Raw genomic sequence first — 140,986 nt, forward strand, 5'->3', positions numbered from 1 at the left:
AAGCCGGATTTCTCCAACTTCTTCCTCTCCCACTGCCGGGGAGGAGGAGAAGCCACGCAGGGTGCTGCAGAGGGGATGCACGAACCCTGCAGCCCCGCTGGAAGGAAGCACCCCACCAAAAATAAAACCAGTTTGCATGGAAAAAAACACTGCCTTGCTCCCCTTTCCCGTATCTCCCACCCCTGGGGGGTGGCACAACACGGGGACCCTTCCCCACGGCCACCCCCGGGTCCCCGCTGTCCCCCCGGCTGCTCCCTGCCGCCGCGTCCCTCGGGCGTGCGGCCGCGAACAGCTGTCGGAGAGCTGGGATCTAATGGCTGCCTGGAGAGCAGTTAGCGGATAATTAATATTTGCAGCACAGAGCCGTGATTGCTCTACGTCTTCCTCCCTGACAGCGGCGCGGGGATGCTGGGGACGGCGAGGCGGGGGGCTCGGAGCCCAGCCAGCACGGAGGGGGTGCCCCAAACCCTTGGGCATCCTCGGCTGGGCGTGGGAAGGCAGGCAGGAGGCTGCCACGGCTCTCCGTGGCAGCACGGGGATGGCATAGGAAGATTTTTCTTCCCCCCGGGCCATCCTTCCCCGACGCTGCGGGGCTGCACGCGTGCTGCAGGGGTTTCAGCAAAAAGCAGGCTGCTGGAGGGGCTCTGCTTCGGCACCGTGGGATTTTACCTTGGCGCCTGTGAAAACCCTCCTCCTTTTCTCCTTTTCCTCCAGTTGGGTTTGTTGCATGTGCAGAACGAGAAAAAAAAAAATAATAAAAAAAATAAAGAGCCTAAGTGAAGGGCCAGCAACTTCCCTGGCAAAAATAAACCAGCATCCTGCCAGGGTGCTCGGCGCACCGAAACGCTCCTGGGGGTGCACAGAGCCGGCCCCCTCCCCACACTGCCCAAAGCTCCTGTGGCAACCCCACAGCAGGGGTTGGGGGCAGCTGGGACAGGCTGCCCCCCCAAAAAAACTCAGAGCAGCTCCTTGCTATGTTTTTTTTATCCTTTAAGCAAGAAAAAGCACGCTGGTGCTGAGCAAGCACGGTATGGTGGCACTGCTGCTTGCATCCAGAGCACCCGGAGACCCCAAAAAGCAGATTCTCATCACAAACCCAGCACGGAGGGGATGCGGGCACCTGGGGAGCATCAACCCCAACACAGAGTCCTCCAAACCGCTGCAATAAACTCAGGAGGAAAGGGCAAGGGAGGAATAAAAGCCTCCATGCAGCAGGCGGGGATTCTCTTATATTTCTTTTTGCTTTTCTCTCCTATTTTTTATTTATTTCTCGGGGGGGGTGAGGAGCAAATTCAGCCATCTCTGGCTGCGAGCGTGTTCGCTGCAGCTCGCAGCGTGCCGTTAATTCCCCGAGCTGTTTAATTTAACAGCCCCTGAACATGCAGGCATCACGCTGCACCTTGGCTCTTTGCGGAGCGGCCTGGGTACGCGGCCAACAAAGCCAAAAAAAACCCCACAAACCCTGCCCTCAGGAGCTGCGTGGCGGGCAGGGATGGGCAGCCAGCATCCAGTTCCCATCCCGTGCCTACGTCCATCCCGAAACGTTTCCAGCAGCACAGCCCTGGTCCCGCTCCTGCAGCCTGGCACAGCCTCTCAGCACCCCTTCGGTGGCTTTGCACGTGTGTCCCGTGTGCCTCGGTTTCCCCAGGTGCACGGCGATGTGCCATTGCTTCTTGGGCATGCTGAGCGGGGCTAAACCAGCATCTGCCTGGCCCCAAATGTTTGGGGCTGGAGGGCGGTGCGGTGACACCTGAACCAGGCAGGTTCCCTGATTGCGCAGGAAGATGGGGCTGGGGCTGCTCGGTGGCAAGAAGTGACACTGGAGGCTGCTGACACTGGAGGCTGGTGACACTAGGGGCTGGTGACACCGGAGTTTGGGGTTGGTCTTGGCTCCAGTGCCCGGGGAGATGCGGGAGGACGCGGGTATCCAAACCCAGGACAAAAAATCAGGGCCACGCCACGGCCCCAGCCGCTGCCTCGGACTGTCCCCAGCCAGCAGAAAATCAGGGCTGCTTGTGCCATCGCTCCCCAGCTTCAAAAATCCCATAAAGAGGGGCCGGCTGCGGGCAGCACCGCCCCGGCGAGGGGGCCGCGGGCTGCGGCTTGATCCGCTCGCCTGCGGTATTATCCCGCAGCCCCCCGAGCGCCTGGGCTGGCGCACGCGGGGGTTCACACCTCCAGAACAGAGCCTTATCTCGGTGCTTGGTGCAGGACAAGGCTGTTTTACTCCTCCCTCCATAACCCTCTTAGACTTAATCCCGTCTTTAATGCCGCTTGGAAGGCGGCTTTGAACGGCTGTGCAGCCTAACCGGCTCTGACCTCTCCGGCTGCTCTCGCATGCCCATTTGGAGAACTCCCGACTCTCAAAGAGATAACAGGAGCCCGGCAAATCCTCGCTGGGAAGCTAAAGCGATTGTCACACTTAGGGAAGTTTACTCGGAAAGCAAACTTAGAGCGGCTTCCCGGCCCCGGGGGTGGCAGGGGGGCTGGGATGCTCGCCCTCCCAGCCCCGTGGAGCGGCCGTACCAAGCCCGGAGGGATGCAGGAGAGCGGGAGCGAGGAGAGGAGGTGCTGTGGGTGATAAGGAGTCGGATAAAGTGGTGCAGGGGATGGGAACCGGTGCTCCTCCTCCGTGTGGCTTGGCGCTCGGTGCAGCGGTGTGGCGATGCTTGGGGGTCCCCAGCACCGTGATGCACGCCCGACGCAGTGACCCCCCCCCCCAAAAAAAATAACACAGCACCAAAACACCCCGCTGTCACCGTCCCCAGTGCTTGTACCCCACCCCTGGGTGCTCCCCGCCCCACCTCTGGGTGCTCCCCACCCAGCACCCCACGGCCAAGCCCTCCCCGGCGGCCCTGGGAATCGACACCTTTCTGTTCCGCTTCGAATTAATCAAAGCCACGGCCCCTATATTAATACTGCGGTGGGAATTAAAATCATGCAACGCATTAAAGATGTAATTTAAAATTAATAACTCATAATTATTTATCATGGCGTATCGGCGGGGCTATGAATTTTCTCCTCTCGCCCAGCGTTCATTTCCTTCCCTTTCCCTCTTCCTTGCGCCGCTAATAGCTGCCGGACCATTATGAATATCTGTGAGTGATTTTTGGAGACGCTCAGCTTCAGATAGACCACGCTCCATTTTTTATTTTATTTTTTTTAAATTTTTTTTGGTGCTTGTCAGGCTGGGTGGCAGAGGAAAGCCTTGGCTGCGGTCAGTCCCTGGAGACAAAACGCTCCTGGCCCGTTGCAACGCGCTCCATGCCCAAACGACGGCATGGCTTTGCTGATGATGGCTTCGGATGCCCGGTGCGTGGGAGCATCGGGGTGGCTTGCACCAAAACCTGCGTGGCTACGGCAGCGGGGTGCCCTGCAGGGACCCCAAAAATCAGCGGCGACATCGAGGGGAAGAAGGAGGCGGCGAGGCCGGCGCACCCCTGCCTCGCTCGGCCGGCGCTGCTGAAGGAGGGAGCGCAAATCCCGAGCCTGGCAGTTGGTTACAGCTCGCAGGAGGGGAAAAAAAAAAAAAAAAGGGAGAGAAGCACGGTTCTGTCTCTTTAAAAATAAATAAATAGATAAAGACTAAAAAAAAAAAAAAAAGCAATAAGTATATGCAAATGTGTTGAGCCGAACATCGCTGTCTGTGAAACAGATGAGGGAGAAAGTGCTTGAAGCTAGAGAGGAATGAGGCAGCCAGTGCTGACCTCGGGGTTAATAATTTTTACTTCTCCATCTCATTCCCTCCATAAAAAAGAATGCGAGGGGGGAGGAGGGGGAGACGCTGCGCCGGGGGGGCTGCGGCGGCCCCAGGCACAGCGCCCATGGGTGGGCACGGGGGGGACGGGGCACCTTCCCGCGCCGGTGCCTGGTGGAAAGGGAACATCCGAGGCAATAATCACATTATTTGGAAATCACGTTATTTGGACTTTATCTCGGCTGCCATTACTCCGCCACGTGCGTTCTTCCGTCATCTCGTGGCAGGCGATGACGGAGGCAAGATGCTCGACGCCACCCGGCACAACGGCATCGCCAGCTCTCCGAGGCGCTGATGAAATCAGCAACTCGATTGATGTGAATCAATTTTGTTTTTTTTTGGCAGAAAATCACGGAATTCCCACCAGCTTCAGCACCCGGTGTTGCGGGTGGGACTTGTATCCCTCCCATAGCCCGCCAGCTTTGCTGTGTTTTTCCACCCCGTGTTCAAATATCGCCGAAAATTACCCCAAACAGGGAGGTCAATGCCTCCGAACGCCCAACCGGCTGCGGGGGAGGAAGGGAGTAACACGTTCCCTGGGTTTGTTTGGGACAAGCAGTGATGGGTTTGGGCTGCTGCCTGGGAAGGCTGAGGGCAGGAGGGACAGCCCCAGCCCCTCGGGGCAGAGCATGGGGTCCCTTGTGGGGTTTTCCCGGCCAGGGTTGGCAGCGGGTGCGCAGGGAGAGGCCAGGGTGAGCGGGTCCTGCTTGAGGGGCCCTTGGGGTGGGCTAACGGAGCCTTTGCCCCGCTGCACGGGGGGGTGGCAGTCCACGGTGGCCTTTGAGGAGGTGCAGAAGGAAACACAGCCCCTCTCAGCCCTTTCTCTGACGGTCTCAGGGGAAGGAGCAGGGGTGGCAGCAAGGCTCGGGAGCTGCTTTTTGCCAAGGGGTCAGCTCGGTGGAGGCAGGGATCCCTCCTGCGCTGCCAAAACCAGCAGCAGGGCTGGAGCCCAGCAGGTGCTTGGATGTCACCTGCCTGCCCCCACCTCTGCAGCCCGCCCCCACCCCCAGCTGCCTTGTCACCCCCAGCCCTCCTCGCCTGCTGGTAAATGAAAAGATCCTTGCTGAGCACAGCAGCCTGTCAAAGCCTGCAGCGCCTTCCCCATGCAAGCCTGCATCCTTCCATCCCTGCATCCTTCTCCTACAAGCCTGCATCCCTCCCATGCAAGCCTGCATCTATCCCTACATCCTTCCCATACAAGCCTACATCCCTCTCTGTATCCCTTCCATGCAAGCCTGCATCCATTCCTGCGATCTCTCCCCTATAAGCCTGTATCCCTCCCATACAAGCCTGCATCCCTCTCTGCATCCTTCCTATACAAGCCTGCATCCCTCCCCTATAAGCCTCTATCCATTACCGCGTCCTGCCCATACAAGCATGCATCCATCTCTGCATCTCTCCCCTACAAGTCTGCATTTTCCCCTGCATCCCTCCCCTACAAGCCTGCATCCATCCCTGCATCCTTCCCCTACAAGCCTGCATTTCTCCCTGAATCTCTCCCCTACAAGCCTGCATCCCTCCCTGCATCCCTCCCTGCACCCTCTTCACCCCCCTGCATCCCCCCCCAGGCACCCTGCCCGTTCTCCCCCTCCCACATCTGGTGCTGAGCCGCGCAGCCCCTGCAGGACCCCTACCCACGCCCTCCCCATCCCCGTGTCCCCGTGTCCCCGTGTCCCCGTGTCCCCGTGCCGCCCGGCCGCGGCGGTGCCCGAGGAAGCACCTCCTGCACCCCCGTGCTCAGGCGCTAAATGGAAGCGGCAGATCGATCCCGCGTGTGCCGAGCTGACACGGAGCCTCATTAGGGGTTAGTTTTCATCCTCCTGCTCCCTGGCAGCCTTCACATTATCCCATAAAATTTATTTACTATTTCATGAATACATAAGCAGCAGGCAAACGCCGGCTTTTTATATATTTACACTGTATATATTTCACGGGAGAGTTATGTGTGTCTCTGAGGCAGAGTGGAGGGAGCGAGAGGGGAGCAGGAGCAGAAGGAGAAAGCAGCTGTGAGGGAGGAGGGAGGGGAGATGGGGACGGATCCTGACGAGGGTGCTGAGCCGAATTTTGAGGGTGTTCACATCCCGCCGCTGGGGCATTGCTGACGGCTTTTTTGGGGCAAAAGGGGGGAAAAAAAAAAACAGCAGACAGGGGCTGGATGCGCAGGGTTTTGGGGGCAACGCGCCCAGCTGTGGGGTTTCCAGATGTGGGGACCGACTGCGCCCTCGTTGCTCGCCCCGGTCATAGGAAAAGGGCTTTTAGGGGCGGCAGGAGCAGAGCTGTGGGATGCCCTCAGTGAGGAGTGAACTCGGAGGAGCCCAGCTGCACCCCGCCGTCACCCCAAGGGCTGCTGTGAGGCGCTGGCTTGGGGTCCTTGGAGGGGGAGAGCGCAGGGTGCGCCCCGCGATGCTTGTCCTACATGGATGAAGACCCCATCCTTATCAAACCCCATCCCGTGTCCCCCAAAATGCCTTCCGTGTCCGTCTCAGTTGGCAGAGGCTGGCTCCCGGGGCTCGAAGGGGGGCAGAGGGACGGGAGGAGGGCCGGCACCTTCCCTCGGGAGGCAGAGCGGAGCGGAGAGCCCCCTTTCCGGAGCGGAGGCGAGAAAAAAAATAAAAAAATAAAAATCCCGGTGGCGTTCATTTGAACCGCGCAGCCACTTGTAGCCTGATGCCGTCGGAGGAAATAAGCAGCCAAGAGCCACTCGAATGGTGTGCGCGGGGAGGAGACGGGGACGGAGGCAAAACAAGAGCTGGGAAGGCAGGAGCGGGGATTACGGTCCCCCCCGTCACCCGTGGCGGAGGCAGGGAGCAGGATCAGAGCCAGGTGATTTTTTTTGGCAGATCCCACTGGAGACGTCGGCGCTTGGTGTGCCCCCCAGCAGGGCGTGGGGATGCACGCAAACCCGGCAGCGTCCCCATATGTCACCGCTGCTGGAGCCACCACAGAGGCAGCTCCTGGCCTCCCTCGGAGGAATGAGGGGATTTAATCCTCCGAGCCGCGAGGCTGCTGTGCAAACGTGAGCTCTTTTCTGCAAGGTGCCCGCTTCCTCCATCCTCTCCCCCCGGCACCACGTCGTGCGTCCCTGGGAGAAGGGAGAGGAACCGCGGGGAGGAGGCTGCGAGGGAGGACCAGAGCAGGCGGCCTCCAGGCACGGCTGGCGAAGGCCAAGGAGGGAAAGGAGGGGAAAGGGGGAGGCAGGGGAGCAGAGGAGCTCCACGAACCCACAAACCCACCCCGCAGCATTCCTCCGTGGCCCTCCCCGCTCCATCAGTCATTTCTGCGCCGCCGGAGCTGCGGCTGCCAGGAGCAGAACAAAGGGGGAGGACGGCCGGGCCTCCTGCTGGGGAGGTCACCGCAGGGATGAGCCCAGCCCTGGGCAGGAGGCCGAGGTCTTGGGCGCTTTCTGGACGAGGGTTGGGGTCCCCCACCTCGAAGGGGTCGTGATACCCTAACGCGGTGCTGCCGGTGTCATGCCATCCCACTGCCACCCGTCCTGTTCTCATCACAGCGCCGGCAGAGGTTGCAGACTCCCCCTGCTAAATTCAGGAGGTTTAGGATAAAAACGAAGCCGCTGACTTCTCCCTGCACCGTTATTTTCCCTCTGGGGGAAGCCCTCTCTGCAGCAAGCAGCGTCGCTGGGAGCTGCAAACATCAGCTGAAGGACGAACGCAGCCTTTTGTGCACGCACCCATTTTACAGATGAGGAGGGAAACGAGTGAGGCCAAGGGGCAGGGCGAGGGGACCGGGCAGGGGGTTTAAGCAGCAAACTGGAGACCTAAAAGGAAATAAAAACCAATCCCCAGAAGTGCTGAAGCGGCTCCTTAATGTTTGCCAAAAAATCACCTGCCTCGGCAGCGATACCTTCAGCTTTCTATCTCTGTTCTGGACCCATCCTCGTTCCTGTGCGGCAGCGCTGGAGCCCTGGCTGCCGCTTCCCAACCCCAATCAATTCAGTGCTAATTTGAAAAGCAACACATCCGCCGAGCCCCCTTCCTCCGGCGTGCTCAGACCAGCCCGGCGGAGCCCCAGCGGGCAGGAGGGGGGGTCCTGAGCACCACGACGGCAGCTCCTCCGTGGGCAGCTCCACCGCGGGGCTCGGACAGCCGGCCGGAGCCGCGGGACGCCTTCCCCGGGTGCTGGCTGCCGATGGCAAGCCCGGTCCTGTAAGGGGTTTGCGCTTTTGGTGTGTGCCAATTAATGGGATGTCGCCGTCGGCGCCACAGCTGGGTCCCCGGAGCTCTCGCGGCATCCCCTGCCTGCGCGGAGGCTTTTCCTTGGGCACCGCTGGAGGAACGAAGCCGCCCGCGCGCGCTGCCCGAGGGATGGGATGGAGAGAGGAGACCCAGCCGAGGTGGCACCCATCACCTCATCCCCCATCGTGTTCCGTGGGACCTTGCACAGCACCCAGCTTCCAGGACACATTTTTTTTTTTGCAGCAGAGCCACCAGAAGGGCGAAGGCTGCCCAGGCTTCCCGTGGTCCTGTCCAGCCCCATCCCACTACCTGGGCTCACAAGCACAAACCCAGGTATTTTTCCAAAGATGCAAAGCCACCACCAGAAGTCACGCTTGGCATGCACGACTCGGCGCTCCTCTCGTTGAATTCCTAGCACAAGCCGATGGGTGATTGTCGCTCGGCTTCCAGTGATCACAACCAAAGAGACAAAAGTTGGAGCTGGAATATTCATGGCCGAGCCACACAGTTAAAACAGCCAGGAAAGGTTTGTTGAATACATTCAAATAATTAATACATGTGAGAACACTGCGATTCCCTCATTGCCAGTCCACAAACAGAAAGAAGCTAAATTCATTAGATTAATATTTGTTGAGACTTATTAGTTTAGCTCTAATTTCATGATCAGATGGCATTTTCTGGAAGTTGAAAAGCAGGCGCTGAAGATTCGCTGAACCTAAACCGTGGCATTAAAGGGCAAAGCATCTCCGAGAGGAAAGGCTGTGCAAAGCCTGGCTCCCCCCGCAGCACGGAGAGCGGAAGCTTTTCTGCCTTACCTCACCTTGTACCACAGCCCAGGGTTTATAGGACTGGAGGGACAAGTGGCTCCTCCAGCTGGGGCTGCTCAGTTTGGGGAAAAAAACCGAGATCGCTCCCCTTTGGCAACGCTGTGACTTAACCCCCTTGTCCGCCTTGGTCGTGCTGCTGCCAAGAGCTTCCAAGGCCCCGTAATTCCCCGTCCTGCCCAGCCGGTGCCTTTCGAGCCCTGCCTCCTTCAGCTGAACGGGGAGATGAGCTCATGAAGCATCGCAGCCAGGCGTAGTCCCCTGCGCACTCGAGCGAGCCCCCGTCCTTCCACAAGTCCCCGCCGAAGGTGACCGAGGCACCTCCTGCGGGCAGGTAGCAAAGCAGTGCAGCAGCTTTCTCCAGGGAGCCAGCCTTCCCGAAGCTGGGATGCCTCCTGGTTTAGTGGTGGCCGTCCCTGCACACCCCCAGGACCTTAGAACAAGGTCCGGGTGCTTTGAACCCACGCTCGGGGCCGGCTGGGCAAGGCAGGGGCGCGCTGAGTGGTGCCCCCCGGAGCTGAGAGCCTTTGAGCCGCAGGAGCTTGCTTAAAGCTGAGCCCTCGTGCCCGAGCTGAGCAATTCCTGCCTTTCCTTCCCACCACGTTGGGACCTCACCCGATGAACCCCGCCGCAGCAGCTCCGGCGTGGCAGCAGCACAAACCACAGCCGCCGGCCCCGTCTCCATCGCGGTTGCTCCAAGTGCGAAATTTGCCGAGCCCCTGGAGCCGGGCGAGGTGTTTCACCCTGCACACGGCTTGGTCCAGCAAAGGGGACTTCACCGCACGCCTCAGAGCTGGGAAATGCTCGCCCTACAGCTGTGCGGGGTCCCAAAGAGGGCTGGGTGCCGGAGAGCTGACCGGGGCCGTGTGTGGATCCCCAGCTGCCCCCAAAGCCACCCACCTCTCCGGGGAAAAATGCTCCGCTCTGGCTAACGGCACGCTGCACCCCTGCTCCTGGGGAAAACTTTTGGGGAGGGAGAATTGATTTTTGAGTGTTATTGTCTTAATTACAGCGCACATTTGCTACTGCTGCAAAAGCCACAGTAGGGGCCCGGTGGCTTCGCACCAGCTGGGGAAAAAAATGAAGTAAAACCACCAAAAATTTTGGAATCATCGCTGAGATTCCAGCTCTGTTCCCAGGACACGAAGGCATCCTCTTCCTCCCATCACACACACACGCACACACAGACCGTGGGTGCTTCGGCCCCAAGTGCCTGGTGGGGAGGGTGAGGCCGAAGGCAGCGTCCCCCCCCCGCCCCCGGCCACCCCGCGCTCGGAGCCGCCTGACCCCCACGGGTCCCCTCGCTGACAAAAGGCCTATCTTCTCTCCGCCTAAATGATTTAAATTCTAATCAAACATCATTTATGGTACATCTCGGAGCCGTCTCCCGGGAACTGCTCCCACGTGAGCCGTTGCCAGGGCAACCGGGGGGTCTCATTTCAGAAATGTCAGATTGCATTATTGTCTTCACACTTCTCTGATAACCCGGTGTCTCTGCCTCTCCCGCCGCCGTCCCCGCGGCTCGCGCCAGCCTTCCCCCTCCTCGCCCGCCGTCCCCGGAGAAAATCGCCGGCTCCGTTTCATTACTCGCCCTGCCCGCCCCGCCGACACCGGGTCCCCGTCGGACTCCCGCGGCGCGGTCCGCTCTGGTTTTATTGCTGCTGGAGAGGAAGAGGAGAGCTCGTTTGGTGTTGGGGTGGAAGGGGAGATGCTCCCTTCACCCCTCCGCTGCGTCCCTGCATCAGCACAGTGGTACCCAGCTCGCCGGGGCACCTCGGGGATGCACGAGGATGCCCTAAAAGCCACTCAGAGGGGTTCACACCGAGCTCCTGGGTGTGCCCAGGTGAGCCCCAATCTCCTGTAGCCATCCCAAGGGTTCCTGAGGGCACCTCCTGGCACACACAAGAGCCAATTAACCACGATCTGCTAACTATGTGGTGAAGGAGGAACCGCTTCTCCCCACCCATGGTTCCTTGTGGGCAGGTTAAAGCAGCCGGAGGTCGGCAGACACTTTTCGTTATGGTCACAACCATGTCTGGCAGAGCCAGGTGGAGCAGCCACCAAGAGGCACGGAGAGCAGTCGCTAAAAACCAGCACAGGCATTTCATGCCGCGTGAGCCATCACCTACACGTGGTCTTCAGCCCTACGGGCAGAAATGGCAAGCCTGTCCCCATCTCAGCGCCTTGCCCTCAACGTGGTGCTCACACCACTCACTCCGCCATAGCCAGGACATCTTGTGGCTCCTTGGGGCACCAACAACCCAACCCAACTCAACTCAACCCAACCCAAATCAACTCAACGCAATTCAACCCAAATCAACTCAACCCAACTCAACCCAACTCAACCCAAGAAGAGCCTATACAAGCTTCAGGTTCCCCTTGCTCCCACGTTTTCTAAAAGCATTGCCAACTCCTCGAGCCATTTATGCTTTTTTGGCCCTTCTCCATGCTGTGCATCCCACTGAGGTCCCCCTCCACCCGCACAGCGGTCCTAACTCTTGCCTCCAGCTCCCAGTTGCCAGTAATTGAAACCACAGTTGGCTGATGAGCCTCTAACGAGGTTCGGCTCTAAGCTGTCCAAACCCGGCTGAGCTGGGTCCAACACAGCCGTGGCTTTCACGTGCCATCAGGGACAACTGGCTGAGCTGCTGGGAATTTGGTCCTGGCTGGAGACAGTGCTGGTTTTACAGCCCCAGGAAGGGTTTAGTGGGGAGCACAGAAATGTTCCAAGAAGCTGGGGACAAAATGGGGGTGTTTTCATGACTACTCTGCCACCGCTTAGGGGCACTGGGGGGATAAGCTGTGTGGGGTGGTTGGGATGGGACCATGCACGCTGTCCCTGCCTGCCCCTGGTGCTGAGCTCCTCGGCCCATCTGCCAGCAGCACTGAGGTCTTCATCACCTTTAAATCCCTACGAGCCCAGGAAATACTCCCCAGGAGAGTCCCCACCCAGGGCAGGAGGATTTGGCCCAACAGTCCCAAATCCCTTATTCTTCCCCCATTTCCCTGCATCCTGCCCTAAGCACGGTGGCTGGGAAGGTGACAAGGGGTGTCCCCGACGAGCCGGGCCGGTGGCGGTGCCGTCCCTGCGTGCGCTGTCCTGCGTCCATCCATCTGCCGGGCGCCCCGGCTGCCTGATAAACCCCTAATGAACTCCGAACACCGCCTCTTCCCAAAGAATAAACCAGCGCTGGCCCAGGCGGTTAATATTTAACTGAATAAGGGCCATAAATATGGAAAATGGGACTTTTAATTAAATAAGCAGCTTTTAAAAGGGCCCTTGGGCCGAAGCGGCTTTTGTTTAAATATGATTGATTTGACATGTCCTTTCCCTCCCGTTTTTTCTCTCTCTCTCTCCCTCCCTCTCCCTTTCGGTGCAGGGATGGGAAGCGGGCCTGCTCGTCCCCGTCACGCCGGCTGCGGGGATCCCGCTGGCCTTCCCGTGGTGGGGGCAGAACTGGAGGTGTCCTGCTGGAGTGGAGCCACCAAAAGCAGGGGCACAAGGGGTGGGTTTCGGGCCGAGATGGGTTCAGAGGAGCCCAAGACCTCCCTGGCTGCTGTGCAGCACTGCCTTTCTGAGCTGTGAATCATCCGGAAGGAGCTACAGCTTGTTTAATCCTAAACGTTCTCGGAAGGGCCTCTGTCAGGATAAAACACCTCGACCAGAATTGATGCCCAGAGCCAAGGCAGGGACAGCACACAATGGTCGCTACCCTCTCCCCTTTGCTTCTTTTTAAAATATGTAACCCCCCAAGTTTCATATTTTCCATAAATGCCCTCCTCTGTAGGAGGCTGAAGCCACAGGGATCTCCTGGAGAGGATCCCAAGTGTTTGTGCGTGGCAGAGCCTCCTCCGAAAAGCTTGGAAGGGGAAACTGAGGTAGGGAGCGGGGATTGACTGCCCAGCACAGCCAGGAGAAGGATGGATCCCCCCAAATGTCAGCACAAGCGGAGCTCAGCTGCCATTGTGCAGGTCTTACCAGCTTTGCTGTTTGACGCTTGGGCTGTCCTCTTGCTGATGACTCCAAAAACTCCCAAGGGGACCCTGTGGGGCTGGCAGGTCCTGGGCTGAACGGCCACAGCGTGCAGGAACCAGCTCTGGATGAGACCCTCCGCAGCCCCCGTGGCCCGAGGAGCATCTCAGGATCCCCAGATTTGGCTCTCTAAGAAAGAGGAGCTGGGTGAAGGAAGCTGAGCCACCCTGAAGTGAACATTGCACCAGGATCTGGCGGAGCTTCACCCAGAGCCAGCTGAGCTCCTCGCCTTCCCCTGCCCAAAGGCTTTCAAGGGGTCTGCAAAGCCCAACGAGAAGCCCACATAAAGGTGCCCTGGCTCCTGTGCTAGATGCTGGGGGTGCCAGTCGGTGCAGCCCCGAGCTGGGCTGCCACCACGAGCAGTATTTGCTCCCTACCCGTTCATCCTGCCTGTTTTCCGTCTGTCGTTCTCCCCCGTCTATTCCCCATCGATACCGCACGCCTCGGGCTCCCTTCATTCAGCGCAGCCACGCCGAGTTTCAGCTGAGGGAGCACAGAGTTAATTATCTCCACCAACTACTCGGGGGAAGAGAAGTATTCCCCGGACCTTGACCTGTTGCTTCAGTGGGATTTCACGTGAGATACTGTGAAATGGGGGGGGGGGAAGTGAGCAGGGGGGAAAAGATCAGGTTATGCTTCCCGTCACTTCTGGGTGCCTTTGGGTGTGAAGCTTTCACCAGGGATCACTGGATTTGAATACTGCCAGGGTGCCCAAAGCCGGGTCCTCACCCCGGTATCCCACCGATTTGTGAGATCTTCTCCCCCAGAAACAGCCCCCATACCCAGTGAGAGCATCGACACCTGGGACAAACACAACTTCTCCCTCGGCTTAAGCATCCCTGGGCCACTGGTGACAACTGGACCTGCGTCTGAACCCTGCTCAACGCAGGCATCGCCGGAGACCTCCGAGGGCAGGCTGGAGGAGCCCCGCAGCGGTGGCACGGGCAGAGCTGTCCCCCACGGGTCCCTTCCACGCACCCTGCTGTGGCTCTGGCTCCTCCATGACACACAAAATGAGGTGCAGGAGGACATGCTTTGGTTTTAGCTTGTTTGTGGATAAACTGAACCCTGCACCTTAGCCTCACGCCTTGGGCAGGTCGCACTCCCCGGCAGCACCCGAGCTCGTCTGGATTCCCTGCCTCGGATGTCATCGCCCAGCTAAGACCCCTCCAGGAGGCCAGCTTCCTTCTGAGCTGCCTCCCAGTGACGCACCCTTTGTAATTATTCATGCACATTGCTAAACGTTTCCTCTTTTCCCTTTAAAGCACGCGAGGCACTGCCTAGATCAGCTGGTGACGAACGCGCACGCAAAACAGCTCCTCGTCTCCACGCCATCCCGAGGCACCTCCAGCCTTGGTTGCCCTCTGTACCACTGCACAAATTCCTGATTTTTCTCCCTCTGAAATCCAGGCACATCTCAGCCCCGGTGTACAACATCCGAACACGGCGCCACCGCTGGATCTGCCCCCGGTACCAGGCAGCAGGGAGCGCAGCGCCAGGGACAGCAATTGACCAGGGCCGGGTACCCACCAGGCAACACTGAAACTGGCAAAGTGATTTTATGAAAGGGGGGCTAATGCTGACATATAAAATTGTAATTCCTAAGGAATTACTAGAAAATATTTCCGCGAACCTCAGTGCTTGGTCCTCAGCAGCACGACGGCATCATCGCTCTGACGCTGAGGGGTCCCGGGAAATCCCAACCCAAACTGCAGCCAAAATTTCTGGCCAGACCAGGCAATGAGTGACATCAGTGGGACTTTGGTGGATTTGGGCACGTGAGAAAAGCAACCAGGACACGGCCCGGAGAGCTGCTATGCCACCAGTCCCAGGATGCTGGGCTCGTACCTCGCTCCTGGAGTGACCAGGCAGAAGGCAGAGCTCACCGTGGCACTGGAGAGACCGGGAGGTTTTGTAGGGATTTTTTTTTTTTTAAAGGTATGCGGTTCTCAAAAAGAAAAAAAAAAAAAAAGGCCCAGTGTTTGCAGCCAACACGTGTAATCTGTTGCAGTCCTTGTCAGACAAAACAGTTTTGCCGTAAGACAGCGATTCCCAGAGGGGAAAGGGGCGAAGTGAAAATACTTTATCAGCTGCGTACATATGTAAAGCGGTACCCTGGTTGAAAAGCAAAGCCTCTTTCCCTTTGAAAGCAAGGCAGGGAGAGACGGGAGGCAATTGCCTAAGAGCAGGGACAGAAATGACACAGGCACAAAGCTGAATGCGGCAAACCCCAGGCCTCGCTCCTAAAATATGCTTATCTCCCTATCGGGCTGAAATCACCGCCGGGCTGTGCGGAGCGCGGATTCAAAACCAAATCCAAACAAACCCCAGCTTCGGTCAGTTTTGGAAAACTCTTTAAAAATATACGCGTGGCTTTTAATGTACAATTCACGATTTGATTCGGAGATTAAGAGCAAATTCTGCCGCAGTCTTTAGGGTCGGCGGGGGGGCCTTGCGCCAAGCGTCCGTGTCCCCAGGGCGCTGTGCCAAAAAATGTGCTGCTTTGGGAGGGTCGTGCTGCTGCCCCGTACCTGCTGCTGGTTTCAGATGACGTCCTGGGGCACAAGCTCTTCCTCCTGCTCCGAATTCAGGGTCTGTTTAAAAGGCTGAGAGCTGAGACGTGTACGTCAGCCCTCTGCTTCGTGGGACGAGCAGACTCAGCTGGCAACAGGTGTGCTCGCCGCCGAAAATCCAGCGGTTTTCTCCCTCTCCATCCATCAGCGAGTGCCCTGAGAAGAGGGAAATAAAATGAATGGCGTGCAGCAGCTACCCGTCACCCCTGGCGAGACGGAGCCCGCATCTTGAGTTTGATTTACACGGATGGGGACGGGCACGGGAGAGTTTAGGGGGGATGCAGGTGCCCAGCCCCGTCCCCCGGGGGGACGCAGAGCCTGGGGAGGGCAGGGGCCAGACGTGGTGATGCTGAGGGGCAGAGGAAGGTAAGCAAAAGGGCTGGGGGAGGGAGCTGGAAAAATAAAGGAGAGAAAGAAGAAAGGGAGAGGCAAGGGGGGGCAGACGGAAGGAGCACGCGCGCGTGCCCATCTGGGCGCTGCATCACATTGAAATTGTCCCGCATTAAAAATTCACCAGGCAGCGAATTTTCAAGGGATTTGTAGTAATTAGATGACAAAATGCTGGCAAATCTCAGGCTTGCCAAAGATGTTACTCAGGGGTCAAAGACTCGACACTTTTGGCTGGGTAATTTGTAAGTGTCAATCACACTCCATCAGAGGGAGAGCGGGGATCTGAGGGCTGCATCCTAACGAAGTCCAACGCCCCTGCCTGCAGCCGCCCCGCGCCTCGCAGCCGCACTCGCTGCCTCTTGCGAGGGACTCGAGGCACAGCAGCAGAAACACGGAGGCTATATATATTTATTTTTCCCCAGAAAAACTTCCCACTTTTCGTTTTTCGGGTCAGTTTCTAGCAGGAGGAGCGCCTGCCCTGGTTTTTGGCCACCAAGCGAGGCAGCTGCCCCGATCGCATCGCGCCGGCGCATCCGTCCCGGCCATCCTGCTGGGGGATGCAAAAAGGATTTGAGAAATGGGTGTTTTTCATCAGTCCTGCTGACATGTGCTTAAAATTGCCCGTAGGACGGGCTCTGCCTTCCTGCCACCCCGTTGTCTGCCCCTGGCTTGGCTCTGCCCAGAACGGCCGGGTTAATTCGGACACCGGCGGGGTTGTCCCAAACCTGGCTGCTCCCGTGCTGGGGACCGGGACCCGCTGCGGGTTGAGCCACCTGGAGCCTCGGGGAGAGGAGAAATTAATGGGTTTTCCACTCCATCGGTTAGAAACCGGGCCACAAAATGCAAAATTGAGCACTCAAGGTGCCACCAGAGCTCGCTGCCCTGGCCATGGGCGAAGGCTCCGCGCGGCCGATCCCACGGGGCCGTCCCCTGCCTTTTTGGGGGAATTTTGGCTCGACCCGTGCGAGCCCCGACACCAGGGCACGCAGCGCTGCGGTGGCTGCCCCGGCTGCTTCAGTCTGCCAAGGACCGGCTGCGATTGCCTGGAGTCGCAGGCTCTTTGAGATCAAACTGCCTCACAGCAGGGCAGCATCTCCCAAGCACAGCACCCCTCCTGTCCCAAAAACCCGTCTGAGCCCGGGATCAGCCCTGGCACCGTCCCAGCACGTGGAGCCTCTGCAAAATCGCTCAGCAGGGAATTACCAGCACAATGCCTGGTGGGAGACACAGTCTCGGGGCTGTCCCGCGATGCTAACTGAGGCCAGGCTTCACCAGCTCCAAAAAATCCCCCGAGAGCGCCAGTGCACTCGGGTTTAGGTTGCTGGAGAGGCAAGAGCCCAAATGCCTCTCCATCTCCCGAGGCTTATGAGGACGTCCTCGTTCCACCTGCGAAATCCCACCTCTGGTTTCGGACCGCAAGGGGAGGTTTAAGCTGGAGGAAAGGGACGGAGGGATGCAGGGAGGGGCATGGCAGAGGTGGCAAGGGGGAAAATTGCCTTCGGGAAGAGTTTGATGTGGTTTAGTTCGAGTCCGTCGCCGTTCCTTGCCGGAGGACACCGGGACCTGGTAACTCAGCCAAGCGGCAGCGTGCCGCTCTCCAGCCATCGTGCTGCCCTATATAAGCGAGCTGAGGGGACTGTAAAAGTGGCTGTGGGTTTCTCCTCAATTTAAAAAGTCATTTAGCAGCTGCAAAACACTGCCTGCCAGCAGCCGGGCCTCGGAGGGGCATCCTGCCCCTAACCAGGCAGCGGCTGGGTTTCGAGACTCTATTATGCGGACTTAAATAGCACTAATTACGGACCGAGGCACCCAGAGAGCTGCAGAGGTGCTTCTCACTGTTCTTTCTCCATCTTAATGCCACAGTTTCTCTGTTTTCCTTCTTTGTCGGTGGTTCCCTTCGTTTTCAGCACCAGGAGCCATAAAGCCCAGCGCAGGTTTTTCCTATAAAGTGCTGATGCTTTATAGGAAACTGAACCCCCACCTCGACCGACCGCGCTGGGTGAGCGAAGACAGGGGACTCTTCCCTGTCCAGGGCTGCTGGAGGTGGAGCAAATCCCAAATATGCGTGGCAACGATGACAAAAAGGCCAAAAAGCAGTGGCACAAGCCTGGAGCCGGTGTCCTGCTGCACGAGAGGGCTGGCGAGTGCTTCAGCCACCTTCGGAAAAGGCTGTCACACATATCGGGATGCTGTGAGCGTGCTGCTCCTTGCTCCGTGCCCGGCTCCCGCCGCTCTCTGCAAAAAGGCAAAGGTTTTAACTCCACCTTGCTGGAATTTGCTGGCTGCTTTTGCTCCGCTCCTGGGAAAGCCCGGAGCTCCCCAGCGTGCCCCAGCGCGGGTGCGGGTGGGAGAAGGGACTGACCCCATCCTCCGAGAGCCCCGGGTCCAGCAGCAGGGTGGGAGGCAAAGCCTGACCACGGCGAGAGGCTGTGGGTCAGTTTTCTCCTCTGCAAGGTCCTGGGGCCACAAGAGAGCCCTGATCCTAACTGCGCCTTGATCCTAATTGCGCCCTGATCCTAATTAAGTGGCACGAATTACGCGCCGTGGCACGCTGGGGTCTCTCCAGGACCGTGCTCCTACAAGAGACCAGGGTGCCAAGTGTCCCACGGGATGACACTGGCCGCTGACAGCCAGCTTTAGGGGATTTGGGGTGCCTGCCCCTCCTGGGGCTCTCCCTCTCCTGGCTGCTCCCGCACCCCGCTGACGGAGCCTCGCGCTCCTGCGCCGGCTGCTTTGCATATCTCACCGATTCCGGTCACATCGTGCACACATATGCCTCAGCCAACGTTTGTTGATATTCTCTCTGCCTCTCTTCCTAGCTCCAGTTTGGGGTGAAAGCCTCCCTTATTAGCCAATTTGGATACCCATTTACTGTGAATTACTGAGCCTGATTATTATTCATGAATGGATATGTCTGAAATCTCAAGCCCTGCCATGCGATTTCTCTCCCTCTCAAATGCATATATTTAGGGAAAACAGGAGGCAGCGTGTCCGTGTCACGCAGCAGCGCGTTCCGGAGGAAAGAGAGCCGGGCAAGGCTCCTCGCTGCCCCCTTTTTTTGAACACTGACTTGTCCGGGAACACGGCGGTACCGGGCCAAGAGCAGCGAGACCCAGGACAAGGTCCGGATGTGCTTAACATTAAGGAGAGAAATTCACGCTCCCCAAATCCCAGCAAATCTCCACCAGCATCCACGAGAAGCGTCCCCACTGCAATTTGAGTTTGCTGCTGCCTCCTTCCAAGGGGGGCCATGTACCAGGAGTCACCTTGGTGGCGGCAGAGCCCTTAGGCATGGTGCAAAGATTTGAGTGCTGGCTGCAGGAAGGGGAAAAGAGGTTTGCAGTCGCCCATGGAAGGAGGCAGGAAAATCAGGGGCTGAACAAAAGCAAGCCCCGGCGTAGCAAAGTTTGCAGCACACCTGCACGCCCAGCGGGGAGCTCTGCAATGGGGAAACCGAGGCAGCGAGGGGAGGGCTGAAAGCACCGGGCAGGTGGCAGCTCTGCCCCAGCACTGCTTCTGCCGAAGGAGCAGCAGCCGAAGTGGGTTTTGTAGAGCCCAAACCTTTCCTGTGTGCTTCCCGCTCAGCGAGCCAACCTGAAGTGTATGCAGACAGCGCACCGGGGGAGCAGGCAGCCAAGCTGGGAGCGTTGCTGCCGCCGTGCCAGCACGCAGCAAGAGAGGCTTGCGGCGGAGCCGGCAGCAAGCAGGGCGCAGGAGAGCCGAGCTCCTCCCGCAGCTGGCGGAGGGCTGGCAAACCTGCGGCGGGGAGACGTGCTGCTTGTCCTCCGGCGACGATCCCTGGAGCCCCGCTCCGTCAGCCAGCCTTTGGGGAAGGGTTTCGCAAAGGCGGCGTGGGACGAGGGACAGGAGGAAAGCTGGGAAGCAGGAAGGAAACCACCTGGATGCGGGCACGGGGCTCCTGTGCCCTCCTGGGAGTGGGGACCAGCAGCACGCAGCCCAGCCCGGACCCTTTGGGGTTCTCTGCCGGGGAGGTGACAGCCCCCCGAGGCCTCTGCCAAGAGGCAGCACCGAAGAAGAGCCAGCTTTCCAGTAAAACCCTGCGATTCAGCGAAGAGGCTGAGTTTGAATAGCATCCTCGTCCAATTCCAAAGGAGCTAAGGACCAGGGGGAGACCATTTCCCATAACTACGTGGACAGTTACAAGAGTTTGCATTATTTTATCGTTAGGATCGTTTCAGATCCAAAAAAAGAAAAAAAAAAGGCAGTGGGGAGTGATGAATTCTGCGCAGACCTACTTAGGCTTTCGGTTTAATTCAAGTTAATTAGCAGATATATGCTCATTCTCGGAAAATTCCCATTAAACCTGCTGTAATTTTAGGGTGCGGGACGTGGGATTCTTCCTACGTAACAAAGAAGCCGAGCCTTTGCTCAAGGAGTAGGAATTAACTCGAGCCGTTCTCCGGCGCTGCGATCAGCACTTCCACAATTAACGCGCGGGCAGATATCTGTACACACATACACAGCCCCCCCCCGCACACATCAAACAGATTTCCTCGATACCAAATTGCCTGAAAAATTAACCAATGTCAAACTGCTCAGCGAGATAAGTATCATTAAGGGAGAAAGAAAATCTTCATTACGTTTGAAGGTACGGAAAAAGCCCCTCGTGAACGTCCTCCAGCCCGATCCCAGCCACGGCAATAAGGCGTTTTAAAACGTATCAAAGGGTTAAATTAATTTTCATTAAAATTTAAATTTGAGAAGGCTCCCTCTCTCTCCTCTCCTCCCTCCTCCCCCTCCGAACGTTTGACTGGCAACCATTTCATATTTCAATCTCGGCAGAACAAATTGAATTAGATGTTGAAACCAAACTCTGCTCTGTTCTCTAAAGCCTACATGCTCTGCTTGCGCTAATCCTTTTCGGCGCTGCTGCAGACCTCAGAGACGCTCAGCAAGAAACCTGCCCCGCCGCAAAAGACAATGAGGGGAGGAAAAAGAGGGAAAAAAAAAAAAAAAAAAACCCACAACACGGGAAAATCCAACCCGAACCTGCAAGCCTGCGAAGCTCTGCTTTAACAGAGAGCTGGGGGACACACGTAGGAAGGGGCCCGCTCGGCTCCTCCGCCCTCGGGGCAGCCCGGGCCAGCTGGGCACGTTTGTTCCTCCCTCCTGCAGGGTGCTGAGCCATCCTTCTGTCTGATCCTGCTCCCCTGCTCCTGTACCTATCGATATATGTATATAATTTTTTTTTTCTTTTACCTCGAAGCATTTTTTCCCACGGATCTTGGGATGGTTTTCAGCTTTCTGGCGGTGCTGTGCGCCTCCCATCCTTCCCCCATCCTTGGCTGACCTGATTCTTGTCCAAAGATGCAGAGCCCCTGCTCTGAGCTGCTCAGAGACTCACCCCGAGGCACGCCACTTTGCTCCCCCCTGGTGCCACCCCAGGACCCCCACCAGGAACGCTGGGCAAAAGGAAAGGTAAAAAACAAACAAGAAACAAGATTCCCTCACCCCACGTTGAGCGTACGGCCATTTCAGCTGACTCCCCCTTTCCTAACACTGCTCCAACACGCGTGCCTCAGTTTCCCCAGAAAAGGGGCAGTGTTTGGGGCTGGGAAGGGGCATTTTGGGGCTAGGAAGGGGCGTTTTGGGACTGGGAAGCAGCAGAGCTGTCAAGCAGGGAGCGCCGGCTCCGGGAGCCCAGCTGGGGCAGGTTTGCAGACACCGTCCTAAAGTGGTGGCAAGCGGCCGGGGAAGAGCAGGGCAGGGAGGATGTGCCCAAAAAGCCGGGCTTGCCGTGCCTCCAAGCAGCGCTGGTGCCGCTCCGTCCCCTCCTTCCTCCTCCCGGCATCTCGAGAAGGTGCTGGCAGCACATCCATGCGGAGGCATCCTTAAATCAGAGCTGTTCCACGGGAACAAATGTTATCTCCAGGCCCCGGCACTGACTGCAGACGCACCGTGCGAGGCAGGCAGTTATTTAACCCAGCTCGTTTTCCTCCTGCGGTCACGCAAGCACCTTCCCTTTCATCAGGAGGGCCCCGCTGCTGTGCCTGTGCCCATGGCACGAGGCAGGAGGACGCATTAGCAGGGTTATTGGTCGGCTCCGGGCCCAGACGCGCTCTCTATTCAGGAGACAGCGGTGCCGTGGGTTTAACGAGGTCCGGTAATAGGTGAGGTTATGGGCATCCCACTGCTAGGCGGATTGGTACCGCCTCGCAGCAACGGGCAGGTATTGCCGGGAGGAAAAACAGCCTCGGCGGCACTGATGTGCATCACGCACGCAGGCACACGTGGGTGAGCACAGGGCGCTGGCACGGGGACAGCCCCGAGTCCCCGGTCACCGCCACGTGTTCGGCACCCTTAAAACCGGAGCCTTCCCGACTCCCCCGACCCCGGCAGGATCCGCCCGGGGGTCTCAAAAGGAGGTGGAGGAACCGTTTTGGCTGTTTTCCCCCCGTGCCCACCTCACGTGGCGAGCCAAGGAGGAGCAGCCCGCCTGCTCTGCCCCACGTGAGCACGTCCCTGGACGCTCCCAGGAGCCTTCTCCTCCTCCTGGCACCTCCGCCCGAGGCGTTTTGCCCTGCAGGGCCAGCTGTGCCCCATACCCACCTGGGCGGCTGGCAGGCAGCTGCCGACGACCGGCTAGATGGCCTCATCTTTGTTGCTCTCCTCCTCTTCCAGCTGCTCCAGGATTTCACCCAAAACCTCCGAGTGTTTCCTCTTCTTCAGGGAACCTGGGGAGAGGAAACAGAAAGGCAAGGATCACAAGCCAGGCCCGCGCAGGACCGCCACCAGCTCCAGCCCTCCTCGTCCCCCGGCGATGCCGCTTCCATCTCGCCAGCTGCCCCCGGCAGTGCGGCACCACGGAGTGAATCCCCACAACTCCTGCACCTTTCCTCCAAGGCCTTTGCTGGAGGCCAGCGATGCCGAAACCCTTCCTGTGAAGCCCAAATCACCCACCCCACGCCCGAGAGCGCTCGCAGGAGCCCCCCAGGCGCACGGCAGGACGTGGACACCACGCGCACCCTTCCTTGGGGAAGGGACATCCCTGCTCTGCACCCCGCCACTGTCACCACAGCCGGTCCCAAACCCCCCCGGGGGGCTGCCAGCCCCTGTGGCGCCGAAGCCATTTGTCCCCTGTGCCGGGGAGGCCGGGGACTGCCTTGTCTCCACCGGGCAAGAAATGCCCCCGCGGCACGGCAGGAGCCGCCGCGCAGCCCCCGCTCCCCCCGCGCTCCCCAGCCAGCGGCTCTCGCTCGCGAGAAGCACATGGAGAACAGCTGTTTAAATCCTGCTTTCAGACATCAAAAGCCTCGCTGGGTTTCTCAAACAAACAAACATACCGTAGGACTGAAGAAAAGGTGTAAAATAAATAAATGGAACAAGCTGTGCATTTTCTTTTAGTATTACAGCTGCTGCGGGAGATAAACAACAAGTAAATGTCACAAAACATCAATACAGAAGAAATTAACCTGACAAAAGCTCACATCCCCCTCCTCTGCCTCTCCCCCCCGCCCCCCCCCCAGCTCGGAACAGTTTTGCATTTCTGGAGTTCCCATCTAATGATTTTTATTTTTCAATTAATTCCTTGACAGAGCGCCAGAGCCCGCCTCGCTCCCCGCCGGGGGCTGCGGGGACGGGCAGGGGAAGGGGGCGCCGGCTGCCACCCCCCAGACCCGAGGCGCCCGGCTCTGCCCCGCTGAGATGCCCAACGGCACAAAAAAAGGGACGGTCGAGGCCGGAGGAAGGCGCAGACCCCGCTGTTGACCCTACCCTTTACTCTGCCCTCCAGGCTCCTGCTCCCCCGGCCGTCCTCGTGCTTAGGGTTAGGAGGCGAACAGGGTTAGGTGCGAATTCCCCAAACCTGTGGCAGGTCTGGGTTTGTCCCCCCCTGCCAGCCCTTCCACACCAGACCCCAAATGCCCCTTGTAGGGTCTGTTCACTGCCCCCATCACACCCCAGTCAAACTGTATGGGTTTATTAGGGGAGCATGAGCATGGGAAGAGGTTGGATGGCTCTAGATTTGGGATCAGAGCTGCTCCTACCCCTAAACCCACCCCAAGCCAACAAGGAGACTGCGGATCCCCCCGACCACAGCACCCGAACCCATCAGACCCACAAGCGGCATGGGGAAAACCCCGACCCCGACGGCCCCCCCAGCACCGGGGAGCCCCGAGAGCAACCCGGCGCCTGCCTAACGGGGAGGAGAAAAGGGAAATAAACCGAAATCAAACAAAACCCAGGAGGGTGGGGAAGCGAATTGGTTCGACTTCCGTTCTGCTGCTCCAAGCTGGTTAAGGTTTGCCCGCTAACGATCCCATTTGCTTCCTTTAAACAATAGCCAAGGCCGGCGGGGGTGGGCCGGGAGGGGGATTACCACGGGATTAGAACGTGGCAGGGTTGCGGATGCCACGCTAATCCTGCAGGGTTTTACTCTCTGGCTACGGCATGTGTTTGCATTAGTTACAGATGCTCTGTTAAAAATAAAAAAAAAAAAAGGAGGAAAAAAAAAAAGGAAACACAAAGGGAGCCCAAAAGGACGGGAGGTGAGGGTGGGAGCGCAGCCGAAAGGAAAAAGGAGCCGCTTCGGGGGGCCTGGGCGAAGGAGGAGCAATGGGGGAAAGGTTGTGGGGTTGGGGAAGCCCCTTCCATTCCTTTCCCTTGCCCCTTCCCTTTCACCCCACAGGGCCAGGCCGAGCACAGAGCAGGGCTTCCCCTACAAGCCCCCTGGGCTTCCCCCTGCAAAACCCCAAGGGGACGGGGGGGTGCACGCTCCTGCCTCACTGCCCTCCTCTTCCTCGCCCTCTCCCACCCCAAACGAGAGGCAGCTCGGCGGGCAGGCAGCTCCCCCCGTTCCACCGCCCGCCGAGAAAAAAAGCCGAGCCGTCCCTTCCCCTTTTTCCCTTGCGCTCGGCGCAAAAATTCCCCATCTGTCAATTTAATTCTTTGATCGATGGGAAAGAGCAGGAAAAAACGGCCCGGCACAGCTGGCTTCCCAAGTTAGCCCTGGCAGGAGACCGCCAGCCCCGCTGGTGACGGCTGAGCGCAATGTTTGCGGAGCGCGGCGAACACAAGTCGATAGCAATTTAGCTGGATTGGGAGCACGTACCTTCCCTGCACGGAGCGCGGGCTCCCGGGAGAGAGGCGGTGCCGCCGCGCTCGCCGACGTTTCCCCGGGGCTGGAGCTCGTGGCCGCGGCTGCAGCCGTCGTCGCCCCACGGCCGGCGCGCGGTGGAAGGGGGGAGAAAAAAAATGCAAGGAGAGGAGGGGGGGAGCGGTGCGGTCCCAAGGGTTGTGGGTGAGCGGGGGGAGGCAGGAGGTTGGGAAGTGGGTGCTGGGGGCCTGCAGGGGACCCCAGGGCTCGCTGACGAGCGCAGGGCACAGACGGGATCCGTCCCTCCCTGTGGTTTGAAGGGTTTTACGGTGCCCGTGCGCCCTGCTGTCCCTAGGGGATTGGCACAACGGCCCCTGGGGATCAGCCCCCTATAAAATGAGGGTGAAAAGAGGCTGCCGGCGGCAGGATTGGTGCAGCCACCCCGATGCAGTGCTTGCCACGGTCCTGCTCCATGGGATGGGCTGGATGAGCAGCCCCAAAGCCGACCAACCTTCCTGTGGCTTCTCTCCCCGCGTTACTGCAGACGAGTGCCTCTATCCACAGCAGCGCCCAGCCCTCCCTGCCACCCTCGTGGGCTCCCCACCACGCTCAGGGGCTCCGCAGCCACCTCTCAGCAGCAGCTCCCGCGTTAACAAGGCGTTGTGGGGTGCCATTAAACCCCAGAGAATCCAAGCGGGGTTTTCCCTCCCGGTATAAGACCCTCCTGCGCGAGGCTAAAGAGGAGGTGTGCTCAGGAATGAGAAAAGAGATTTAAGCTCTTAGCTACTGAGCCCGGAGGCAGAAGAACGGGGATCAGGGTCGGGCGGCGGGATCCCGTCCGGCAGCATCACCGACCCCACTGCTGGCAGCGGGGGCCTCGCTTCCCCCTGGAACGTTACAAAGGCACAGAAGAAGCCGTGAAGAATGACCTGAAAACCGCACAAAATGGGAGAGGAGCCCACTCCACTTCACTGCACCTATCAGACCGATTGAAAAGATGGCTCCGAAGCGAAGCGACTTGATTGCTAGGCCAAACGGCGGCAACTGAGGCAAGATTTGGGAGGCCAGACCTGGCTTTGACCTAATGCAGAACAGCAAATTGAGACCCGAGCAGCCAAATCTGTGTAAGTGGTGCCTAGAAATAAGGCACAGAATTGCAGCAGAGAGAAGTGGGCGGCGGGACGTGGAAGATGCTCCTTCTCTCGCAGCCCGGGAAGCGTTTTGTTGCTGAGCCAAAAATGCCAGGGCTGACAGGGGAGACGCTGGATGGCGGATTTGGGCTGCTGCAGCTCGAGGCACCAGCCTGAAAGGTCAGCCTGCTCCTTCAGAGCTGGGGATGCAGAAATCTGGGGGGCTGGCAGCGATACCCACACGGTGAGAAGGAGCAAGGTGAGGTCGTTCCACGGTCAAGCCAAATCTAACCTTGGAAACCCCTGCGCATCGCTGCTGCGCCCACAGCAAACCAAAACGGCACAGAGGAAAAGGAAAAAGGAAAAAGGAAAAAGGAAAAAGGAAAAAGGAAAAAGGAAAAAGGAAAAAGGAAAAAGGAAAAAGGAAAAAGGAAAAAGGAAAAAGGAAAAAGGAAAAAGGAAAAAGGAAAAAGGAAAAAGGAAAAAGGAAAAAGGAAAAAGGAAAAAGGAAAAAGGAAAAAGGAAAAAGGAAAAAGGAAAAAGGAAAAAGGAAAAAGGAAAAAGGAAAAAGGAGGGGCTTTTCAAAATACTTGCAGGGGTGTAGAAATTGGAAGAAATGTGTCCCGAAATTGATGTGAGATGTGGAATACCAGCGCTCTTCGTCCTGATTCACCCCTTTTGTAGGTGAAAAATCCTTGGGATGCTCCCTGGTGGCTTTCATTTCTGTGGGATAACTGGGAGAAAGAGGTGGGAGCAGCAGAGCCCACGTGTCAACCTGTATTGCTGGCATGGCACTGCCAAGGTGACGACAGAAACACGCGACACCCCTGCAGCAAGGCCAGCAGCTCCCAGCAGCACCGTGGTTTGTGGCGTTGGAGGTCGAAAAGGATCGCAAAAGGCTTTCAGAGGGGAGAAAAAAACCCCAGCAGGATGGCAATGCTCAATACCACAAAGACGGTACAGATGGCAGGAGGTAATGCTGCGTGTGCTCCCCACCCTGGGCTCTGCTCAGGAAAATCAGCCTCCAGCTAAGGTGGGGAGGCAACGGTGATGCGAACGAGCAGCCCCACGGTGGCTGCAAGCAGAGGCAGCTGCAGTTTTTATCCCTATCACCTTCTGCACACCCGCGGCAGTACCAGGGCAGGGCACGGCTCCCTCCTGTCCTCGGGGCCACCGAGCGCCGCTTGCGGAAACCTTCAGACCAACCCGCCCCGCCATCCGGAGAGGGCACTCCCGAAACTGGCACCCAAAGAACAAAAATCCCCACAAGGGCGGCTGGGAAAAGCTGTGCCCTGCTCCCAGTGCCAGGCAGCTCTCGTGCCCGCCCCGCGGGGGCTTTGTCCTGGAGATCTGCTGCTGGCAGATCCCGCTCGGCACCGGGATTAGCCACCAGCAGCTTCACGGCGGAGACGTGTGTGTGTGTGTGTGCAAGGCAGGGCTGAAGTCATCGGATATTATTTCTCTCTCTCTCTCTCCCCTCGAGATGGGCTGGAGAGCAGAGCTGCCTGCCGTCTTCAATCCTATTTCCAGCCCCCGAAGACTGGCGGCGATAACCTCGCTCCTGTGTTCCATCCAAGCCCCCGGAGCCACCGCAGCTCCCTCCAAGGCCGCAGACCTCCTGGGAGGCGCAGAACCTCCTCCTGCCGCGCTCCGCATCCCCGCCTCGGCCAGGGAGGCAGCAGACAGGGGGGCCGGGGCGATGAAAACAGAAACGAGGACGTGAGCTGAGCCTGGGGTAGGCGGCAGAGCTCGCCAGCAGCAGCCGGCATCTGCTGCCAGTCTGCACCGACAGCAAAGCCAAGCCCGTTCCCCCCGCCCAGAGCAGAGGAACAAGGGCAGGAGGAGATCGCGCATAGAAAAGGGGTGCACAGGGCATCACACCTGCTCCCCTCTTCCCCCAGGACGGAGATTCACGTTGCTGTGGACGCGCACCCGCTCTGGGCTGGGTTCTGGGGGGCACATCCATCCCCTCCCAGCAGTGCCCATCTGCCCCGCTGCCTCCCAGCGCTACGTGCAGGGTATTTTACGTGGCTGGACACCGCCGTGCTCCTCCAGGTCTCCTTTTCAGCGCCGTGTTGGCGCTCAGCCCGCGGCTCCCAGCCCTTCCAGCTCACCACGTGCCCCTTTGCTCCGCTCCTGGCCCCATCGCATCCCCCATCGTCCCTTCCCCTGCCAAGCCGCCTCTTTCCCAGCCCGCCCGTAAGACTCAGCACCACGCACACCGCTTCACCATCATGTCACCGGGTCCTGCTGGAGCTGGGCTCGCTCACTGAGCGAGGTTTGCTGCCTTCCCACCTCGGTGCATGGCAAAGCGCAGCCCCAGAGCTGCTCCTGCCACCCCCCGGCCACGGGCATGACGGAGAGGGGAGGCGGGGAAGGGATGCTGCAGGGGATGCAGGAGGAAGAGCATCGATCTCCAGCTCAGTCCTCCAGCCCAGGGGAGCCCTTCCTACATAAATATTTGCCAAGCAATGCATTTGTGCCTGTCGATGGCCGTCAATAGGAGCCCGCGGGGCTGTTATCTGCCGAGCTGTCATTCTCGGGCACCTGATCCAAACGGCACTCTCCGGATCTCAACCCACGGTCAAATTATTTGTCCTTTTAAACCGGGTTCCCATCCTCTGAGGGACCCCACTCCCCTCCCAGGTGCCCGTCCGTTAGACCCAGCCCTTGCTGGGAAGCCGACGGGGTTATCTCCGCGCAGCTCGCTGCACTCACGGTGCCACCACGGGCGCTCGTCCCCTTGCCCTCGCAGCCTGTCCCCACCTCCCCAGCACCCTAGGGCGCAAGGCAGGCAGAGCGAAAGCATTTCAGCTGGCACAGCGCTGCCTCAGCGCTGCCAGCGCGCGGGGAGTTAACAGCCTCACGTGCACAGGGAGAGCTGTCAGACAAAGCATCCTGCCCGGATCCCTCCTGCTTCCCCCCACGCAGCCCTCCGCCGCCTCCAGCTCCTCTCCTGCAGCAGAGATTTCCTCCAGCGCGGGCACAGCCTCCTCCCCGGTGGGCCGTGCCCGCCTCTGCTGGGCGAGACCCCCTGCGTTGGCACCGCCGGGCTCCAGCATCCATCTGGCAGCCCCGGCGCGGCGGGGAAAGGGCCGGCGCGGAGCGGCGGCGCGTGCCAGATGGGCCGGTGCCAGCCAAGCTGCAGTCGCCGGGCCAGAAGGATGCTGCTACGTTACCGTGGAAATGGTCGGCTGTTTTCCGTCTCAGGGCCTCCACCGTGCTCTCCTCCGTGTCTGCCCACTCCAAGACCAGCCTCCGGCCGTACAGATGCGTGCTGTGGCACAGGGCGTTGAAGGCTTTCTGCAGATTAAAATGGGGGGGGAAAAAAAGAGAGAAAATAAAAGCAGGCTTGCATGAGGAAAAAACAAAGATGTCCCTCCCTCTGCCCTGAATCTAAAAGGCCACCACAGGACATCCTGCTTTGAGCACTTGGCTCTGACGGGGCAGGATTCATCTCCATCACTGGCCGTGACTCCATCATTTATCTCCCACATCCTTGCAGAAGAGCAAGTACCCGTCGCGATTCCCGCTGCTCGCAGGGGAGCGGGCTGAGAGCCAGCACGTGGAGCAGCTCAAGGCTGGCTGCAGCCCTGTGTCACCCCGGGACCACACCTGAGCCAGGAACACGGGGCAACGAGCTGTGCCCGCAGGCTCTCTGTGTCTGTAGGCAACTCACAGAAGCACTCACGCAACACCAGCTCAATGCAGTCCCCATTTCCCACAGACTTCCAAGAGAATTCAGGTCTGGGCAGGATCGGGCCCATCCCACCAACACGCAAACCCTCAGGTCAAATATTTTCATCCCCAGGGGCCCGAAGTGCTCCAGACATCGCGATACGCGGCTGGGCACGGGGCAGAGCAAAGGAGCGCAGGATGCTCTTTGAAAACCCTCAGCTAGGATTAGGATCAGGTAACTACATCAGGTCTGCAAACTCGCATCCATGGCACAAACACGGCTGCACACAGCACCCCTCTGTCCTCACAGCTGGAGGGCCCCGAAGCAGCGCTGATGTAAGGGTAGGGCTGGAAGAGCCACGGCCAGTCGGTCCCACGGAGGTGCTGAGGCCATCCAGCGCCGCGGGCAGGAGCTTGGAGAGCAGCACGAGCGCCTTTTCCAAAGGTTTTGTTGACAACAAAAGGAAACGCGTCGAGTTGATCATCCTCGCTGCCCGCTTTTTGGGGTTTGGTTGGAGCGCCTCGCCAGATTTGGGGCAGTGCTGAACGCAGAAGGTTTCTCTGCGCACAGGGCAAAGGCTCGAAAGTCGCGAAGAAGTCTCCAAGCGAGGCTCGTCCAGCAGTGGCTCTGGATGGCCGAGGCTGTCCCCAGACGGCACGGCACGTCTCCAATCCTCCTGGAAGCGCCTTCGGGTGCCCAGCACTGCTCCTTGGCAGCCAGGGCCGCCCCGGAGCCCCATCCCTGGGGGCTTCAGGGCCCAGCTGCTCCACGGAGGCAGCAGAAATTCCCCGCGGGGCGAAAGCAGCGCTCCCACCAGCTCACCGCGCCTCCTCCCAGTCCGACTGCGGGGCGAGGGCTGGGGGCCGTGCCTTTACCCCGCAGCAGGCTCTTCCGACTTCCTCAGATTACAAATCTCCAAACAGCATTTCCAGGGACCAGCTTTCCGGTGCCTGCATTTTCCCCTCCTTCTGATTCTCCTTCGCTCACACAATTCCCATTCATTATACAAAAAATACAGCACTGCCAGCTCCACCTTGCCCAGACCACTCGCCGATGCACCGAGACATCCTTCCACATCTGCCACCTCCCCAAACTCGTGCCCGGCCCCGTTTTTGGGGTGTGCCGCAGCCTCACCAGCGCTTCTTGCAGCTACAGCTGTTTTTATTTGCCGCTGCTGTCGTTTTAAAGGCCCCTTTTCACTTGGAATGGTATCCAATTAGCAGAGCAATGTGTTGGCTTGAACAACCACCCGGGGGGAGGCGGCAGTAGGGCGCTGCAACGGCTGTTTACGTTGGCACAAGGAGCCACTTCCATAGCCTGGCGAAGCAGCACAGCTCAAATCACGCAGTCCCGTTTGTTCATTTCTACTTTTTTAAAAATTTCTCACTACCTGCAGCACGAGGAGGAGGGAGGCTGCAGGACAGGATGCGGCCGCAGGGTTGCCAGCCCTGTAGGGATCACCAGGAGAGGTCGCGGAGCAAGAGGGAAGGCTGGTGTTGCCATCAGCTCGTGTTGGATGGAAATCCTGCTGGGTGAAGCACATCTCCTGGTGGCCAGGTGACACCTCCCGGCCTAACGTGCTCCTGGAATGAGAGGCTTTGAACCCAGGAAGAAGCAAAGCATGGGATGGCGGGGTGAGAGCCCCTGAGCTGGGGCACTAGAAGAGGATCCACGCCTTTCAGGTGAGAAACACCCACACGTGTTATTTCCTTTGGAAACCAGCTGAAAAATAAAACTTACACATTCATGGCTTTGAGAGGGATTAGTACTTCTTCAGGGCAAAGCAAGAACGCACCGATGGTTCGGAAGACAAAGGGACGAAGGGGAGAAATGCTGTCCCTATGCACCCTTGTGGCTGGAGATCTTCCAGAGATTAGTAAATTCACCACTGCTGCTATTCCAATTAAAAAACTGGGCAGGAGAAAATTCATTTTAACTACAGGAGGAATAGGAAAGGGAACGAGGACGAGCAGAATGGCTTTCAAAGCAAGCGGGGCTGGCGGCCTGAGATATTTTTGGTATCTTCCGCCTGAGTGTCCGAAGACCAAGCTGTCAGAACAGGAACAGATGGTTGGTGGCCGTCCATAAAAATGGGAAAAGACCTCAAATTACTGCGGCACTGCATCGCTAAAGAAAGGGGATCAGAGCAGGCTTGGCATGTTGGAAGCACCTGAACTTGGTGGTGGCTTCAACTTGGGCATGGCCTGAGCGTGGCAGAGGATGGAGAGGCAGAAGGAGCAGGGAAAAGCAGAGAGGAAGGGAAAAGGAGAATGAAAAACGTTTGTGGGATTCAGAGAGGGAATTTCCAAATGAAGGGGGGACTGATGGACTTCTCTGACGCCTGGGACAAGGCAGAGGCTGCTTTGGAGCTCATCTGCTGTGCCAGGGCACTACAAAGTCAGAGATCAAGGGGCTGGACCACTGCATCCACCACCCCTGAGCGCCCCGGCGCGCAGTCCCTAAATGCTGTATTAATTTTGAGGACAGTGCTGCTCTGCCTCCAGATTCCCCCTTGCCCTATTAAATACTCAAGCCTCAGAGCCTCGGGGCTGGAGTCATTAGAGGGACAAAGGGTCAACAACATTAGGAGATTGATAAATTTCCCTTCCTCACAAGAAACAGTCCCAACTGAGGATGCTCTCCGCATCGCCAGCTGCACACAAGGATTTTTCGCGTGCGCCTTTTTAAAGGGCTGCCCGTCTTTCCCAAAAGGGCAATTCCTATTTGGAGACCAGATGTATTTTTATATTGACAAGGGAGAAAAGTGGAAACTCGGCTTCCAGTTAATAGTTTAAAAATAAAAACAATCCCCCACCAATTCTGCACGGGGAACTTCAGGAAATGTATCAAGCGGTTAAAGCTTCCTTAACCAGAGTTCATCTGCTACTGCCAGCGAATCGAAGGTCCCCTTCTCAGTCCCCAAATGCCGTGTGCTCCCAGCTAGTGGTCATCTTGTGCTGGAGATTTAAAGCCAAAGGCTTGGTCAGCAGGTACGCAAGCCCTCTTTGGGAATACGATGAAAGCAAGGCATAAAAACCCACCGTGTGCTGGGGGCTGGGGTAGCAGGATGGTACCAGCTGACGGGGAATTACGAGGCCGCAGCCCTGAAGCTCCCGCTGCAGAAAAACTCAGGGTCCTGGTTCCTTTCTGAATCTCTGACGGGGGTTCCTCCCTCTTTCCTGGCTTAGCACACGTGCTGGGATCTGCTCAACGCACAGCCGTGGCGGGCAAGGGGACGAAGCCCAGCCCGACGGGGCGGCCGTGCTGGCACACCAGCGGGGATTTCGGAGCGGAAGCCCCCCGTCTCCCTCCCAGCTTTGGAAAAACCTCCGCAGGCACTCCCACAGCAGCTGTAATTGCTCAGAGAAAATGACAAACATGGGAGGTCACAGGCTTTAAATGCCCAACAAAGCCACCGTAACTATTCTATTATAAAAACATCATGTTTTATAAGACGCTTATAAGCAATTTCCAAATTACCACTCTGAGCAAAAATGTCATTGATAGTCCACAGCTATTCAGCTCAGAGGTCTCCGGGCCCACTCCCCTCCTCTCTCATTTCACTTAGCAATAAACACTAAGCCAATTATGTCCGTGTTTACGATATTCAGGATCCTATTCATCAATACACGGCGCATCCTTTTCCAGACGGCCAGTGGAGTGTACTTGATGTGCCACTTGTGAGACAATTAAATCCCTCAAAGAGATGAGGGTAAAAAAAAAAAAAAAAGAGGAAGGAAGAAAAGCTGCTTTGCTGGAAAAGAGGAAAAACTCACGGGGTGATCTTTCACAGGATGGCTTTCTCACCGCATGCTCGTCTCTGGGGTCGGTGCATCCCTGCCTCTGTGAGCTCCGGTGGGGTGGTGGGAGCAGGAGGATCCCGATAAGGGCCCTGCCACAATCTCTCCCCCCTGCCTGGCTGCGTTTTTCACTCAGGTGAGAGCAAACCTGACGAGAGACCCGGCTGGAGTAGAGGCACATGCGAAAACCGCAGAGCAGGCAGGAGACCCACGCTTCGAGGGTGCTCGCTGCACGACGTGCTGCTGAGCAAGCCAGCCCCGAAGGGGAGGGCGAATGCTGAGCTGAAGGAAGTTTGAGTTAGGATCAATACAGGACTAACAAAGAAACTCTGCGTACTGTGTTATAGGGGAGGTCAGGCTGGACCAGATGATCTAATAGTCCCTTGTGACCCTGGATCAATGAATCCTGTCTAAAAACATAAACACCGGCGATGCTCGCTCCCCCCTCCTCGCTCCTTCATCTCCGCTCACGGTCTTGAAAATTCGGAGTGGCTGCAGGTCGGCGGAGCCCCGTGGTACCTCCTCTTCAGCAGTGACATCCCTTGGCCTGCACCCACGGTTCCTCTTCCAGACACCGCACACACCACCGGGCACCGGCAGCAGGGACAAAGCCCCAAAACCAACCCTGCGTCCTTCTTCTGACCACTGCATCAGGGACACCAAACTTCTGCCCTTTATGGCTCTGCCCTTTATGCCCTTACCTGCTGGCTGGAAGCACTGCCCAGCTTTTTACGTGCTGCCCCTGCCTCCTGCAGGACAGCTGTGCAGGTAGGCACAAACCCTCGCCACGGCTAGATCCTCCTTTTCAGAACTGCTGAAAACTCATTTTTCCTTCCTAAAGAGCACTGCTCAGGTCCCCGGGATGTTTTTCCGTAAGGCGCTCTGGGAAGCACTTTGAAAAGCGTTATATTGTGATGGAGTTTCTTGTCCTTGCTGTGAGCTGCCTGTGGTTCCCCCAGCTCAAGCAGGACCATGTGGGACCTCATGCAGGACCTCATTTTATGGGCTACGACACCCACCTGATATCCCTGAGCCAGCAGCCCCGAGTGACAGCCCCAGAGCCAAGACCCACACGTGTGCGTGGGGCGATCTGAGCTGTTTGGTAGCTGGACGCTCGGTACCACTTCTGTGAGCCCTTCCTCCCACAGACAGCAGCTTGCGGGGCCGAAAGCATGGCATGGCACAGCACAACTGCCTGCCCCAACCGCCCTTCCCCGTCTTTTCCGCTGCCACAGAAGAAAAGCTGTTTGCTAGACAATCTGGAGGGTGATCCTGGGTGTTGGTTTCACTGAGGGTGATAAATTAGCCAGACCCCGAGTGCAGGTAAAGAGAAAGAAAGCCTTCGGTGGCTGCCCACCGTGGGGGTTTAGCTTCGTTGTGGCTTTGCTGGTGAATCCAACAGCCTGCATCAAATCCCTCAGTGGAACAGGGCCTCCAGGCTCCCTTCTGGCCTGAGACCAGGCAGGGGCGGTGCTGGAGGGAGAGGAGACGGGGGCAGGTGCAGGTCTCACCTTGGCATCCTGCTTGGTGAGGAAATCCACAAAGCCGAAGCCGCGGTGGGAGCCTGTCCCTGCCATCTTCTTGGGCAGCCGGACGGTCTTCAGCTCTCCGAAGGTGCTGTGAGGGAGAGAGGGAAAAGCAAAGACACTGAGACTGAGGGGAGAACCCTCTTCTTCATCCCACACCGCGACACCACCAGTTGCAGGCACATTTCAGGCTTGCCAGCCCCGAGGACTAAGGCAAGCAGTGGGCAGTGGCCGCTCTGCTTCCCTGTAAGCTCCATATCCAAAGCATGCAGCGACAGCTGAAAGCTCCGCTGGGATTTCAAAGGCCATCCTTTCCGCTTCACAAAGCGAAAACCTCCTCCAGCCTAACTGCTGTCCTTCTCCTCCCTCTAGATCTGCAGAAATCGAGGCCCCAGCCTGTGTGCCGTGCCCTGCTCAGGGTGGGCAAAGAGCATCTCCGTGTTACAAGGGGTCAGATCGGATTTATTGGCACTTCAGGACACGGCCACAAGTCCCGGCGTGGCCTCGTGGGCTCTTTTCCTCCTTCCAGAAGAGCTCCTCTGCCCCCAGAGCCTGCCCTGCACGCTGTGCTCGCAGAGGTCCTGTCCCTCTGCTGGGCACCGTTTTTCAGACTGGATTTCCAGCAGCGTTTCAGAAGAGTCTGAGGGGCACCAGCACGGAAAGTTGGGAAGAGGGGAATAAATAAGGGGGTTCCCATTTAGCTGGAAACCTTGCCGTGGCACGGTTTCCCTACAGAATGAACACATCCCTCAAAAACCAAAGCATGCAGCCACCCCCCCAGCCTGGACCTCACCCCAAAAGCCTGCAGCCAGACCCCGAGGCAGAGCTCGCAGCTCCCGCACCTTGGCTCTCCCACCCCGACATCCCCAAGAAATTCCTGGACAAAGCCCCTGTTCTCCCTGCATCCCAGCTCCAGCTTCCTCTTCTCCTCCCCTCGCCTCCATTTATCAACCGCATACGCACAAACCGCAGGCGTTAAATATTTAATGCGGACCGGGTCTGAGGAGATGCGGTGTTTTATTTGGAAACCCGCACGCACAAAAGGAGCCCGGGATGCAGCAGTGCCAAAGAGCACCTGGGAATAAACACAGTAAAGGCCGTAAATGCTCTCGTGAAATGATATAAGCTAAATCCTGGGAGTTAACCTGCTGCACCGGCGGCATGACCAGGCATTCATCCACCCAATTTCCTCCGGCAAGGCGGTGTGTAAATGTACCATTATGAAGCCTCCAAATGAATCCGCACGCCTCCTCCTCGGCGCTTCCAGCGCTCTGCCTCCCTCCTGCCCCCTCCGAGCTAGAGCTGGGCAAACAAACCAACAAACCAACAAACCAACAAACCCACGCGGCGCGGCCTCGGCCAGCGGAGGGGCTCGGGTTCCTGCACGAGGAGGATGCTCCCGGGCACCGGAGCTCCGCGGATGGCTCCTCTCGTCGCCGCGTCTCTGCGGGAGCTGAGAGCCCTGGGTGGGTTAGAGGGAGGGCTGACGAGGGAGATCCCGGCCCAAAGGGGTTTAAAACGGAGGTAGAAATGAGAGTGATGGTGCTCCAACCCATGGCACCACGGAAAACACGACCTGTGTCATGGGCATCGCCTGCGGGGAGCACAATGTTTGCCGAAGGACTCTTAATTGAGAGTCTCCCTTTGAAACCACACCGAGACCCGAGGCACGGGATGGGCAAACAGGGGACAGCTGGGACAACCCCTGGGGATGGGAGCAGGGCAGTTTGGGACCCTACGGGGCGCAGCGGGGGAGCCCTGGGGACACACAGCGGCCTCGGCCACCAAGAAGATGACAGCGGGGACCCAGCCCGGAGCGGCACCTCCTCGGGGCTGGGGGAGAAGGCCCAGCAGGGCCAAAGAGGGCTGGGGCTGTTGTAGGGGACCACAGCACAATGTTCAGCAGGGGGAAGGAAAGCAGAGGGACAGGGCTGACCCCACCGGGGCTGAGGAGTAAAACACCCCCCCACTGCGGCGCTAATTAGAAAGCACAACACAGCAATTACCATCCAAGGAGCTGTGAATGAAGTGGAGAGCCCGGGCCTTTAATGTTCTCCTCTCCAGCGCAAGGCAGAGGCTCACACCTCTCTTTTCCAATTATTTCCTCCAGATTTGTGCGGGGGAAGAGAGGCAGAGGCGGGGGGGGGGGGGAGCCCAATTACCCCCCGCAGTGCCAGGCTCCTCGTACTGGGGGGACACCGATGCTGCAGCCCGCGAGCTCGGGGACGGCCCCAAAAACCCGCAGGAGCGGGGCTAGAGGAAGGGACAGGGACGCAGCCCATCCGAGCGAGGTGACAGGGAGGAAAGGAGCTTTTAGGCAGGCTGGCGAGCCAGCTGCTGGAAACGCGGCTCACCGCTGAGATCCCACCGAGCTGCTTTAACACCCGGGGGGGGACGGCTACGGAGGAGGGTGGGCTCCCAGCAGCTCGGACCCCTTGTTGTTGCCTCCTTCCCCTTCCAGAACGTGACTGCGATGTTTGCAAACCCACCGGCATGCAGAGACCTGTGTGCAAACGCAGCAGGCGCCCCAGGAGCCGGGTTTCCCCTCGGAGCTGATGCCTCTCCTCTCTCCGTGGGGAACTGGACGGCGATCAGCCGGCGCTGGCACCAGACCCCGCTGCTGGCGCAGCGCATGGCCCCGGGCCAGGCTCCTCAACCCCTGCACCAGGCTTTACAGGGCAGTCCCAGGAGCCGGAGTGAGAGTGTGTGAAACCCTGAGCGGCCACGGACCCTCTTGGGACACGGATGCTCACCACCAGGAGCTGAGCTTGGAGCTGCGGAGGTCAGAGGAGGGTCCTGGCTGAGACCACAACCAGTCTGGACAGAAAGCTCCGATCGGCCACTCAGGCATCGCCCGTCCTGCTGCACGTCAGAGTTATGATGAGATTTCAGCATCTCTGCCCACCTGGATGAAAGCTGGGGAGCTCCAGAGCCCCTGCAGCAGTGCCAGGGCTCAGCCGTGGCACAAGCGCTTGCAGGCGCAAAGCCCTTCCCGAGTCAGCGAGCCCACCTCTGCAGGAGGCTTCAGCCTCCCCTCTGCTCAATCCCGCCCCGGGCAGACCCCCATCCCTGGCGCTGGTTTCTGGCAGAACACCTCAGGTGGCATCACACCAGGCTGCTCCGAGTCCACCCGCAGCGAGCGTGCCTTCCTAGAGCCAAGGTAAAAACAAAGGCACCGCGTTTTACCTCCACGGCGCTGCTCACGATTAACAAACTCGGTCTGGGAGGCAAAAGCAAAGAGCAAGCCCTTTGCCAAGGAGGCAGCAGGTCTGCAGAGCACCCAGCGACCCACCGTGCACGCAGCCATTTTGCCACCTCCTTGCTGCCTCACCGAGGCATCGGAGAAAAGCGTTTTGGAAATAAATCCCAGCCACGGCACCGCTCGGCGTCGGGCAGCGCTGCTCGCACAGGAGGGGGGAACTCACCCACCGGCGGTGGGCGACGGAAAGCGTGGGTCAGGCTCCCGGTGGGAAGCAGAGCGGAGGCACAAGCGTGGCTGGGTTTGCAGGATTTGGCTCTCCTGGCTTTGCCCTCCCCGCACAGCGCAGGCGGCTCGCCAGCCAGGCTGGTGAGATCCATCCTGACGGCCGCGCTCGCCGTCCCCGGCTTGGCAGCACGCTGCTGGCTGGCAGGGCTGACAGCCCCGAACAAACGCGCAAACTGAGAGGTTTCCTCAGCGAGAAGCTTCGCCTCGTGCTGATCCAGGGTTACGCAGGGAGAAAGGGAAACCAGCAAAAGCCTGCGTTGGCCCTGGCTGAGCAACCACCCACGCGGGCACAGAATAACGGCAGCCACAACCTCCCTCGGCCCGTCACCGGCCCCAAACCCAAGAGCGAGGCGAGAAGCTCCCCGAGGTGCCAGCAGGGACATCCCCTGGCATCCCTCATCGCCGGTGCCAGGTGGCATCGAGCACCTCCGCGCAGCGCTGCTGGGCACCCACCGCTCGTCCTGGCGCTCCGGCAGCTCGCCCGCAGCTTCTGCGGTGCTGCCCCCTCGCCTCGCCGGCTGAGCGGAGGGAGGAGAAGGAGATTTCTCCTCCGTGCCGCGGGATGCGAGCCGCGAGCTGGCCGCGGGTCAGAGGACCATCGCTCCTTGGGATTGTAATTATATCCTTCTGGCACAGGCCAGCTGGGAGGCGAGTCCTTTGCCTGCTAATTATAGGACGCTCTGTTGCTGTTGAGCAGAGCGCGCCGCAGCCCGGTAGACAACACGCTGCTCACTTGGCTTCGCCTGCTTGCCGGGAGGTGCTCGGGCGTCCCTCAGCATCGCGGCCAAGCACCTGGAGGATGGAGGACCGGGGAATACAAGTGTTTTCTGGAAACCTCCTCCCCCGCTCTGCCGACACCAGCGGCGAGCCGAGAGCCGGCAGCTCCCTCCGCGCCCACGGCTGCTGTCCTGCCACGAGCTCCCCCCGAATCTTCTTTCTCCCCCCGTGCCTGGGTCCGGCCCCAGCAGCCTGGGCAGCTCCTGGAGCTGCTCACGCACGCGCTGTGCAGCTCGGCAGTGCCTCGCCTCGCAGGAACCACACATCTGCCTGAACACAAGCCCAGCCGGAAGGCGTCCTGTCCGCCACACACGGGTACCCCACACTAAGCACACAGCTTTCCAGCTCCGTGCCTGCCCCGTTTTGTACTCCACGCTCCTCCAGACCCAAATCCACGAGGACGTCCACGAGAAAATGAAGCAGACGCGTGCTGGTGGAGCCAACGTGATACCTGCTGACCCCTTCTGCTCAGCCTCTGCTCCTGGCCCTCTTCACCTCCTGCCATTCCCTGCCTTAAGAAGAAGCACTCAAACTGCAAGCTCCGTAGGACAGGCCAGGTCCTGACCATTATTTTCAAGTCCCGGACAGAAGCCACCTGCAGCCTGCTTGGTCTCGGTGTGCCCTGAGCACCCGATCAAAGGCCGGTTGCGAAGTTCTGGCACCACGAATCCACGCACGTGGCTGGAAAAGCCAGCTGCTGCCCGCTCCCCGAAGGGCAGCCCCTCCTGAAAAGCAAATAGATCAGCCTTACGTTTCTCCAAACGCCAACAGATGTCCCACTGCCCAGGATAATCCTAAATCGGGGGGAAAAAAACCACCACAATACCAATGATAACAGTGGAAAGTCGGTCCCGAAAACCTCCAGCAAGGCCACCAGCCTTCTCACGGATTGCCACCTACTGCCACCACCTCCTCCTCTCTCACTGATGACTTCCCATCCCCAGAGCCCTGCCACCGCCTAAATCCCTCCTCGTGGCTGCTGCAGCCCTGGACGAAGCTCGAGGGGGTGAGCTGGGAGGTTCCTGCTCAGCACTAACAGCTCCAAGCAGGGGACGTGGGGCCAAACAAGACCAAAGTCCTCCCCTTCCCAGCCCGTGCCACCTCAATCCTTGTGGCAGGCCACAGCCACGCTTCAGCCCCGCAGAATTCAAGCAATCTCTTCGCAATGGTCATCCTAATTTTCCTTTTTTTTTTTTCTTCTTCTTTTTTCATCCCCAAAAAGGACCTTCCCTCCCCCACCAAATTACTTCCCTGCCAGTCTTTGCTTCCGCGCCGATTTACTGATTACGGGGGAAAGGAAAAAAAAAAAAAAAGGGAGATATAATAATGGTCCTTTTTCTTTCTTCCTCCTTTTGGAAGGCAGGACCCTGCCAAATGGTTTTGCCCCTGGGCTGAGCCGCGGCCAGTTCCACCCCCTGCAGGAGGGAGTTAATGAAATACGCAGCGGAAGGGCCCTCCCGCCTCCCGCTCCAGGACTTGGGCTGACTCCACTACGGCTAATCCCATTACAAGAAAATAACGTGGATAATTCAAGCTAATGAAATCGTTACAAGAATGTGGACAGCCAGGGGTGGACATTCAGAGCCAATTTAACACTCCTCGGCGTTGTTATCCCCGGCGCAGGAAATATCTGAAAGGAGGAAGGGAAAGGAGAGAGGGAGAGAAAAAAAAAAGAAGCCCTCCTCTCTTGTTAGCTTAAATCCTGTTAGAGAGTTCAGGAATTAATCTGCCACCTATCTCCCCTGCTACCATTATCATCATCATCATCAATAACGTCTCCTCGGTAACCTCTGAGCATTAACAGATGAAGGCGCAGGAGGGCGAGGAGGGCGCGGAGCCTCCCGGCACGCTGCAGCGAGCGCGGCGCTGCCGCTGCCACCACCCCGGCGCAGAAAAGGGGACAGAGAAGGGGACAGAAGGGGGCGGCAGGGCTGAAGCCTGGACCCGCACACCCCAGACTTCCTCTCCCACAGCAGCTCCGTCCTCAGCTCCCTGGTCTAGCTGGAGGTGTGCTGGGTCACCAAACTGCCTTCCAAACCTCTCCGAAAACCGCACAGGGCACGGGAGGAAGGCAGCCACGGGTGCTCCTTGTTCCTTCCTGCACGGATCACCATTTTTTTTTTTTTTTGTTTAATTTTTCACCATCCTCTCCTCGCTGCCCACAAGCATCATCTGTAGTTGGAGGCCTCCTGGTCCGCTTGCTGCAGCAAAAACGGGGTTTTGCCTTACCTAATTCCTGTTCTTCTCCACTCCTAGGGACAGCCGGACACGAAGCAAAGCGATCCCCACCTCCTGCAGGTGGATGCAGCAGGCCCAGGGGCAGAGCTGCTGCCGCGGGCGAGATTTCAGAGAGACCCAAGCTCCCACGCACATCCAAGCGCCTCCTGGTTGCAGCCTGACACGGGCACGGCTCACGCTTGTCCCCATCCTGCACCGCTGGGTGGTGGCAGGATGGCGCGGACCCCGGGAAAGCCAAACCTTTCCCACCCTTCCAGCTCAGCAGCTGCAAAGCCCCGGCTGCTGCTTACCGACCTCACGCAGACACGCACCGCCTCAGTCCCTCCACGGAAACAGCGACCTTTGGGATTTAAAACAGAGACGGAGCAACACGAAAGCGAGAATTTGGAGTGAGATGAAGCAAAAGCCCCGTGGCAGAAGCAGCAGAAGAGCTGGGAGCACCGCAGAAGGGTGAGCTGCAGAAGGCCGGGCCACCAAGAGCAGCGTGCCACCAGCCTCCGTGGGTCACAGAGACGGGACATTTGGGGTCCAGCCTGGTGGCTGTCCCCTCCCCATCCCATGCAGACACTCTCTGATGTGCCACAGGGGAATTTTTCACCTTTGTGCCACTCCAGCACAAACAGCAGCTTGTCCTTCCCCTTTTCCTAGGCTTTATTCTCACCAAGCTTGCAGGAAATTACCACCAGCCACATTTCCACCTCGTGCCCCGTGAACGAGGCTGGGACTGACCCAGGCTTTTGGAAACCAGCGATGCCCAGGACAGGGAGGGATGCGGTGGGCCGAGCCTCCCCGGGCCGAGCGGCACTACCCCATTTCTCCGGGTGCTCTCTCTTGCGCCTGCCTAATTACCTCCAGACGGCGCTTCCAGCGCACCTGCCGCAGCAACTGTTTGTCTCGCCGCCTCCAAGAGCATCGCTCGCGAAGTTTGCTAGGGAGGAAAGCCAATTAGCATGTCAGCTGGGCACGAAGATCCCTCGCGCTTTATCTCCGCCGCTCGGCAGCGGGGACCTCTCGTGCTAATTCCCTCCCTCCTTCCGCTTTGGCTCCTCCAGTTGGAAATACGCAGAGAGGACTCGAAAGCAAAGTGGGAGGGGGGATTGTAGGGCGGGGGGCAGCGGTGCCCAGCCCTGGCTGTCCCTGCCACCTTGGGAAGCCCCGCAGCTCCCCAGGGAGCGAGGAGATGCCAAGAGGTGTGCCTGAAGAAGAGCCCCAAGATCCGGCGATTGGGGTGAACGGTTGGGATAAATGCGACGAAGGCACTTGCAGATGATTTTTAACTGAATTTTGGGAAGAGGTGGGCACGCAGCCCGTTGGACCTGGCTTCACGGGGCAGAATAAAATGATGCCGTGCCGGCAAGTACTTGAGAAATAAATGAATAAATAAATAAACAAACCTGGTAGATTGCCAGCGGTCAGGGTGTTGTGCTCTGGGAGCAGAGCGTTCCCATGTCCTTGCCCCACACCATGCTCCAGACTCCCCACTCCAGCCACCACACCAGCCTGGCTCCTCTCCCTCGCTGCCTGTGCCGGGCTGTCCTCACCTCTCCTCTCCGAGCCCTTCTCCTCCTTCATCCCCATCACCCTGCTGGCTCAGGGCTCCTCTGAAAGCTTCCTCGGGACTTTGCTCCCCCTTCTTTTCCACCTGCAAGTCTCTGGCTGGCCGATGGCTCCCTTTTCTGGCTGTCACTTCAAATCCTCTTTCTCCTACTGCTGGTGCCAGCGGGTTGCCGTCCCTCGCCTTCCTCTCCTCTCGCTTGGGACCCGTTTGGGCGTGCTGCCGGTGGAGGTTTCATTGCCATGCCGTCCCGATGTGCCTTCCCACACTCGTTGGGTTGCCAGTAGCCCTCAGCTCCGTGCCACCGTGCTCCCAGCTCCAAGGGAGCCCCTGAGGTCCCCCAGCCTGCGCCCCCTCAGCCTCACCGCTGGGCAACCTGCCCGGGGTGCCGCATTGCCCTCGCTCCCCACCTCTTCTACATGGGCAAAACCAAAGTTCATCTCTTTCTGGATGCGTCAAATTTGGGCCCAGAACTTCAAAAAAACCCACAACTACTCCCAGTGCCGGCGACTAGGAGGACACAGATGCGCTTCTTCCAAGGAGCTCTTCCAAGGAGCGGTGGATTTACGCATGAGGCTCTTGCCAAGGTCCTGATTTTCCAGGGAAGCCTCTCCGCCCTCGCAGCCTCCCTCAAAGCCTCGCAAAGGAGGCAGCCTCGGGCCCTTCCCTCTCCCCCCCGAAGCTGCTTCCCCCTCGCCTAAACTGCTTGCTTCAAACCAGAGCAAAACATTTCACCCCTCCTCGATTTATTTTCCTTAACAGTTGCTTGTGAGGGACCTTATCAAAAGCTTTCTGAAATTCCAAGTAAATTAGTCATTAGGCAGGTTTTCAGAACAGTAATTAGGCCACTCCATGCCCCTGATGTATTATTTACCTGAGAAGATATACATAATTAGGGCTCTTCTTTATAACTGGTATTACACGCGCTAAATTCTACTCCAGTCTATCGTGTAATTACGCAATTAGGCTGCATGCTAAACAGAAAGAAACCAATTCTGAAAACCAAGTGAAAAAGGGGAAAAAAAAAAGGCCGGTAATTATTATTTTTTAAATCCCCCATCACCAGCACAGCGGCGGGTTTTAAAATTTTAATATCCCTCCACTCCAGCCGTTTCTGAACAGGTGCTAGAACCAGGTTTGGTTTCCTCGTTTTGTCACGTCTAATCCTCGCCTTGCGCCGCCGATTCGCTTCCTTAAAGGGATTTGCTCCAGGGCTGACGGTCCCAGGGGCTTGCAGCTCCCTTCCCGGGTCGGCAGGGATTTGCTGTGCTCGGGGAAACGGGGTCGCATTGTCTCGCAGCCTCTCCTCGTCCTCCCTCTCCCCCTGAAGAACGATTATTTCCAACAGCTTCCCGGCCGCAGCCGGAGGACGGCGGACGCAGGCAGGTCCAGTTGCTACGGCAGGGCTGGCGCCGAGATTTAGCCCTACAGGGCTGGACCCTACAGAGTAATCCAAGCGGGCAACGGGGCCAAAAAACCATCAGGGAGCACCGGGGGCTGTGCAGGAGAAGCCAACACCTCCGCAAGGGGCAGGCAGAAAACCAGGGGCCGGGTCCTGGCTCTCCAAAGCCGTGCCCAGCCCTCGTGCACCTCTCGACAGGAGGACGGGATGTGGCGATCCCAAATTTGTCCCCCTGGTCCTGCTGGCCGTACCTAGAAGCGTGAGCTCTTCTCTTCTGCAGCTCCACGTCCCGCGGCGTGCTGCCCTGCTCTGTCTCAGCCCCGCTGATGGAGGGGCGTGTGCCACAGGGAGTACCACGCACCTGGAGAATTTTTTTAATCTACCTATTATTACACATCTATTTTAGAGTTGGTGAGATCAAAGAAAAGTGCCCGGGACTTACCCAGCATGCTTACACCTCCCTGGGAAGACACCTGTGCATTATCCGCGCTCGTTTTCATGCTTTAAAGGCTCCTCTGACTCATTAGCTTCGTTTCAGAAGGAAATCTGTTGCTGTTGCTGCTCTAACTACGTCTCAGCGCTCGAAATTGCCAAGCCACCGCAGGCACGGGGAATGGTGCAGGATGGGGAATGGCATCAGCTTTAGGAAGCCATAGGTAGGACACCACTGTTGGACTTGCACTAAACTCTGGGAGAGAGTCAAGGTTTTTGGAAGGCCGTCACCCTCACATGCCGTGATTTCATCTGCCTGGGGGCTTTCTTACCCCTACTGCTGCTTTTTTATTTGTTTTTGGGGCAAAACATTCAGTGGAGAGAAGACCGCATCCACCAGGACCACTGCAAGAGGACTTCTCTCGAGCCCTGCCGGCCTCCTGTCCCCGCCACCTCCCAGCGCCGTGCCAGGACCCCCTGGGACACCCCACGGCTCCTGCCGCCAGCTCCCACGGTCACTCCCACTGAGATGTACAAGCACAGCCGTGACCCCTATATCCCAAACCCCAGGAAACCTAAATCCTCCCACCGACCTCAGTGGGAGCCTCGGCGCTCGCAGAGCATTTTGTCGAGCTCCAGCTCTCAGCCACGCTTCTCCTGCGGGCAGCACCTTGCAAGACCAGGGCTTAGGAGCCCCCACGTCCCCCCAGGGATCACCAGCAGGTCAGGATTTCAAAGGAACCCGCAGCTCGAACAGCGCCGAGATTTGGGGATTTATCTCTCCTGGGCTCCTTTGAAAATCCCGATCAGAGCGCAGCTGCGGTCACAAAGGAGTTACGCTAAAAATAGTGCTCGCAGGAGGGCCTGGCACAAATCTCCTTTCCTCTCGGATCCTCGTGAGTCAGCTCGTTTTAAAGACAGAAGAGGAAATTCAGGCAACTGGCAGAGCAGTAAAAAAGAGGAGGGAGATGCAGCCGTGCCTCGTGGCCCCCAAAAGGGCATCCGGTGGAGAAAGGAGCTTTGCTGTAGGAGCCCAGGCGAAATGGCTGCACCGACAGCCAAAAACATCTCGGCTTTGACTCCAGAGCCTCCTGCACCGGGCTGAAGGAGAATAAATATAGAAGCACTAAGATATTTATAGGCAGGCAGCTATTTTAACATGGCTCTGCTTTAAAGAGAATCCTTATTTAAGTCCCGGCCCTGCGAAGCCGCAGGATGACTTCGAGAAATAACCAGATTAATTATTTTCACCAGGAGAACCGAGAAACACGTAGGGAAGATCAAATGCATGCAAATGCATGTGGAAGCTTGAGTGAAGTGCTGCTGTTCTGGTGACTCAAACACCACGAGGATGGTGAGATCTCCTGAGCACGGGACAGTCCTGGAAGCTTTCCCTACCCACGTCCTACACCTGCCAGGGGCCAGGAGGAGACGCAGCAGTCGGAACAGGCACAGGGCTCAGCAGGGGCACCGCCACTGTCCAGCACCGTCCTGGTCAAACGTTAGATTGTGTCACTGCTGGATGCACTGGGAACAGAGGAATATTTCCAGATGTACCATATCGACCCTGATGATGCTCCAGTTCCTGCATCCTGCCCCCAAACCGGAGCCGGGGCTGCTCCCCGTGCTCAGTTTCCGTCCTTTGGCTGCCCGTTCCCTACCTGCAGCTCCCCGAGCTCCTGCTGGAGCTCAGAGGTGACTTCACGCGGCGCGACACCTTCACAGGTCGCTTGGGAAAGCCTCAGAGGACGGAAGGGAAGGAAGGACAACGACCGCACGCTGCCAGCATCACCTGAGCCGTTACGGGACTCACAATGTTTCTGCCTTCCTTGCTTCCTTAATCACGCCTTGGTGTTACAGAAGTGGAAGAGCACCACTCTTTGAGCAGGGCTGTGCTGTGCTAACTGCAATTTAACGGCGCAAGCCCACGCTCCCCAGCACTGCCCTGAGGACACACGCACCCCGTTAGCCTTGTCTTGGGGTCTCGGGCCAGCTTTTGAGGGCAGAGGCAGGGACGTGCCTCCCTGCGCCTTCCTCGCCCAGCGTCTCACCCTGTGGGTAGGCAAACAGCAGCAGTGGTGAACCTGCCTCAGGGATTTCATAAAGGGATGTGGAGGATGCTGAGCGCCTGCTCTGGCAGCTGGGCTCCACAAAACCTGAAGCCCTCCCCAGTGCTGGGGGTATCAAGTTTGGTCTCCCCCTTCCCTGGCCATCTATTTGCCCCAGTCTCACAGCAACTTAACGCTGAGGGCTTCTTGCTCATAGACCTCTCTTCCTGGGGAAGAGAGAAAAATATTTGAAAAACGTAATCTTAAATGTTTCGCTCAAACAAAATACTCTGGTGGTGTTTCTGACGGAATCCTCTACGCACACAAGCCCCAAGTGGTAAACATCCCTCCCGTATCCCCCGGAGAAGAAGCAAGGCGCAGCTCTCGCTGCAAATCGCCAGCAGGCAGCGAGATGGAAAGGGGCTGGCACCTTCCAGCCGAGCGCCGGAGAAAGCCATTTCCCTGACAGATGCCTGATGTCTGCGGGAGGACCGAACACGCGGCCCTACAAACCCCGGGACCTGCAAGGAGCAGCAGGGCAGGCGAGGGAAGGGCTCCCACGCGGCCGCATCAAGTGGAAGCTCCCCGATACGGGGAAGAGGAAAAGAGGCTGCTGAGAAGCGTCCCCGTGCCACGTACCCTGCGTCTGACGACAGCTGGCTGCTACGCACGCTGCTTTAGCCTCACACACGGAGGTTTGGAGAGCTTTCCTGCGGGCACTCACTGCTCCTGAGGTCGGCAGGAAGGCGAGGAAAACGCTGCACCGCCGGGACCATGGAGGTGGCCGCGCAGAAAGAGCCTGTTTCTGTTCCCGTCAGAAGATGGGACCTCAAAAAGGAATCTGAGCTGGGAAAGCACGAGCTGGATGCTCAGGGGGCGATTAAAAGAATGAAGTTCTTTGGGTTCATCCTCTCTGCGCTGTTAAATAAATATTAGAGAGCTCTGAGAACACGCAGCACCGGCAGCCTGCAGTCCATCTCCCAGCCAGCTGCTGAGCTTGGTGTTGCCTGTAGGAAGCCAGCACCCCTGAGCCCTCCTCTCAGCTTTCAACCTGGGGGTTAGAAATTTACGCAGGCAGATGGAGAGCCCTGATTCCTCAGGAAAACTGTTTCCTTAGGAAAACAGCTTGTGAGAGCGGGGCTCTGCAGGCTCATGGGATCCTTCCTCCCGCACCTGCAGGTAGCTCCCCACCCGGGGGAGGCAGAGCTGTTCCCCTTAACGCGCCTCCTGCTCTGCAAACACAGGGAAACGCGAGCTGTGCCGCTCCTCGGATGGGGCTGCATCGCCCCGAGTGCTGTAAAAAAAAGTGCAGCCACAGGGGACACGGTGAGAGAGAAGTGAGGGGGTGGTCCTTACAGCCTGAACCCTCCAAAAATACAACACAAGAGCACGGCTGGCCAAGAGCTGAGACACCTTCTAGGGATGGCAACACCACAAATCACTGGGGGTGGTGCAGAAATCCTGCAGCTAGAGAGGGGCAGCGGGGGGAGAGCTGCCAGCCACGAGGGGCCTGGGGAGCGTGGAGCCTGCGAGGGAGCTGTCAGAGCCCCAGCCCTACCTCGTGTGACAGCAAGAAGTCCCCGCAGAGGTGACGGCGCCGGCAGATGCAGCGAGCAAACAGCCAAACGTACTGCAGAAATGGGGGGGAAACAAGAGAGGAGGCGATGGATGCGGTCCTGACGGGGAGAGCCGGGCTGCACTTGCTTGCGTTAAATTAAAAAAAATGGGGGAAAACCAAAAAAGAGGCAAGTGGTTAAAGAGCAACTTCTCAGCAGCACCCCCTCCGCCCGCAGGTAGGGCAGGACGGCAGCTCCCTCCCCTCGCTGCGGCGGCCCTCATTTCATGGGGTTTTTGCACGAGCGGCGGGCTGGAAAATGATCCAGCGGATGCAGAAGCACCCCCAGGCCCCCGGGTGCGCGGCGGGCGGGTGGCCGGAGCCCGGCCCTGCTGGGGCGGCGAGGAGGGAGCCTGCTGCTGAGCTCCCAAATTGCAGCCGCGGTGCGCGGGGGGAGATGGGCGCTGCCCCCCCGCCACCCTCCTGGATGCTGACGAGAGAGACAGCGCAGTCCTGCGTGACAGCGTGAAATTAATATGATTTTGGGGGAAGCTGGCAGTGAGTAATGAGCATCTGAAATACCTCGCCTCCACCCCCCCCCTCGCCCCTGAACTCCTTTAACCCTTCAGCCGCTCGCACGGCGATGCCGGGAGAGCGGGCTCGAAGGAGGGGAAGAGGCAGAGCTGGGGTGGAGAGAGGCAAAGAGGGGCCGAGCAGCCCAGGCAGCTGCTGAATTTGTGGGGTGAGTTTCGGTGCAAATGCTGGAGGTGCTGAGGTCAGCGCTCTCGGAAAGGCAGGACCCGAAACGTCGAAGAGCACGGCTCCACGGGAAGGTGTTTTGGGGCTGGAAGGGATCAAGGCTGGCCTCCGGGCCTCTCCCAGCTGGTCCCAGGAGGCCACCCGTGAGGGGAACAGCCCAACATGTCCCCACCACCTCCGTTAAGAAGCCAGGAGATCACCTTCCCAGGGGCCCAAAAAACCTCGGTCTGAAAAAGCGCTCCGTGCGAGGGTTCCTTCCGAGCACTCCTGCTGCCTCAAAAAGGGTCAGTCCCGTAGCACCACATCCCTGCAAAGCTCCCCAGGAGCTTCCTACGCCTCCCGGTACCAGGTTCTCACGTTTAAGATCTCTCCTCTTCCCTGCCAGATGCCTGGAGTGGTCAGCTGGCTCAGCTGCAGCTGGGGGAGGAGGGAAGAAGACAGATGGTCAGCGTGCTGTGCCTTCGCTTGGCTTCTTTGGGGAAAGCAAGATGCACAGAGAAATGCTCTCGGTGCCACGAGCAGCAGAAGCCAACGCGGTGCAAACGCCGGGGCACAGGAAACCTTTGGGGTCCGCCCGGGCAGGGCAGGAGACCGATCACAGCCACATCCCAAAGGCTTCAACCCCACTAGATTGGAGGAGGTAGAAATGCTGCAGCGGGCTTGACGTTAAAGAAGAAGATAATGCAAATAGAGATGCAAATAAAGGACACGGTGTCACCCCGAGCAGCAAACTGTGATTCATTAGAGGCTCATTCAGGACCTTCGCGGGAAGCGAGACTGAGAAATACCCACACACAGGCGCCGGCGAGAGGCGGGGAGGTGGGCAGGTCAATGTCAACGTCTGGCTGAGGAATGCGATGGGGAAGGATTTTAAGACGAAGGAAATCATCAGCTGGATGGCTCCTTGGGTGAAAAACTGAGGCAAGAGTCAGAGTTAGTCCAGGTCATTCCAACGGGGCAGGTCCCGCGAGCCCCCAGCCTGACCGGCCAAGGGGCAACGCACGAGGAGAACGAGATCAGGCTACAGCCTAAGACAAAAAACCCTAAGACAAAAACCCCACACGTTTTCCCTTCCTTATATACAGGCACACATGCAGCGCTCAGAGCAATTCAGACAAAAGGAGACTTCCTAACACTCACACTGCAGCAGCCAGCAGCCAGCCTTTCCGTCGGAGTTGTTGCTCCTTTCCCATCGAGGAGCAGAAGCGCACGCACGTGTGCCAGCCCCACTCGGCACAGAAAGCTGGCAACGACCCCGACGCAGAATCCCAGAGTCAAGTCCGACTGAGACACCTCAGCAGCGGCCCCTTCCCCACCTCTCCTCACCTCCCCAAGCCCTTCCCCGCCGAGGAGCCTGTGTGAAACTCACTGAGCTCCCCCGGGAGGCTCGGCGCCTGGGCGAGAGGCGCTCCCGCGGAAGGAAGCGGCCTAAAAACTCCTTAATTTGTGTCGGACGGGCGGCCTGAGCAAAAGCAGGCAGCCGAGAGCTCCTCGGCAGAGGTTTCAGGTGAGCAAAAAGGGGACCTGTGGGCAGGGGACACGCGGAGTGCAGAAGAGGTGGGGAAAAAAAAATAAATCAAATATTGCAATGAATATTCAAGGCAGGGAAAGAGATGTACTGAAAAAAAATCTTCCTTCTGCTCTTGGGAAGATCCACCTTTTAAAGCAGCCCTGTCAAGATAACACAGAGTTAAACATTTCCTTATCTATGTTAAACACCTTTATGATTCAAACTGGAAAACAGCACCAAAAACCTATTTCGCTCTCCCCCGCCCCACGGCTCATTTTGCGGAGCCGAATTAAAGCGGCCAGCTCCACGTCTGGGCTCTGCTCGACATCGCTGCGCCTGGGTTCCCAAGGCGTAAGGAAGGGTCTCGAAGAAGGACCCCCATCTCCCTCAAAAGTTTAATTTATGCTTTTCAAGACAGGAAGAGAAATAAACCAGCCCAGCACATCCCTGCCTGGCGGAGAAAACCCTGGGTGCCGTGAGCTGGGTCAGGCTGCGGGGGGGGGGGGCAAGGACACCCACACCCCAGATGTTCCAGGAGCATGGATTATTTGGGGCAGCAGCCACCAGGGCTGGATGCAGACTTTTGGGGCCACCCTTTCTGGAAGAAGAAGAGGAGCTAGCTCCCAGCTAGGAACCAAGCTGCTTCCTGACAGCACCGAGGGAAAGGCACCCAGCAAAGACAAAAATTTTGCAAGTGCCTTCGAAGCACACTTGTAGACCTTCAGTGGGTGAGCGGGGCCAAGCTGCAGCAGGAGCACTGGGGTTGAAGGCATCAATCCCAGAGCAGCTTTCTGCAGCCCCAAATGCTCAGCCCTCAGCCCGCGCAGAGACCCCACATCCTAATTACAGAGCTGAAACCCCGCATTAACACGAAGCGGTGCAGCATCAGAAGCCCCTTCTGTTTACATCTCCCAAGGACTCGGTCCCAAACTGGCTCACCGGTGCTCCTCCGATACGCGCCTCCAGGCCTAGATTTGCAACGTGTTTTTGGAAAGCCACCTTTGAAACGGGAACCAACAGCAGGTGGGTTTTTAATCCCCCGGAGATAAGCCAAAATGGGCTACAAGCGCTGTTGGCACATGAATCCACCTGCACGCTGCGGACACCAGGGCGCGCGCACGCACCTACACGGGCTCTCTGACATGAGCTACCACCAGCAACGCTGCCCAGGAGCCGTCTGCAGCCTCAGACGAGTCAAAAGATGGAGCAGGAGCTTGGTGACTTTGCCTAGGGTGCAGGGTGCTGCTGGCTGGGTTTGACCCAGTTCGACCTGATGGCTGCAAAGACCGTGGAGCAGCCGGAGCTCTGCTGAGCACAAATATCCTCTGGCACGGCCCTGCCCTGCTATGGGTACATCCCAGCACTTGTTTTAATGCCTTACTCCCCCTCTTAGTGTCCATTTCTCCGAGGCACCTAAACCCCAATCCACGGAGGTAGTGAAGTGAGTGATCGGTGCTGGCCTGGATAACGAACAAAAAAATTGAGCAAGGCTCCTCGCCCACGGGATGAGCCTCTCTTCCCTGCTTTTGCTCTAGCACAGGGGCTTGTTAATCTGCCCGCACTGAGCAACAAGGGATTTGGCTGGCCCACCAGGCTGTGGAGGAGAGCAGGAGGCTCCTCCCCGGGCAGAAGCATCCTCCCGGGGAAAAGGGCTGCATCTCCTCCAGGGAACATCTCTGTATTTGCTGGTGGGGGAGCTGAAACCGCTGGCTTTACACCAGTAACCACACAGGGGTAGGACAAGAGGCATTTTGCTCATCACCCAAACAGCCAGCCCCCTCTCCTTCTCCAAAATACAAGTCCTTCAGCCGGGTCTAGCTGCAGCCTGACAGTTGGACCGTCTTGATGAAGTGATTCAGAAACGCAGCTTAATCTGCTGGTGGATGTAGCCCAGAGGAACAGGGCACGAACCCAGCAGCGGCTTCCAGCAGCCTTTCTCAAAAAGGGCTCGATGATCTGCTCCACGTCCTGCCTGAGTGTGCCCAGACCAGCGTGCCCAACGCCTGCACAGCTAGCAACTGCCTCCCTCTGCCCCTCAGATCACAATCCCATCATCTTATCCACGCTGACTTAATTTTGTTTCAGCTTTAAAGGGCTAAGGGCATAATAAACGGGAAGTTTTACAGTCCTGTGAATTGCAGTCGTTTGTGCGCACACACCCCCTTACCTCGGCTCAGGGTGCCGGGGGGAGCTTCCAGCTGCGGCAGAGCAGAGAGGGACCCGTGCTGTGCTTTAACCAGCTGTCCCCAGGAGGGCACAGAACACGCTGGGGGCATCGCTCTCAGCAGCCAGCGAGGAGCTGAGCAGGTGATTTGGCCTGCCGACGTGGGAGGGTGGCAGAAAGAAGAGGAAAAGTGTTGCACCCGGGGTTCCTGGGGATCGCCGAGCCACCTCCTCCAGACCAGACCTCCAGCAGGGGCTCTGCAGCTCCTGGGCTTCACCCCACCACCAGCTCCACCCCCCCCGAGCAGCCCCTGCCTGACCCAGACAGGCTTTTACACCACGATTTGATGCTCGCTGTGCTTTCTGCAGCTTCCCCCACGCTCACAGGCCGGCTCACTGGCGTGGGCATGGCCCGGAAAGAAAAATTTAAGCAGCCAAGAAGAAGCAGCAATGGATTTTGAGATATTTCTAGCACACAGCTGGGGTTTTAAAAGCAAAACCATCACTTGGAGAATGATCTGACAGACTGTTCGGCAAATGTTTGCAGCACTGTGCATCCTAGGGGTGTTTACACTGCATTTTCTAATTAAAACTGTCCAGCACTTGCTTAACAAACTCACATGTTTATGAAGGCTCTGTTTCTTTTTTCCCCTCTTCTGCCTTTCAGTAGCAAAGATTTCCACAGCTTCAACAAGGCAACGTTAGTCCAGGAAGGAGAAATTGTCTCCAGTCATGTAGACTCCATTACTGGGAGAAAGGTGTGAACAGCAAGCATGTCTGGCAGACGGATTCATTATACCACCGTGTCCTTTATAATGGGAAATGAAAAGCCCATTCTGATAACTACACTTTATTATAATAGGTCAGAAGAAGTGAAAGGCATCATCTTATAAAATTAACTTCATAAAGACTGCCTTTAAAAAAAAATATATCTGCCAGTTTATCCACCGCATCTTTCTTCAGAGATTTTTCTTCTTCTAGGGGAGCTGTGACTCCAAAGCCTTGTCCCGCTGCCTGTTCTCACTTTTGCCCTCTATCAGAGGGAATGGAGCTGTTTTCTCCTGATCAGTCCCAGGCACTTGTTTTGCCAGATGCAATAACGCCATGTCTTTGTCAAGACAAAGAAAACAGCCAAAGTAGTTAAAAACTAGGAGAGACCCCAAAGGTCTTCCTTCTCTTCCTCCTTCTTCGCAGGGAAGTCACAACGGAGATAAACTCGCCCCACAGCCCCCCCGTGCTCTAGCATACCTTTCAGTTGCTTCTTCGCGCAACTCAAGTCCACTCTTAACAGCTGGGGATAATTTCTAAGACTCAATAGCTTCTCACAACACATTTGGATTCGTTTCCTACAGGCGAAAGACAAGAGGTGGCCAGGCAGATGATAAAACACCTTCTAGGGGCACTGCTCTGACGCCTGATCTCGCTCTGAGCAGCGCTCACAACGTGAGGGTGGCTGCGACTAATTGGCAGAGGAGGGCTGGAAGCGAAGCTCCTTGCAATTTTAGGAGAATTTATACTGAAAAAAAAAAATGACTACGTACTTTTAGGTATGTTTTGCAAAGAAGGCAAAAGGAAAACACCATCCTCAATGCACACAAGTCGAGATGCAACACCAACAACTGCTTCTGTGGTGGTACAAGCGTCAGGCACCAAACTCTAGATGGACTCTCTGCAGTATTTGTGTCTCACATTGCATTAGATTGGGTGGAAATCTTTAAGACTTCTTCTAAATCTCACCGTTTCCCTTTTGGCAAAAATAAAAGGTGTCCTTGAAGTGTCATATGGCAGTTGCAAACCGGCCTTGTTTGTAATATTCATGAAAGTTGGTGCAGGAAGGAGGATGGAAGAGGATGCTACGAAACAAACGGTTAATTGGGACTTCAAATGAAGGTTGGATCTAGTGTGAGAGATTTTAAAGGAGCCCAATTTTCAGAAATTGCCAGAGCTCCAATCTGTGAAAATGTGGCCTTTCACAGATCTCCAATTCAGCTTGCCACATCGAGAGTTCCTTTTGAAAAAAGTCGTGCCATAAAAGCCCCCCAATTTGGTAGCAAAAATTAGCAGCCTTCATGGGATATCAATTCCTTTGTCTCTCCTCCCCTAAGCACGGCTCTTTGGAAAGGACGAAGGACCATTTGTCTTTTGTTATTTTTGCAGGTAGTGAAGATAAGAGTAGAATCTAATAAAGAACAAAAATGGCGAAAAAAAACCACACCACCCACAAAAGCTAAATCTTCACACCTAGCCCAAAAGCTGCCCCTATAATTGAAGAGCATTTCTCCCTCTGAAGAAAATAACACCCATCAGGCCTCAAAAAACCTCTCCCGACGGCACGACAGAGGCCAGCACCTCCAGCAGGAGGGGACAGAGGGACACCACATGTCCCAAAGCCATCGGGCTCGGGGTGGGCACACGTCCACCCTGCAACCCTGATTTTGCAGGGGCAGGACTCCAGCCTTCAGGGCTGCTAACCCGAGTGCTCCTGACTTCAGCTCCTTCCCTCATCCCAGGGATTTGAACTCGATAGCCCCGAACTCCAAAATTAAACTCGTTCACATCGAGACTCCTGCACGCCATCCACCTGGGGACAAATCAGGTTGAATTTTGCACGCGCTCGCAGACCTCTCCGCGCTACCAGGGACCCACGTCGCCACTCGACGGCTGTACGAACGCGAGCAATGGGGCAGGGCAAGTGTGAGCATCCAAGCCATGGATCCGTACGCTGAGATACTAAAAAGCATAAAGACAACCAGGGAAGGATTTCCTGAACTGCCAACGCCGAGCAGCGCGTGTACGAAGCCTTCCAAATCTGCTGTTCCCAACACCCAACTCCCTTGTTTCGCTGTTTCAGTGTCATTAACACCTACCGCTGCGAGAGTTAAAAACGAAGACAGCTCCTTGACAAAGCTCAAAACACGCAAATATTTGTTTGGGGGTAAAAACACACGTACCATCTCCTGCCAAAGCAGCTGAGAAAAGGAAAAAAAAAATCAAGCACAGAAGGAAGCAAGCTGAGAGACATCAGCTGCAGGGCTTTTGAGAGCGTGAAACAATAGGGGAGAGGCTCGTCCTGCAAAGCCTCCCACCTCCACGGGCCGGGGGCTGCTGCCCGGCGTGGCGGTGCCCGGCGGGGTCCCTGGCTGTCCCCAGGTTGTCCCCAGGCCGTCTGTCCCCAGCAGCCTCTCCTGGGCAGGCTAAGAGTGCCCCCTGCAGCCCTGCCGTCCGTGCCGCCTCCGCTGCCAAGCGACCGGTCGCAATTCCAAATAAATAAAGTAAGAAAATACAAATCGGACAGGTTCCTAAATGGAGGGAGAGCTAAAAGCTCCAAGAGCAAAGGCAGCTGATTTAAAAGCACAGAAAGCAATCTAGGAGGATGAAGTGTTGGGTAGCGCTCTGTCATGCCCGGTTTGAGCCTCTCGGAAGGGAAGGAGGGATGGCAGGGGTGCAGGGAGGATTGTGGGTGTCCCCCCCCCCAAGCCATTGATTTTTGTTTTGAGGATAAAACCCGCATCTCCAAATATCCTAGGTAAATGGGACGGATGTTCACGCGTCGCTCCGAGAACGCTGTCAGCAGCGCCCGGAGCCAGAAGCCGCTTGTTCCTTGCAATATTAATCAGAGCGCTCCGCTGCCCCTCCGCTCCCCAGCACTCAGGTGCCAGACAAGGCAGGAAGAAATAAAAAAAAAATGTACCAAAAACCCCTCATTCTCTGCCGGGCTCGTCTATTCTCCTGATACACATAAGCCTCCCAGGTCCTTGAACTTCACCCAGAGCCCTAACAGGCACAGATCCCCACGGTTTTGTTTGCTCTGCTGTTAGGAAGGACATTTCCACAACCACGTTGCATTGAGTTTTAGATCAGCAGAGCCCCGTGTGCCACCAGAACTCAGCACGAGAACTTGAAGCCCAAGGGTTTTTGTCCTCTTTCAAAAGGGCTCTCAGGGAAGCCGGGAAGCAACAGCACCCAGGCTGCACCAGCAAGAAAACCCCTTTGCTCTTCCACAGGGCTCCTTACATGGTGCCTTTCCTCAACGTGTGTCCGACAGCTGAGTCCACGGTCTGCAACCGGTTAGAACCGAGGACCCCGCTCCAAAACAGTGTTTCAACACACAGTTTTCCTCACCACCTTACACCCTTCCTCCATCCTGCAGGAATCAGGCTGCCAGCAGCACAGAAACCACCGTCCTTACCTGCGGGCAGGCCAGGAGAAGGGCATCCCACGCTAATGAGGCAGCTGGAATTCACTGTACACAGGGAGCTACATTGCTTCCTCTGCTCCAACAAATCCCTGCCCCACGGCTCCTCGCTAGGCAGCTCACAGTGTGCCCTGAGGGGTTTCAAAGGGTTAAAGCGATTCCTCGGCTCAGTCCCTTTGGAAAGGGACGCTGCAGCCCTGACCAGCTGAAGCCACCTGCCTTCTGCTTCAACACTCAGCAGGAAAGCCCCCTCCTAACCCAGGAGTTCACCATTCCCTGTGGACGGATGCCACCACTCTTGCTTCTGTGGATGCAAAAAGGGATGGATGGAGCTGGACGCTGATCCCCCCAAATTCCTTTGGGGATGCAGGAGGAAGAACAGAGCTGGGACCACAGCCTGGGGCAACCAGCCACAGGTTCTCATCCTGGTGGGAGCAGAAAAGACACCGTAAGCTGAACTCTACACGGCTGCACCTCTTTCCTGAGGTGTGTTACACAGCGTAACGAGTAGCTGCACAAAAGGCTGAGGGTACAAAGGAAACCGAGACCAGCCAGCGTGCAGAGGAATGCAGGCTGGGATCCTAAAATCCCTCTTTGCTGTTACGGCAGGTCTCAAGCCTGGCAAGGCACTCCGTGCTGGAGAGGCTCCGACAGGCAGCACAGCCTCACATCCTCACGCAGGGATGCGCCACACCAAGTGCACCAGGCACGCATCCAGGTACACAAAGCAAAACACTCGAAGGCAGAGCAAGATTTACGCGCTCCCTGTGTGCTGGGAAGGAGCTACGGCATTATGCGTGCAGGGCAGATGGAGGAGGGAGCCAGCCCGAGCTAAAACCTCTCAGAGCAGCTGTCTGCAGCGGCTCACGGTGCTCCTCCCCAGCCAGGTGTGCCAAGCAGCAGGAAAGCTGCCGCACACGGATCAGACGAGGGAAAAAAATCCAAGGCGATGTCATTCGGTCAATGGGGAGTGATGCCCGTGCTCTGGGGACATCTGTGGCACAGCGAAGGGCCACCCAGCTCTGACAGCTCCCAGGGCTGTAGTCACAAAGCTGGCACATGTCATCTCTGTCCCTCAGACAGAATTTCTGTAGCGATATATAACCTGCTAAACCATTTCTACTTCCAGGTTTGCTTACTTCCACAAAAAAACCCCCGAACTCCTAACATTTACACTCCAGCAGCAAGCTCCTGTACTCAAATCTTGCTGGCTCCCACACGGAGCACACCACACGCCCGACAAAGCGCGTTCCTACCTGAAGAGCTCCCTGATTTCCCTGACGGTGGCCTGGAATGGGATGTTTCGGACTAAGATCTTGGAAGTCTTCTGCTTCTTGATCGTTTGCTTCTTTCGGGAGGATTTCACGGCAGGCCTGTGAAGTCAACAGAGAGGGCAGGTGAGAACCACTGTGCAGCAGCACACGCAGGGCATTTGGGCACCTTTAAAGTTAGGAGTCAGGAAAAATTAGCCAGCCAGCTCAGAGTGACATCTTCACTGGTATCTTATTGATGACAATAGAAATTTCACAAGGTATGTCAAGTAGGAATGAATGCAAGCGATTTAAATCCCATGTCTGAAAACTGGATTCCAGTTTGCTGAGTGCAACCACAACCAAGATCAGGCAGCAGGCCTGTACTTGTACCTGCCACTAATTTTTCTTTTGAAACCAAATCTTGTCTACTCAATTATCAGAAGGAGATATTATTTGTGCGTATGCAAGCAGTTAGTCTAATGTAAGCTAATTTTCATTCTTTCTGGATTAGAAAACAGTAAACAAAACTTTTTAATAGATTATCAAACTAATTTATTTTGCCCAGGTTGTGTTGCATTTGAACAAGAGAAAAATTTACCTAAGACAAAAAACAGCAGAATAAAGGAAAGCTTTCTACATTAAAATTCATTTAGTGGTTATCCAGACTGTAAAGTGCAGAATGAATGAGGATGCTTCATTAAAGAACCGAAGTAGAAAGTGCAGCTCGTGAACTGTTGAATTCTGGTCCCTAGGTACCAAATTTTCGGAGAAATTTTGACATTTAAGAGACACCTCTTCTGGTAGGGTTTCCAAAGTGCCTAAACAACGGTTTTTGAGTGCTGACTGTCACCTTCAAACACCTGGATTAATTTTCAGCTTCATGGGTACGAATCACCAAAATCCCAGTGGACAGGAGTCTCAGACTTCAGCATTAAAGGTATAAATCTCAGTCAGTCATCCTCTTTATTTGACAGCAAGAAACACCTCTACAGAAAGGTCTGTCTGTGAGGCACCATCGCAAAAGCATTTGAGGAGCCTTTTCTTTCTTTGAATGTGGAAGTCTCAAGTGCCTGGTTCATGGTTTGGGGTCACTTTTGGGGCCCCACCACTGCATGCTGCTTAGGGATTTTACTTGGAAATGTCTTCTACTGAGCAAACACCTTCAGCTGATTTTTTTTTCTTTTCAAGTAAGACTGACTAAGGTGACTCCACTTAATCATACCAAGAGCTGATGTGTGACCAGCGCTACTGCTCACAACCCTCACGATGCAGAGAAGCTGGCTAAGAAATGAGGAACCTACCAAGAACCACTGCAGCTTAAATGTAACCATGCTACAGAGGTAAGGCAGCTTTACCTGATAGCTCTCTCTGAGATTTTCACTTCCAGCTTATGTCCATCTACAATGCAGCCCTAAAAGTCAAAAAAAATATATATATAAAAAAAAAAGTCACAACAGCTTTCACGCTTCCAAGGTAGTGGCACAGCACTTCACGTCTTTACTCTTTCCCATATATTCCTCCCATTCTCCCCATCAAACTTTTTCCCTGTTGAACGCTGTTCAAACAAGGCCAGGTTTCTGATATGAGGCTGAAGACAGCCTGACCGACCGAAGCAGCAGCCCGCGTCCCTGATCTCCCTGCCGATCAGCCTCAGCTCTGCCACTAAGCTGGCAGAGGCGAGTCACTTCACTGCCTCCGACTACTGTTTCCTCTCCCTCTAGACTGCAAACTCTTCAAGGCAGGGAGCGTCTTACTGCTTGTTCTGGAATGAGCCAAGGATGACTCATTTGCTGTCAGTAGCCAATACAGCAAAAAAAAAAAAAAAAAAGTCTGCAAAATACCCACTTTGCTGCTTTCTCCCTTCCCCCAGGATTCTGCTTTCAAAACAACTGGGAACGCAAATCTAACCCCAAGACTACGTGGGCTGTGGAACGTGAAATCACCACCTGTTGAAGGTGGGACCCATGGACTGCGGTCACGGAGCACGAACAGATTGTACAAACCCAGCAATTTCCTCAAACCTATCTAGAAAGGGATCGTTCCAGCTGTCTGGCCCGCTTCGCCCAGGTAATGCAGACCCAGGACTTGAATGGTGGTGTTCTAGCAGCACAAGGAACAACTTATTCCCTTGGAGCGCAGCCAAGCCCTGTGGCATGTGTCATGGAGAAGGCGTAAGGCTAGAAAACCCTGAAGCCCTGGCAGATTTACAGAAGGTAAAACTCAACTCCACAGCACTAAATACTGAGCAATAGTTATTCTCGTTTTGTGAGGGCCTGGGTCTCTGTCACCTCTGCAAAAGACACCCGGCAGAATACAAACTCACTAAATCTGCACCTTTCCACATTTTCTGCCACCTCCGCATTGGATCAGTGCTAACAAACACCCTTCTGAACAAGCCACTGTCCCTTTTACACCCTGTTCCTCAACCAGATTTTGAGCCTCTCAGCTCATCCATGCCTTTGCCCATCACCTCTGGAAAGAAACCTGGATAGACAAATCTGGATAGACAAACCTGAGCTTACCTGGAGCTGGCGCAGGGCTTTCTGAGCACTCTCTGGCTTCTTGTACTCCACAAATCCAAAGCCCATGGAAAGCAACGTGCCTAGGAGGAGAGAGAGAGAACTTAAGTTAGTAGAAAACCATGCTATTAAACTGGAGATTTAAAAATTTAAAAACAAACCAGAAGAAAGCGCTGTTGCACACTGACTAGACTAGGGGAACTCGCTGCCACAGCATCACACGCACTCACACCACGAATTGCAGTGCCCTGCACTGGCTCTTCAATGTGATGCAGGGACAATTTGGAGCACAAGAAGTCTCTGAACTGCTGATTGTCAAAACTGGGGAGGCAAAAAGTAATACCCCAGAGAAGGGGCCAGCCTGCCCATGCCCACGCCATGAAGTCAAAGGCCATCCAGGCTGTGCTTGCCTTACGCAAAACCTTTCCTGCGTCCAACCCCGTGGAAAGCAAGCAGGCAATGCAACAGCTCCAACCACTTGTCCCTGCAGCGCGCCGGGACCGACGCAGGCAGGGAGATGGCAAACGAAGCACACACAGCACAGTGCTCAGCCAGGGATCCTCAACGATCCTGGCTGCTGCTGTGGATTAAAGCATGCCCTGCAATGATTCAACCACTGCATGACGCTGGTTCCTTTCAACTTGCGTCTTGTGTGGTCCTGAAGGAGCTGGCTCCTCTACACACATCCCCACAAAGCCCACAATCGAGCTTAACCTTCTAGACTGAACCCCGGTGTATTTTTGGTGGCTGTTTTCAGCCATTTCAACAGGCGTACTTCTAGAAATGTTAAAGACTTCACCAGCAAGAACACAAACGCTCATCTAGATGAATGCTAAAGCAACGCCACACCTGAGCCCTCAGCAACCAGCCAAGGGAAGGAATTGAACAGCAACATCTAGAGTACCTGCTCTGTCTTTCTTCTTGGATATCGTGCAGCTCTTCACAGCTCCCACTTTGGAGAACGTCTGCAAGGAATTCAGACACGTGACTCCGTTCTCTTTGTCACAGGCTTACAGCTCAGCTTGAGTGACAACGTGGCCCTCTTCCAGAGCCACGAGCACAAGCTCACGAGCCCACCTCCCCCCGGCACACCTGAGAAGCAGTCAGTGCAGCTGCTTTTTCTATTATAAGATTACTTCTGTGCAAATACACACCGACTTTAAAAAAAAAAAAGGAAAAAAAAAATACAGGTGTTCTTGGACACCCTCCTCAGAACCTCTGAGATCTGGGGTGGCTCTGGAAGACCACTGCAGGTTACAAGATGCTCTCACCCAGGCAGGGACCTTAGGGGTGGGCAACTCCAGTGGCGTCCCAAGAAAACAGCTCCTTCCAGAGCTGAGCAGGAGGGGGTGCCCTACAGCAGCACACCGGCTATTTGATTCTCCTGTAAAACTGTAGCCACAAAGCACAAAAAAAGGAAAAACGGACAAGTCCCAGTCTCTCTCTGATATTTATAGTTGTTCCCAGGGCCCACTGGACCACGTCTATACTAGTACCACAGTCCCAAGGCAGAGGAGCACAGGTCCAGAATGGACTAACACCCCACCAGCACTCCTGGCCCATGAAACGTGGCACTGCACATGGCTACAGAAATTAGCAGGGATGGGAACTTCCAGCTGTTTCTCCCAGCCTTGCTATTAACATCCCACGGGGCTTCAGAAACGCTACAATCTCTCCCAAGCGCTTTGCTGAGGTAAAGCAGCTCTGCGTTGGTAGAAAACTGAAGATGAAAAGCACACCTCAGTGAAATCACCATTTATTTATTTAGCACACAAAGCAGCGTCACAGCTGCTCAAGCTGATCCCAAGGAGAAGCACAGGAAGCAAGGAGTCTTAAAAGACTTCCTGCTGCCTCCACCTGTCCCAAGGTGGAATTAAACCTCATCAAAACCGTTTCAGAAACGTTTGTCTAATTGATGCCGAAAACTCTAAGTGGAGTTTTCCAGCCCCAGTCCAATCCTGGGCTCCCTCTTCTTCCCTTCATTAGCCCGTAGTGTCTGCAACTGAACTCCTTTGGACACTATCCTTGGCACAACAAGGTGGAAAACAGCTTTCCCCTGGCCCTCTGCAGCCCAGCAGAGCCCTTCCTTTTAGCCCCTGCAGGGAGTAAGGGGTTTGCTCCAGCAAGCAGCCCAGTCTGACCTCCAGCCCACTCCCACCCCACCTGAGCGGCCTGTGCCAAGTAAAACCCAGTCCCCACCCTTTGCTTACGGCTTACCTCGTTCAGGGTGTCTTCTGTGGTGGCGAAGTTGAGGTTTTTGATGAACAAGGTACACCCTGGCACGCTCTCTTCTTCTTCCTCATCCTCCTCTTCATCCTCCTCCTCCTCCTGTGCTGCTGTTTCCTCTGAGCCCTTGACAGCTGTGGCCGTGTCATCACCACCTGGTACAACAAGAACAAACACAACGCTGGAAGGGGTAACAAAGCTGAATTTGGGGCGAGCTTGCCCCCTGCCCCAGCTGTGAGCCAGCGTTCCAGCAGGAACAGACCAGTCCTCCCTTGGCTCTTTGTGGGTGAACAGGGACTGAGGCAAGCTCAGCACACAGTATGTGAACACGTCAGCTGTGGAAACTAAGATACTGCCTGTCCTTTGAACGCAGAAACTCCACAAACCTGCGTCCCCAGCACCCAAACGCCCTCACATCCACCTTCTCCAGACACTGCTGAACTAGGCAAGGGGCCTCAGCCTTGCTTGAACACGCTTCTGCGCGGCTCTACAACCTCGCCTCTTGCTAACGCTTATCTGCAGGATGCAAAACCCTCACTTCCCCATCAGCACACAAAGGCACTTCCTAGACAACAGGGTATACACACAAGCTGTCATCCATTGGCTCTCCAACTCCTTTCCTTGCTAAACAACTTGCATTTTCACACTAGCTTCATCCCCTACAGCGTAGCTGATGCTGTGCTCAGGGGGACCACGCTAAGCACCTCCCTTTGGCATTACCACCACCCCCTCGATGATTTTCCTAGGCTTATTTCTCTCACTTTGCATGAGATAAACCTGCATGGGGTCAGGGGTGCTCAGAGACCCCCCGGCTCTATTTCAAGAGCTGCCTTTCCCCACAGGGCTCCATCTGGTTGCCCTCCCTGCCTCTGACACCACGCAGCCCAAACCTTTTCGGTCGGGTGGCCAAACTCTCCTCATCCCAGCCCGCGAGGAATCTGCCAGCAAGGTATGGAAAAAACTCATCGCCTCCGAAGGCAACTCGTCGGAGAAACGGGGAGGGAAGAGATTTAGTGAGACGGGGTGGGATGAAAAGGTGCCTCCATCTGTGGCTGGCACAATGAGAGGCCGCCACGCGCCGCCGCCTGAAGCCCTTTTGTGAGCGAGGCGAGGAGTTTACCGCGCATCCCCTCCCTTCCCTCTCCCAGACGCAGAGCGCCAGAGGCTGGCAGCAAAGACCATTATCAGCCCCAAGCAGCCTTCCAGGAGCTCCTGCGCTTAAAGCCCTTTATCTCGAGGTGAGGGTCTCGGTCACAGGGAGATAAAGCGTCCCCCCCAGCTCCCCTGGGCTCCGGCTGTCCCCTGTGACCCACACACAGAACAGCAGCCCAGGAAGAGGCTTTTCATCAGCTTTTCTCCCCCCTCCCCAAACCTCAGAGTCCTGAAATAGCTTCCAGCAAAACAAACCTACATAAAGCCATGCTTCTCCAGCCCCCCTCCCCCCCCCTTTTTTTTTTTTTAAGGTTTAAAGGATCTTGAAAGGTTTTAAACATACAGGCAAGATTTAATTGTTATAGCCCCAGGGATGGGGAGAAAGAGTCTGCTGGTGGAGGGAAGGTTGTGCCCTTGAGGCAGTGGAAAATCACCCAGACAAAGCATACAGCAGGGCTTGACACAGGAGCACAGAGAAACGAGCACAGGGACCCTCGATCTGAGGCTGGCACGTCGGCTGCTCCATCCACCGCTGCCTGCTGTGGCAAGCTGGCTGCCCACAGACAGGGAGTGTGGCCTTGCACAGCACGCAGCCACCTCAAAGCCACGCTCAGGGGGGCAGGTCAGGCTCAAAGAAAACAGCTACAGCTCTCCTGATTGCTGCTGCCCAGCCCAGCCCAAAAATCTCCTCCCATCAGCCCAGGCCAACTGGACTGTGTGCGAGCAGCACCACGCTGCCCCCAACTCATCCAGGAGGTGGGGAGCGCAGAGACAGGATAGAGCCCAGTGCTTGTGTGGGACACACTGCAGGTGCGTTCTTAGGGGACCCTGAAAACCACACAGAGGACATCAAGAGAATGGTTCCCTACCAGAAAGTTCAGCATTGCTGCTTTTGTCAGAATGCAGCAGGGGAGTGACCCGAAGTTAAAGCTCTTACCAGGTGCCAGGCTTGCTTCTCCCTCCTTTTCTGGAGCCTCTGTGGGTTTTTTCTGAGGGGCTGGGCTGGAGAAGACACCCATCGGAGCCCACTCCAGATACAGTGGCGTGGAGTGAAACTGAAGAGAACACAGGAGAAACATGAAGAAGGTAAGACATGAAAAAAAGCTCTGCTCTGAGTTTTTCCACTGACACGCTGTTACGGAAACAGCAGTAGGAAAGCTAAGCAACATTTTTGCCTGGCTCAACTATCTTCCACTGAAGGAGAAGATGTATCCAACCTCACACAGGGGCAGCCTGCCAAACGGCACCCAGAGGTCAAGGAGCAAGGCCACAGCTGGGCAAACAAGCTCCAAGGGGAGCTCCGGGCGTCAGTACCACACTCCCCTAATGCAAGAAGTATCAGAAACTCTCTCCCATACCACAGAGGAATTCTTACAGAATAGTAGAGACTCTGAGAAATCTCATCCTCCAAAACCCCCCATCTTACATTTTAAGAAGCACAGCTTTATGTAGCTTCACAATTAGCCAGGACCCACGCGCTCCAGGCAGCTGCCTGCCCCTGGCCATGCTCACCTTGGAGTAAGCCAGCCTGGTGAACGCTTGCTTGGCCTCAGTTGGCTCCAGGAACTCCACGATGGCTGTGATGCCTCCTGCCGGGAGCAGCACCCGGCCCAGGCTGCCGTGCTTGCCAAAAAGGACCTCCAGCTCTGACACGCTCGTGCTGGCGGGGAGGTTCTTGACCAGGATCACAGTTTTACTCCGCTTGCCAGAGGCCTGCCACGTTTGGTGGGGGGAAAAGAGAAAGGGGAGACGGGATTTTAGAAAGCCATGCAGCATGTATTTCAACCATCCCAAGCACAGCTGCATTTTGCAAGTGTTCAGAAGGTTTCCTAACTCTTAAAAGAGTTCAATCCTGCAAGACGATGAGGATTAATTAATTTCAGAGAGAGCTGAGGATGTCAGGACTAGGCAACCATAGAAGAGGCAGGTCCTATTTGCTCCAGCTGGGCATCTCACCTGACTGAAGGAATCCAGGCTGACTCCGTTTTCAATTAGGAACCGGCGAATTTCCTGGACCAGCTCGGTTTCTCCCAGAGCGACCCTCACTGCCACGCTGTCTTTGCTCTCCTGCAGGCAAGAACATCGGTTAGCAGTGTGACAGAGGTCAAAGCAGGGAAGTAAACGGCCTGATCCAGGAAGGTGCTGAGCAACTGTTGCTCCTGCTGCTCTTAAAAGCATCAGGAATTTGGCAGAGAGCTTGGAGGCAAAATGCTCCAGCTCCTCTGAATCTGCTGGGAGTTGCTGAGTGGAAAGGTGTAAATTCCCATCAACTTCCAGTCATGTACAAACTCAAAATTCAGCCACAGAAAAGCAGATAGAGGGGAGAATGGGGAGAAGAAATGGGAGAAGAAACGTCATTTTGTCTTCCAGTGATGAAGGGTTTGTCCTCCACAGAGAGGCTACAGGATCACTGATCTTTCAGCCTGTATGGTGCTCATGATTGAGCAGCAGCTTTTGCTGCACAAGACCATCAGGCAGGTCCTGGCCCAGAGAAAACAGGTAGGAAAGTGATCTCCCCTCCTCACTGATCAATAACCAACTCACGTGATCCAGCACTTGGCTTTTGGAAGCGTTGTACTTCTGAGCAATGGCATCAGCCACAGCATTTGTCCCCACAAACAAGGTGTTCCAGTTGTGAGAGCTGCAGAGAGAAAAAAGAGCGAGGTTCAAAGCCTTGCAGTCTTCTTCCACTGGCATCTCTCTACTCGATGGTCCTGGGAAAAAACAGCTTTGCATGCCACCATTAGCAGCCAGGACAATAAGTTAGAGGGAAAGAAGGGTAGAAGACCCTTAGAGAAGGAACAGAATGAGGGAAACATGACTGGAGAGCAAACCAAGGCAGCAGTGCTGGCATCTTAGCTCTTCTTCTTCCCTAGCAGGTCATTAGGCACAGCCACACAGTTACAGCTGGAAGTTCAGATGTTGGCTCAGAGGAACACATTTTTTCATCTGGTTTCTTAAAAACAAAGCCTGTGCAAGCAAAGCTGCACTCCTTCCCCATAAAGTCTGAAGACATCATAAACTTTCAAACCAATATGTTGCAGAGGAAGATAACCCAAAATTCCTGCAAATTTTAGAAATACATGTGGCCAAGTGGAAGACAAAGACCCAACCGATCTGAAACCACGACCCCCTAAGAGTTACAGCACCAGACCAACGTCTGTTAGGCACCAGAGAAACTCCTAAGCAGAGCCACCGAACCCCATGTTTCTCTCAATTTGTGCTACTCACTGAACTACTAGAGCTACTTGGAGTGAGGAGTCAAGTAGATAAAAGAATCAGAAAGGTGCACAATAAATGCTTTATTGGCTCTGGTAACCTCTACATCCCCTGCAAAGATGCATTCTGGCCGTTTGGGAATTTGGCAGGCTGTATCATCATACCGTGCTAAAAGACACCTTTGTACCTGGCACTGTTGGCTTTTTCCTTGGCCTCTTTCTGCTTTTTGTAGGAAGAAGATTCGTCTGCATCCGCATCTTCAATTTGTTCCTTTTTGATTGTGGAGGGTAAAAGGTGCATCATTCTACCCTAGAAGGAAGGAAGAAGTGGTCAAAAAGCTCTGAAATAACCCAAAAGAAAATCATGAACAAAGGGAAGGCAAAGGGAAGAAACTTTCAGGCACCTTTCCTAGTCAAGTGAACTAGGTGAAAGAGGGAACCTTCCTCCCCAGAGAAGGCATTACTGCAATTAAGAGTAGCCAGGCAGTACATGACAGACTCGGACCTCCTTCCTCTAGCTCAGGTACCCCTGAAGCTGTTCACACCAGGCTGCCCTACCAGAAGGGACTGTGTTCTCAGAGCAAGGCAGAATTGCCTCTGCCCCTGATCGCCCAGAGGAACCCTGCTCGGCAAAGCACAGGAGCACCAAACACCCTCCCAGCACAGGAAACCCATCGGTGGCTGTACCTGGAACACCTGCCCGTCCATTTCTGCATAGGCCTTCACCGCATGCTCGGGCATCATGTAGGTGATGAAAGCAAATCCTTTGGGCTTCTTGGTCAGCCTGTCTATAGGGAAATGGATGTCCGAGAGGGGCCCTGCAAGAGGAAAGGCCTTTCCGTGAGAGATGTCCCGGCACAGCCATCACAGCTCACAACAGCGCTCTGAACTGGCACCTCCTGGCCACACAAATGCAGCTGCTTAGAACTTGCCTTCTTTATCTTAAGTCAGGAACAAGGATTTCCACAACCTAACCCTCCATCTCCCCCAGGACACTCTCATGCCAAGAGAAACTTGGATTTGCCTAACTTTGAGCAAAAAGGGAAGCTCGAAGCTCCCACCTCACATGCCAAACACAAACAGGAATTTGGGGTACTCAGAAATTCACCCCTTACCTACAAAATCTAGAAGTGTCCTGCGTGATCAGGGTTTCATGCAGCAAGTAATTTCAGCTACCCTCTGCTCCTTCCCATCCCATCCCATCCCACCAGGACTCTGAGACTGACTGGCAAGAGTTTTTAGTGCTGCGTTTGAGATGTGATGAGGAATGAGGGCGCGCACACAGCATGCTTTGAGCTAAGCACAACAGCACCAGGATCGGTTTCAAGGCCAAGCAACCACACCCTATCACACCAGACAATAAAGATGAGGTGTAGGACACGGAGCTTCATACATCCGCTCCCAGCAAGCAAGCCTCTGTCCCAGTCCCACAGCAAGTACGTACCATACTTGGAGAAGATCTTCTCTAAGTCCTCCTCAGTGCTGGTAAAAGGCAGATTCCTGACAAAGAGCCTTCCCGATTCAGACAAGTCCTCTTCTTCCTCATCGTCCCTCTTCCTTCGTTGCCACGGCTTGTCATCAGTTTTTGCTGGAACAGTTTCTTTTGCGGTATTCCCACATCGGAATACCTCGACGTATCGCCCACCTAGTCCACAAACACAAGCACGTTAGATGATTCCCAAGGCCACGGGCAAGCTGTACCAATGAGTTCAGAGCCTGGGCTTACAGCAGACACAGGCAATTACAACTCGAAAAAAATCTCTGAGTAGAACTCTGCCTGATTAAACAAAAGGATGAGGGCTGCAAGAGATTAGTCTTCATGAAAAGCAGAATAATGCTTGCTAGCCAGCTGCACAGCTTCCCTCCCCTTCAGAGCTCCAACACTTCTGCCTCTGCCAGCCTCGTCCACAGGCTTCTAAGCAGGTGTTCCCTTCCTACATGGGTTTTTTTACAAGTATAAGTTGAGCAGTTCCACTACAGACCAGGCCAGGAGCAGGTTTCAAACACAGATTTACAGAGTCATTTCTACAAACCCCCTGCAGTATCCCACCTAGATTTAAACGATACCATTTTTATGCCAAGAGCAAGATACACTTCAGGCACGTGGCAAGAAACAGGAGCCAAAGAGCACACGGCTCAGTCCGTTGCCAAGTCTAAGCTGCTCCTGATGGCACTGACATAGCACCTGGTTATCCCACGTCAGCAGCGCAGAGCAAACCACCCCCACCATCTGCCTGGGAAAAACTGAAGCAATGGGAGATTCTTCCGCAGGGAACACTTCAGCAGCTGAGCACCCTGCCATCGACAGCAGCCGGAAAGAGAAGGAACAAACAGCCCTTACCTAGGCATTCTTTTTTCCGTTTCAAGGCCCTTTGCACTTCTGCTTCGCTCTTCAAGTCAACAAAGACATAACCTTGGAGGAAGGAAAGGTTCAGCTGAGCATCATGTGGGGCGCAGAGTCACTAATTGGCTAATTAAGGGTGAATCAGGCTTTTTAAATATAGATTCCTATAGATAAAGCATTCAGGTCCCATTAAAGTTTCAATCCAGCCTGAAAACAGCCCCATCAGACTGGAAGGCTGCCTTTTAATAGCTCATTCTCTACGTACAAACCAAACAAGCCCAATTTAACAGCTCAAGTAGGCTTTCACAGGTGTCTCCAAGCCGTCAAGAGCAAAGAAAAGGTGCGTCTGCTCTTAGGCTATGAAAGAAAAACAGCATGCAAAGTTCCCTGCCAGCTCTGAGGACCTGCTATTTCTGCTGGGTACCTCCAGTAACTGCAGCCCCTCAGAAGCCCACCTTGGTTACAGACGGACTGGCAGCAGCAGCCCTTCCCAGAGGAAGGGACCTTTCCTTGGCACGGTTTGGGATGTTTAGGAAAGCTCCAGGTGCAGATGAAAGAAAAGGCTCCTGCTGCTGTACGCTGCAGTACCCTAAGGGAGCACAGCCAACATTACTCTGCCCACGGCATCCTATGGATGGCAACTAGGGCAGGTGAGCTGCAAAGTCACAGAAAGGTCTGTAAGAATCAGGGCACGAGCCAGCAATTTAGAACTACAGATGGAAAGAGCAGTGGTGTGATTCAGAGGTCCTCCAAGTCACAGACCCAACTCCCTTCAACATTTACACATTACCTGTGTTTTTCCCCTGGGCATTTTTTCCTATCCGGATTGCCACTGGCTTCAGAGGCAAGAAGAATTCTCGAATCTTTTGCTGCAGGAAGAATTAGAATTGCTTAAATGAGTTCTCAGATACAGGAAGTAGGTTTCAGACTTTTTTTTTTTATAAGCACTACAGAAACATCACACGCAACATAGAGCATTTCTGCACAAAGCCAGGTAAAAAGCTTCTCTGGCTGCCCATACAACCCTCAGCACAGCTCCACTGAGTGAAGAAAGGGGCCTCTGCAAAGATTTGGTTGAGTTACAAACTGGGAACAGCCTTGAACAATCACTCCCAGCTTGGGAACGAAGCTCACCTCAGTGATGTTCAAAGGGGCACCATGCAGTTTCACTGTGTATGGCGTGCTTGCTTCTCCCGAGCTGACCTGGTTCTTCTGTTGCACAGAAGGACAGAAAAAACAAAGCAGCTGAATGAAAAACAGTTAAAGTCACAGCACAACAAGATGATTTTGCCCAGCAAGCAGGAGGTCTGAGATAAAAAACAAGAGATTCTCTCAATTGCATCAGCCTGGGCAGGAGCTGCTGGATGAGGGTGCAAAGTTGGACTGGGATGTTCAAATAACTGCTAAAAAGCAACCTCTGCAAAAGAGCATTCTCTGCAGACACAGAGATAGGCACGGGAAAGAGAGAAGGGCCTCTGAAAAGTGCACTAACAGCACTTCTTAAAAAGCCCTAGTTTCCAAAAAGGGAAATTTAATCAGCACTGAAAAGATATCTGACAAACTTTTTTTAATGTCTCCCACCAAGTGCACCAACAAAGCTGGTACCTGGGGGTCTTGCAGATTTCAAGCTTTCCATCTCATCCTTGGAGCAACCAATGAGAATGTACTATCCCATGAAGTTCCTGCTTTAAGACAGACAAAATATAATTCAACAATACCTGCAGCGTGGATCCTTTTTTCTGCTTCTCTGCTGGTGACTCGTGCTGTGGTTTCTGGGCTTTTGCCTTCCCCCTTTTTTCTGTGTGGGTGCTGACAGTTTCTATAATGTCTGAGTCCTCCTCACTCTCACCTTCCATCTCTTCACTGTCTGTTTCTTCTTCTGTGCTAGAGGAGGACGAATCCTCCACTACTTTAGATTTCAGATAATCCATATCTGAGAGGTCTTCCCTGGCAGCTGCCTTCTTCTCCTGGCCTTTCTTTGCTGTCAGAAAGAAGACCAAAGAAGTTTTGCGTACAGGTACTGCTGCTTTCTTCACAACCAGGTAAAATCTGAGAACAGACACAATCACTAGAACCAACTTACTCTCCTCTACCCTTTCTGCATGAACGAAGGACTTGAAAATAGCAGAGCAATTTTAAATCAGCGCTTTCACACTGACATGTCTGGACTGCTGTTTCTTTTTTCTTTTTTAAAAGCAACAGTTCATATATAAAACAAATTAGAAAGGAGCTTGAAGCATTTCATGAATTATTTTGTCTCCGTTTTAACTAAATACTTCAAATGGACTCCAGAGAGTCGTTCTGGAGTCCAGAGAATTGTTCAGTTTAGTTCTGCATGGTAAAAGACAAAGGAAGCCATTTCTCCAAAACACCATCCATCCATCCCCAGAGATCAACCGACCACACCTACACATTAGTTACCTGAACAGAGGCAAAGAGCAGCAGGCAAGATGCCATTTACTTCAAAAGGACGTAAGGCAATACCACACAGGGAGCAAGGATGGCTCCCAAACCACATTCATCACTGGTGCAAGAACACACGAGACTAAAAATACCAGATTACAGCCCAGATTTCTCAGTCTAAGTCACCCCAGTACTCCACTAGATAGTTTTCCTTCTAGGATCGAACACACCAAACTCTGGCCATTCCCATCAACTCTGACAGAGCCTGAGGACACACCAACATTTTCAGAAACATGCATCAAAGGCAGACCATGTCCACAGATATCAGTTAAGGGCTACTAAATAAAAAGAAACCACATCCAGCTTTGGAAATGCTGGCAATGAAAGGGGCCATAGGCTAGGCCAGCACTAAGGGAGAGAGACGTTTCCCCTATTACTCTTCCTAGACTTTCAGGAGAAAGCACAAATGCCATCCACTTCGTACCAGAAACTGCATTTTTCCACGTTTGGGGAGCTAGCCATACACCTGAAGCGTACAGAGCAAGTCTCACGCTGGGGAAGCTACCTTCTGATCACACTGTCTCTGTTTGTAGGCAGGACACTGACATTCAGAGAGAAAGATGAGCAAAGATGGCTCCTTTTGGTACCTTTGGTTTCCTCCTCTTCTTCGGAGGGTTCATTCCCATCCCTCTCCTCCTCACTCAGATCCTCAGACTCGTCTGAATCGAAGTTCAGATAATCAGCTGCTGCCTTTGACTTTTCCTTCTTGGGCTTTTCTGCCAAAGTGTCATTAGCCCAGGTGGCCACCTGAGACCGTTTCTGGTGAACCACCAAGAACTCCTGGAACATTTCATCTCCTTCCAGCTGTTGAAAAATAAGCAGACAAAAAATAAGCAACAAAATGAGCTGTTGAAAAACCAAGCAGACAAACTGTGAAGACAGACAGAGGAGAGGTAGTAGCAAGTTTAAATTCAAAGACAGCTCGTTTCCAGCAACAGAGAGAAAACTCATAAAGGGGAGTCCACTTTATACAAGGTGAACACTTAAAGTCACTAACATCTTCCCAATCTCTCAGCCCTATACCTTCCTGTTGTACTTACTGTTTAGAAAGCACTTTAAGGAAAAAAAAAAAACATTAAAGAAGGAAAAAGTGCATAAGTCAAATGTAACAAAACTTGCACGTGGCTTGAAAACACAGTTGCTGAAACAGATTTGTCCTGGATGCAGTGTTTGTTCACAGAGTAGTAGTTAACAATTAAAAAAAATAATCAATTTCAAACGTTGGGATTATCAGAACCATAGTTTGTTACAACAGAATTGACTGTAGTGGAGTTCTTTACATCATACATCTTGCCTGAATTGACAGCAATGAAAGCAATACAGAAAAAAAACCACGCTATATTATTCCTGCTTTTAATATAAGTTAGCAGCAATGTAGGGATTGGAACTGAAACTTAACTCACCTCCTTTAAGTCTTCTGTGGGGTCTTTCTTCTTTTTTTTCTAGGAAGATAAACCATATTTAGAAAGCCTTGTTAGTAGCAGAGGCAATATCACTTCTCAGGTAACCCAAAGGTCTAGGGAACGTAGGTCCTAAGGCGAAAAATGCCAGAACCTCCAACATCAGCTGTCCCAGCTACTCGATCCCCTTTCCCACACACCCGGCTATCCTTCCCTCTGCCAAGTCACTGACACACATCAGATTCTCACAGAAAAAAGCAAGACTTACTTTCTTTGTGCCTGCAGGAGCTGCACTCGTCACAGGTTTCTCAGGCTGCTTTTCCGAGGCAGGGGCCTTCTGAGAGTGCTTACTCCACGCTTTGGGTTTTGAAGGGTCACCAAAAGACTTGCATAACTCAACCTGAGAGGAATAAATCAAGTCTTTAAAAGTAAACAGTCTGAACAGTGCTCAACTAAACAGTCAAACAAGTTCTCCTGCACATCACAGATAACCCTCTGCCTCGTACAATGTGATGAACCACTTTATTTAAAGGCAAAAATGAGCTCAAGTTCACAAGTTCGGATGATCATAGCTCAAAATCTGACACTGCTGTTCCTGAAATCACTGTTAGTGCCCAGAAGACGGACCATCCGGATCAGCTACCTGCCTGGGACACCAGCAACAAGGGCTGACATCAAGCTTTGCTGTTTTGCTGCAGAGAACTTAAAATTCAGACTTTTTTGGACCCTAGATGCTCATTAGTAAGACTACCAAGATCTCCAATTATCAACTTCATTCTGAATCAAAAGAAGGCATTTTTAAAGATCAACTCACGGTGACTCTGGAGGTGTCTATGAAGCTCCTGTTGAAGTGGTTCAGTGCCACCTGAGCTTCTTCTTCGGACTTGTAGCCGATGAAGCCAAATTTCCGGAATTTGCCATCCTTGGTGAACTTCAAGCAGCAATCGGTTAGCGTGCCGAAGGCTGCAAACAGCTTCCGAAAGCGATCTTCCTTCATCTGGGAAACGAGGAACAGGAAAAGAAGTCAGCGATACAATATAACGACAGAAATGCTTTGTGGACACATCCAAACCAAAACATTTACTAACAACGGACTTCTGAAAAAATAAAGCACATTGTATTGTGGCAGGGCTGGTAAGAAACGCACATCAACTACGAAAGCTCTTCATCTCCCCCATGAATTCCCTACATGTATGTATCTGTGCCTCCAGGAGCTCCCCACCCAAATGCTGCACCCAGGTGGGGGCTGCCCCCAATCCGGCACCCACTGCAACCACAGGCAGCTGCCTGCACCCCCCCACGAGACCCCTGGCCCACAGCACCCCAACCACTGAGGGTCCTGCTCCCCCTTCCACCAGCCCTCCCTCGCCTCCTCCAACCAAGCCGAGGGCCCTCTGTGCTGGGCCATAGGATCAGAGAATCATTAAGGTTTGAAAAGCCCTCCAAGATCATCTGGTCCAACCATCACCCTACCACCAACATCACCGCTAACCCATGGCCCCAAGCACCACCTCCAACCTTGCCTTGAACACCCCCAGGGACGGTGACACCACCACCTCCCTGGGCAACCCGTCCCAATGCCTGACTGCTCTTTCTGAGAATAAATGTCTCCTTATTTCCAGCCTGAACCTCCCCTGGCACAACTTGAGACCATTCCCTCTGGTCCTATCACTGGTTACCTCTGAGAAGAGGCCGACCCCCAGCTCCCCACCCCTTCCTTTCAGGCAGTTGCAGAGAGCAATGAGGTCTCCCCTGAGCCTCCTCTTCTCCAGACCAAACACCCCCAGTTCCCTCAGCCGCTCCTCACAGGACTTGTGCTCCAGGCCCTTCACCAGCTCCGTAGCCCTTCTCTGGACACGCTGCAGGGCCTCGATGTGCTTCTGGCAGTGAGGGAGGGGCCCAAAGCTGAACCCAGCACTCGAGGCGCGGCCCCACCAGAGCCGAGCACAAGGGGACGATCACCTCCCTGGCCCTGCTGGCTGCACTTCTCCCGACACAAGCCAGGACGCCGGTGGCCCCCTGGGCACGCTCCCGGCTCCCGGCTCCCTCCCGGACCTCCCCGGAGCCTCCCCGGGACCTCACCGGGGCCTCCCCGCACCCAGCAGCCCGTACCCGGCACCCCAGGCCCCGCTCCCCCCAAACGCCGCCCCGCTGAGGCCGCCGCCGCTCTCACCCCGTTGGGGAGGTTCTTCACGATGAGCCTCGACATGTCGGCGACAGAGAGGGGCGGCGACAGCGGCCGCGACACGACGAGGGCCGCGCCGCGCTCAGCCGGGCGCACGCCGCCCCGTGGGCGCCGCCATGTTGCCGCCGCGTCACGTGGGCGCGGGGCCGGCAGCGCGCAGGCGCGGAAGTGAGAGCGGGGCAGAGGGGAGGGGCCATGGCAACGGGCCCTAGCAACACCCATAGCAACGGGCCCTAGCAACGGGCCCGAGCCTGTTGGGGCCTGGGGGGGGGGGGGGCAAAGGAGGGGGATGGAGGTGGCCATGGGGGGCGGTGAGGGGACAAGGGGACACGGAGGGGACAAGGGGGCCACCAGGGGGTGTCGTCTCCCCAGGGGGTGTCCCCTCCCTGCCAGCCCGGGGACACAGCCCCTGGGGCCATGCAGCCATGGCAGGGGGGACACTGATGTCCCCAAAGAAAATGGTGTCCCCAAAGCAGGGGACGCCGCTGTCACCTCCCTGGGTCCTCCTGGTGCTGCTCGGTGGGGCCGGAGGAGGGAGCTCCGTGCCTGGTGCTGCTCCGAGCTGAGAGGCCCTGAGGGCAGGGGGAAGGAACCCCTAAAAAATTAGGGGAAATTGGGGGTGATGGTGTGAGCTCAGGGCCGCTTTGGTTCCCACCTGCCCTGTACAGGGGGGAGATCTCCGTGAAGGCAGCAGGCTCACCCCAGCCACACCACGGCTCCATCCCAGTGGCTTGGCGGGACTGGGATGCAGGCTTGTAACTGGGGAGCCCAACCTGAGCCCCCCAGGTGAGCAGAAAGGGAACCGCCTGTATTTTCCAGGCAAGAACCTGGGGAGCGGCCAAGCTCAGTGCTCAGGAGAGAACGGGATGCTCCAGGATGGCCATCTGAGGCTCTGCTTGAAGGAAAAACACGCAGCACGAAGTGTCCAGGAGGAGATGCTCCTGCTCCCATCACCCAGCTCTTTGAAGGGGTCTCTGCGAGCTGTCATGGAGCCGGGGACCCAGCTCCCTCCCCCTCGCCCTCTGCTCATGCTTTGTCCTTGCCGGGCTGTCAGCCCTGTCACTGGGACGCAGCCTGGCACTGACAGGGCCCCGCTCACACTGTCACTAACACATCCAGACCGTGCCCTTGTCACTCCCGTCCTCTCCAAGACGCTCGTCCCCCTCTCTCCCTCCCCATCTCCTCCTCACCTGCTGATCGCAGCCGCCAGCAGTGCCCAGCTCCAGCCTGTGCTGTCCAGGACAGCTCTGACCTTGTCCTCCTAACCTGTCACCGCTGGGACAGAGCTGTCCCCAGCCACAGCCAGCCATCCTGCTCCCCAGGGTTCCCACGCCTCACCCGGGGATGCGATTTCCCTCTAACATCCCCTCCTGCAATGAGGTTTGATCCTCCCCGGGTGAGGGCTCACAAAGAAGCCTCAGTGTCCATGAGGGGACATGGCTCTTGCCAGGGCCATGAAGATTCTCCCCTTTGCTACTCCCCCTCCTTTGCAAGTAACATATTTCAGCCTCCCCAAATGCAAAGATCAAGCTACAGAAGCAAAAGCTTTCAAAATTCTGACTTTAGAGTTGATTTCCTTTTTACTTTCTACTCCCCAGTCTACCTCTGGCCCCAGTTTTTATGTTTGCAAGTGTGAAAGCTGGAATATATATATATATATTTTTTTCTCACCCAGTCTTAGGCTTCTGGGACATCAAAATAGGTGGCTTCTTCGGTGGGTGTTCCTGCTGCCCCATGGAAGATCCTGCCCCAATGTAGGCTCGTTCCTGAGCAGAGGTCCCAGCCCCAGGTAGGAGAGAGGGAAACTGAGGCCCTTGTTTGAGAAGGCTCAACAAAAGTTTTGGAAAGCAGCTCCCAGTGCTTGAACACCTGCCCTGAGGCCATCCCTGACCCCTCTGCTGCGGGCACACAGCATCGGTGGGGGAAAGACCAGGTGCTGCCCTGCCCCGGAGAAGAGACTCAGGATTAGACTGAACACGACACATTTCTTGGTCTTTTCTCCATGAAAATACACCTCAGGTGATCCCGTGGCCATGCCTAAGGGGGATATTCAGCTGAATCCAGGAGGGTACCTGGCAGGTGCTGCACCCAGTGATGCTCCATCCACCTGCAGCCTGGGTGCCAGCCGACCAAGAACCAAGTCGGGGCATCAGGATGGTGGCATGGTCATGGCGCTGCCCACCCCCTCGCCCTCCCTCCTCCAAGGCCCCCCGTGCCTGGCAGGGGGTGACAAGCTCTCCGTCCCATCCCACCGCTGACAGGAGGAGAAGTCGCGGCCCCTCGGCCGGTCCCAGTGGAGCTGTCACAGCGCGTTAGGCGGCCGGCTCGTCCGCCAGCCGGACAGGGCCTTGCACAGCGCCAAAGAGCAGGGGTCACCTTGCTGTAAAACGCTGTTCTGGGCTGCCTGCAGCCGAGCGGCTGAACTTTGGGCAGCCAGGGCTACAGCGAGGGGCGGGAAGGGGAGAAAGAAAGAAGCTGCTGCAGATCCTGTCCCTCCCCGGGTGCATCGAGGGGTCAGACTCAAAGCATGCCACGGTTTTGGAGAGATGTCTCTTTTGGCCTGGTGTCCAAAGGGGCACCAGAGGTTTGTCCCCAGGTCACCCGGGTGCCACGGCACGGCTTGTCCTGCTGCCAGCCCTGCCCAGGAAGGACACGCGTGGCCGTGGGCAGCCCTTCACGCCTGTCTGATCAGGAGCACCTCATCCCTGCTGGGTGCTGGGCAGGTGGGGGCTGCCCGAGCTGGGGTCACCCTCACTGGGACGGGAGATAAATCACAGATCATAAAGCACAAACCAAAACCATGATCCTCCCCGGGGGGCTGCAGGGACCTCGGCATCGAGCACACAAACTGCCGTGATCGGCACGGGCTTAAAAATGAGGTTCACCTGGTGTTCCTCCTGACCGCACGAAGCCACGGAGATGTTGGCCATGCCCTGCTGGCCCCGCAGCTGCAGCTGGTCCTGGCCATTGCTGTCACCCAGCGGTGACACCGTTTCCTTCAGGGGACAGAAGAGGTCCGGCCCCTTCGCAGCGCACCCCGAGGCAGCCTTCAGCACCTCTCTCGTGACTCTCCAAAGCCTCACCACCGGCCCTTTTGGTGGCCGGGACCCTCCGCGAGGAGAAGGGTTCCTCCTGCTGCCGCCCCTCACTTGGTCTCTCCTCCATCCGTCACCCCCTCCCACCGCCTTCGCTTTCCTTTGTGTTTCTGTATTTTTGGTTGTGTGTAAATGGACTCAGGGGAGGGTCCGGGCAACAGCTGCCTTTGATCAGCGCAACATGTGGGAGACGGAGCACTTCAGGAATGCCGACTCCTGATCAAAGGTGGGAACGCAGTGACAGCCGGGGCTTGGCAAGGGCCCATCCCCGCTAATCCCTGGGGGGTAGGACCAGCAACCCGCACAGGCTGGCCATCCGTCCGTCCGTCCATCAAAATGGAAAATCTGCACCCCAAAGCGTGGAACGGGGCCGGAGGGCAGCCTCCAAAATTCGGTGCTGGCACCCAGAGCAGCAGGAGAAAGGCTGAGCAGTCTTGGGTAGGGCACAGGATTGAAAATGGGGCAGCGGTGCCCCAGCACATCACCTCCATAAACGTGAGGCTAGGTTGGAAGTTTTGGAAGTTGGATGTTTGCTATAAAAACATCAGGAGGAAGAGGGAGGAAGGTTCGCTCCTCCTGATGGACAGATGGGGTCCGCAGGAGGAGAGAACACAGCCCAGCCTCGCCTCCTGTGGGTTTGGCAGCCCCCAAGCCTGTCCCACGGCACTGCCTGCCACAGACGCTCTTATCTGCCGTCTCTTTCCCTGATAACCCCGGGTGTGGAGCTGGGGACCCATCTGTGCAGAGCAGGTGGACTCAGCAAGGTGCTGGGTGAGGGATTACACGCTCCCCACGATGCTGCTCCAATGGGGTCGGGGTTCCCCAGGAGGATTCTCCCCTCCCAACCTCAGGAAAATAATCCCTCGCCGCACGCAGCACCCTTGCCCCATCTCTGTTTGGGTACTTCTCGGACAAGGCTCCCCTGTCGTGTCAAAAAGGGAAGCTTTTAGAAAGGGGCTGATAAGGGCAATTCCCTGGGGGTCGCTCCGGGCAGGGTCACGGGTCGCTTCCTCACAGCACGCTGCCCGATAACGAGGCAATCGGGGCCGGGGTTGCGGAGACGGCATTTATCAGCAAGCCCTGGGAAAATAAAGACCCACAGATGCCTGCTGGCTTGCCAGCCTGGGGAGATGGGGCAGGGATGAGCACTGATGTGTGGGTGGGGGGCTTCAGGCATGGGAGCCAGCGCAGAGGAAGGGTGCGGGGGGACCAGGGAGGTGAAGAGCAGGGGGAAGGGATGGGAAGCTCGAGGTTTGTTCCCTGCTTGCTCCCAGAGCAGAGATGCTCTGCACTGTGACCAAGGACACATGGCGGGGCTGCCATAAAAAAATACAGACGAGGTGTCCCCAAAGCAGGGAGATGCTTCCTGTGGGAGCCGAGCCCTGTACAAGTCCCAGCCCCAAGAATCCACCTGCCGTATATCTCCCAGGCCACCCAGTGCTTTTCTTCCCCCTTCGTAGCCACCTGAGGACCATCTCCACCTCCAGCCATCCCCTCAGCCTCAGCTCACAGCCTGCCACCCCCGGGGCGCTGGGGGCAGCGCAGGGTGACAGGCCACCCCTGACACCTCACCACGGCAGGCACGGGGACAGGCAGCACGGGAAGGGCAAGGCACAGCAAGAGACAGCAGCTCCCGAGGTTTAACTCCCTCCTCCACCGCACGCATCACTTTTCCCTGCCTGCAGAGGCCCAGCAGTGCAAATATCAAGAGCACCTGCCTGCCTTGGCCAGGCACAATTATCCCCGACCAAATGCCGCGGTGCAAGAATGTAGGGCACCCTCTCCGCCTGCCCGCCCTACGCCAGGGCACAATGCAATTAAAATAAGCGGTGCCAGATGGTTTATTAGCGGCTGCAGAGCTGGGGGCCGGCGCTTTGTGTCCCAGAAGTGGCTCTGCTGCAGCTCCCTTGCATCCTGGACTCAGCTCTTCCTCCCACCCCACCAGCAATGCTGATACCATCCTCGCTGTGTTGCGGTCCAGCTCCACCTGCTCAGGACCAGCACGCCACACCGCAGGCTTTTTGGTAGCCTTGCAGCAGAGCCAACCGAGCTCCTCAAAGCCAAAGGGCAGCCAGCGCCCTCCTGCCTTTTTTTTTTTTTTATTATTATTCCTAAGGAAATTTGGCGATTTCAGCAGCGGGTGTGCTCTGCGTGCTTTGGCACCGCCGCGTGTGCCTGGTTTGGAAGGGGCAAGGGCGGCTTCAGCACCAGGTGCCCCAGGGGAAGAGCCTCTACTGGTGCAGAGCCTGGCCTGAAAAACATGAAGCTCTGAAGTCCTACAGGAAAAATCAGGAATATCTCTAGGTTTTCACACTAAATATATAACCACTCCGGGGGCACTGTGTGCTTGCCTCCCCAGCCCCTCTCCCACAGCTTCTGACCTCTTGGGCTTTGCAGAGGTGCTAAGCCTCACATTTCTGCCGTGGATTTCACTCCCCTGAATGCCTTCTGTACAGCACCAACCACTCGGGGCGCATCCCAACCATTCGTTACAAGCAGAGAATCTGGTTCAAGCCTGCGATATGGAGTAAGCCAGGAAACACAGCTCCTGTGCCACCTACCAGCTGGCGATGAACAAATCCAAAAAACATCCCCATGGCTCCAGCCCCACAGTTATGTACCACATCAGCCTGTCTCGCTGTTGGGAACGGTGTTTTTGGTGCTCTTTTAAGTCCCTTGAAGCTTCGCAGCAGAGCAGGCGGCGAGGGGATGGGAACAAGCTGTCGCAGCCTCACCCAGCACAAGGGCTTGGGCTCCGCGCAAAGCCCCGCTCCATCCCTGGCTGCTCACACAAGGCAAGGAGCTTTGCACCGAGCCCCGGAGGAGCTCAGGGGCTGCCCGAGCAGCAGCACGTCCCTGCTCCATCCCAGGGACACGCAGGGAGCAGAACAGCAGCAACAATTCAGTGCAAAGCATTTTGTCCCGGTGGGCAAGGCATGGTGCACCCTTAGCCAGCTCCATCCCCGCACAGCGCCCATGGCGAGCGGCATGGGGAGCTCCTGTGGTCCTCACCCCATCCTCAAAGGGGCCCCAAATTTTTTTCACGTCCCCCCAGAACAAATCCTCTTCCCAGCTTGCGGCAAAGCTCCCTTCTCCCGCAAGGGCTTCTCCCTCACGCCGTTTATTTTGCTGCTGGCAAGGCTGGGTGCTGAAGCTGCCAGGCGAGGGGCTCTGCGAGCACGGGGACTACAAAGAGGGCTGACACCTCTAATGAATTGCAGTAATACCAGCTCGGCTGAACTCTGAAGTGCCTGTTTACACAATCACTGACCTCCCCTCGCCCGCTCGCTGGTGCGAGTCCCCCCCCCTTGATGGATCGCAGCTGAAGGGAGGCAGAGCCCGGTGTTTATCATCTCCCAGCTTGGGAAGGGAAGAAATAACAGTATTTCCTGGCACGCCGGCCACCACCGGCGATCAAATGCCCACCCAACACTTGCTCTGGGAAGCACCCTCTGCAGGGACTTCTTTACAAATCCATTTTTTGGGGAGGAGGGCCTGAAGCTCATAGATTTTGCAGCCAGACCTCCCCCACGGCCAGCGGAGATGATCCCCGGACCAAATCCTGCTCCATCACATCAGTCCCCAGCGGAGGGACAGAGCCTGGTCAGGTGTCCTTGTGTCCTTGCTTAGATTTATGAGGGCAGCCCCCAATCCTTCCTGCGGCCCTAAACCTCCCTGGGGCGCAGGTGAGCACCACGAGCACTTCTGGGTGATGCCATCCGTGGGGAAGCGGGTCCCTGCTTTCAGCACACACCGGGATTTGGGGCTGGGACAACACATCCCATGTCCCTCTTGTCCCAGCTCCAACCATACAGGGAAAAAAAAAACACACAAGAAAACCACTATTACACAAGGGGGGAGTGCATTCAGAAAGCTGCAGCCAGCCAGCAGGAGGGAGGGACAGGAGGATGCTCTGTCACCCGGCCACCCTCATGCCTCACCACGGCTCATTTTAGCCCTGGCAGGAGGGGAAAGTCTTCCACAAACCCAAGCTTTCCTTCCTCGCGTACTCAGAGGGTGAAAACTTCAGCGCTGGCCCCCAGGGAAAGCGCTTCTCCATTCCCCTGCTCACCCCCCGACCTCCTCGTTTTGTTCCGGAGTTATTTTTGGCAGTAAAAAGCTTTCTTCCTCGCCCTTCCCCTGGCCCCCATCTTTCTGCCAGCCAAAGTGCCATTTTAAGCCTCCTGCCCGCCCGAGCAGAAAAACGGTGGCTGCGGCGGGGCAGAGTTAAACCCCTCCACCTGCCGAGGAAGCTGGAGCCTTCTCGACCCATTAACCCCCCACCAGCTCAGCCACCCCAAGAGGAGCTCTCAGAGCTCGCTGTGGGCCAGACCTGACCCCACGAGGGTCCGTGGGCAGGAGGGGAGAGCTGTGACCCCCAGGATGGGGACTCACCCCCAGCTCCTCCCCTGCAGCACTCTGAAATCCATTTAACCGTAGCACCGTGGTCTCCGCAGCCCTCCATCACGTAGAAAATCCTAGCTGCACCCCAAGTCCTGCTTGCAGTCAGAGTTGGATGAATTCAGGAGGTCCTACCCCCAAAAAAGCTTTGGGGAATGCACCAGAGACCTCGTGCCACTCCAAAAAAAGGTGAACGAAGGTAGCTTCACATAAACAAAGGTTCAAAACACCAACAGCAAGGAAGCAGGCAGCACAAAACATCCCTAAGGCTTGAGCTGTGCAAAGGGATGTCAGGACCGAGGAGCAGATGCCCTGAGACCTGAGGGTACCAAACCCCAGCATCACCTTACCCCTTGTCTGCTGCCAGAGCTGCTCTGCCCTGCTGGAAAAAGAAACTAAAAAATTGTTGCTGTCCATCAAAACCAGCAACAAGGGGCTAGGCAGACGCCCAGCTGGCTCAGCATCCTCCTCCCCACACCAGCAAGCACCAGGCAGGGGGGACACCGAGTCCTGCCTCAGCTGCTGGGGCCAGCAGCCCACGGACATCCATGGTGTTTAGCTCCCCGCATAGACAGCCCTCTTCTTCCAGAAGGTTTGCAGCCCCTCTTGATCCCACTGATTTCTCTACCTTCAGCTGCACCTCACAGCTGTGAGTTTGGGTTTAACGACAGCCCCTCGGTGGGTTTTTGCCCACCGGGGAGGACAAGGGCTGCACAGCATCACCAAAACGGAGGCACCCTGCGGGGCACGGACCTGGGAAAGCCTCCGACCTTTGGGTTTCTGTCCAAGCAGCTCCTCCAGCACTTCCCACCACTCCATCCTTACGCCACGGATGAAAAAGAAAAAAAAGAAACAGCCAGTGGGGAAACCTCGCAGCGATGCCCAGGCACGCCTGGCTTCAGCCCAAGGTGCTCTCCTCTCCCCATCGCCGGCCCCGATTTGAGCCGAAATGGCCGAGCAGCCTCTGCTGTTGCAGCAGCATCACTGCACAGCCCCGGAGAGGAGCCACCACCACAAGATGTCACCCGCACCCTTTGCCCAAAGCCCCCCAGCAGCCCCCGTAGGGCCGCCTTGCTGAGCGGGGCCGGGGGCAGCCTGCCCCGAGACCCCCCCTTCCCAGCCCCTGCGGGGTGCTGAGACCCCAGCGCCTCGTCCCCTGCCGCACGGAGGGGCACCAAACCTCGTCCCCAACTCAGCATCTCCCCGTCCCCATGGAAACCCCCCAGCTGCGGCATCCCCCGGGGACCAGCGCTGGACCGCGGGATGCTGCGGGTGCTCAGCCCCAGGTCCCAGACCCCCTCGTGGACCGGGATAACCGTCCTTAAATTTCTCATCCACCCGGAGACCTGCAACCCGGATCATAAATGAGTAAAAGAAGTGGTTTTCAAGCTGGCAAGGAGAAGCTTTCTGGCTCAGGACTGCAATAGGTGGTCTCTGTGCAAGATTTTAGCGCAGAAGGAGCTTGAGTGGTGTTATCCTGCCCAGAACAAAACACCCTGTTTTTGTAAGTAAATTGCAAACTTCTTTAATCCGTGGACTCATCAAGATATTTTGCCCTAAAGTAATTCAGCTTGAATAAAGACCTCAAAAACTGAGACAACTAAAATGTTTTAAGAGGAAGGATGGCTCCAGAGCAGACGGAGCAGGCTGGTAGGGAGCTACGGGGATGTGAGCGATTCTGAGTCAAGGGGGAATGGAGTTTACTGAAATTGTGGGAGCACCAAGCCCTCTGGCACAATGTCCCCTTATTGCCAAGCCTGTCATATTTCCAAACACAGACATGGGCGAGAACTGCAACCAGCACCAGCCTCAGCACAAGCAAGCCTGAAACATTTTCCATGGCTACCCATTTTCCTCCCCAGCCCCGACAGGGAGCAGAAGAGCATCCAACAGATCAAATACAGGCTACAGACTGATGTGGCACACCCAGAAGATCGCACCAACTCCTGGAAAAGGAAACCTTCTCGAGGGGGATCCCAGAAACCCTAAAACCCCAGCGCCAGCAATAAACCCAGGAGGACTGGCAGCATTTTGGGCGCTGCAGCAACAACTGAGTGCTCCGGAAAAAAGCCAGCCTGGGTCTTTTCCTCCTTGACCTCCCCTGCAGCAGTGCATTAGCCTCCCTGTGCATGCTCGTGCTGTAAGTGGGATGCTGCTGGGTTTATTCCAGAAGCAGAGGGGTCGGCTCGGCGAGGTCCCGAGGGCTCGGTCCCCCACGGCTGCTCAGCTCAGGTTGCGTTGTTTAATGGACTGCTCTACCAAAAGCACGTCTGTTGCGAGCCCCCGCGGTGCCTTATAAAAGCCAGCACCACCAGCGAGCCCCGAGCCCGGCCGCACGGCTCCGCGGGCAGGTTATTGCTCATAAAACCCCGCGCTGGAAGGAGCTGCGCTCCTCGAGGGTGAGCCAGCGCTGCCTCGTGGTTTGCTCAATAAAAAGCCCCCCGTGCTCAACTCCTTTCCCAAGGAATATTTGAGATCTGCTGCTCCAGGGTGTCCAGAAAGGAAGAAAATTACTGGCCCATTAACAGCTGCCCCTTGGCCTGTTTTTCCACGTTTAAAACAATTGGCAGCCGGGTCGGCCGAAAACATTTGTTTTGCCTCGGATTATTTGCAACACCCCGTAAACTCGGTGGCTTTTCACTCCCTCACCACGGGGACTTCTCCTGTGTGTTTTTCCATGCGCCTCCAACATATGGAGCAATAAAAGCCCAGCTCGTGGCTGGTGTCACAAAATATTTTGGGGGAGCCCCGGGGAGGAGGCGTAGGGCTCGCGTGGGGACGACCTGGCGGAGACCCGGGGCTGAAGGAAGCTCATGTTTTTATGAGCTGGGAAATTGCAGGCTCAGCTTGGGCTGTGCCAGTTGTCTGCTTCCTAACCGGGGGCTGGGCGGGGGGAAATATCCAAAGGGACACGTGGCAGCTGCCAAGGGGGGGTGGTTCTCAACAGGGGGACAGCCAGGAATCGCTAAAGTTGGAAAAGACCTTCAAGACCATCCGGTCCAACCATCCCCCTACCGCCAATGTCACCACTGAACCACGTCCCCAAGCACCACGTCCAACCTTTCCTTACACACCCCCAGGGAGGGTAGGTGTCGAGTGGGACAGGCGAAGTGGCAGGGCTGTCACCGAGCCAGCCTGCAAGGACAGGTCGGGGTGGGGAGATGCTGCTTGGCAGACGTGATGGGGAAGGAGCAGAGAGCTGGGGGAGCTGACAAAGGGGGGTGGAGGACATGGGGAGAAACACAGATCTGAATGGGATGTACCTGAGCCATGGAGAATGGCACAGGATGGGCAAGGAAAAGGGATTGAGACCTAAAACAGGGGAGAGGAACAAGCCTGGAAGAGCTGAAGGGGAGGTGGAGGTACTCCTTTTGGGAAACCCCACTTCCACCTGCACAGCCTGCCGATGCTCCACACGCACGTCCTGCGGGAGAGCAGCCCGCATCCAAAGCCCGAACAGACCTTGGCCCACGGCACAGCGTACAAACGTCTCGACCAGAAGGCGAAGGCAGCTCTCCGTGCCCTCCTCCCCTGGGGACGGCGAGCGGGGCTGGAGCAAGGGCGAGCAGAAGGCTGGAGTTTGTAACACCGCGTCCAGCTGTCATCGCCAGCACTTGTCAAACGAAGTGACCACTCTCGGGACAGGTACTATTTCAAAAGTGGACATCGCTTAAAAAAAGTGCTAATGTACAAGGCTGTCAGGTCCCAGCCTCGGGAGCAAGATCACTTCTCTGATGTTCGGGGGGAGATAAGGCTGCCGGGAGGGGTGGCAGCCGGGGCTGGCTCTGCTTGTCACTCCGCAGAGTGCTCGGACCTGGCCTTCCAAATAGGTTTGGCCAACTGCCTCCTCCTGCCTGAGGCTGGGGAGCTGAGGTATAGATGCTCAGGTCAGTCCCCATTGCTACAGCACCACGTATTTCAAGTCTCCTTCCAAACCATCTGCTATGTTAAACTTATTTTTATAGAGCACGTATCACCGCTCCCAATGCGGAGTGCTCTGCTCACCAAGGACTCCTTCACCCGAAGGATCTGAGAGTTTTCCCCAAAAAGAGGCTGGTGGAGAAGGAGCAAGCCTTTCCTTGCCATCCATCACCCCCAGCAGGGCACAGCCACCAGCACATCACCCCCAACCAGGCACATTTCAGCCCCTGCCTCTCCTTATTAAACGCCAGCAGAGACAATGCCTCTCCCCTTGCTTCTACAGGGCTGCCCAAAGGCTGCATTCCCATCTCACTTTGTCCACCTTGGTCTAGGAAAATGAGGGAAAAACACACATAAAACTAAAAATATCTAATTCTTACTTTCTCTTCTGGAGACAGCTGAGGTCTTCTAGGGTTTGTACATTACCCACCTGGTCTCCTGGGTTAGCTGGAAGAGGAGCTCTTCCCTCTGAGAGCCTCGGAGCAACCTCAGCCTGCTGGTGGGCCCCACTATAACCCCTGCAAAGAGGATTTAATCCTGCCCCTCAGTCCCTCGGGCACTCACCTGCAGACCCATCCCGCACCAAAGCCAGACATCCCCCCTGGCACCAGCAGCACCCAGGGCAGAGCACGCCTCTCCCCAGACCAGCACCACCAAGCACCTTTCCCCTGACACATCGTCCTCCCCAGGACGTGAAATGTGGATTTCTCCCTCGGGGAAATCCCCCCTTGCTGGCACCCAGCCATATCCAGCAGCCCCACCACCCCAGGGAGGGGCAGCCCTGCCCTTTCCCTAATTACCTGCAGGCTGCTCAGCTAATTAGCCCTCCTCAGTTCTGGATCTTCAGCAGCCGTGCTGCTCAGCACATCCTGAGCTTGGTCACAATCAGAGGAGCCCTACAGCTGCTCTGCAGGGCAGGCTCAAAGCAAATAATCCGCAAAATGTTTTGCCGTCTGAACCAGAATCTTACTGGGATGTGGGGTATTTTCCATCTGAATTGAAATCTGAGGGGCTTTTCTGACTTCATTTGTAACCTATTTGGACCATTGATTAGTATCAGCACTAATAACCCTAGTAATTAACATCAGAAGAGGGATTTTTCAAGGACATGTTTTGCATGTTAATGTGTTGCTCTTGATTAAACTTTGCAACAAGTTAAAAAACAAACAGTTTGTTGTGCTAAAGCCATTTTGATGGCTCCTGTTTGTTTCTAGAAAACTATCACTTTTTCTCTACGTGCTGTTACATTACGTATAACAGAGCATATTACACTTGTGTAGCGTAGACAAATGGAAACAAAGAACGAAAGCGATGCTAGGGAAACACAGCAGGCACCTTCACCACCGTACAACATTTTGGTTGTTGGTTGGTTGTTGAAAACAATCATTTTAGGGAAATTCAATGGGAAAACTATTCTATTCTAAATCAGAATTATATATATATTTTTAACACCAAAAGTTCCTATCCATGGATAAAGAAATTTATCTATTTATTTATGAAAGAAATACAAGCGTCCATTCCTTATACACAATAAGCAGGGAAAGTATCTCACAGCACAGGCAGCTGGCTTGAGGGACTCCTGACTAGAAAGAGCTTTAATTTCAAGTAGCAAACATAATAACTCCATATAACCTATTTGTATTAATTCGTTGCATTTACCCGGTGGTCCTCCAGGCCTGGGGACAGTGCTGCCCAGTGCTGTGGACACCAAACTCTCGGAGCAGCAGGAGCACTGGGATGTCCGGTGGTGGGTGCCTCTGATGGCAGGGCTTTAGGGCATCCTTTAAGTTACCTACAAACTTCCACAGGTCATGCACATTTTGCTGAGGATTAGGCTGGAAATATTTAATTTCTAGCAGCCTTCGTGAGCTTACTGACCGCACAACCCTTGAGAAATTCCTCTGTGCAAACAGAAACGCCCCAAGCCACCTTGGTGCCATCCCTCCCTTCTCTTCCTCGGAGCCTCCATCCCATCCCATCCCATCCCATCCCATCCCATCCCATCCCATCCCATCCCATCCCATCCCATCCCATCCCCGTGCGAGCCCCAGGGGAGCAGACAGACCTGTCCCGTGCCACCCTCCCGACCCGGCCCACTTCCACCATGCTCTGCCCCCAGAACCCCATCTTCTCTCTATTTTTTTTTTGGCAACGTTGCAGGGAAATATCAGAGGCACCCACGTGGCCTCTGCTGGCTCAGAAAGGAGGCACTGGCTGTGGAAGAAACACCCAATTATTTAGCAGCTGGCAGGGTTAAGCTCGGTAACCCTGGGGCCGGGGAAGGCTGGGCTTTGTGCGCCCAGGGGGGAAAGCATCATCCCGATGGAGGGCAGCCCAACCAACGCACCCACCCGGCGGTGGCATGCTGCTGCCTGGCAGGACGCCGGCTTTTTGGGCCGTGAAAAGAAGCCGGGGATGTCCTGGCCGACGCCGGCTTGGGGCGAGGGGCAGACAAGCTCTGCCCATTCATCAGCACCCGTCAGGCTCCCCGAGCCGGCCGCGGGATAAATCAAACCGCGAGAGGGGAAGGGGGAAAAAAAAAAAAGCGTCCAGGGGGGAGGTGGGGGAGCGAAAAGGCAGCGCGAGGGAGAGGAAAAACCAGATCAAAGGCAGAAATTCATCAGAGATAACGGAATTATTTATTTTTCCTGCTGCTAGTGGGGATTTTTTTTTTTCCCCCCTTTGAGGCCCCCCAGGCCTTCTGGGCTCCTACGTCTCCAGGCAGTCTGTTATTCTCTGGCGTCCCATCACCCCAGCCCAGCCACAAAGCACCACGTTCACTTCATCACGCCGCCCTGCTCCGCGCAGCGAGACCTTTTGATCTCCGTCTCTCCAGTGTTTATGTGTGACAGTGCAAGAAATGTATTTACAGTACCCAGGGCTCTGTTAGACACTGCCCGCCTGCGTTTGAACATTAATATTGGGAGCAAGGGAAGGGGGGGGGGGGAGCAGCTCTCCTTTAATTCACCCGTCATTTATTAAAGTGTTTATTTGGAAATCTGCAGGCCCATTTATCTGGTTATTACTCAGCGCGGGATCAAATAATAACTCAGGTTCTGCGTGTCACGCCAGACAAACCAAACAGGCTCTCGATGAGGTCTCTCCACAGCCTGTGTGCCCAGCTGCCCCCCTGGCACCGCGCCTGCCGCAGGGCCCTGGGTGGGCTCTGCAGGCCCCTAACCCAGCTTTTCATCTCCCCTCGCGGGCACAGATCCAGCCTGGGCCTGTTGCTGCTGATGGTGGTGGCCCCAAAGCCCCCCCCTGAGAGAAATTGGTGCCCGGTTGGGCAGGGACAGCCCTGCTAAGAGCTGTGGCCCAGCTCCCTCTGACTCGCACCCTGCTTTTAACGCCACCTCCTTCCTTCTGCAGCGCCTATCCCAGCAGCAGAGTGGTGCCCATGAGGGAACAAGGCCACCGAGGACCCCAATGGATTTACCACCATGTGTTGGTAGTAGCCGAAGAGCCTGGAGCTACTGCAAAGCTCCCATTCCCAGACCCTGAGACGAGGAGAAGAGCCCGGGGTGTTCCAGCAGGAACCCTCCTCTTTTTGGGGTGAAGATAAGGCAACAGCCACCGAGCCCCGGTGGCTGCCCCGCTGTCTCCTTCGGGCATTCCCTTCCCCACCTCACACCTTCTGCTTTATGTCGGGTTCCCCCACCCCACCACACGAGGAGGGTTTGAGGAGTGCTAAATTCAAGCACCCAGCAGCATAAGACTGTTCTACAGGGCCACATTTCAGTGTTGTTAAGCACCCACGTTGCACGTTTCTCAGATTTTAAGAAAACATTTCAACCCCTTTCAGGCGGTTCTTGGTGGCGAGCAAGGTGTCTTCTGGCCAAAGAGGCTTTGGTGATGAAATGTCCTAGTGAAGGGACACATTTCACATGGCCACGGTGTGGGGAACAGCCGGCACGGTGCCCTGGCAGCACCAGAATTGAGGCTAGAGGTGCCAACGCACATCAAGCTTTGGAGAATGTTGGTGCCTGACGAAAGGCATAACGGCAGAAACCAGCTGGTAAGAGGAAAAGACGGTTCGGTAGAGTTTGGTCATACCCAGGCTCTGTGCCTCGTGCACCTCACACCGCTGCTTCACGCCCCTCCTGCGCCTTACCCTTGGCTACGAAGGATGGCCAGCCCTGAAATCCCAGCTCTTCGTTAGTGCTTGACATCGCAAAGTGCTTTCCATCAGCAGCTGTTCACAAATTCTCTTTTAAAAATGCCTTGTGGTCCAGAAGGCGTTGAGCAGGCATTACGTCAAACCCAGATTCCTCGGGATCGCCAAATAAGCGTGCTGGGGATGAGGAGCAAGGAATGAAACACCGAGTCTGGAGCTGGAGCAACAGGCGTGTGCTTGGCCAGAGCATTGCCCAGCAGCACAAGCCTCTCCCAGGCTCCCCTACAGCACAGGCAAAAGCTTTATAAGAGGCAAAGGCACTCACCAGAGCTCCGAGAGCCTCTGCAACCCACCCACCTCCTGGCACCATGGGTGGCATTTAACCATGAGATGCCTCCATCTCGATGGGTCCCATGTGGGTGCCATCGCCCAGCCTGGCTCGAAAGCCCTTGGGGTAAAGCCTCTATAGGGTTAGAACAGCCCCATCCTAGACCATGACATTTTAAAATCAGTGGGGCTGGAAGCCCTGCCCTGCCTCTGGGCAGGAACAGCCCGTAGGAAGCATCCCTCCCATCAGTAGGATCCTGCCACCACCCCGCGGGGAGCACCGGCGCTCATCAGCCGGCTCCAAACGCTCATTTTTAATTCCTGCCTTCTCTGCACGCGGATTTAAGATGCATATGATAAGGTGTCATAAAAAGAGCTGACAACAGAGGAAACGTTAAGCTGCTATGGGCATACTCCTTTGACACTATTTGGAGAGTTGTCTTCGTTAAAGCCCTGAAGCCTGGGATCCCGTAACAGGAGCCACCGGAGGCAGGCAGTGCAGAAGTTCCGACCCCCTTCCAGCTCATGGCATCAGCCACGGTATAAAAATACAAAAAACAAAACAAAACAAAACCAAAACCAAACAAACAAAAAAAACACAAGCATTTCAAAGAAAAGATCTTTCTGGTTAAATTATATTGCTCAGGAGAAAATGTTGCTCGCATTTTCAGAGAACAGATTTCTGTTCATCAATTCAACAGATTTTTCATTCTGAAAGTGGGCTTGATTTTGCTATTTATACAAACGCGTGCAGAGAAAGAAAGCAATTTCAGTTTCTAGCATTTACTACTTAAGCATACACGCATTGTATGGAAATGCAATGTTTTGACTACTTAAAAAATGATTCAAATGCCCTCCCCCTTTCCTGCCGTACACTTTTTAAAAATAAAAAAGTTTGCATCTTGGCCTCCCAACTTCACTTGCAGTCATTTTATTTCTCCCAACTGATGTTTTCCAAGGAGCAACCATTCATTTTGCAGCCCTCGCTCCTGAAATCTTGCGACGATTTTAATCCTTCCTGTGCAAAACTCCCTGATAGCACCGGCACAAGGCCTCCCAGAATAAAATTTCGTAATTAACGATGTAAAGAGGTTTTCATGCATTATTTTGTTTTACCTTCTCTTTCGGTCCTAACTCTGCAAAGAACTGGTGAGTCACGGCTTTGAAATCCGCGCTGGATGCCAGCTGAAAACAGAGGCTTTGCACGATCAAGTTGACAGATGATGCAAAGGCGGCCCTGCTAGGCACAGACTCATCCATATTCTGAGTTAAAAGAAATATTGCATTTTTAAGGGTAAAGAAACATATTTAAGAGATAAAGGAAAAGAAAAGTTTGCTGGTCATCAATTATAATAATAAAACAGAGGAAGGGGGAGAGAAATTCACTTTAAAGACAGGCTAAAGCCCCTAATCTTCAAAGAGCTAAAGGCCGGCGGCTGCCCTTGAGCCAGCCCCACCGGCAGGCGGCAGCCGCGGAGCCCAGGGAGGAGAAAAGTAGTCAAAATAGTCCCGGGAGAAACCTGGACTGGGCCTGGATGGGTTCAACAGGGAACAGGAAAGGAGGAAAAGGCAGGCAGAAGGGCACGATCGTGGGAGATGGCCTGTGGGATGTCTGGGAGAGACCCATGAGTTGGGGTGGCACCAGGGGAGGCAATGGGCAGCCCCATCGTGACACCATCCTTCCTCCAAATCCTGCTTCTCCTGCCCCAGAAGCCCCTGCCAGGTGAGCATAGGCATGGTTTGGGCTCAAAATGTTTTAGGAAGTGGCAAGAAGTTGTGAATGCTGTGGGCCACCTGCAGGACCTCATCCACAGCCCCTTGAAGTTGACCACCTCCCACTGGGTTTGGGTAAAACCCTTGGGATGTTTCGGTGTCTGCCAAGGGAAGGAGCAGAGAGGTGAGGAGTAGGGAGATGAACTGAGATGGTACATGTCTACAGATCCATGTGAGTGAGCCCAAGGCGGACATGCAAAGCCCATGGTTGTGTGGTATGTCGGGAGAGAACTGCCACATCCCTACGTCTCTGCTCACTGCTGTGCAAACCCAACCCGGGCTCTTTGCACAGAGTTACTCTTGGAAGATGCTGTAAGCATGTTTCCTGCTTTTCCAGGTGTTGGAGCTTGCATTCAGACAGCAAACACTTGGAAACCCATGCTTTAAGCAGCACTCCACAAAGCCTTCACCTTGCTTCCAACCAGCACGTGAGAACCCACCTGTGAACTGCATTTCATTTTCCACCTGGTGGAAGAGACTTTTGTGCAACCCTGAAGAACTCCATTCTACAAAACCGTGCACTTTGCAACCTCAAATTGTCTAAAAGGGAAGCTCAAAGACTGGCAGAACCAAGGGATGAACAACAACAAGGTGTGCTGGGCTCCTCTGCTGGGAAGGGGACGTGCGTTACGGTCCTTTGGAAGAAATCAAGCAACTGCAGAAACAAAAGTGAGACCATGGACACAACCAAGTCCTGCCCACTGGTTCAACAGGGGAGGCACAGAAATTTTGGTCCATTTGCTTAGCTTTTGCTAGCTGGCAGTGGTAAAAGGGTTGGAACAGAGAGAGAAGGGACAAAGAGACTTCGGATCTGAATGAAGCAGTGTCCACTCTGCGAACAGTCATCAGAGGGAAAATAAGACTACGTGAAGACCTGCGTTCAGCACAAGGAGGCGATGCCAGCTATTTGGAGAGCCCCAGTGGCTTGTGTGGTGGAAGGACAGCAGCAGGTCAAGGTGCTCATCCCTCCCAGTACCCTGGGGGTGAGAAAATGGGAATTCACTGTAGCACGCCTGGATCATAGATACTACTTTGTACCTGCAATTTACTGGGTTATCAATAGTAAATTGTGATGACAAGAGGTGATATCTACTGGTGATACATCACCTGGATGCAAATAACACACAGTGTAAGCACCAGAGTCCCAGCTAAACCTCTGGGGTTTGAACTTACAGTCTGGGCCATTTTGGCTGGAGAAGACCTCTCCATGAGCCTGGCTGCCAGGCGACCTCAGCCTGCAGCAGGAAAGAGCCAAAGATGCTCCCCCCGGTGTGAATACAGACACACAGCCTCCTTTCTCTTCCTTGGCTTCACGGGGACCAGAGGAAGCTGCTCTGGTGGTATAGTTGGACAAAACCAGCCCAGAAATGTGCTCATCTCGCTTTTCCAGGGTATCTTCTCCTCGGGGGGTAGGAAAACTGATCCACCTCCACCACAAGCCACCCAGGCCCATGTTACAGGTTGGAGAAAGCCCCGGTGAAGTTCAGCCCAGTTCCTGCCCCCCAGCACAAAGCCCATTTTACGCATTTGAGCCTAAAGGATATCAGAGTGAAGCTAGAAAGAAACCCACCAAGGACAGATGATGGCTGGCCCACCTCGAGCTATGAAGGAATCCAAAAGCATCCAAGCAAGGTGTAAATAAGCCAGTGTGAGCATGGAAATAGCTGGACACTCGTGACTTTGGCTGATTCACATATTCCTCATGCATGTGGCATAGAGACCAGCCCCAAGGAGCAGATGGCTGCAGGTCGCCAAGCTTTGGAGAGCCCCCAGCGGTGCGGTCTCATCCTGCCCGTGTCTCACCTCACCCTGGTGCTCAGCAGGCTCATGATGTGCCAGCCTCACCCTCTCGGGCCCTCAAGGCTTTTAGAAGTTGTTTCCAATCTCAGAGCCCGCTACAGCGTGGAGAGTTTATCGCGAAGTCCAACACCAGAATTTTTCTTCAGCTTGCAAGCCAAAACTAACATAAACAGCCGGCTCCTCATTCGTTATTCTAATTCTACCATAAAACATGCCAAAGCCAGTCCTGACTGAGGTTTTAGCTGATTTACTGCCTTTTCAACAGGCAGTGTCTAATGAATTGGGTGAGCTCGCGGGTCAGATTTATGCCGGAGGAGCAGCTGTAGGGGAGCTCGCCACGCGGCGAGCAGCAGAAACACCACTTGCCTGGCAAAAAGAGGGCATCTCCCAGAATTTCGTACTTCACCATGCCCTTCCGACATGTTTCTGTTAGCACTGAAAGAGAGAGATGCAATGGAAGAGTTTTTTGTGGAGCCCTGAGAAGTTTCACCTGGCCAAAATAACTCCAACGCACATTTTATCCCCCCAGAATCCCAGCCAGGTCTGCTTCCAGTTGCTCCAAAACCCCCTTGCAAGGCCTGCTGCAGCAAGCAGGATCGCAATGCCATCTGCAGCACGTATCACGGCCTGGTTTTCCTCCAGCTCTCCCCACCGGAGCCCCTCTGAGGAACAGGGCCAGCGATGGATGCTCCCGGTGAGGTTAATCCCCCTTGAACACAAGATGCGTGCCATTTTCTTTATTTTTCTATATCAGTTTGATAAACTGTTTCCCAGGGAGGCTGGCGCACAGAAAGAGGAGGAGTTCAGCTAAAACCTTAACCCTTTGGCAGCTCCATGGCTGGTATTTTGGAGTTAATTGAGGAACTTTCTTTCCCCTTAAGATGCTTCTAATTTTATCCACATACAACCTCACAGGTAAAAAAAAAAATAAAAACCAACAAAAAAAAACCACCCAAGCAGCATTTGCAAAGCCATACAAGATCCAGATAATGACTCCAGCTCCTTTGCCAGAGCACCGATCACCTATTCCACCTCCTGGGCTGCAAGAGGCAAGGACAAAACCAGCCCCACACCACCTCCAACATCACTTTGACCAGAAAAGTGGAGGAAACACTGTTATCTTCACCAGGGAGAGCTTCCAAGTCAGCACCAGACCTTGCCCAGAGCAAGATCAGGCTGGTTTACTGCTGGCTGCATAACCTTAGGACCAGGAATTGGGGTCCTTCTTGGCCTTCAGGTCTTGTAGGTCTGCAAAAGCAGGTTGGAAGCCCCCATGGAAGTGGCTTGTGTGGCTCCCAGCACGTCCTCCTCGCTGGAGCACTGGGGGATGCAGCTTTCTCCCAATGTCTCCAGGCTGCTTGGCAGTAGAAAATAAAAAAGAAGAAAAAGCCTTGCCTAGAGGCAGCTGTTCCTCTGGCTTGGCTAAAATCAGGTGTGAAAACAGTCCAAGGCTCAGAGAGTGGAGCTCCTGGGGATGTCGAAGAGGCGGCTGCCCTCGGTGCCCCTGCACACAAGGACCATGCCTGCAGGACCCCTGCTGGGGGTCCCCAGCCACCCAAGCCTCTCGCACAGCACCCACGAGCAGGAGGAAAACCCCTGAGGTTTCCTCCTTCAGCACCAAGCACAGGGGTGGTCGCCCCTCACCTCTGTGCCATGCACCCCCTGAGCTCTTCCTCCGTCCCCAGGCACCTGCAGGGCACCCTGCTTCGCTGAGCTGCTCCAAGAGCCATCCTTCCCACTAGAAAAAAAAATATTTTGGAAATATTCCTTGGGTTTTCTCATCACCTTGATGGGGATGGGAGGTGCCGGCAGCTCAGCACCGCCCTGCCCCAGGAGCACTGCAAGCTCAGCACCCTGCCATCAGCATCAGTACCCTCAGGTGACCCAAACCCTTCTGCCCCCCAACATTTGCCCCTACAGCTGTATATAGAGGAGGGGAAGAGGCATCGCAGCAAGTTCATTAACCAGGTGATGCTCAGATCCAGCTTCCTCCCCCACCTTCCTCGAGGCGCAAGCGCTGCTGCGATTTAAATTACGTGGAGGGGCAGGATTTAGTGCGCTGCTGGGAGCGGGCTTGGCGCACAGACCCCCAGACCTGGAAGGGGCCTGTCCTTTGTGTATCGTCTTACGAGACAAAGGCGGAAGAAAACACCTGGAACAGTGAGGCCGGGGCTGGGGGAAGAGATGTTGCCACGGCTGCTTACGAGATGCGGGCCAGATTTATAAAGGAATTTGCAGACCTACCGCCAGGACCTGAATGCACTGACTTCGAGCAGCCTTCTGATGCCCAGCAGCATGGGATGGGCTTACCCATGGTCCGAAATCCTGGCTGAAAGCCCCCCAAAGACCCACAGAGAAGCTCTGCATTAGGGGCACCATGTCTCAGAGGCTCCGTGTGCTGAGCAGGCTTGGTCCCTGCCTGCAGCCAGGACCACCTCCTTCCATGGGTGCTGACAGGGCTGTACTCAGGCACCTACGGATATATAAAAACGTACCCGGTGGGACAGAGCCGAGCAGATGACTCCCACTGATCTCGCAGGCTTGCACCTTGTGGAGCAGCTTCCTCCCCATCTCCGCCAGTCCTTCCCGTGCCAAAAACTGTGGCAACCCCCCCCCCCCCCCCTTTTTTTTTTTGGCTGGAGCGTGAAATGCTCGCAGGGAGCCAGAATCCACCTCTGCTCTGCCCGTGGTGCGTGGATGTCTTCTGCAGCCGGGAGGATGGATGTAACAGGAGAGGGAGGAGAGGAAGGATGGATGTAACAGGAGAGGGAGGAGGACGGGAGGTGCGGATAGCGCTCTTCCCTGCTGCGGAAATCCCCCATCACGGGCGCAAAGAGAGGGATGAGAGCTGATAAAGCCCTCCCTGCCATGCTGCGAGCACAAAACGTGAAAGCAGAAATTTGGAGAGCAGCTGGGGGTCCTGCCACAAAGCCCCCGGGCACCAGGGCAGGGCCCATGCTGGTGCTGCCCCCTCCTCAGCCCCATCTCAGCATCGCTGCCGGGCACCTGGGGGCTTCACCCCGCGGGATGTGCCACCTCCCTTCCCACCGGGAGAGCAAGGGGAAGCCGTGGAAACACGCAGAGCTGGGAAAGACATTGCAGGTCCTCCCCGAGAGCGCCTGGAAGGCGCGGGGGGAGGCGGGGAGGCTGACTGACAGCGTGATTTAGGACCTGTCTGCAAAGCAAACAAAAGCAATTGAAAACTGCATCATCTAGGCAAACTTAGTAGGTTGTATTTTCACAAGTGAGGACTGATGGTAAGACCAGCTTAATCCCCCAGCGGACTTTCCACACCTCCGCGGGCCGGCTGACAGGGCCAGCTGTTTTGTCTTGCAGCTGATTGCTGAAATAACATTGCTGGGCTCGCGCTATTGAAACAGGACGGGCCGGGAGGGAGCGAGCAGCCACGGGGGCTGCCGGTATTAAAACAAATACGCTGGGCTGCCAAACCTCCTGGTCTGCGCCCCCTAAAAACCGGGGCACCCCTTGGTCCTGGCGGCGATGAGCAGCGATGCTCCCAATGTTCGCGCCGCAGCAGCCTGTGCTCATGGGTGTTTGGAGAAGAACCCCAGGAGAAAAATCTCCCCGGGTGTTTTCGGCTGATTTGGGGTGAGAAGGAAATGCAACAGAGATGGATAATTGCACGTAACTCACAGCCTTACCTGTCCTCCAGGGGACTGGCCTGGGGACCTGCTGCGCTGAAGGCGAGCTGCAGCCCAGCTCACCGGCTTTTAGGGGATCATCCAGACCACAGATACAAAGAGTTAGAGGAAAAGGGCTTCAAAGGTTATGGCATTATATGCACGCAGACAAAACAAACAAACAAAAAAGCAAAGCCCAAGCCAATCTGAAGTTCTCATGATGTCTCCCTTCACTTTGGGTTTGAACAAAACCACAGGTTTAGGTTCCCACATCCTAATTTCCCAACAAATACCAAAAAAAAAAAGAGACAAAAAATCGCCTTGCACAGAGCAAGGGATGTTCAGTGCCTTCTTATTCCCTTCCCAAAACCATCATTGAAATGATGAATAGAGCAACATATCCTTTTCCAATGTCAAACTTGCTAACAGAGCAAAATAAAACATGTTTTAAGGAGCTTAACAGATCTCCTGCATGCACCAGGCATGCAAGCAGCAAATGAATGCACCAGTTGTACTGATCCTCACTTTTTTTAAGAGAAGATGAATGAACCTGTGTCCGCTCTGGGACTATTCAAAGGGACAGATGACAGACCAAGGTCTCCCCCCACTCCTAGGCAATGTGTGCAGGACTCGAGGAGATCAGCCCTCTTCTCGGCTCCTGGCACGCAGCAGCGCCTGCAGGAGAGCATCCTCTGCTCCCCAGCCCCTGGGAATCCCCTTTGGCTCGCTGCTGGAGCAGGAGGAGGCTGCTCCTCCTCTGATGGGACATATTACCAGCAGAGAACGCAGGTTTGCTGAAGTCGCAACGTTTGGCAGAAATGCAGGTGACATTTTCACCAGAAGTTTACCCGCTTCCTTCAAATATGAGTGCAATGCTCTAGTTCAGGCAGACAAGCAGCCTTTCACTCTGCCCATGCTGTTTCATTTCCCTGCACTGTGACTTAAGTTGAATTCCAGTTTCCACTGACAATTAGGTTACAGCAAAACAGCTATTTAGGAGCTTGCATTTGGACTTGAATGGTTTTTACATTACGAAAACATGACATTAAAACCCAACCCACCAAATACTCCGATGTTTTCAAAGCAGAAAGTTTTTTCAGATTTTAATTCCAGGGCAATGTTTGTTTTTAAAATAGTATCCATGCTTGCAAAGAAAACAGATCTCAGAACAAGGCAGCCTGGCCCTCCTTACAGGGCCAGCATCACCTTTGTTCCTTGCACGCTCAGGTCTCCGTGCAGCCAACGGGAAAAAAGGCCGAGCACTGGTCACCTCACTTTTCCTGCTCTGACAAGGGGAGGGAAAAAAAAAAAAAAAAAAGAGATGGAAGAATTTAGTCCGCCTCCATGGAGTGGGTTTTTGTCCTGGAATGCCATCTCCAGTTTCTCCTTAACCAGAATTAAGTAAATTAACCTGTCTCTATATCAACAAGTTGAAGTTTTTCAAGGACTTTGCAACTCTGGCAAAATCAGGGAAGCTTAAGTATAAAGTCATGGAAGTTTACGGAACAGAGCAGAACCTCAAATACCTGTTTCCTGTAGTTATGAAGTCATCCAGGACACAAGTGAGTGCTCTCGAGGCACAAGGAGCTCTCTGCTTTGGGTTTCTGTAACATCTGCACCCCCTGCAAAAAACAAACACGACTTATTTCAGACACATCATGCTGATTGCAAAACGTTCCTTCATATCCTTTTGAGCAAAATCTTGAAATTTTAGGGATAAAGGAGATACCCTTATCCCACCACACCATGCAGGGCACCACAAGATATTTGGGGGGGATGCTCTCAATCCACGAGGGAGGCAGAAATCCCTGAGCGCCTTCAGAGGCAGTGGCAGGGGGGCTGGGGAAGGAGGACAGGGAGTTCACAACACTAAAATTTTAGGCTGCTTAAATACAGACGGATTGCCTTTGCCTGAGGGGCAGGATGGATTTAACCCCCTCTCAGCCCCTCCTCACCTCTGGGCGAGCTCAGAGGCCAAGCACAGCACAAAGGCACTGCAGCTCGCATTTCCAAACCCTCATCCCAAGGAAACTGCTGATGCCCAGCTCTGGATCTTGCTGCCAGCCCTTCAGACACGCGACCCCATCAGCCCCCCAACCCCAGAGGGTGGAGGGGAACAGGGAAGAAGTGCCGAGCCCCAGGGGCTTCGCTGCGCTTCAGCTGTGAAGGGAGGGGACAGAAAAGCAACAGCCCCGAGGAGAAAATGCCCCCAGCACCCGCACCTTAGACATCTGCCTGAAAAATGGAAAAGGAAAATTAATTAAAAATTAAAAATAAAAACAATGCCCAAGCCTCATGTTAATTGCTTTCCTGGTGCAGGCTCCTGTTTCCTCACTTGCTGCTCACTGAGCAGGTCAGTGCTGGAGAGCTGCAGCGGTGCTGCTCCCCCCGGCAAGGACAATGCCCCCATGCCGCCAGCAGCCCCCAGCCCCGATGGGGATGGACGAGCGATGGGCGCCTGGTTATCGCTGCCTGCCCCCCATAGCCCGTGGCTACGTGCCCGGGTATGTGCTCTGGCCCTGCTGCAGAGCTGAGCACCAAAATGAGCTGATTTCTTCCCAGGACTGTCAGCTTTTCCTAGGCCATGCCACACATCCATTGCAAATTGAAACTGGCTCATTCAAAAACCTAAAATGCCTAAAATTTTCTTCTTTTCAATCAAAAAAACCCCAAAACCAAAAAACACCAAAACAAACAAAACCAAAAAAAAAAAAAAACCAAAACAAACAAACGTCCTTCAAAACCAAAACCACAGCAACCCAAGCCCCACAGAATTTTTCCTCTGTGTTGGATATAGTGGAAAAGGGATTTTTTTTCCCTACCAGCTTTAGCTGTGACAAATTCGCTCACGTTTTCCCAACGTGGGCAATGCCCTGATGATGCTGTTAGCCCTTGGTCCTGGTACCACCACGGGGATGATGATAATCTGTGTTCCCGAGCCACCAGCATCGCCTCTGACATTCCTCTGAGAAAGTCCAAGAAGCCAGGCCATTCACTGCTCCCTCCCATCTGCTTCCAGCAAGAATCCTGCCTCCCCAGCTGGGTTCATGCTGGTAACCCCAATTCAAGGAGTTTAGCCCCAGATGCTCCCCTAGGAAGGTGCTGTCACACAAGACAGGGCAAGATTTGGGTTGAATTCATCCCGCATCATCGCGGTGGCTCACGAAAACCCAGTCCTGCAGCGCAGGTGTGCAAAAAGCATCCTGTACGTGATCAGCACACAGAATTATTTTCCCTCCCTGTGCCATTCACACAGCACAAAAAAAGACCAAGGAAATTCATTGCGATCACTGCTAGCAGCCCGCTCAATCAGTTTTCACTTCCCAGGCTCTTCATTATGGCGCTCAAAGCCTGCTGCAGGCTGCTCCCCCTGTCCCTCTCCACCTCTGGAGCACCAGTAAATCCATTTACTGGTCACATCCCGGTGCCCAGACCGGGCTGGCACAAGGAATATCCTGCCCCAAACAATGACCAGCGCCAGCTGCCTGAAGGCTTCAGCCACAAACCTTTGTGGGGCTGCAGGGCACCTCCTCCTCCAGGGAGCCAGCCGCAGCACTTCAAAAGGAGACTTCATGCATGGGTAAAGGCCCTTTAAAACGGGATTAAAAACTCACATTTTTGCCCCATATTTTTTTTGACATTTCTAATCAAACCTATCCTGAGACAGATACAAGAACTGGTTTGGCTCACCGGGTTTGTGTGATAGGACCATTGGTTTGGGGAGCCTTTGGTGGGTATTTCTAATACTATATATAATATATACTTTTAACTCTCCTAAGAATACCCTTGTACAGAACACCTGACTAAAGTTAAAAAAAAAAAGTATTTAAAACAAAATTGAAAGCTTTTCATTAATTATATATGTGTATATAAGATGTAAATACTCATATATTAATGCATATAAATGCATCAGCTATATACAATATATGGGATATATTACGTAAACTATATACAATATGGTACATATTACATAAACTATATATAATATATGGTACATATTACATAAACTATATATATATGGTACATATTACATAAACTATATGGTATTTATTACATAAACTATATTTATATGATATAAATAGTATAATATGTCCTATAATATATATAGTGCACATGCGGATATGATCATATATGTACCCTTATCCTCCCCCCAGCATTTCAGATGATGCTTTCCCACCAGTCTCACCCGAAATCCAGCCCCACCACCTCCTCTCCTCTCCCCCAGAGCTCTCCATCCAAAACCCTGGCTGGGCTCAGACGATGCCCAGGAGCCCTCCGGGGCCCTCTCCCCGTGCCGGAGGGGCGCCGGGCCCCCCGGGGGTAGGTGGGCGCCCTTTGATCCCCCGGGGCAGCGGGGCCGGGGGATGCGGCGGTGCGCAGACGGGCTGGGCAGCCAGCCCTGCTCTGCTAATTCCCTTCTGAAGTGCTGGAGCCACTGTCACGTCTCATTACAAGAGGCCAGTGCCCTTGTTTTAATTTCTAACCGGAGCGAACGGGATAATAATATTAACCCCAGCGGGGGGTGGCAAGAGAAGGCACCTCCTCGCTTCAAATGTTTGGACAAAAAATTTGCTCTCATTAGGGCAGAAGGCCAGGAGATGCTGCCTCTGTAGGGAAGGCAGAGCCACGGGACTTTGTTGTGTTTGAAGTGCACCTCGGCTTCTCCTAGAGAGCCCGGGCTGTAATTGGGGCTGGGCAGGGACTTGCTGGGACCAGAGGGAGACAAAAAGGGGAAGGAAGGCTTTAGGTCTCCCCAGCAAAGGGGTTCTGCCCCGTTGACCCATACTCTGCTGGAAAATGGGCTGCCTTTTCTTGAGGAAAGGAGCTTATCTTGCAGGTTACCCAACATCAAGTTCAAGGATCGTAGCAGCTCCCCAAAGACGCACCAGGGTCCAGACCAGGAGCTGAAACAAGGGTGCAAGGAGACACTTGGGAAAAGGAGCACCATGAAGCAAGAGCTGGCACAAAAGGGGCAAAGAACTGGCCAGATCAAGAAGGGAAAAAAAAAAAATAAAATCACCGTGCACCTTCCCTCTGCCAGGAAGCACGTTATTAGCCAAAGAGATACAAGTTTGGTTCAGTCTTGGGTAAGGGGGGAAATTAAAAGAAAGTGTTCAATTAATTCCTCATTTATGACCAAATACTAGGAATATTGCTTCCCTCATTCACCTAATTGCCCACTGTCAGTATGTTTAGAAACAGGTTGGAAATGAACGTTCTTCCTGCAGGCGGCTGCCAGAAAAGATAAGGGATTTCTGCAGAGGGTCACTTTTTTTGTTATTGTGTTATCATTACTGCTACGTGAAACCCACAAAGCTGCTCTGGGTGCTTACAATTCCAGAACCCGTTGATTCAGACCTGAAAGAAGAACCTGAGCATGGCACCGAGCTCCTGAACACGAGAGGACCCGTTCCCACAGAGTTTTTGCTTAAAGCTATTGAGGCAGCATTTGGGTTGAGATCTTGTTCTTCCAAGTTAAGAAATATATAAGGCTATTTACTTGCTTTCAGAAGAAATGAAGATGAAAAAGTCAGGTTCCTAACGCTCCCTTTCACCTTTGATCATTTTTTAATTTCTCCGCATACCAAAAACTGAGTTATTCACTCATTCTGTTCAGCCTTGCTGAGTACTACAGAGATTCCCCCAAAGGTGAAACCAGGCACTTTAAAAATAAAACAGAAACCCGTGCTTCAGCCCTCAGAAATTCAGCCAACAACCCACCCGCTGCGGATCCATTGAAGGTAACTCGATGGGACAAACCTGACCCGTGATGGGACAAGTGACGATTGTCATGTTGTCCTGAGAGCGCTCCTTCTGACACCGAGATCAAGCAGAGCCTCGGGGAACGGGATACAACCTTCGTTCAACCCCGCGTCCTCTCCAGGCCGGTACCCTCCCTCCATTTCTGAGTGCTGAGCGGAGCCGGAGGGACGTGGATCAAAAGCATTCGGTCAAAAATGTTATTGATGGAGGCCAGCCTTCTAAAACCACATCTGGATCCAAATCAGAACTTTTTCGCAATAACTTGACATTTCCTACAATTTTTTTTTTGAAGTGAGGGGGTCAAAGCGTTCGCTTTGACTTTTCCAAGGGCAGCGCTGGAGCATTATATTTCATTTTTGACATTATTCTTTTGGAACATTTTCTTTAAAATATACTAAAATATTTAATGACATATTATTACTTATTAAAGGCAACAATGTATTTTATGACGTTAAATTCAAATACCTATACAGGAGTCCAAACAAAATATTTTCTCTTATTAAAATGTCAGATTTTTATTTAAACTAATGGATTTTTTTTTTTTTCTTTTAAAAGTGTCAGGAAGCATTTGAGAGTTCCAAAAAAACTTGTTTGCTTTTGTCCAATTTTTTACTGCGTGAAAAATGCTGACTTTAATTGTTTTTCAGAACGTGCAAGCTTCCTTCTCAGTTCTTTTCAGGCTAAAAATTGCTATTCCCAGTCAGCTGTCAAGTGACTGAAGTTTCTCAGATTTTCCCCCCAGCCCTCAGAAGGCAGCGGGGAAGGAAAGAGGTTTGCTTTCATCCATTGGTTTTTGAGTCACCAATCAAGCAAAAACTGGGGCAGTTTATAGAAGAGATTTCAGCTCCTGACAACCCAAAAAAGTGGAACCAGTGACAAGCATTTCTCTTTTCTTAAAAAAAAAAAAAAGAAAAAAGGACTAAAATCTGCAAGTGCAAAGGATCTTTGTCCATCTGGATCCGGATGGATATCTGTCCACCGGTAGGGTCTCCTGATACCATGACTCCCAGCCCAGTTCCCTTATTTCCAACCCCATTTTGCAGGCTATGGTCCAATTTGGATCACACCCCTGGACGCCACAGAGCATCAGACCCATTTTAACCTTTCTGGGACAGACGACATTGGGGCCCCAGCCAGCCAGGGCTTTAGCTGCTGATTCCTGATGTTACCTGGGGGAAGGACAAGGAACAAGCCCTCGGTGCATGCTTATGGTTGGGAAAAAGAGCAAAGAAATGCTACAGCTCCTCGTCGGGAGGGCAGCCTCTGTGTGAGTCAGTGGGCAGGGGACAGGTGATGGTTATCAGCTGATAACTGTGCTTACACCAGGACTGCAGACAGCCCTGGGGGCTTTTCAGGAGCGGGGATACAGCTGGCACATGGGGAAAATCTGTACTCGTGTCCCACCTGTGGGGGTGACACCAGACTCCAGCTGCAAGCTTGCAGTGCTGTTTTCCATCCCTTATCTCATATAAATGAAGCCAAGAAGAGAGATAAAAACACTGGTGTAACTGTCCCCTTGTACCCGCATCCACGCCTGCTCGCGGATGAGATTTCGCAGAAGTGAAAGGCTCTTAAACACCCCCAAAATGTATAGAATTTCAATAGAATCACAGAATAAATCAGTTCAGAAGGGATCTCAGGACACCTCTAGTTCATCCTCCTGCTCAAAGCGAGGCTGACACTGAATTCAGACCAGGTTTCTCAGTCTTTGTCCAGCTGGTCCTTGAATACCAAGGCTGGAGATCCCATCACCTCCCTTGGTCCCACAATGAGCATTCCTCAGAGTGAAAACTGCTTTCCTCAAAGCCAGCCGGACCCTCCTGCCCCAATTTACACCCGCTGCTTCTCATTCTCCTTTCACACACCTTAGCAAGGGGCCTGGCCCCATCTTCCCCACAACCTCTGGCAGGGATGGAGGGGTGCTCCAGGTCCCCAGACCTGGCCCTGCTCCCGCAGACTCTCCTCATGGGGCACATGCTCCAGCCCCCAGTCCAACAAATGTAAAACATGGGGGGAAAATCCCATTCCTTCATTTGCTGGCTGTGCCCATGGTCATGCAGCCCAGGATGCCATCAGTCTCCAGTACTGCTCAGCTACCATCCACCAGGACCTCCAGGTCCCTCTCAGCAGAGCTTCAAGATACTCCTCCAACATTTTCAAGCCAAAAAAATAATAATAAATAACTAGAAATCCTCACCCTTTCCCCATGTGGTCATGTTCATACATGGTTTTCATTCACGACTAATGCGTTTCTTTTTAGCGTTTTTTGGTCAGACGGGGACTGCCAGCTCCCCAGACCACCAAGCACTACTTGACACCACACTCAGCACCCCACCCAGAACAGAAGATGACCCAACAGCAGCACCGTGCTGTCACCCAGCTTCGGGTGCCTGTTTTGCTTCCCTTTTCACAGCCCAGCTGGTGATGCCATTTGCCAACATCAGCCTCAGCTGGGGGAACTCCATCCCTGGCCCCCGAGCAGCTGGGAAACGTTGGCATCACCCTGCTCTTGTTCTCCAGGGTAGAGCTATCGCTGTGTGCCCACACAGCACCTAGAACCTCTGTACGCTGTGACATCCTAACACCAGGATATGGCTCTCTCTGTACACATATATATATATATATATATATATATACAAGGATATTTAAGGAAGCGAGAAAAAGGGCAGAAGGATAGTGATATCCTTGGAGAAGGTCAAGCTTTGCTAAAGAGCTGAACTGGAGTCTAGAACCAAAGCAAACCCGAGTTTCAGCATCTCCACCCTGACATATCACATCCCCATGCTCCTCAGAAAGCTCTTGGCTTATTAAAAAGCTCCCGCCTTGGACCAAATTAAACTAGGAGGGAAATTATTGGCCAAAAAATACACAAGTCTCCACTTTAAATGAGGTGAAAGAAAGCAAAGAACTTGTTTTTGAACGGTTTTAGGATGGAGACCTCTTGAATGTGTCCAAGGAGGACATCAGCCCCAGGTGAAGAAATATTCCTAGAGCTAGCCAGAGGGATATCTATGCTCCTGCTCCTCTTGGGGTGCTGGCTGCAGGAAGAGCAGTGCCCACAGCCAGGCTGCCACTAACACCTTGGGGCTGGCGGGTGTCTACGCTGGATAGAAATGGTCCTCACAGCCTTGGCTAGAGGCTTGATTGCCTCTCGGTTCCACCATGAGTTCTTGAATGTTTTCATTATTTTTTCATTTGTAATTTTATTTCATAATAGTAACAAGACGCCCCAGGGCAATGTGTTTCCAGGGGATTATTGCCTTCAGCTTTTTGTTTTATGACACATGCCATAATCGCAAAGCAATGTACAACCTGTCATATCTCGTTATTTAACCACGGGTCATATATCCATGTACTAGGCGCGAGGGATAGGCCAGGGACATAAAATTATATGGACATTTGGTGGCAAGAGTTAGTTTGTGTGAGCAGTTCTCAGGAACAGCTTGCAGCTGGGATAGCTCAGCTCGGAGCCATCCTCAACTGCAGAGCACTTGCAAGTTGTTTTTGCACTTACTGTGCCCACAGAGCCTCTGCAGAAGGTGCAAGAGCTAATTTTACGGTCTCCCCTTCCCCTTGGCAAGGTGTGCGCTGCCTGCAGACACTGCCAAAAAACCTTGCAAAACTCAAAATCAAGGTGAAGACAGTGACAGCAGGCTGGAGGGGACTGCCTTGGAAGGCTGCAGGGTGGATAACCCTTTGTTAGAGGGGCTGAAATCCTTTTGTGAGATGCCAGTGGATATGAGAGACAGCAGAAGAAATCCCTCGTATCCATATAACTGCAGAAGGCAGCTATCAGATGCTGCAGGAGACACTCCTAAGCCCTTGCCGTGTGCCCACAAGGGCCTTTCTCTGGCTGAGGATGCTCACAGTAAGGCTCTGAACGCTGGACCTCCAGGAAGAGCATTGCAAGAGGTAAATTCTGATTCACGGGCTGCCTGGCAGGCTGAGCTCTCGCCACTTGGCTCTGAAAGACAGCTCTGTGCTGGCCCGAGCAGCCCACACCGCTGCAGGTCTGCCAGCCCAGTCCACCCTGGAGGCAACCCAGGACCGCGGGGAGGCTCAGTCCTAGCTCAGCTGGGCTATGACGGAGACTTGGGTTGGAGGGAGTCTGTGCCCAACCACAAAGCTCAGCAGAATCCACGACCTAGCCCTTCAGAAATACAAGGAAAATTCACAATGTGGCCTTTCGGCTCCGGGGACATTCTGCTTACCTGGGCTCCAGGACAATGACACGGGGACGGGGCTGTTCTTGGTCCGGGCAGTGCTGGGACTCTCAGTTTTCCTTGCGCTGTTCCTTTAAGCTCGTTATACTTCTGCCTTAATTTCCAAACAGCAGCCTTTTTGTTCTCCGGGCTGCTGTAACTTGCAGATACATGCACCATGCCCTCTTCTGCAGGGAGATTTTTATTTTTTTTTTGATCTTTCTTGCTGTTCTTCATAACCTAAAGCAAAAGACATTCAGGTCAGAAATAAATGGCTGAGATTTTTTTTTTCCAGGCAGCTTCCTCACCCCACGGAAACCAAAGGCACTTTCTGCGTTGAGCAGAATCAGCCTCCCCCAAGTGCCAAATCATTTTATTAGGATATAAACTACAAATACACACCACCGAATGCTCCTCTTGGATACATGAAGACAAATCCCATTTGCTGCCCTCCTTGGACGGACACCCCACAAATAAAGTGCCTACCTCGCTGCTGCTTTACCCACTCACACTCAAGTTTCCCTTTATTCTCTGCTCAAGAGCAGCGAAACATAAATCTCGGTCTTCCCGGTAGCTTCTAAAGGTTTTTCTCTGTGCCAAGTTTCCTCCCAGCTCCCGGAGGGCAAACAGCAGCCACACAGCCCCTTTTGTGCTCCGGGGCTGGGCAGGCGGGGTGCCCTTGGCGCTGCTCGGGGGCTGGCAAGGCATCAAAGGGGGCTTTGAGCAGGAGCTGCTGCTGCTGGGTCTCTGATGGGTGAAGGAGCAGGAGGGGGCTGCAGGGTGGGTTTGGGCAGCCCCGGGGTGCTTGGGGTGCCTGGGGAGATGCTGCTTGTAGGTGGGAGGCAGCGAGGCAGAGGAGACCCGGCTGGGTGGGCAGAGCTGGCTTCTCTCGCTTGTTTGAAAAGAGAAAAAGGCAAAGCTGAGTCTCACCTGGCCCAGTGAAAGGGATGAAAGGCTACAGCTTTAGAAGTGGGACTTCTTTGCCCTCCGTCTCCCCGAGATGTACAAATTCAGAGCCAGATACAGGGTGTGGGCAGGTCCCAGCTCCTCCCGGCATCCCCCAAACCTCCCTGTTCTGCTCTGCCCATGGAAGGGGCCACGAGGGCGCTCCCTGTATCGCAAAATCCACCCAGGGGATCATCAACAGCAATTTAAATCCACTTTGAAGGATGTTCCCGTGCCCTACTCTGCCAGCACGCCCATGAGGGCAGCACCTTCCAGGAGGGAATGGTTGTACCAGCACCTGGCATCCCAGAGCAACTGCAGCCCCGACAGCTGCTTGGAGGGCTCAGACAGGGCTTGGGCACTGCTGCTGGCTGCTGAGCCAGTGCCTCTGGATGGTGGTGGCCACTGGGGTCTACCCTGGAGATGCCATTTGGGGCAGCTGACGGGCTCAGGAAGCCTTTGGTTATGATTCTTCTGAGTTTCCGGCCCTGGGAGTAATGTATTTATTTATAAGTGGAAAATGAGCCCAATAACGTCCGGGATGAAGCAGGTCCTAACAAGTCACACAAAACGGCGCAGGGACCAGAACAGCAGCATCCAGCCCGGGGCTCTGCTGGCGGACAGATTAGCTGCAGAAGGACACTTTGGGAATGTGCTCCGGGAAGAGCAGGGTATTTTCGGTTTCCAGAGGGTCCTTGTGTATTATGATAAAAGGAGAGGGCAACGAGGAAGGTGGACAAATTGTGCCATGCACGGTCCTTCCAGCATCCTCAGAAATACACGGTGATTTTCCAGCCTCTCTCTTTCCCCTGCATTTCCCAAGACCCTTCATGGAGGGAGGGCCTTCTATCAGTCCCAGATCCATTCCCTGTACAAGTATTCCCCCACTCCCGGAGCTTGTCTTGCTTTTCTGGTCCCCAACTCCTGCACAGCCTCACCACCTCCCTCTTGGCCACATCATCAGGAGAGTGCCAGGTTTCTTAAATGTGCATTTTACCAAAAAATAAAAATAAATCTTGACTGGCTTCAAATGCATCTAAAATCAAGCTGGGGTGCATTCCGAGACACACTCCCTGCTTCAATTATCATCACAAATCTCAAACCTGAGATTCCCAGCTTGGGGAAAACCACCCCCAGCCAGGGAAACAACCCGCTGAGAGGCTCAGGCGCATCCCTGCACGCCCGGGGGCTGCGAGCCAGGTGCGTTTCCCACAAAACCTCGAGAGAAAAATAAAAAAATACCCCAAATACACCCACCCCAACCGAGCCCCGCGGCCAGCTGTGCGGGGGGCAGCCCAGCCCAGGCGGGACGAGGCGGTGCCGGCTGCCGGGGCCGTGTCCGCAGGGACCCCGCAGGGACCCCGCAGGGCTCCCCGAGCATCCCCCGGCACGGTGCGCTCCCGGCCCGGCCCCGGGGCCGCTAGAGGGCAATAGCGGCTTGTCCCAGGCCAGCACCCGCCGACAGCAGCCCAGGGGCAGCGAGGGATGCTGGAGGGATGCTCCGGCGTCCGCAGGGAAAGCATCGGGGCATCTTTTCTTTCCCGGAGGTAATAAAGGCGTTTGGGAGGTTTTCTGGGGGAAGGGGAGGCACCTTCGTGTTGGCAGGCGGCAGCCAGGGCAGCGCGGATGCTCACGAGCTGTCGTGGTTCGGAGCCATCCCTCCAGCAAAGCAGAGAGCTGCGGGCCCAGGTGAGCAGCCTTTTATCCCCCGCTGATTAGGCTAATTAGGGAAAACCTGTTCCCGTCCACGATGGGCAGGTGCCAGCAGTCAGTTTCCCCTTGCTAGGAGCACCAGGCTCTCCAGCACGCCTCCCATTCTCCCAGGGATGCCTTTCCTCGCTCCCACGATCCACCAAATCCCCCATAGGGCATGTTCCCTTTACCCCAGGCCTGGAAGCCCTCTGCCACCCATCAGGGAGGGGTCTCTCCTGCTGCCCCCCCATCCACATGGGCTCCACACCTCCACCACATCCGCAGCAAGGAGGAAAAATGCCGCAGCCCCTCCAGCTTCGCTCCCATCCCCAGCTCCGGGCGCTTCTCCCGGGTGCCACCAGCACCTCGGTTTATCAGGCCGGAGCGGTGGGAGATAGGGAGGGAGCCGATAAGCCCTCAAGTGGCAGCGTGCTGTAAACATTCCCACTGGTGCTGTTAGATTACAGCGCTGGGAAAATGCCTCCGGCCCCCCCAGGCCACCAGCGCGGCGGGCAGGGCCAGGGGGGCCGCAGAGCTGTTGAAAAGCTCGGCAGGAGGAGCCGTGTCGGGGCTGAAGTTCTTCTCCGGAGGGCTGCGGGGCTGCTGCACCTCCCAGGCTCCCAGGAAGAGCCCAGAGAGCTCCGACAGCTCACTCCCTGCGTGCTGGGGGCTGGTTTGGGGAGGGAGCCCAAAGCCTTCATCGACCAGTTGTGGAGAAGGGGCTCTCTCCTGGCTCAGTTTGAGCCTTCAGAGCCCACAGTGTCCGTGGGCTTCACGGGGTTGGGATGCCCAGGTTATAAATCCCTGGGGATGACTCCTCTGCAGGGAAAGAGATGTGGGAAGGGATCTCCTGGTCTCCTTTAGGTGGCTTTCCAAGGACTGATTCAGGCATAGTGTCACCATCACTTGTGCAACAGACCAGCCCGAGGAGGTCGCAAGCTGGGCGGGTGATAGCTGTAGGGCACAAGACCATGGGCTGAGGGTCATTATGAAGGAGGGGACACGCTCGTGGCACCCCCAGGAGCTGAGCGCTGGTGGCCTCATACAGCTCTTACCCATGTCTATGCTTGTGTGGCCTCCCACTGGGAATCAGCCTCACCCTGCACCCTCGCTTTTCAGAGGGGTGAGCAAGGAGCCCAGATCTGGACCCAACCCAATCCGGTGGATGGCAGCTCCCTGCGCACCTTTTCCTTTCCTCTTTACCCTGGGAAAGCCCCTGGAAGGCTCAGGCACATCCAGCAGCACTGGAAGACGGGTGCTGAGCAGAGCAGGAGGCAGCCTTCCCTCCCGCACCCATCCCCGGCACCTCCTCAGCTTCAGGCAGCTTTTGGAGCTCGCAGGCAGGCAATGCCGAGCCACGGGAACCTCCCACTCCCACTTTCTCCCTTATATTTCCACAGCAAGTAAATCTCCATCCTTTCAGGGCTCTCAAATCTATTATTTTTACATTTGCAGTGGATTCCCTGGCCCTGTTATTAATGAAAACCTCCAGGAAAACTCCTCAAATACAGCTTTGACATTCTGCCCAGGACCTGTGGACAAGGAAAAAAAAAAGAAAAAAAAAGGCAAAGCAACATTAATAAAGCAGGAGGTTTCTATTAAGTCTGAGGGACTGGACTCTCTGGCTTTCTTGGATGCTGAAATCCTCTAGTGCAGGATAAATCTTATACACTTCATTTTCCCAATCTCTCTTTCAATATATTTTAAGGGAACGTTGCTGGTATCAGAGTAAATAACGTCCTAGCTGCGAGCGTGGGGTCTGCAATGGCGTGGGGTCAGCCTGTGGGCTGGGGCAGCCTCCTCTGCGGTCTGCTCGTGGTCTCAGCCCTCTCTGCAATCAGCGGCTCGAGCGAGGAGAGGTTTTAATTAGCTGCCCATACAAAACCCAAGCGATTCCTCGGAGGCTGGGGGAGGAAGCGGGTGAGCTAACGGAGAGGAGATGCGGGCTAATTCCCCAAATGTGCAAATGGCCAGGCGCTGCAAGCAACGCCACCTTGGTGCCAGCGGGCCTCCGCCAGCCCTTGCAAGGGTTTTTTCCCACTTGGATGCGAAGGAAATCCCTGCCAGCAGGATCTGCCAGCATCTTTGTGCAACACCTGCTCCTTCTGCCTCTCGGTACCTCCTAAAGATGCCGGTTGTCGTAGGGAAAGCTGTTATCTGCAGGCGTGCATGCCGGCTTTCGTTGCGGAAGGGAGCGAGGCCAAGGCTGGGTGGGATATGCCTCACCTCTATATGCCTCACTCTGCTTTTACGCCTTTCGTTGCTCCACAAAGCACGCTGGAGGAGAGCTAAGTGCAGTGCTGGTGGTGTGAGGGGGGTGGAGGAGCCCCTCGGGGGCTCGTTTCAGCACCGAGGGCTCGCACGCAGCCACCGAGCCATGCAGGCTGTGATGGATGCTGCGAGCACGGACCCCAGGGCTGTGGTTTTTTTTGCACTTCTTCCATCCCTGATTGCTGCACGGAGCTGGGGATGGGGATGCTGTGCTTGCAGGAGATGTGAGAAACTGACTGGTGCCTCAGGTTGCACTGCAGAATAAATGCAGGGGACTTTTGCTAGCTGGAAATACACAGCCCTCCTTGGGAGCAGCAGCTTGCGTGCTCCTCGCTGGTGGTTCCGACCCAGCAGGACTCTTAGGTGTTGCTGCAACACAAATACCCATGCTTTTTGATGCACGGCATCAAACCTAGCTTTCTCCTTCCTGAAAAATGCCAGGCCAGCCCCATCTGCACAGGCAGCAGGGTTCAGACAGTGCAAAGCCGAGGCACCAGCAGGAGCCTTGAACCCACTGCATCTCACTGCTGACACACGTGCAACCAAAGCCCCCCGCAGAAAGTGGTAAATGAGAAAAGGGGATGGCACGGAGTCAAATTAATAACATCCATTGTAGCTTATAAGAGTGACCTGGGGCTTAAAAAGCTGCTCATGAAGGACTCTGGCCCAAAATGGGGAATGTGGGGCTGGAAAGCACCGCTTGGACGAGAGGCACCGGTCCACTGGCAGTTCCGAGTACCCAAGAGAGGGATATTTGGGGCTATTTATCCAGTTCAGAGGCCACCTAGTCTGCAAACACATCCCAACCCCCTCTAGGGGATCAAGGCATTCAGATCACAAGGCAGGTTTAAATCACGCTTGGAAAGCCTGAGTGGCCCTGCCCCGGGATGTGCTGCCTTCGTCCTGTATAACACCAGAAACCAAGGTGTAACCATAACTTTTCGGACACAAAGGTGAAGAAAGACCATCTTCTCCAGCTGAACTTTCCTCCGGTGGAAAGAGGCATCCAGGAACAGCACTGGGATGGGCAGTTGTAGCTCTTGGATGGAGATGATGCATTCTAGGGCTGGAGCAGTGTGGATCCGCTCCATTCCTAGCCCTGCCAAAATTGGAATAGGCTCTGGCTGCTCCTTGTCTGGCCAGCACTGGGAGAGGCTGAGAACCGAGCCTGTAAGCAGTGCTCTGCAAAAAGCGCTTGGTTTTGGGGATGGGTTTGCAATTTCAAATGCTGTGTGGCTTCAGACATGCAGTCAAAGCTCCCTTCCATTTTCCTGTAACCAAACTCGCCTCCCATCCTCGGCTCTGTCACCATCCATCCTGGTAAATCAGAGTGTCTTCTCAATTAAAGAAGCACAATGGTAATGGCATATTTGTTACAGCCATCCTCTTTGCCCCCTGCCTTACCTGAGCCATCACAGGTCAAACCCAGCACCACCAGGATGAAATACACGTCCTGCTGCTGCTGGGGATGCGGCCACGTGGGCGTCCACCCTGGGTTGAAGCAGCACAGGATGGAGCCCCGCGTGGATGGGACTGGGAAATCGTCCCACCACATCCCTGTGGTGGCTCGGCCAGGTGGGACTGGTGGCTTGGAAAGACATTTCCTCCCCACAGGCTGCGGGAAGCCCTGCGAGGAGCTGAAATCGCTCTGGCTCCATCCCCCTGCAGCAGTTTTACGGGTCCCAGCAGGGCCAGCATTCAGCGTAAGCATGTGAATTTAGGGGAGGGGGCAGACAGAGAATAACTCCCCGCAAGTGGCCAAATGTAATAAACACAGTCACTAACCACTTTTCAGAATACACACATAATAATATGTGGTATTTATATTTTTACCACCCCAGCGGGACTTTGGCAAGTAAATCGGATTTTCCCACCCTGACCCAAATAAATGTTCAGGAGTGGAAATAACAGATTGCTTTTGCCTGAAATAACCACGCACTAGTTCCAGGGGGATGTCAGCTGAGCGATCCTCATTTCTCTGGACCACTTGGACCTTGCAAAGTTTCCCCCTCTCCTCTCGGAGCTGAGCGAGGACCCACTCGCGTTGGGCCTGATCCAAATTCCACCGAAGTCAATGGAAAGCCTCCAGCTGGCTCACACACATCTCAGCAATCCCCCAGCCACTGAAATGCTGAAAAGGATGCATGGGTAGAGTCCAAGCAATTCTGGACCTTGTCAGAAAATCTTCATCCGTGTTTCAGCCCCCAGCCCTGAAATGTCCCTCTGTCTTCTCTGGATTGGCTTGAACAAGTCACCAGTGGGAACTCTGCTTTCTTCCTCCCTTTCTTTTTATATACCAAACCCAAACCATGCTCCTCCTCCCTATGCTGCTTCATATAGAGCAACGGTTGAGAATTAAAGCAAGATTAGGCAGCACCAGGTTTTTCTGTCTCCCAAAGGCTCTGTAACCACGTGCGCTGGATGCACACATTGTGCATGTGTCTGGCCTGCAGCTCCCACGCAGGTGCAGTGCCTTCTGCAGACACGCAGCACACGGCTGTGTTTCCATTGGGACCTTCCCCCTTGATGCTTCTGGTTTTGTCTGAAGACACCGAGCAGAACTGCTCTTACCCCATCCCACTGTGGCTGAGTTCCTCCCCGGTGCTGTTGGAGTGGACCTGTCCATTCTCTAAAGCACATGGGCTTAGTGGGATGACCAGAAAAGATTTGCAAACTTAAGCAGTTGCTCTGTGAGGTCCCCTATAAACACTTGAACCCTGTTGTTACCTCCTGAAACCCATGCTCTGCTTAAGCTAGGTGTCCTTTGAAGCCTTCAGGATCTCCATAAGTTTCAAAGCCCATAAGTTTCGGCATGGGCAAAGGTAGAGGATTAAAGAATGAGAAATTGTTGCCTCTGTGCGGCACGGAGACCTCAGCTGGTTCATCTTCAGCCTGGTGGTCCCCTGCTGCTCCTGAAGCATCATCATCTCAGTTTAGGTTCCATAGTGCTGAAGGTTCCTTAACACTGACAACAAGAACAGCTGTTGTCCCCCTTCTTGCCCTTGATCAATAGCGTCCCAATCTCACGTTCGATGGCATAAATTATTTATCTCTAATTGGATCGGATGCATCCTTGGTCCTAGAGAATCAATTAATGAGTATTTGCCACCAGAGTTCTCGGTGCCCCCCAGGGAGGCTTGTCACAGCAGCACTGGTAGGAACTGGTGCTGGAAAGGCAGGGGGAGCAGAAGGGGAATCTCTCAGGAGTTCTTCCTTTGGGGGACACTTGGCTGCAATCCGGTCTGGAAAAGGAGTTGCAAGAAACCTTTCATCTCAGTGCAAGACCTTTCCTTGAGAACCAAAGCTCCTTGAGATTCATGTGAAACACAGAGAAACCTCAGGTCAGCCTTGCCGACACCACATCTTCACCACCTTCCTGTTCTGCCTGTAAATTAACATTTTCCACCCCAGCTTTTATACCATCAAGGTACATTTCAAGGGCAGCAGCCATCTGTCCTACTCGTCTCCTAACATGCTTGGAGTTGATGATCCAGACGAGGATGTGCTCGCACTGATATGCTTCTGGGTAGCAGTGATCCACTGCATGCCACCAGCTGCCTTTGATAATGAAGGATCTTCCTTTTCAAAGTTCCCATTTTACGCTCCGTCAATGTTTAAGCATGTGTTAATGGTTTAAAGAAGCAACCCACTAGAGAGTCTCATTTGTCAGGAGCAGTTCCTCTAAATTTCATCATAACCAAAGTAAGGCAAACCAGAATGGTGCAAGCTACAGCGAAGACAGGAGCACTGATGGATGTTTCACACCAGCTGCTAAAATGGTCCTTTGAAAGCTCCTCGAGCTGAGGTTCTGCAGACCAGCATCAGTGACTCCTGAGCAGAAGCAGGCAGCTTAGGAGGAGGAAGGCTGGGCTGGATTTCCGAACTTATTGGGCAGACCTACACATCAACACGGTGCCTGATAGCGACGCCCCTCAACACACCGAATCATCCGCATGCTCTATGAAATCAAATGATGTGCTGCCATGGATGGCGATGACTGGAGAGACTCAGATATCACCTTCAGAAGGGCAGCGTAGCTTCTAGAACTGCTTACTTAAATATAGAAGCAAATCCACCACGGTTGCAGTTCCAGGAGACCTTCAGCTAAGAGCCTTTTCTGTATTTTTAGCAGCGAGGCTATGAAATACCCCTGCAGTCCTGCTTTTCCTGATTCCTTGTACTGTGGTTAACTGAAAATGCTTTAAAAAAAAAATAAATCAGAACACCAGGTCTAAATTATAGCTTAATGCCCCTGTGACTGATACACGTGAGAATCAGCAAATACACCACAAGCAGGTGGTCCTCCAGGCTATAAACAAGGAGGGCCATGGAGATTAAGTACTAATGAGGCTAGTCCAGGAGGGAAACTGAGTCAGAAAGTCACTCCTAAGTTTGTCCACAAACTTGGTTCCTCTCTGAGGAAGCCAAGAAAGCTGAGGCTCTCGTGGCAGCCAGGGCAGAGGAGGTCTCAGCGCAGGACAGGATAAATAGTAAGAAGATCCTGTACCTTTCTGGGCTTGTGAGGAATCAGAGCATTTTGGTGTGAGCACACTGAGAATGGCCACTTGGGTACACTTTAAAATTTCAAAACATAGGAGATGGCACCTTTGTCCCCCATCATGGCAAGCGTGGTGGTGGCACACATCCAACTTGCTGTGCCCTGCGAGGAGCTGCGCCCACACTAGCAAGAGACTACCTGAAAAGGGTGAGAGAAAGGGAGAAGACCCACCTGAAAGCACGCAGCTGGGCAGCCCTGGGACCTGCAGATGTGGGTGACCGACATCGTCACCAACTGCATCGCACATGCACGGCACCTGGGGAGCAACAGCAGCACCCAGGAGGGCAGAGGAATTGCTCTGCCTGTGGGGGAACACGTTCACTGCTCCCATCGCGAGGCTTTTTAGCATCTGCACCAGCCCTCTCCATGCTGATTTTCAACAGATGTTGTGCTAATGAATAACAATGTAATCTCAGTGCCTTAATATAGTGCCGGGGTGTGATAAGTCCGAAATTGCTGTCATCATCGGTGTGAGGACGATCTGGTCATTGTTCAGAACTGTCCTCCTCTGATGATTACATGAAGGGGAATTTATTTTCTTCCATCTACTCCCACTCCGCTTCCAAATTTAAAACTATTCAGGCATTAGATATAACTATTTTTCTAAGGGCTTAATAAGAGGCCAGGATGCAGATGTTCCGATAAGGCCATGACAAATTGCAAGCGGAGAAGCCACATTAAACCTGACCTACTGCAGGATGCCAGACTCAGCTCTGCCTTTAGAAAAAGGCCCCGGTAGCTCTCCTAGACCAGCTGCTACCACCATGTGCAGCATCCTGGTGAGGGCAGAGGAGATGGCTTCCAGCCCATGCAAATACTGCTACTCCCAGCTGAAAGCCAGAGCTGAAATACGGGGCTTGCGGAGGGAACAGCTCAGCTTCTTCACTGGTTCTGGGGGTATCACACACCCCAGCTCAGATGAAAGCCTGGGAAGGGTTGAAGAGATGTCTCCAAATACTTGAAAACCATTCTCTCCACTAGAAATTAAACAACAGGTTATAGCTTCATTTGCAGCAAGGGTGGTGCAGGTGAGACCCCAGAGAAGCTGCCCTGCAGGCAGGAATCACTTGGGTCTGAACATCTCCCACCCTGGGGGGCTTGGGAAGAGAGATTCCAGACAGCTCTTGGCTCCCAAGACATCACCAACCCTGCTCTTGTGCCCATCAGCATGAGGCAGAGCCTCACCGTCCATCACAGGCTCCCCCACCCCATTGTGATGGCTCCGCTGGACTTGCCAGTGCTTTTCTTCTACTGGGGAGCCCCAAACTGGCCGATGTGCTCCAGCACAGCCCCCTGTATTTGGGGAATGGTCGCAGACCTCAACCTGCTGCCTGTACACTTATACCACCCAGCTCATCTTGTCTGAGCAAGGACTCACCGCCAGCTCCTGCTCAGCTTGCTGTGCACAAGAAGCCAGAGAAGATGGCCCCAGCCTGCCCTGCCATGGGGCTGAGTCCCTCCTGCAGGCAGGGGTTTGCCTTTACTGATCTTCAGCCTGTGGAGGCCCTAAACAGCAGCCTTGTCGCCCCGTGTAGTGCCTATTTCCCTCATGTTTGGCACCAAGAAGAAAAAAAAAAAAAAAAAAAACCAGTAGGCACTGATATAGGGAACAGCTGCTCCAGGAGGGTGGCTGTGGGCTGACAGCCTGGACCAGCCCAAAAAAAATCCAAAAAGAATGCCAAAAATCCCAACTACTGAAGGAAGACAGGGCCTGAAGGGATGACTTCTGTGCAAAGTCACCTCCAGAATAAAAAGGAAAAGGTCCATAGTCAAAGGAACGCACTGGCCCTGCTGCTTTTTGCATAGCAGATGGTGCCACCATGCCAAGAGCTGCAGATGTCCCTGCAAACACTCACGTCCTTCCCTGCTGCACCCGTGGCAGAGTCTGGCCAAACCCAGGGCTCGTTTCCATAAGGGAGCGTGGGCAGCCACCTGCCACAGGCTGCTTTTGGGTGCCAAACCCTCCCACAGGAGAACTGGCTGGTCAGAGAGGCCGTGGGCTTCCTGGGCCACACCAGAGGCTGCTCTTGGACAGCAAGAGAGCAGAAGGGACTCCTCAGAGTCAGAGCCAAGCCGCAGAACTCAGGCTGCAGTTTGTCCTTTTCCTAAAAATCTGCTGCTAAAAAAATAAATAAATGAGGAGGCAGAGCTCAAATACTCCAAGCTCTGGTGCTCAAGACATAACTTGCATCCACAAGCTACTTTTCTTTAAGAAAAGTCTCCCCGGACATTATTTCCTGTCTGTATCTCCCAATTCCAGTTGCACACAGACCAGCTCTCACCCAGAACACAGACAGTCAGTGAGGACTGGTCCGTATCCACCAGCATTTAACAGCTTAAAGGTAAGAAGCCATAAAAATACATACACAGCCCCAGAAGCCCAAATTCACCCTGCCAGAGCAGCCTGGGAGGAGGTACATCCACCTGCAGGCAGCTCTGGGGTCCGTCCCCTTCCTCTGCAGCTTCATGTGGACAAGAACAGCTTCACACCCGACGTGCTGAGCCCACACCAGCTCCCCTTCCAAACTCCAGAGTCCCGAATGTCATTCTGGAAGCCAGCAATTAAAATCCCACAGCCTGGACTCCCTGCAGCTTTGCCAGCAGCCCCCTGCACAGTGAGGGCAGGGTGGCGGAGGAGCCAGCAAGCAGCCCAGACATGCCTCTATTACCCAGGGAGGGCAAAAAATTGGAGATTCATCTCATTCTACAGTCCTGGGGACTGGGGAAACGCTAGCTGTGCTCCTTTTCTTCCGGACTCCGCTGGACAGCTAAATCCCATTCTAAGCTTATGAAATATCACCTGCTCTTTACTTATACCTGATGTATTTGCTGACGGCCAGAGCCGACATCTCCGCGGAGCCCTCTTCCCAGCCCCGCAGTTGTTGGTTTTGAGCACAGCCCTGATGGAGCAGATGAAAATGCAATGGTAACTCAATCTACCTCGCTCGGTGTAAAATGTAATAAAAAGAAGGCCCAGAGCCCAAGGCTGAGGCTGTAAATTTTCTGCCAGCACCACACCTGTCATCCTGCTCGGGGCTTCTGCTGCATCTCCTCCCTGCTCTGCCTGGCCCCACGTGCTGCTGCTTTGCCTCTCCGAATCAGGCATTTCAAAGGAGCTGAGGCAATAGGGCTTTCATTCCGGCAAGGGTAAAGTGACCGGAGGAAAAGGGGGGGAAATGGGGTAGGCTCAGGCTGTTTTCGCCAAGACGCAGGTGACTGAAGCAGATCTGGCAGGGAGCACGGGCTGTGCTGTGCTCCATGCAGACAGCAGGGACAAGCTTGGCAGCGCTCATCCCTGGCTTGTCTGCAGCAGAGGAACGCCACAATAAGATGCTAATTAATTTAACGTAGCTAATGGGTTCATTATATACTGGGGAATGGAAAGCCACATGTGCTACACACTGTCCCAACTTCTGTCTTGCATCTGTGTCTGCTTTGGCTTGTAAAGAAGTGGATTTAAGTAATAAAGCCTTACCTGCTGCTGACTCCATGTTGCATATGCTCTTACTTCAATACCCGTTTTCACCTCCCTTGCCCAGAAGTGAATCAATACCACATCAGTTCACACCTTGTTCTGACTGGGCCGTGTCATCAGAGATGGCCAGCATGTGTTGGCAGCTGCCACGATGGGTCAGGGCTCGGGAAGTCACGGCTCAGTTCCCCAGGCTGCTTGGGACACTGCTGCCACCTTCCACAGGACCTGCTCAGTCAGCCCTGCATTGCCAGCAGCACCCCAGCGCCTCCTCCCCAGAGGAGCACCTGCAGCACGAAGCTCTGTCTCCAGCCAGGAGAAGAAAAACAAAACAATTGTGGAAACCCTCACACTTTATCTAGAGCAAGTTTTTTATGTGTTTGACTGAAGCTTTCTTGCAGCCTGCTGGATGAACGCAAGGGAAGGGGGTGCTGCTGCTCAGTGCAGTCACCTTAATTATGCAGCAGAAGAGTTAAGAGCTGGGGACCCTGATTAGACAGTGGAGAGAGAAACAATCAGCTTGTCAGCTCCCTAACACCCCCCTTCCATCCCATCTGTGCCTAAAATCCCACAGGCACAACATCCCAGCACCCCCCTCCCCAGGCAGGGGCAGGGACCCCAGCCCACATCCCTGCAGGTCTTCCACCAGCCTTGCAGAGATAGAAGCACCTCTCTTCCCCCTATTCCTGCACAAGGGTTGCTCAGCCCTGCTACCAAGAATCCAGTCCCTGCAGCTCCCCTTCGCTACCAGCCTCCTCCCCTGTCTCATCACATCCCTGCACCCAGCTGAGCCCTCTCCAGGGATGGTGGCAGTGATCCAGGGCTGCGATGCACGGCACCTGCCTGCACCCACCCCAGCCGTTACCAGCACCCAGGCACAGCTGTAACTGGGGAGAGAAGGAGCTGGGAGATTGAATGTCCCGAATCACATCATCCCCGTTGCTTTGCATTAAAACATGCCATGACGCACAGGGCAATAAACACGCAGCTAAAGAGCTGTTTTAAAACGTGATCCCTGCAAGCTGTTCTGAAAAGGAATTATCGAAGCAGAATGCTAGCTAGAGTCACCCCTGGTGCTCCATCCTCTTCTGCCTCCCTTGCTGGTATGGCCCTGGCCTGGTACCTCCTGATTTACAATGCTCAAATACATGATCAGCTTCATTAGGAGAGCTGGTTTTAAAGCCCTTCCTTTATAGCAACACAGATGTCAACCCCAGATTTGACCTCCAGTGCTATGACAATGCCATCTCTGGGTACAACATGTTTTCTGGGGGCTAAATACCCATCCAGAGGGGCGCTGGGGGTGCAGGAGCATTGGTGGTCCCTATCCAGGAACACCTGTGCTGTCCTCAAGTCTTCCCTGCCCTCAAATGCTCAGCTCCATCCTAAAGGTGATACAGTGGTTAACCAAGAGCTGGTGAAAAAGGAAAAGGAAAAGGAAAAAGGAAAAGGAAAAGGAAAAAAGAAAAGGAGAAAACAAGGTCCCTTCTGAAAATGGGGTTTTGGAGGTGGCAACTGATTTTCTACCGTAAAGTGTGCTGATTGACCACAGTTTTTGGTTTCATCACGCACAGCTCTGCTGGAGATAACAGGGTTTGAATTGATACTTCATAGCAGATTGTAAAGGTTTGATTTTAATTTTTTTTTATTTCTGTTACTGGACACATAAAAATTTCTAGCTGGAGGGTATTTGGAATAAAAGTTTGGCTCAATTTCTGAAATGTGCTCTTTCTCAGTCAAATCCCTGAAGTCAAAATCATTTGATTTAAATGAGTAGTATTTCTGAAACATCTACAACTTCCATTTAGTAACCAGTCATCATGTCATCTGACCCTTTTGTACCAAAGAACAGAATTCCATTTCATTTCAGAAGTGGGAAATACAAGATGTAATAAAATAAAATAAAATAAAATAAAATAAAATAAAATAAAATAATATAAAATAAAATAAAATAAAATAAAATAAAATAAAATAAAATAAAATAAAATAAAATAAAATAAAGGTATTTTTCCTCATTGCCTTTCTTATTCTGTCTTTCCACCACATAGAAACACTCCTAAAATAAAGAATAGAACATGAATATATAAATAAATAATCTGGAACACATCTGTGGGCCCAGCAGCCTGAAGGCTGGGCAGAAGAATGGCAGTGGGGTGAAGATCAGGAGGTCTGGTTGTCCTTCCCTGATGAAAGTGGGCACAAGCCTGGTGTCTCGGCACAAACCTTGGGTCAGCCCCTAGGAACAGAGGAACCCAAACGTGGTCGCTCCAGCTCCTACCCTGCAACCACCAGCCTTTTGCTCCTCGGTGTCGCGGAGCACCCCGCTTTTCCCAGGAGGATTCCCAGAGCCTCCTCTCCTTTCTGGGCCACCCTCCTTGTCCACCAGACCAGGCACTGCTAGGGACAAGGCCGATCTCTGAGGACAAGGCCGATCCCTGGGGACAAGGCTAATCTTTACGGACAAGGCCGATCTTTAGGGACAAGGCCCATCCTTGGGGACAAGGACGATCTCTCGGGACAGGACTGATCTCCGGGGACAAGGCCGATCTCTGGGGACAGCACCAATCTCTGGGGACAGCACCGTCCCACCACAGCCACCTCCATCTCACAAAGACCAGGGAAGTGGGCCCAAAGCCCCGCGGGCTGCCCCGCGCCGGCGTGCCTCTGGAAGCCCATTACTGTTTTATGGAGGTCACCCTCACCTAATTATGCCACTGTTCCTCCCAGCCCCGGCCTGACCCTGCCTGATCCTGAAACGGATTAACATGTCTTGGTCACTTGAGCGTGTGGTGTGTGTCTGCTCCGGGAGGGCAGCGGCTGAAGGTCTGGCCGTATCTCAATGTTATTTTGACCCCGGCCGTTTTTTTCCACGGCAAGCCCTTCGCAGACCTGTTGAATGGGGCTTTCATTTCGCTGACCCCCGGGGTCATCTGTTTTCGGAGCATGAAATATGGCTGCCGGTGGACAGGAGGGAAGAGATAAACTTCACTGAGGAGCCTTAACAGGCCAATGAGCCGTGACTAATGATGATTGTGGTTTGTCTTTTGAGGGCATAATTTATTGGGCTGCTGACCACTTAGTGCACTGGCTGGGGAATTAACTCTTTCGGGGGAGCACTGGGGCTGATGGAGCTGTGCCCCATGAGGGTCGGTCTGCACGCTGCTCATCCTTTCCCCTCTCTGCAAGCATTTCTCTCCATGCATTTCTCCTGTTTTCTTCATGGCATTTTTTTTACCCTGTGTCATCAAAGGCTGGCTCTCACGGCTTTCCTAGCGCAATGTGCTCGCTGATGTCCTCCTCATTTCCTGTGGTCAGAAAAGGGGCCATGAAGCACCAAGACCCAAAATTATGCCAGAAAAGGAGGCAAAGTGTCCAGCGTTGCTCTCACACCCTCATCACGGGGCTCCTGCAGACCCACAGCTTCATCTTTCAGGGAATACCAGAGCCTGACAGCATGTTCCCAGCCGGACCAGCAGACAGAGCAGGGGATGCAGCTGCTGTGCAGGCAGCCCAGGGAAGGACGGCAGCAGCCCCACAGCCCTCAGGGTGTGCAAGAGCAGGCTCCAGCATTAGGTCCAAGCTCTGCTGTCACCCTGCTTCTAACTTGACATTCAACTTTTGGAGGGGTTAATTGCAAAAATGGCCACTGGATCGGTTTCAGTCAGAGGAGAGACTAGGATAGCAAGGAGTTCATGGGAAATAAGTCACTTTATGCACATCAGTGTTTGTGAGACACCTGTGTTTTCTCCAGCATCCTTAAGATGTTAGGAAAAAATAAATCAGAGGCTATAGGAGTCCCCTAAAACCTTTAACTTATTTTAACAGAAGGTTAAGATATCAGGAATCCTGGGGGAAGACTGGGAGAGTTCTCCAATGACTTATTTGGGTCCAAATCCATTCCATCCTTTAAAAAAAATATAAGTATTACCTATGAAGAGCCATCCAGGCTGAGGAACTCTATGCCTTTGGAGCCATGGGGCTATTCCCACATCAGCAGCACCCTGCAGCGGGTGTCCCTCAGGCCAGGGGGAGCCAGCTGCCCTGGCACTCTGCAGGCTTGCTCAGACTGCATATCACTCCTAGGAGATATCCCCATCCTGTCCAGGCTTGCTGAAGGTTTCTGGGAAGGCATAGGAGGACTGCAGCCTCCCAAATGATCATTTAAGGGAAGATTTCACAGGAAACTGGGAGGCTCAACCACTTGGAAGCTAAAGCAAAGGCAGTTGGAGTTATAAGCACCTCCAGCTGCGGTGAGGGCATGCCATGAAGCTGAAATCCTGTGGTTAAATGGGTTTTGGGGAGGGGGGTTAGGAAAATGATGTTCTACATGAATAGTTAGGATAAATAAATGAAATATTATAAATAAAAATAAGATAAAAAATAAATTGTTGGCAAAGTCTAGTAGCTTTGGTACATGTGTGCCTTAATTTTTCAGATTTTTTTTTTAAACTGCTACCCCAAAACTCATATAACTAACCCTGGTACCTCTTCTTTGCATATTTTTTGTTAAAGGACAGGCAGCTGGGAAGAAAGGCAGACCGTGCCTCCTTGCTGCCTGTGCTAGCACCTCCTGGGCTGCCCTCTCAGTCCTGTGTTCCCCCTTCTATTTGATCTCTCCTTGCAGGAGACCTTCCTCTGACTGTTATTGTTATCCCTAAATAGTGCCCGAGCAGGAGAGACAAAATTACACCACTGGGCCCGCTCGCTCCCAGGTGGAGGACCACACACGAGCACAGCCAGCGGCACAAGAGCTGTGCAACCTGTGTGCCAAGGGATGGGGCAGCCCACGGGGATGCACGAGAGATGGCAGGCATAGAAACAGCGTGAGAAATGTTAGACTGAGTCAGCAAAGGCAGGAAAAAAAAGAGAAAAAAAAAAAGAAAAGTGGAAAAAAGAGCCAGGCAGGCCGTGAAAGTGAGCTCAGTGCATCCCACAGTAGATGGAGACCTTTAGGACTCCGATCTGCAGCCACGGTGATTAGCCAAGACATGATCCAGCCTTTGCTGGCTTGATCCAGGGTAAGAGGTCAGCAGCGGGCTGATAAAACAGAGTGTCTTCAGCTCCTCTCAGGGGGTGAGATGGCTAAAACTGGAGCTGCAAATGTCTCTGGACAAACAGCCCTGCGGTCCCCGCCATGCAGCCCCAACAGCATCAATGGCCATGGGGCTTGGCTCTGCTTTTGTCCCCACATTTGGGAGCTGGATCTTGCAAGGAAACAGGGCAGCTGCTTCTTCCTATGTCGTGCTCAAATGCTGTTTGCAGAGAGTTTAATTTAGGGGGAGTCAGGGGGAAGGGAACAATTTTGTCCTTTTGAAGTGATATCGTTACCTGCTGTCACGCAGCCTTAATGGAGGGGAAGATGGCTCTTGGCTGGGCTGAGATTCCCGAGCCCAGCCTTGTAAAAGAAGAGCTGAATGTAAAAGAGAGGGGGAGATGTTTAACAGAGCCAAGACCTGGGGATCAGGAGGAGAGAGGAACATCCTTGCACACCCGGTTAACCCTTACAGTACCAATTCCTGCAGCTCTGAAAGCTGACCTGGGAAAATCCCAGCCTAGAAACACCATGCAACGAAGCAAGAAAAAAAAAAAAAAGGCCAGCTTGGGTTGGGGGAGAACATCGTCTTTCCCCTCACATACTCTGAGCTCCACAGCAAGCGGGTGAGCCACATTGCTGCAAACTCATCAGCTCTGCTACAAAGGCTTTGGCGAGTTTGGATAAACAGCCTGCTGTTGTTCTGCACATGTGCGTTACTGTAAGAGTTGGTGAAAGGTTCTGGATTTATAGCCTCGGAAAATGATTTATTTGTTTTAAGCCCCACAGCTGATAAAGCTGGGGAAATGCCAGCATGTGATTTCCCCACGCTGCCTCTCGCTCAGGCTCATCTGGGAGAGGCCGGGGCTACAGAGGGGGGACAAGAACATGAACAAAAAAAGCCACAAAGTCTGGTGTTCACCGCAGTGGTAAATGCTGTTTTTACAGATCCGTGTCCGTCTGGGCACAAACCCAGCTGATGTGCTCCATTTCCACCACGGAGCCATCTTCAGAGAGGACCGCAAGCAGGCTGCAGGTGGGACAGATGGAGGTCTCTTATCCCCGGGGGGGGATCCGCAGCAGCCACCTTCTGGCACCCCAGATGCTTCAGGATAACACACTCAAGCCTCTTTCACCTGGGCAAAGCAGTTTTATGGTCAGCCTGTCCCTCTCCTTAGAGCACCACAGACCCTCTCACACACACCTGTGGCACCCAAGGGTTCTCCCCTGCCTTCACACAGCCCCGTCCCTCCAGAATATCCTGCCTTAGGTCCTGCTGTCTAGAAGCAGAATATGTGATCTCAAGATTGTGCTGGAGAAGCTGCCCAGAATCTGCTTGGCACGCAGCATGAAAAGAAAAGCCTCACACCCAACACCAGCACACCAGAGGGACATCAGTGCTTTATCCATTTGCAGCACCGTTATCGGGGTCCTGAAATGCCGGAGCTCAGGTAAATCCTTCCCCAAGCTCAACCATAGCTAAAGACACATTGCCATGGAAGTTTGCCAAATTACGCTCATTACAGATGAGAAAAATCTTAATTAACCACAAGGTTGTCTTACCTGCCCAATTCCCCCTCTGCCCCGTGGGAGCACCGGGAGGTGTTGCTCATTAGCGCCGGGTAATTTCACCCACCCCAGACTGCAGCACTCAGGTGACCGTGGGAAGCTGCTGGTGCCTCTGTAATTCCCTTTAACCCCTGTCTCCTGCAGGATTGGCTGCATTAAATCAGCCCACAGGTTCACTTACCTTGGACACAGCCCCTGTATGCCAGCCAGAAGTACCAGCTGTGGGAAGGGTCTCCTCCCTCTGCCCCTATTCAGTAGGGACCCAGCAGAAAGAGCAAGCGAGAAGGTGGAGAAAGTCATTCCCTATCTGCAGAGTCCTTGAGGGAGGAATTTACACTCAGCAGGTTCTCGGTGTGTGAGGGAGAGCAATGCTGCCGCAGAGCTGTTGGGGCTGGGCCTGTCCCCCAGGACAGACACTCTGGGGATGGGCTGCAGCTCCCTCCTTGCCCCATTTAACTAAGACACTGTCATCCCAAGATGACAGCTGTATGGGCATGATTTTATTTTCAAGGAACATGGCACACTTTGCATCTAACAGATAATTCCTGGTGAAGAATCTGGTCCTCCCACCCTAGAGCATCCTACACGAAAGGGGCAGAGATGGGGGAACCCCCCAGGAAAAACCTTTTAATCGCATCATTCCACAGCTAAACCTTTCACCAATTTCATTTCCCTTCCCTGGCCTCTGTAACAACTTGGGAATTGCTGCAGCCACCTCGAAAGTAGGTTCACCTCATCAGTCCCAGCTGGGATAAAAGGTGGCAAAATAGCACTGGGACCTACTGGGATGAAACCGGTAACAACACTTGGTGCTACGCATCAATAACCAGAGGTTACCAAAGTCCTCATTAAGCAAAGTGGGGTTGGCTTTCCAGAAGATGGGATGAAAGGCAAATGTCTCCCTTTACAAGTGCAATGTCCAGAAGAATAATAATCCCAGCCTGTTCTAGATAAGGGAAAGAGTAGGTATGTCTTAAATATTTCTATTACTTCAAAGTTCATAAATCTATTGGTTTAAAACTGTCAACAAGAAAGAGGAAATATGAGCTAGAGACATGGTTATCACCAGGAAAGGAATTTCCTCCAAAGGGAGAGCAAGACAGTAAGTCCAGGAAAGAGGGACAGATAGGGAAATACCTCTATGAGATGTTAGGAATCTCGACGAGCCTGATCTATGAACATCTTTTCATTGACTCCAGCAGACTTTGTCTCTGCCGCAGTGCAAGAGGGATGGCCGGGGAAGATTTGTTTTCAACTCACCAGAAAGAGAGTAATAGAAACCGTATGGTTTTGTTGGTATTATTGTGTCTTTTGGAGAAAGTCTTTGAAATATTTCAGGCTTTTGTCAAAGGAGGAAAAAAAAAAAAAAAGCCCTTGCCTAGTCGACCTGGTCTTACCTTGGGGTAGACTGAGCTGGTGTCCCCAGGGAGAAAAGCCATATGGCAAAGAGGGTGCGTGGTCCTGGGGGCACAAAGAGAGGGCGGAAACCCTGAGAAAGAGAAGGAAGACTCTAAAGAATGAACTTTTGGTCTCTGCCTGTAAGGTGGGACAATGCAAACAGGAGGAGGAAGAGAGAAGAAGAGAGACTGAAGAAACGAGTGCTGCACTCAGTGCCTGCTTTCGGTTTGCACAGGATGAAACAGAAGTGGCACTGACCCTCAGAGGCAGCTGTTTCACTCAGAAGCATCCGAGTCACCAGAAAAGCTCAGTTTTGTGCTGCAGCATCAGGATCTGCCCAAACACCCTCCCCATTTAAGACCCTCTAGACTCTCTCTGAACCCACTGATGCTCCCCATCCCTCCCCAGCTGTGGAACATCCTTGAAGCATTGCTCCTAGTAGCAAAGGTTATCCAAGATACTGAAACAGTCCCAAATAGCGATGGGAAAAGAGCAGGGCTTATATCATGAGCTGCACATGAAGCAAGTTGTGCGACAATCATTGCTCCCGAGGGCAATGTGGTACCTGTGTAAAGGTGCTGAGGCCCCGTGGCCCTACAGGTGCATCAGCAAATCCTCAGGTGATGGAAACCGTCTTTATTTTGTGCACGGACAACGACTTGCAATCCCCATGGGTCTGTGGCCTGCACAGCCTCCCAGTAATAACGGTCCCAAAAAACAGGTATTTGAGAAATTGACCTTTTTGTACTCAATAGGCTGGGATGGTTGTGGGCAGAGCCCAGCACCTCCCCATCGCCCCTCGCAGTGCTGCCTGGCGCATCCCTGCTGGGAACGCAGGGAGGACTGCGGTTCCCAGAGCTGTCAGAGCAGCACTAAACCCACTGAGAACATGTTCAAACAAACACGTTACAACAGATAAAGGATCAGATAGCTCGATGTGTCCGTCTCCTACCTGCGAGCAGCACGACACTGCAAATTGCACCCCACCTGAATTTCACCCTCTCTGTGTGCATCTCCAAATGGCTCTTTAATAAGCCCCATCCTTCCCGTCTCCTTTTATCTAATTCTGCCCAAAATCACCATCCTGCCTTAGGGCAAAGTTCTCACCGCTGCCCACCCCTCCCCTTTCCCTTGATAACTGAAGCATTTTCAGCCTGATCCGCCTGTGCTCCGCTCTGTGGGTAAGCAGTAACTTGCTCATATAAGAATGTTTACATTTGAATATAAGTACAATTACACCAGCCGATCTAATAGTCTTCTCTGTATATGTTACCGAGTACTTAGGGCCATTTTTTTGAAAGCCATTATGCTCATGTGATTTTCCTCAAAGCCTTTCGAAGGGATTTTGTTTTGACAGGAGGGCATTAAGGGGGTGAAACTGATAGCATAAGTACCACTTACAGACTTTGATCAGCTTGGGTCATAATTCTCCTAGAGAAAGTCTTGTATATATTAGAGAAGGAAATTAATTTTATTGCCGCTGTGGCTTTTTTTTCTCCCCGGTAACGTCCAAGCCCTTGTGCTCACATGTTGGTGGTTTTTTTTTTTTTTTTCCTCCTCCTTTCCAAGTCCTTCGTGCACTGAGCTGATGCACAAGGTGGGCTGCCCTCCTTCTGGGGGGAGGCGCTGGCTATGGGCTGTCAGCATGGGCTGTGCCCTGGTCTCTGTGCCCAGGCTGATGGTTTGGTTCTCACCACCACCACCAAAAATACCACCATGGGGTAGCAAGAGAGACTTGCAAACCTCTTCCTTCACATATGCTGGATTTAAGTGATGTAGGGATGAGCTACAGCAAAAATATCCTTTCATTTTGGTCTGTAAGCACTCAAAGATAAGCAAGTAACCAGACCTCATGGATACCTATGAAATATTATTTGGGATCTCCAATTCTCAAACTAATGGTTTGAGAAGAGATACTTGAGACTAGCCTAAATATTTCAATGCTTCTGTCCCCCTGATGCAAGGAGGATGGTTTGCTTTGCCTCCAGCCCAGCTGGGACACACTAGGGAGAAGAGAAGCAGAACTGACTGGCACAGAAGATTTGGGGGTAAATATATGTTTTCACACAGCTTCCCATAACTTGAGGTCCCTGTAACCTTGAGTACTGTTAGATCCTTGCCACAGGCTTGGCCAGCAAGCCACAGGAGCTCAGATGAATCTCTAAAACATGGCGAGTTGGATTTGGGCAATTAAGTAATGCCAAGGAACAGCTGAGCCAAGGGGGAAATGGTGGCACATCAAAATACTGCACACATGAGCTGGTCATAGAATAATAAAAAAAAAAAACTCTGAAACTTTCCCTTTGCATTTTTGCTGGTGTTTTTGTTGCCTGGTCAGGCAGTGCTTCAGCTGTCACTTTCCCTTGGTGCCACTCAGTGAGACAAACGGGCAGGGGATGGGGACGGGACCCTCCAGGAGCTGATAGCCATCTGCGGTTGTCACACATCGCAGCGGCACCCTGTCAGCAGGTAGGAGCTGGCTGGGATTGGTGGCCTGCAGTCACCAAGGACGTTCCCTTCTTAAAGGCAAGCTGGTGGTGTCACCCACAAGGGCAGGGCTACGTGGATCTGTTCCTTCCTTCCCCAAAAATCCGACACCCACCCACACCATGGTCTCCTCCAAGATCCACATGCTCACCCTGCAGTCACTAATGCTTCTCCTCAAGATGCTTGGAGGGGAATTAATCTCGCTTTTCTTCAGCAACCTAAAAGTGATGTCTAGTCTAAGTTAATGTTTATTCTCGCTGTAATGAGAGGACAGACGGGTTCCCCAAGACCTTTCCACCTCCTCAGCCACCTCTAGAGGTGCCAGCCTTTTGCCAAGGAGGACAGAAGCAGCAAAGGAACCGCTGAAGCAGGTGCTTGCCTGTCCCTCAACCGGAGTCAGAAAGGTTCCTGTCCTCATTTGGTATCTCATCTGTCATCCATGAACTACATCACAAAGAAAAAAGTATAAGCAAGCAGGTATTGTGGCAGAACACCATCCCAAACACACACAAGGCAGAAATGTCACGTATTACCTTTGCTGGCCTGCTCAGGTGAGCTACAACTGCACTGCAACCCAGCTGAAGAAAAACCTCTGCTGACTTTGCTCCCAAGGATATTCCAGTCCACATTGCCAGATGGAAGATGCCAATGGGCTACAGCCTGAATGACACCCAGATGCACTTCTGAACTAGTCCTGAACAAGACACACACACCCTGAGACACCCACTACCACTAGTGGCTGTAGTTAGGTTAGTGCAGAAAAAAAGTGCTGGTATGCCACCCCATTTGGGGTCTAAATCAGCAGCTATCAATCCCTAACATGATTCACGTGTGAACATTTCTTATTAAAGGTTTTTTTTTTTAATTCCACCCAGCCAGACAGAGCAAACCCAGGTCTAAGCACTCTGGAAGCAGGTTGCTTCTAGCAAAGCTGGGTCCTTTGACAGGGTGAGACATCCCTGATGGGTAACCAACAGCATAGCCCCTCTCCATCCTTACCCCCCGCTCCCTGCCAAATCCAGATTGGAATCAGGAGTGGAAATGTTTGTGCGTGGCTTGTGAAACTGGTTGGAAATTTTTTTTGTCAAAACAGATTTCCATCAGCAAATCACACCCTGTTGGCTTTGGCAAATTTTTGTTCAGGAACAAAGTAGAGAGAGAAAAAAAATGTAAATGTCAGCGTGCCCTTTTGACATTTTCCCAATGAAAAGGATGGACTTTCTTGCTTCGAAGTGACTTTTCTTTGACATTCATTTTCTGCATTCAATTCAAAACAAATCAGTTTTTCTACAAAAGTGGAAGTTGTTGCCTGCTCTAAAAGGCATTTTTTCCTTTTGGAATTGAATGTGCAGAAATTCTAGGATACTGGCTTTTTTCCTGATTCAGGATGGGATCAGAGAAAAAAAAAAAAAACAAAACACTTTCTTCCTCATTTTTCACAGCAGCCCTCATCAAGCTCTCACCTACATTTATCCATTCATTGCTCATCCTGGAGTGGCACCTACCTGCAATTCAGCTGTTCCCTGAATCCTCATCTCTAGCACTGACATTTTTTCCTGCTTTTCTCCTAATCCTATGTCAGCCCCATCTAAAAAGAATAAAATAAAAAATAAGCAAGCCCAGGTAGCACAGATTCAGCTGGAACCCAGCAGACGTGAAGCATTTACCCTGCAGATCACCATTACCTCTGTACTCCCACATCTCTCCCAGGGTTCAGCCGTGTCTCTCAGCCCAAGAAGAGCAGCAGCAGCTCTCAGTGCCTTCTCCCAGTGCTGCTGGGATGCAAGCGACAGCCTTTGCTCATTCTGCCTTCACCCTCACTCCCTTTCTCCATCAGGGGCTGCTCATCTGCAAGGATTCCCCCCCAGTCCCCATCCTCTGCAAAAGAATAATACACATTGGGAGAAAATTATCCGTGTTTTCTATAAAACCAGTTCCAGTTTTTCATCTCAGGCATCATCTAATGAAATGTGATCTACTTTTTCCTTTAAGCAATAGGTTCCCAAAACGACTGGAATTTAGTTCAAGAGTGTGTGTAGCGTAGATGCATTTTGCTTAAGCTTAACCATCTGCAGAGAAGTGTCTCATCTCAGCTGACTGCGTGGCTGTCCGCTGCCATCAGGCAGTAGATCTGCAGCTGCAGGGAGGGCCATCCCCAAAATATTGCTCCGTTGGCTCTAAGAGACACATGGTTCGCAATTCAATAGCGAACGTAAGCTGTCTGTAAGTTAGCTAAGGCAGACAGCACATCATTTCTTACCTTGGAGAGCGGTTCTGGACTTAGACCAGGTTTGGCAACGGGTGAACTGGGACTCTGCTCTGTCACCACTGTTTCACAGTCTTTGCTGTAAAAGAAGAATAAAGTCTCAAATACTTGCTTGTCTAACCTCAGCAAACACAACTCCCAGCTACTGAATATTGACATTGCAAGTAGACTCTGTAATGAACCTGTAGAACAAGCAGTCATCAACGCAGTACCCAAAACTTCAGGATTTTTGGACACAGGTGCTGCTAGACTTGAAGGTAGCACACACATATCATAAGTCAGAGAGCAACGTGGCTCAGGCAAAGCAGAAGCATGGCGTTAGTGTGCCATCCTACACAACAAAGCTTCCAGCCTACAGTTATCAAACTCTCGTGGAGCCACAGGCACAAAGGGATCCACGAGAGATGCCCGAGGAGAGCAGAACTGATCAGAAACTCAAAATGCCTGTGCAGAAACCCAGGGGAATTGCGTGTGCGGAACCTGCAACCCCAAAAGGGCTGAAAACAGCTGGACTAAAACAGCTAGGCTGAAAATAAGTAGTTTTTTTAAAACCTGACTGATGTTGTTGAAATGTCTCCTTCCTCATCCCCACCTCTCTCCTCCAAGCAGCAGATACATCTTGCTGGAAACAACCCGAGTGTTCCCACAGAGACTTTTCAGCACAGGTCTGCTCCGGGAAGCGAGCCTGCAAAGCAAAGCTGAGCCCACGTCCTGCCTTGCCCAGAAGCACAGGAGTTTTTGGAGACAGTGCCAAGGGTTTCCCTTGGGTTTGCAGCTGATGCAAACCGAGTTGGGGCCAAATTCCAACCACATTCCTCTGTGGACAAGACCAGGCACCTTGCAAAAGAGCACACCAAGCCCTGTGGGAAGCCCTGGGCAAGGCGCACTCTGGGGAAGAGGATCCTGAGCTTGGGGCTGAAGTGTGGCTGCAGCATTTTGTGGTCAGCCCAACGTGCTCTGGGAGAGGTGGATTTTACCAAGAGGCCACCAGGTCTCCCCCAGCATGAGGGAACTCAGCTGCTGGAGGCAGGAGAAAGCATTTTAGATAACAGGTCAGAAGAGAAGGGGGGGAAGGAGCAAGCACGCTGGCTATTTGATGCTGTCAGGCACAGATCTCACAGGGTCCCCATGGAAGAGGCTGCAGCTCAGAACCACGGATGTCCTCACCCCTGTCCCCCCAGGCGGGGCAGCCGATGCTCTCTGCTCCGTGCTGCACGCTCAGGATCCTCCTTGCTGGCTGCCCCACACCTCCCGGGGGAAAAGCACCTCCAACACTGCAGCCAGTGACCCTCGGCGACACAAGGAAGCTCAGGCTGACAATTTATTGATAACATCAAGCGACACTTGAGCTTCTCCTTGGAGCCGAATGCTCCCTGCTCAGAAAGGCATGAGCGGTGGGAGCGAGGGATGTTTGCTCAAGTTCCACCTGGCCTCACACTTTCCCTGCTGCCACTTCCAGGTTCCTTCATCGAGGACAATCGATGTGTCCTGGTGGGATTGTCACCTTGTTCTGCTCTCCCTCCCCCAAAATACAGCCCTGGCTTCTTCAGCACCTTGCTCGGGTGCCAGCACAGGGGCAAATGCTGTGCTAGCAGAGGCAGAGGAGGGAGAGGCCCCAGGCTCTCCATACAAAGCAGCCTTTCAGCACTGTTTTGTTGACTTGTTTCTTGCTGGAAGAGAAGAAAGAGGAGGAATAAGGGTGAATAATTATTTAAACAAACACATGTTTCAGCAGATCAAGCCAGCTTCCATGAATCAGTCCAGGCTGCAGATTTGCATAGCTATACTGGGTGCTACCAAAAAGAATCTAGTACTAAACACTATTTAAAATATTTAAGTTAAAAGTCATTTCTCTCCCCAGATCATCACTGTTAGAATTACATAATTCCCTTGCACAGCCCTTGCATAGGGAAAGTTGATGGCAAAGAGCTGTAATCCCCTTGCTGCATGCCCCCAATGAAAGGCACTGACGGTGGTACCCACAGGCTCGCAGGGAACCCTCTGAACAGGCTTGGCAGCATCACAAGGACACAGATGAGAGTGAGCCTGGCCACATTCTGTGTTTGCATCTCAGGAAGAGCAGCGTGGCCAACTGAGCTTGTACAGCACCATTCTCCTCACCAGCAGGGCAGCACAAGGAGCTGAGAAGTCCTTGACTTAGTGTCAGCACTGCTCAGCAACCACTAAAACATCAGTGAGTTATCAGCACCGTTTTCCTCCTAAATCCAAAACACAACAACGTAGCAGGTACTATGAAGAACATAAACTCTGCCTCAGCCAAAACCAGGACACATTTCCAGCCTTGTTAGCAGAAGCACAGGTGCTTCATGGCTCAGGACCCAGGCTCTTCTGCATCGAGGACACCAACACCAGCCCGAGCTGGCCCTCTGGAGCTGCTCATCCCTCTCCAGGGGCTGTAGGGGACACATGAGAGCCCAGCAGAGGGGACATGCTGCTGCCTCAGGTGGCTTCAACTGCAGGAGATGAGCCTGCTGGGGAGCTGCAAGAGGTGGGCAAGCTGGGAGCTGAGGGTTATCCCAGGACAGGCAGCACCCTTGCCAAGGGGATGCTGTCCGCAGTGCCAAGCACAGCAGGGCCATTGGCAGCCTCAGACAAGGCAGTGATGAACCAGGTCCAGAGTCCACCCAGAGCAAAAGAAAAACCAGAGACAGGGCTGGAGACAAGGCTCAAACGTACTACAAGGGCTCAATCTAGAAAATAAGAGTGGAGACACTGTCTACAGCAGAGACTCTGGGTCCAGCCAAGACAGACAGGTTACTTACAGTGCAGGTCTGAAGCCCAGCCAGGAGACAGGGCTACGGACAGACTCCCTACAGAAGTTGTTCCAGGTCTGGACAGAAAGCATGGCAGGAGATGAGAACATGTCCAAGGTCTATCCAGGAGGCAGGGCTAGAAACACACCTACAACATAGCTCAGGGACAGAGGGAGGGTTAAGGCTGAGGGCTCTCCTTAAATACAGGTCCTGGGCCATGGGAAGAGCTGGTGGCTAGGTGTCCCAGGTGAAGCTGGTGAGTGTAGTTAAGGCCAATTAGTGCCTTTAGAGCACTGCCAGAGGCATGTCTAGGAGCAGAAAAAAGGGATGGTGACCTAACAACAGGACAAATTTAGGACCACCAGAAGGACACCCAAGGTCACCAGCTTGTGCCTGCTCCCATGGTGGTGCCTGCCCTGGCAGGGGAAAGGCTGACGGGACACGCACCGGGAGTCCTGGTTGGGGCTGGAAAACCCCACTGAGGAAACACTTCCAAGGGCACGACCATCACCACAAGCAGATCAATGATCCTGCCCCACCAGTAGCCTCACAATACTGGTTGCTATCCCTGCCCATCCACCCTGGGCGGGGGCCCACACAATAGAAAGGAGAGGTGTTGCCATCACCACGGCATATGCAAGAGAAGTGCTGATGCACGGAGGATGCACAGTTGCTGAAGGCACACAAAGCCTCCTACAGCCTGAGATCTTCACCTCTGCATCACATCCGTGAGATGTGCAGAGCAAAGGCAGTAGCAAGGAGGGGAGGAGAAATTCGGACCTCTATCTGCCGATGGCGGAGCCGCCAGCCACGAGGGCAGCTTCCAGGAGCACATTGCCATATTGTGCAGCAGAGGGAGGCCGTCAGAGCACGCTTTGACTTCGTGCCAGGCCTAGGCAGTGTGCTGCTTTGTATTAATTTGTGTAACTTCATGAATAAACTGTGCTTGGCTTGTATATGAATTTTAAATGAATTGTTAACACATTTTTATGAATCGGGGAGGAGGTGCTAGCCGGGGAGGTTGACTGTTGTTTAAAGCAGAGGAAATCAATCATGGTTTTTCGCAAAATAAAACTTTATTGAGCTGTAATAAACAGATACTTCTAAAAAACATTTAAAACCACATAAAAAGCAAGTGGAAGGTGCTTGACTGCTTCAGTATGAATTGCAGGTCAGCAAATATCTATTAAGCTGCCTCATTTTTTTCCTGACATGCAGGAGGAAGATGCGTTAATGTGCTACATCGGCGCCTTCGTGGTGGGTGGAAGATATGTCTATGGCTTGATGCTGGGTGTCATCAAGACCCCGTGCAGCAGCTGCTGGGTGCCAGTCTGGAGAATTATGGATGCAGGATGCTTCACTGTGCCAGAGGGCTTTATAGTGTGGAAATACGCCCATGGGCTATGCTTTCTGCTCCCATCCGTCCCCTTCCTTCCTTTCCAGAGACTTTTGACTCCTGAGATGGTTGGGAAACACAGCCTCCCACGTCTATTTCTTCATCCTTCTTTTAGCAGTGGCAAAGGGGATTCTGCTTAAGGTTGTTGCTGAGGAACAGGGAAAACAGAAGTGAGGAAGTTCTGCAGGATTTCTGCTTGGTTAGTTGTTTGGGTGGTTGGTGTTATTTTTTTTTTCTCCTATGAAGAGCCAAGCAGCTGTCTCTACGGTGAGTCCCTCTCTCCTGCTATCCATCCGGAAAGTGGGGTCACAGCCACACTAAGGTCACTCTGGTGGCCTTTACAGTGGAGTGGCTCCTCTTCCTCTGTCCCATGGCCTCAAGAATGGAAAACTTCAGATGTCAGTATGGGTGCAAGAGGGCCAGAGAAGAAAAACGTGCGTCTGCATCTCCAAGGCTTTGGCTGCTGCATGGCAATCAGGCCTCCAGCAGAGGGAGGAGAGCATCTCCTGCAGTAGAAAGAAGGGAACTTCCTGGTTATGTAATAGAGGTGTAAATAATAGAGGATAAAAAGGAGATCCAGCCCGTGAGAAACCTCAAATGGAGAAAATCCACATTGCTGCCTGTTCCTGCAAGCTGAGGTCTTCAAATCCAAGCTGGTCCAGCCAGGGAACAAACCAGTTCTGCCGTTACCCCCCACCAAAATCAAAGTTGTTCCTCTTGGAACAGGAAAATCGGACTGGAAATCCAATAGGCTGGATTTGGGGCTTTCATTATGGGGCTTCTGTTACAGCATTATTTGTAAAAAGTCCCGCAGAACAAAGGACTGATTCCTGGACTACTTCCAAGGATTATTTAAACTTTTCCATATTTTGTAGGCCTTGATTTGAACGTGTGATTTTGGCCATTGCAATGATGGATGTTGCTAAAAATGCTAGCAACCCAGCATCCAGAAAGTATGTGTTTGGGAATGTCTCTGGATTACTTCTAATTGTGTGCTTCTCGCTCGCTGGAGATCACCGGTGCTTGCTGTTAAATTAAGAGGATTGCTCCAAAAAGCAATGCCCTGGGCCCCTGCCCATGCACTCTGGCTACCATGATGGGGGGCTGAGGACAGAGTTAAAATATTCGAAGCTCATCAACAGAACAAGGAAAACACCAAGTTTCTCCTGCGTGTCTCGTGGCTGCAGTCCCTGCTGTCCCATAAAGGAGCTGGAGAGCTGCCTGGGATGGGATCACTTCATCACATCTCCATCGTGCTCATGTTCCTGATGCTTTATTGTGGGTGGGACCAGCAGAGTTCCTCCCTCGCCTCCGGGTATCCCTGCTTCTCCATAGTGCATCCCAGCATCAAATGATCGTCTTTGTCTCACCTAGTGGTCGCAAAGAGACTGGGAGGTCTTGGAGCTCCTCCTGGACCAGAAGGGTGCATTTAAAAGGAATGGGGAAACAAGCTGAAAAGACTGGGCAAAAGATTTCAAACTCGGGCCAAAGAACATTGTTGTGTGGGACAGGCGCAGCGTGGGATCACGGTTTGCCTGTAGCAGGCAATGAAGAGATGCTCAGCAGAACTCAGCTCATAAAGGTCTTGGGCCCTTCTGGCAGACAATTAAACCCAACCAGCATAAAATCAGGGTTTTCTGACGGGGTTCAAAACAAGGGGTGGATCCAAGACGTGCTCATGCAAGACAAGTCATACCAGCAAATGTCTGTTGCATACAGGTTGGGATTTACTACCTTTCTACTTGCCCTCCCTGCCTTTTGCACAAAATTGTGCATCACCAGGTAGAAAATATCAACAGTAGATTATCAAAGTCTCCGGACCTGAGATGTCAACACACCTGAGGCACAAACGTGGGATCATTTACAGCATTGCAAGACTCGAGGGATAGAGAAAGAGGACTTCCAGCAAGCCCAGTCTGCAAGAGCAAATTGCGAAAACCGTGACAAGAAGAAAAAAAAAAAATGAATAAAGGTGGGGTTTTCATTATGTGGCCTGTGAGCTCATAAGAGGTCACATTTTTCTGCCTCTTCTTTGAAGATATGACTGTTAGAAATGGGCTTTATTTAAAGAAAATGAAAGCTCAAGTAATTACATGGCTCCAGGAGCCAGGGCTCTAAGAAAAACAGTGAGTATTTAGAGAGTTGGCAAGAGCGCCCGTGGAAAAGCAGTGAGTCACAGTGTCTTTTTGGACTCCTGGGTGAGGGAGGGAAAGAGACTCAGCTGCTCACATCCTGCTGGCCGCATCCC

General features: G+C 54.1%; 1 protein-coding gene and 1 long non-coding RNA gene across 11 annotated transcripts; both read right to left on the reverse strand.

Moving 5' to 3' along the window:
* Positions 1-15,146: 15,146 nt before the first annotated feature.
* RBM19 (RNA binding motif protein 19) lies at positions 15,147-75,988 on the reverse strand. 3 transcript variants are annotated; one of them, XM_083803344.1, is made up of 25 exons: positions 75,830-75,988; positions 74,471-74,653; positions 73,925-74,056; positions 73,660-73,698; positions 72,844-73,060; positions 71,512-71,774; positions 70,928-71,005; positions 70,584-70,662; positions 69,791-69,862; positions 68,894-69,094; positions 68,137-68,267; positions 67,638-67,759; positions 66,776-66,872; positions 66,188-66,298; positions 65,744-65,944; positions 65,169-65,286; positions 63,071-63,234; positions 61,758-61,818; positions 60,857-60,936; positions 59,690-59,745; positions 58,338-58,454; positions 34,946-35,051; positions 29,135-29,258; positions 22,341-22,465; positions 15,147-15,536 (listed from the first exon to the last, which is right to left on the reverse strand). In XM_083803344.1, exons 1-24 carry the CDS (start codon positions 75,863-75,865, stop codon positions 22,374-22,376), a joined length of 2,880 nt encoding a protein of 959 aa, XP_083659470.1. In that variant the 5' UTR covers positions 75,866-75,988; the 3' UTR covers positions 15,147-15,536; positions 22,341-22,373. The 3 variants fall into 3 exon arrangements, with proteins under 3 accessions (XP_083659470.1, XP_083659471.1, XP_083659472.1); XM_083803345.1 differs by lacking the exon at positions 15,147-15,536 and adding an exon at positions 21,524-21,633; XM_083803346.1 differs by lacking the exons at positions 15,147-15,536; positions 22,341-22,465; positions 29,135-29,258; positions 34,946-35,051 and adding an exon at positions 49,606-49,630.
* A 13,387-nt stretch (positions 75,989-89,375) lies between these two features.
* Positions 89,376-124,174, reverse strand: LOC310883279. 8 transcript variants are annotated; one of them, XR_014573444.1, is made up of 8 exons: positions 122,486-124,174; positions 121,820-122,304; positions 118,516-119,270; positions 111,415-117,985; positions 108,888-109,118; positions 100,440-100,535; positions 92,816-92,962; positions 89,376-91,549 (listed from the first exon to the last, which is right to left on the reverse strand). It is a non-coding gene; the product is annotated as an uncharacterized lncRNA (long non-coding RNA). The 8 variants fall into 8 exon arrangements; XR_014573447.1 differs by having other exon boundaries at positions 89,376-91,270; positions 91,370-91,549; positions 121,820-124,174; XR_014573448.1 differs by having other exon boundaries at positions 121,820-124,174.
* Positions 124,175-140,986: the final 16,812 nt, after the last annotated feature.

Source organism: Anser anser (genome assembly GCF_964211835.1).
Source record: "Anser anser genome assembly, chromosome: 18".
In the NCBI taxonomy this organism is placed as follows: domain Eukaryota; kingdom Metazoa; phylum Chordata; class Aves; order Anseriformes; family Anatidae; genus Anser; species Anser anser.

What these genes read in the sequence shown, in the direction of transcription:
- RBM19 (XM_083803344.1), bottom strand. Translation starts at nt 75,865, where the DNA reads ATGTCGAGGCTCATCGTGAAGAACCTCCCCAACGGG. An exon ending in GAAAAAGCCAACAGTGCCAG is followed by an intron (nt 66,873 to 67,637) that starts GTACAAAGGTGT and finishes TTCTCTCTGCAG; the next exon opens with CTCTCACAACTGGAACACCT. An exon ending in GCCTGGATTCCTTCAGTCAG is followed by an intron (nt 65,945 to 66,187) that starts GTGAGATGCCCA and finishes CAAACGTGGCAG; the next exon opens with GCCTCTGGCAAGCGGAGTAA.